This window comes from Mytilus californianus, unplaced genomic scaffold, assembly GCF_021869535.1.
Source record: "Mytilus californianus isolate M0D057914Y unplaced genomic scaffold, xbMytCali1.0.p SCAF_6, whole genome shotgun sequence".
Classification (NCBI taxonomy): domain Eukaryota; kingdom Metazoa; phylum Mollusca; class Bivalvia; order Mytilida; family Mytilidae; genus Mytilus; species Mytilus californianus.
The window spans coordinates 22,988,926-23,133,104 of NW_026262712.1; the positions used below are offsets into that span (position 1 = coordinate 22,988,926).

At 32.9% G+C, this 144,179-nt stretch overlaps 3 protein-coding genes, 1 long non-coding RNA gene and 1 pseudogene across 4 annotated transcripts; 2 read left to right on the forward strand and 3 right to left on the reverse strand.

Moving 5' to 3' along the window:
• Positions 1-6,425: 6,425 nt before the first annotated feature.
• LOC127705610 (uncharacterized) lies at positions 6,426-37,784 on the reverse strand. Its single transcript, XR_007983922.1, has 3 exons — positions 37,679-37,784; positions 12,693-12,859; positions 6,426-6,629 (listed from the first exon to the last, which is right to left on the reverse strand). It is a non-coding gene; the product is annotated as an uncharacterized LOC127705610 (long non-coding RNA).
• A 237-nt stretch (positions 37,785-38,021) lies between these two features.
• Positions 38,022-56,135, forward strand: LOC127705609 (general transcription factor IIH subunit 2-like; annotated as a pseudogene).
• A 39,083-nt stretch (positions 56,136-95,218) lies between these two features.
• On the reverse strand, positions 95,219-107,900 carry LOC127705605 (fibroin heavy chain-like). The gene is made up of 12 exons (XM_052209937.1): positions 107,837-107,900; positions 106,918-107,532; positions 105,540-105,572; positions 104,660-104,737; positions 102,997-103,136; positions 102,605-102,755; positions 101,660-101,788; positions 101,203-101,330; positions 99,992-100,262; positions 97,659-97,878; positions 96,066-96,177; positions 95,219-95,404 (listed from the first exon to the last, which is right to left on the reverse strand). The coding sequence occupies exons 2-12, from the start codon at positions 107,528-107,530 to the stop codon at positions 95,234-95,236; spliced, it is 2,046 nt and encodes a 681-aa protein (XP_052065897.1). The 5' UTR covers positions 107,531-107,532; positions 107,837-107,900; the 3' UTR covers positions 95,219-95,233.
• A 12,956-nt stretch (positions 107,901-120,856) lies between these two features.
• LOC127705542 (uncharacterized) lies at positions 120,857-122,137 on the forward strand. The gene has a single exon (XM_052209868.1). The coding sequence runs from the start codon at positions 120,857-120,859 to the stop codon at positions 122,135-122,137; it is 1,281 nt and encodes a 426-aa protein (XP_052065828.1).
• An 11,462-nt stretch (positions 122,138-133,599) lies between these two features.
• Positions 133,600-141,356, reverse strand: LOC127705606 (uncharacterized). The gene is made up of 7 exons (XM_052209939.1): positions 140,402-141,356; positions 139,111-139,223; positions 138,312-138,429; positions 137,153-137,280; positions 136,752-136,865; positions 136,154-136,304; positions 133,600-134,442 (listed from the first exon to the last, which is right to left on the reverse strand). Exons 1-7 carry the CDS (start codon positions 141,342-141,344, stop codon positions 134,105-134,107), a joined length of 1,905 nt encoding a protein of 634 aa, XP_052065899.1. The 5' UTR covers positions 141,345-141,356; the 3' UTR covers positions 133,600-134,104.
• Between the last annotated feature and the right edge of the window lie 2,823 nt (positions 141,357-144,179).

Below are 144,179 nucleotides of genomic sequence, written 5' to 3' on the forward strand. Positions count from 1 at the left end.
ATCATAAAATGACCTGCCTCAACTTATAAATTAGGATAAAAACAGTAAAATATCTCCAATTAAAATTTAGATAAAAACAATAAAATATCCGATTAAAATTTGGATAAATGCAGAAAAATATCCCCAATTAAAATTTGGATAAAAACAGTAAAATATCCCTCAATTAAAATTTGGATAAAAACAGTAAAATATCCCCAATTAAAATTTGGATAAAAACAAATAAAATACTTTTTCCCCATAAAAGCACGTTACAGAGATTCACATGCAGACTGAGCCACCTCACTCTCAGTTTGTTCCAGTAAAAACAATAAAAATATCCCCAATTAAAATTTGGATAAAAACAGTAAAATATCCCCAATTAAAATTTGGATAAAAACAAATAAAATACTTTTTTCCCCTTAAAAGCATGTTACAGAGCTTCACATGCAGACTGAGCCACCTCACTCTCAGTTTGTTCCAGTAAAAACAATAAAATATCCCCAATTAAAATTTAGATAAAAACAGTAAAATATCCCCAATTAAAATTTGGATAAAAACAGTAAAATATCCCCAATTAAAATTTGGATAAAAACAGTAAAATATCCCCAATTAAAATTTGCATAAAAACAAATAAAATACTTTTTTCCCCTTAAAAGCATGTTACAGAGCTTCACATGCAGGCTGAGCCACCTCACTCTCAGTTTGTTCCAGTAAAAACAATAAAATATCCCCAATTAAAATTTGGATAAAACAGTAAAATATTCCCAATTAAAATTTGGATAAAAACAGTAAAATATCCCCAATTAAAATTTGCATAAAAACAGTAAAATATCCCCAATTAAAATTTGGATAAAAACAAATAAAATACTTTTTACAATTAAAAGCATGTTACAGAGCTTCACATGCAGGCTGAGCCACCTCACTCTCAGTTTGTTCCAGTAAAAACAATAAAATATCCCCAATTAAAATTTGGATAAAAACAGTAAAATATCCCCAATTAAAATTTGCATAAAAACAGTAAAATATCCCCAATTAAAATTTGGATAAAAACAAATAAAATACTTTTTACAATTAAAAGCATGTTACAGAGCTTCACATGCAGGCTGAGCCACCTCACTCTCAGTTTGTTCCAGTAAAAACAATAAAATATCCCCAATTAAAATTTGGATAAAAACAGTAAAATATCCCCAATTAAAATTTGGATAAAAACAGTAAAATATCCCCAATTAAAATTTGGATAAAAACAGTAAAATATCCCCAATTAAAATTTGGATAAAAACAGTAAAATATCCCCAATTAAAATTTGGATAAAAACAGTAAAATATCCCCAATTAAAATTTGGATAAAAACAAATAAAATACTTTTTACAATTAAAAGCCACCTCACTCTCAGTTTGTTCCAGTCAAAACAATAAAATATCGCCAATTAAAATTTGGATAAAAACAATAAAATATCCCCAATTAAAATTTGGATAAAAACAGTAAAATATCCCCAATTAAAATTTGGATAAAAACAAATAAAATACTTTTTACAATTAAAAGCATGTTACAGAGCTTCACATGCAGGCTGAACCACCTCACTCTCAGTTTGTTCCAGTAAAAACAATAAAATATCCCCAATTAAAATTTGGATAAAAACAGTAAAATATCCCCAATTAAAATTTGGATAAAAACAGTAAAATATCCCCAATTAAAATTTGGATAAAAACAGTAAAATATCCCCAATTAAAATTTGGATAAAAACAGTAAAATATCCCCAATTAAAATTTGGATAAAAACAGTAAAATATCCCCAATTAAAATTTGGATAAAAACAAATAAAATACTTTTTACAATTAAAAGCCACCTCACTCTCAGTTTGTTCCAGTAAAAACAATAAAATATTGCCAATTAAAATTTGGATAAAAACAATAAAATATCCCCAATTAAAATTTGGATAAAAACAATAAAATATCCCCAATTAAAATTTGGATAAAAACAGTAAAATATCCCCAATTAAAATTTGGATAAAAACAGTAAAATATCCCCAATTAAAATTTGGATAAAAACAAATAAAATACTTTTTACAATTAAAAGCATGTTACAGAGCTTCACATGCAGGCTGAGCCACCTCACTCTCAGTTTGTTCCTGTAAAAACAATAAAATTTCCCAATTAAAATTTGGATAAAAACAGTAAAATATCCCCAATTAAAATTTGGATAAAAACAATAAAATATCCCCAATTAAAATTTGGATAAAAACAGTAAAATATCCCCAATTAAAATTTGGATAAAAACAGTAAAATATTCCCAATTAAAATTTGGATAAAAACAGTAAAATATTCCCAATTAAAATTTGGATAAAAACAGTAAAATATCCCCAATTAAAATTTGGATAAAAACAGTAAAATATCCCCAATTAAAATTTGGATAAAAACAGTAAAATATCCCCAATTAAAATTTGGATAAAGACAAATAAAATACTTTTTACAATTAAAAGCATGTTACAGAGCTTCACATGCAGGCTGAGCCACCTCACTCTCAGTTTGTTCCAGTAAAAACAATAAAATATCCCCAATTAAAATTTGGATAAAAACAGTAAAATATCCCCAATTAAAATTTGGATAAAAACAGTAAAATATCCCCAATTAAAATTTGGATAAAAACAGTAAAATATCCCCAATTAAAATTTGGATAAAAACAGTAAAATATTCCCAATTAAAATTTGGATAAAAACAGTAAAATATTCCCAATTAAAATTTGGATAAAAACAGTAAAATATCCCCAATTAAAATTTGGATAAAAACAGTAAAATATCCCCAATTAAAATTTGGATAAAAACAGTAAAATATCCCCAATTAAAATTTGGATAAAAACAGTAAAATATCCCCAATTAAAATTTGGATAAAAACAAATAAAATACTTTTTACAATTAAAAGCATGTTACAGAGCTTCACATGCAGGCTGAGCCACCTCACTCTCAGTTTGTTCCAGTAATAACAATAAAATATCCCCAATTAAAATTTGGATAAAAACAGTAAAATATCCCCAATTAAAATTTGGATAAAAACAGTAAAATATCCCCAATTAAAATTTGGATAAAAACAGTAAAATATCCCCAATTAAAATTTGGATAAAAACAGTAAATTATTCCCAATTAAAATTTGGATAAAAACAGTAAAATATCCCCAATTAAAATTTGGATAAAAACAGTAAAATATCCCCAATTAAAATTTGGATAAAAACAGTAAAATATCCCCAATTAAAATTTGGATAAAAACAGTAAAATATCCCCAATTAAAATTTGGAATTTGGATAAAAACAGTAAAATATTCCCAATTAAAATTTGGATAAAAACAGTAAAATATTCCCAATTAAAATTTGGATAAAAACAGTAAAATATCCCCAATTAAAATTTGGATAAAAACAGTAAAATATCCCCAATTAAAATTTGGATAAAAACAGTAAAATATCCCCAATTAAAATTTGGATAAAAACAGTAAAATATCCCCAATTAAAATTTGGATAAAAACAAATAAAATACTTTTTACAATTAAAAGCATGTTACAGAGCTTCACATGCAGGCTGAGCCACCTCACTCTCAGTTTGTTCCAGTAATAACAATAAAATATCCCCAATTAAAATTTGGATAAAAACAGTAAAATATCCCCAATTAAAATTTGGATAAAAACAGTAAAATATTCCCAATTAAAATTTGGATAAAAACAGTAAAATATCCCCAATTAAAATTTGGATAAAAACAGTAAAATATCCCCAATTAAAATTTGGATAAAAACAGTAAAATATCCCCAATTAAAATTTGGATAAAAACAGTAAAATATCCCCAATTAAAATTTGGATAAAAACAGTAAAATATCCCCAATTAAAATTTGGATAAAAACAGTAAAATATTCCCAATTAAAATTTGGATAAAAACAGTAAAATATCCCCAATTAAAATTTGGATAAAAACAGTAAAATATCCCCAATTAAAATTTGGATAAAAACAAATAAAATACTTTTTACAATTAAAAGCATGTTACAGAGCTTCACATGCAGGCTGAGCCACCTCACTCTCAGTTTGTTCCAGTAAAAACAATAAAATATCCCCAATTAAAATTTGGATAAAAACAGTAAAATATCCCCAATTAAAATTTGGATAAAAACAGTAAAATATCCCCAATTAAAATTTGGATAAAAACAAATAAAATACTTAAAAGCATGCTACAGAGCTTCACATGCAGACTGAGCCACCTCACTCTCAGTTGGTGCAAAAAATATTTTGACTGAGCCATCGCACATCAGTCAAACTGAGCCACCTCACTCTCAGTTTAACGTACTAGTAAGAATGGATACTTGATACGTATACGGGGGACGTTCCTATACCTAAAAGGGAGGTATAGTATCTGTGAACCCCAAACACAGAGCGCGGCTTAACTTCGTCATACGTATACACAAGTATCCAATGCTAACTGATACATAACGTTGTCATGTTTTTCATGTCAGTCACTGAAAATAATTTTTAAATGTTACAACTGAAATAAAAACAAAAACCTTGATTCCAAGTTGCCTGTGGTAGGAAGTGAAATAATATCAAAAACCTTGATCCCAAGTTGCCTGTGTTAAGAAGTGAAATAACTTCTCTGTAAAATATATCTAGTTTTGAAATTCTTGATAAGGATTGAAGAACATGTGGCATTCCGGTAAACACAGTGTGACAGCAACTCAACTATAAAGTAAAACCAGAAAGATATGAAAATGTAAAAAGTTGAGGTCTGGAGCTGGCATGTCCGTAACTGCTAGTAGTCTGTTGTTATTTTGTTTATTTTCTTTTGTTTCATATTCTGACATCGAACTCAGACAACTCTTAAACTGAGTTTCACTGTGCGTATTTTTGTGCGATTTTTTTTTCTACATTGGCTAGAGGTATAAGGGGAGAGTTGAGATCTCAAAAAAACATGTTTAACCCCGCCACAATTTTGTGCCTGTCCCAAGTCAGGAGCTCTGGCCTTTGTTACTCTTGTATGATTTTCAATTGTAGTTTCTTGTGTATAATTAGTTTAGTATGATGTCCATTATCACTGAACTAGTATATATGTTTAGGGGCCAGCTGAAGGACGCATTAGGGTGCGGGAGTTTCTAGCTGCATTCAAAACCTATAAGGGGCCTTCAGCTGTTGTCTGCTCTATGGTCGAGTTGTTGTCTCTTTGACACATTCCCCATTTCCTTTCTCAATTTTAGTCTTTAATCATTACTTTTTCAAATTATGACTTGGATTTAGAGTTGCCTCATTGGCACTCATACCACATATTCTTATATCTATTTAACAATGACTTGTTCTTAGGTGGAAAGTCTTTTTACTATTTATTCGAATTTCAAGATATCTCATATAATATATAAGATATGTTATATAATATATGATATCTAATATATGATATCTTATTTAATGTATAAGATATCTTATTTAATATACAAGATAGCTTATAATTCCGTTTTTATACAATATCTTATATATCAAATGAGATATCTTATATATTATATAAGCTAAAGATATCTTATATATAATATAAGATATCTCATAAAGTATAGAAGATATATTACATACTTTATAAGATATCTTCTAAATTTTATAAGATATCTCATATAGTTTAAAAGATATTTCATAAATTTTATGAGATATCTTAAAAACTATACGAGATATCTTATAAACTATATAAGATATCTTATATAATATGTGAGATATCTTATAAAATTATATGAGATATCTTATATAGTTAATGAGATATCTTATATAGTTTATAAGATATCTTATATAGTTTATTTGATATCTTATATAGTTTATAAGATATCATTGGCATTTAAGGATAGTTACTCTCATTGGCAACCCTTCAATATATCCTTATTATTTATTTGGTTGAGAGATAAATGTAGTTTCCTGTGTGTATAACTGTGCATTGAGTTGCACTTTCAGGCTAAAAATAGACTTGATAAATTTCTGGCAGCACATCTTATATATCAAATGAGATATCTTATATAGTTTATAAGATATCTTATATAGTTTATAAGATATCATTGGTATTTAAGGATAGTTACTCTCATTGGCAACCCTTCAATATATCCTTATTTTTTATATGGTTGAGAGATAAATGTAGTTTCCTGTGTGTATAACTGTGCATTGAGTTGCACTTTCAGGCTAAAAATAGACTTAATAAATTTCTGGCAGCACATCTATCAAGAATTAGCATATGACAATTTATTCTGTTATAAGTTTCAAGAAAGAAAATAAAAATTTGTCTATCTTTTATGTTGTTTTTGTTTATTCTAAACATATAAAACATTTTCATAATTCATTTAAATGCAAAAATTCTTCAATTCATACCAAGAATGTACCGTTTTAAACAAATTCTACTGAAATCTGAAGAATACCGTACAAGTTCTTCAAGTCTTTAATAGCATACAAATGTTTATCTGCCTTGTAAGCGTTCATATGAAAAATACCACATTTAGGTCATACAAATGCTAGTCCAGAATACATCCATGTAGTCTTTGAATTATTTGATTATTGTCTCATTTCTGTTAAGGATTCACTTCTAATACAATTGACCTTATTCAAAGATGACGTGTTGACAACTCCTCTTCAACCAAATTGCTTGTTTTGAACTTCTCTCAACATACTGAAAAGTAAAAATAACATTTATTATCCCTGAAGTATGCATGTTTAAGTTTAATCAGCCATTCATATGTAAAGTTTAGTTAAATCAATTTTGAATAATTGGTAAATGATTATAAAAAAGATGTGGAATGATTGCCAATGAGACAAATCTCAACAAGAGACCAAATGGCACAGAAATTAACTACTTTAAGTCACAGAACATGGTCATAGATAAAAGGCTCCAAAATTACCATAGTAAAATAATTCAAACAAGAAAACTAATGGCCTGATATAAGTACCAAACTAGAGGCTCTAAAGAGCCTGTGTGGTGCTCACCTTGGTCTATGTTCATACTAAACAAAGGACATATATAATAGATGAGAATAGAATTCATGACAAAATTATGTTTTGGTGATGATGATGTGTTTGTCAATCTTACTTTACTGAACATTCTTGCTATTTTGATTTTCTCTATCTATAATGAACTTGGCTCAGTAGTTTCAAAGGAAAATATTTTGTAAAAGTTTACAAAAATTTACATAATTTACGAAAATTGTTTAAAATTTACTATAAAAAGCAATAACTCCTTATTGACCGTTTTGGTCAAGTTGACTTATTTGTAGATCTTACTTTGCTATACATAATTGCTGTTTACAGTTTATCTTTATCTAAGATAATATTGAAGATAACCAAAAACTGAAAAATTTTCTTAAAATTACCAATTCAGGGGCAGGAACCCAACAACAGGTTGCCTGATTTGTCTGACAATTTCAGGGCAGTTAGATCTTGACTTAATGAACACATTTTTATGAATGAGATTTGCTCTAAATGCTTTGAATTCAGAGATATTAGCCAAAAATTGCATTTTACCCCTATATACTATTTTTAGCCATGTCGGCCATCTTGGTTTGTGGACGGGGTCATTGGACACATTTTTAAAACTACATACCCTTAAGATGATGATTGCCAAGTTTGGTTAAATTTGTCAAAGTAGTTTCAGAGGAGAAGATTTTTTTAAAAGATTACTAAAATTTTTGAAAAATGGTTAAAAATTGACTGTAAAGGGCAATAACTCCTTAAGGGGTCAACTGACAATTTAGGTCATGTTGACTTATTTGTAGATCTTACTTTGCTGAACATTATTGCTGTTTTCAGTTTATCTCTATCTATAATATTAATATTCAAGATTATAACCAAAAACTGCAAAATTTCCTTAAAATTACTAAATCGGGGGCAGCAACCCAACAACGGGGTGTCCGATCTGTCTGAAAATTTCAGGGCACATAGATCTTGACCTGATAAACAGTTTAACCCCCATGTCAGATTTGCTCTTAATGCTTTGGTTTCAGAGATATAAGCCAAAATCTACATTTTACCCCTATGTTCTATTTTTAGCCATGGCGGCCATCTTGGTTAGTTGGCCGGGCCATCGCACACATTTTTTAAACTAGATACCCTGATGATGATTGTGGCCAAGTTTGGTTAAATTTGGCCCAGTAGTTTCAGAGGAGAAGATTTTTGTAAAAGTTTACGGACGCCAAGTGATGAGAAAAGCTCACTTGGCCCTTCGGGCCAGGTGAGCTAAAAATAGGCACGTAAACACTGTATAATAATACTTTGCTTTGGGGTAGACATCAACCTGAACCATTGATCTTTTGATTCTTAAACCTTCACCCCAGCCACACAAACACACACACAGTCGATGCCTAATGCAGAAGTTCTGTTCTGTTCATACTATCGTAACAATATTCAAGAAATTCATATTTTCTTATATCCTCTACTGTAAAATCCCTACCTGCTTAGGAATTTGAATTAATGTGGTCATTACACGCAGATCTTAGATTACTGGAAGATAGTTGATTGATTTATTGCTAAACATCCAGTGCAAATAGTTTTGCATGATCAGGACAAAAACAAATTTACGATACTAGTAAATACAACAGTTAGCCACTAGGTCCTGTAATAGGGGTCGTCCAGGATGAAGGTCTGAACTTTTGAAAATGCCATTGGAAAATTAGGGTTTATTGATCTTTATTGGATAGAGACAGATATTTTGCCTTTCAGCAGACCCCTCAAAGAGTTGTTGCAAGTGTTATTAGTGTGCAGAGAGCAAGGCAAAAATTTATTTGGACTATTTTAAGCTTAAGGCCCACAGAGGGTCAAGGGAAACGATTTCTAACTTTTTCGAACGAATCTTTTAACTCATTGGGGAAAAATTGGTTAAACAAATCTAAAATTTCTGAACTTTTATCAATAACTTTCAGATCCAGTTTCATACACAAAGTCAATGATACACTTATTCAAAGTCAAGTCAACGTTTTTTTTCTGCCAATAAAATCAGTTATACTCTCATCAGGTGGGTATGAAGAAGGGATAGATTAGAAAGTCGCTCATCTCCCATCTCAGGTAGGACTTGATGCGTCGCATCGCACTGAAGAATCTTTCACTAGTTACCAATGAAACGGGCATTGTCAATAAAATCAAAATAATCCTATGCACCAAGGGTACAGATCGGTGTTTGAATACGGACAGGCACCGTATAAATAATAATACGCATTAGAATTACAATGTGTATTTTTTTTTTTATTCCAAAGGGGTATATAATTGGCAAATTTATGTATAGGCACGTGCCTAATCGAGCCTTAGGTAGCTACACCACTGAATGTGGCAGCCAAGCGATGCATTTACTAATAAACTGTTATCACAGAGATATGTCTCGCCTTTTTGTAATTTTGATAATGCAAATGTTGAAATTAAAATAGCAATACTTTAATATGTAAGTTATGCAAATATTCAAAGTCAATGAACCATGACTGAAGGTACATGGCTAAACAATCTCCATGGAATGAGATGTGCCAATGCTAATACAACTGCATACCAAATACCATTGACTTATTATAAGGTGTTCCCTTTAAACAAACTTAAAACAAACATTAACTTGTAAACTATGTAAAAGTTTCAAAGTCAATAAACCATGATCAGGGATGGGATTATATAATCTCCATGGAAACAATACTTGCAAATGCCAATACATTTGCATACCAAATATCATTGACTTAACATTAGCAGTTCATTTTAAACTGATCTAATCACAAACTAATACATGTAAACTATGCAAAGGTTTCAAAGTCAATAGACCATGACTGAGGGGGCGGGGCCAAATATTCTCCATGGAAATGAGATGTGCTAATGCTTATACAACTGAACACCAATTAACATTGGCCTACCACTAATGGTTACCCTTGAACTGACTTAATCACAAACTACAATGTAATACATGTTAACATAGCAAAATTCTCAAAGTCTATAGACCATGACTAAGGGGGCGGAGCCAAATAATCTCCATGGAAATGAGATATGCCAATGCTTATACAACTGCATACCAAATATCATTGACCTACCACTACTGGTACCCCATAAATTGACCTAATCACAAACTAATACATGTAAACTATGAAAAGTTTCAAAGTCAATAGACCTTGACTGAGGGGGCGGGGCCAAATAATCTCCATGGTAATGAGATGTGCCAATGCTAATACATCAGCATACCAAATATCATTGACCCTCCACTAGTGGTTCACCATGAACTAGACCTAATCACAAACTAATACATTGTTGACGCCGCCGACGCCGGAAACAGCATACCTATGTCTTGCTTTTTGACTCAGTCAAGGCGAGACAAAAATGAGTGCAAATGATTGGCATAAAAGACTAACATTGTTAGGCATAATGAATAATATACAGAATTCAATATTTCACAAGGAACAACCATGGAATTAAGGAAAACTGGGTAGCAATGTTCAAGTGCCCGGTATATGGTTTAGCAAAAATTAACACCCAGCGGCTATGGGTTTTGTAACCACGTGTGTTAAACAATCAAAATCCTATTGTATACTGAGCCAGGGATAACTTCTTACATAGATATAGGAAGATGTGGTATGAGTGCCAATGAGACAACTCTCCATCCAAGTTACAATTTATAAAAGTAAACCATTATAGGTCAAGGTACGGCCTTCAACACGGAGCATTGGCTCACACCGAACAGCAAGCTATAAAGGGCCCCAAAAAATTACTAGTGTAAAACCATTCAAACGGAAAAACCAACGGTCTAGTCTATATCAAAACGAGAAACACGTATGAACTACATAAACAGACGACAACTACTGTAATCAGATTCCTGACTTAGGACAGGTGCAAACATTTGCAGCGGGATTAAACGTTTTAATGGTACCAAACCTTCTCCCTTTTCTGAAACAATAGTATAACATCACAACATAGAAAAACACACTATAAAATATCAATTGGAAGGCTTAACTCAATCAAAAAACGTAAATTCACACATAATGAACGAATAAATTTGACCTGTGACACCTGAATGCAAATACACAGTTAATAAAAAATTACAAGGGATAAATAATTAAAGTCAAAAGTAAATAAACAGGGCCACACTTAAAAATATTTTGGTTTGCCCAAACCCTACCCAAAGGCAGAGACAGTGGGTAGGTAGGTAGGCATTTTCTTTTCTTTTTTCGGCAACGAGAAATTAAAGTGTCAGATGTTTTTTTATAATCTTTATGCCTATCTAATTAAAAAAAACTGTTTCACATCAGGACAATAAAAGATTTTGAGTAGGCAGCTATTTTCTGGGTAGGTAGGGTTAGGGCAAACACACATATTCTTTTTTATGGCCCAGGTTTAAACAAAGTTAAAGTATGATATCACTGTTATATCTATTTACAGGCTAGTGATACAGCAGTTTCACTACTTACACCATTCAGCCACCGAGGCCCCATTATGGCAGATCCAGGGGAGGGTTGCTGGGGTTGGAACCCCCCCTTTTTTTAACAATCAATGCATTTGAGGTCATATAGTTCTCTTACTTTAGATTGCCTTAACTAAATGGTATGAAAGTTATAATACACAATACTTATTACCACAAAACTCAGTTCAATTACAAATTTGGGTAGCATCACTTTTACCATTCTTCATGATCAGTTATGTCCCTTTATGCCAATATGTTTTTTCAGTAAAATACAAATCTATACAGTAGGGTCAAAATATTGACCCTAGAAACTGATGAGTATAATACCAGGTAAAATATGGAATTTATGAATATTAGTCCAATAGTCTATGTAGAATATGGAAAATGAATAATAAAAAATATATCTTGAAATTACTCCTGAATTTCAAATGGCAATTGTTCATAAAACATGTAAACCATAATGCCAAAGAAGTATAAGACCTATGTCTTCTTTTTGTTTGTGACAATGCAAACATTCTATAGCCAATGTCAATGAATTAAGACTGAGATGTAGGGTTAAATAATTTCCACGAAGACAAGAAATGCCAATGCTAATCATTCTTATACAATTTTATACCAAAACTACCATTCATTGACTAAAATTTATAAGCGGTTCCCTCTAAACTGGATAAAGCACAAACTTGAACCTATATTAATTTTTTAATTACATTTTTCTGATACTAGCGTTTCATAGATTATGAACTATGATGAGGGAACAGTACAATATAATTTCCATAGAAATGAGATGAGCAAATGCTTATAGCATGTATAGGATTGCATACCAATATATTTAACAGAAAAATTTCGATCTGATCTGGAAATTTGAGTGAAAATACAAGAACGCAAATGTTTCTATTTCTATTCAATAACTGGTCGTCTCCTGTGTAACAACTTTTTATATGAAGAATCTGCAGATGGTTTGTTGCAAAGCAAATTTTATTGCCACCACCACCTATCTTTTGTCCATAGTTCCTCCCCTCTCCAACAATTTTTACAAAATTTTTAGAAGCTAATTAAGTTATTTACATCGATTAACATTTTATATCATCTTGAATATGCATTAAACATTTGCCACATAACAGTAATTAAACAAGCAATATCTAAGCAGATGTATAGCTGAAGATATGGTATGGGTTTTGCTCATTGTTGAAAGCCATAGTAACATACCATTGCTTAAATCTGCAATATTTTGACTCTCAGGGATAGTTGTCTCATTGGCAATCATAGTGCCACATCTTTTTTATTTATGACTATTGATAAAAATCAACCGATCAAGTCTCCTACCTGTAAACTTGGATTAAATCTTCTGTGATGAATGACCTCTCCTTTATATCAATTTCAAAATTCATAACTGCTTCTCCTTATGTCAATCATTGGCTCTCTTCAAATATCCTTTCTATGCATTTAACCATGAAGATTCTTCATTTGATTCATTTACTAATACAAATTTCCTGCAAAACATAAAAACATGTCAATTAGGATAAACAAATAGGCATATTATTTTTAGAATATTTATACAAAACTGAGTAGTTTTGGTAGTATAATAAAAATAAACACATCAGATACTGACCCTGCAATTTTAATAATCAGTACAAAGAAAGATAACTCTGTTCATTTAAGATGATTGATTGATTGATTGTTGGTTGCTTAACGTCCAGTGGCAAATATTTCATGCATATTCAGGACGAGAACAAGTTCACAATAAATAAAATAGGTAGGTTCTGTAATAGATTAAGGGATTAAGGTCGGAGAAATTTAGACTGCCACGGGAAATGAGGGTATATTGGATAGGGACAGAAATTTAGCCTTGCAACAGGTCACCTACGGACCCCTCAAAGAGTTGTTGCAAGGGTTCTTAACGTGCAAAGAACGTGGCACTTTCTTTACACAAGGCATCGGATTTAACGTCCCCATTCTGACCGGACGTGGCTGCATATTTGTACATCCCGCACAGCCAAACTGACGCCCCACTTTAGCATGGGTTTTACTGCCGGTCGGAGGAAGACCAATGGTGACCATACTTCTATTCCCCAGTCACCCTTGGGGGGACATTTAAGATGACAATATCAACGAGATGGCTCTAGGGAGTGTGTTGGTTTGTGCAAACTTGTCATATAAGGGCAATCACGATTTTGGCAAAATTTGACATATTTGTAGATCTTGTCTTGCTGATCATTTTTGCTATTAAAGTGGCTTTCTATCTATAATAGTTAAATGTAAATTATTATTATTGTTTTTCAGAAAAGGAAAAAAATGATAAAAGTCATCATTAAACAGTCAATAACTCTAATAATGAGTAGCTTTAAATTTCGTTCAAGTTTGACTTGTTTGTAGATATTGTCTTGTTGATCATTTTTGCAATTTGAAGTTTCTTTAAGCTATAATGTTTAAAGGGGCGGATCCAGCAATTTCAAAAGGGGGGAGGGGGTGTCCAAACCCAGGATAAAAAGGGGGAGGGGGTTTCCAACCATATGTCCCCATTCATTTACATTAAATGTCCAAAAAAAAAAGGGGGGGTCCAATACATAATTACTTTTAATTTTTTTGGCAATAACCGAGATATTCAAATATTGTTTGGCATAAATTCTTATAAAATGATTCTTCAGACTTATCTGATTGAACCAATATTTTATAAATATGTGCTTTTGTGTTTCATAATAATCTTTCATTTGAACCTTTTATTCTGAAATCATTCATTTGAATCTTTTATTCTGAAATCATTCATTTTGACCATTCATACAAAATCATTAATGTAATACATTCATATCAGTATATTAGAAGGCATGTGAGGTATTAATTATGGAACACTGACCTTATTTGAAAAAAAATCAAAGATGTCCATCAAATTTGAATAAAATTATATAAGGAACAGCACAGCTCCAATCAGTTCAAAATATAAGTAAAGTCTGACTAAACAAAAGAATTTCCCTCCTAAATAGACACATGACTTAATGAACCAATTATCATAAAGGAGATAGAGTTTTCATAGCACAAACTAGTTAAACCTAGGGAGTAAACTAATACTCAGTGGATCAAAATTCACTGAGCCATGAAGAAAGAAGTCTTACAATAAATAAAACCACTGATGCATGACTAGAAACTACTCATTAATTACTTAGAATTAAATTTACTAAAATCTGATGTAAAATATAAAAATATCAAAGTATGATACACAAAACAGTATCCAAATTAACATACTACATGTAGTTACCATGGTTACTTGTTTGATTAACATTCAGTGGCAATAACATTTAAATGGAGTACTTCTGAGTTTTCCCCCCAAAAAAACCAAACATTTTCTTTTGAATATTAAAAAAAATATCTGAAGATTTTGTTTTGGTGATTATTTTGTGAATCTTGTCCTCATAATTATTTCTGCTCTGAATTTTTTTATTGGCCCTGCCGCAGTTGAGGGGGCATTAAGTTTTACCCTTGTCTGTCTGTACGTACGTACGTCCCAAAATTGGTTTCGGTTTTCTAACTTTAGTTTGCCTAAACCAAATGTTATGAAACTTGAACACAATGCTTATTACCACAAAACACAAGACAAGTTTGAATTTTGGTGGCATCACTTTTACCATTCAAGAGTTATGCCCCTTTAAAAATGAAAAAAAATGCTGAATTTTTTGTTCCGTTCTCCCACTGAATCAGTTTGACTCAAACAAATGATATGAAACTTATACACAATGCTCATTACCACAAAACACAGATTGAGTTTGAGTTTTGGTGGCGTCACTTTTACCGTTCAAAAGTTATGTTTTTTTTACAAATAGAAAAGTTGCTGAATTTTTTGTTTCCAACTTCAGTTTGTCTCAACTAAATGTTATGAAATGTATATATAATGCTTATTACCACAAAACTCAGTTTAAGTTCAAATTTTGGTAGCGTCACTTATACAGTTAGTGAGTTATGTCCCTTTAACGTTATATGCTAGCGGGGACATCATCTGGGTCCCTATGGACACATTCCCCATTTATTTTATCTTTTATGCATTTGATTTGTTTTATTGTCTCATACAAGAATATATATGGTATCGGGTTGGGGATCTTGACCATTTACAAGTTTTCAAAAAGAAGGGGGGTGGGGGTTACCCCAGGGGACTTTCCCTCAATTTCATTTGATTTGTTTTATTGTCCCATTCAAGAATATATATGGTTTAGGGGTGGGGATCTCGACTGTTTACAAGTTATCAAAAAGAAGGGGGGTGGGGGTTACCCCCATGGACTTTCCCTATATTTCATTTGATTTGTTTTATTGTCCCATACAAGAATATATATAGATTAGGGGTGGGGATCTCGACCATTTACAAGTTCTCAAACAGGAGGGGTGGGGTGACCCCAGGGGACTCGCCTTTTACTTCATTTGATTTGTTTTATTGTCCCATACAAGAATATATATGGTTTCGGGGTGGGGATCTTGACTGTTTACAAGTTTTCAAAAAAAGGGGATTGGGGGTGACCCCTCTAGACTTCCCCTATATTTCATTTGATTTGTTTTATTGTCCCATACAAGAAAATATATGGTTTTGAGGTGGGAATCTTGATTGTTAACAAGCTTTCAAAAAAAAAGGGGGTGGGGGTTTCCCCAGGGGACTTCCCCTCAATTTCATTTGATTTTTTTTATTGTCCCATTCAAGAATATATATGGTTTAGGGGTGGGGATCTCGACTGTTTACAAGTTATCAAAAAGAAGGGGGGTGGGGGTTACCCCCATGGACTTCTTCTATATTTCATTTGATTTGATTTATTGTCCCATACAAGAATATATATGGTTTCGGGGTGGGGATCTTGACTGTTTACAAGTTCTCAAAAAGAAGGGGGTGGGGGTTACACCCATGGACTTCCCCTATATTTTCATTTGATTTGTGTTATTGTCCCATACAAGAATATATATGGTTTAGGGGTGGGGATCTCGACTGTTTACAAGTACTCAAACAGGAGGGGGTTGGAGTGACCCCAGGGGAATCGCCTTTTCCTTCATTTGATTAGTTTTATTGTCCCATACAAAAATATATATGGTTTCAGGGTGGGGATCTTGACCATTTACAAGTTTTCAAAAAGAAGGGGGGTGGGGGTTACCCCATGGGACTTCCCCTCAATTTCATTTGATTTGTTTTAATGTCCCATTCAAGAATATGTATGGTTCAGGGGTGGGGATCACGACTGTTTACAAGTTATCAAAAAGAAGGGGGTGGGGGTTACCACCAGTAACAAAACACCAAAATAATTCTCTAAAATTAGATATGACTTAATCACTCATAAATCTCTAAAATTAGATATGATTTTATATCTATCAATTAAACACATCATTTTTCAAAACAAATAACTCAAACTTATTTACATAAACCAATAAAAAACCAGCAAAATACTTCTCTAAAATCAGATATCATGTTAAATCTATTTCCATATATATTATAATCAAATTTAATTAATAGTGGTTAATATTGTTTCTTTCATGTGTCAAAAAATAATACAGATCTGCAACTTATCAATGTCAAAAACTTTATCTCATAATAAAAATAGATTATTATCTAATTAAAAACAAGTTTAGATTCAGCACTTAAAGAACCCTATATATATTTAATTTATGTTCAAATATAACACACAAAAACTGATTAATTTTCCTATTTTCCTAGGGGACCTGCCCTTTATTTCATTTGATTTGTTTTTTTGTCCCATACAAGGATATATATGGTTTAGGGGCGGGGATCTCAACCATTTAAGAGTTCTTAAACAGGAAGAAGGTGGGAATGACCCCAAGGAACTCACCTTTTATTTCATTTCATTTGTTTTATTGTAACATACAAGAATATATATGGTTTCGCGGTTGGGATCTTGACCATTTACAAGTTCTCAAAAAAAGGAGAGTAGGGATTACCCCAGGGGACTTCCCCTAAATTTAATTTGCTTTATTTTATTGTCCCATACAAGTACATATATGGTTTAGGGGTGGGGATCTCAACCGTTTACAAGTTTTCAAAAAGAAGGGGGTAGGGTTTACCCCCGTGGACTTATCCCTATATTTCATTTGATTTGATATATTGTCCCATACAAGAATATATATGGTTTCTGGGTGGGAATCTTGACCGTTTACAAGTTATCAAAAAAAAGGGGGGTAGGGGTTACCCCAATGGACTTCCCCTATATTTCAATCAGAAAACAGTAAATTTTCAAATGAATCTGTCACTCCAATGATTATCATATGCTGAAATATTTCAAAGATCTAATTAATAATGAAAATAAATCATTATCATATGCTGAAATATTTATAATATCTAATTGAACAGAACTATGGTTGTTTAACATAGTACTCTAACGTAATTATTGCGAACCCAATGAAAGTTTTCCACAGTGCCATCTCTATCTTGACCAGGTATTTAAACTTTTGCAAGTTCACCTGTCCTATTGAATGAATACAATAGCTATTTTTCTCTGTGTAGTTTATTCACTGGGACCTTTAAATTTCTTCTAAGAGAAATCTATCATTCATTGATTAAATTACCAGTGTAAAAAAAAATTCTTATATATAGACAAAAATACTTTTTTTATACTCATTAATTGCGTGTGCTGATGTATTTATTCAATATTATAATAATATATTTTCATTCAGTTTAATATAAACATTGATTCAATCATAAAAAGTTGATTTCTAACAAAAGTTTTATCAATGTTCCTATTGAAATTTGATTTTTTTTTGTTTAGTTATAGAATACATTTAAGAAGATCTTAATTTGAAACATCATTATTTTCAAGTTCTTATTCATGTCAAACAAATTTTTTTTTAAAAGGAACAATGTTGAAAGTTTTGTCAGAAATCAAATTTTTATGATTGAATCAATGTTTATATTAAACTGAATGAAAATATATTGTTAATATTGAATAACTACATCATCACACGGAGTTAATGAGTATAAAAACAGTATTTTTGTCTATATATAAGAATTTGTTTTTACTCAGGTAATTTAATCAATGAATGATAGATTTCTCTTAGAAGAAATTTAAAGGTCCCAGTGAATAAACTACACAGAGAAAAATAGCAATTGTATTCATTCAATAGGACAGGTGAACTTGCAAAAGTTTAAATACCTGGTCAAGATAGAGATGGCACTGTGGAAAACTTTCATTGGGTTCGCAATAATAATGTAATAATCTTCAAAATGTCTAATGATATAGCTTATAATCATTACCACTTAGGAAATAGATAATTTTCAAATAAATCTGTCACTCCAATTTTTATTCTGAGATAAGACAAATCATAAAAAGATAACAACAGTAAAATATTTTAAAATTCTACTTTTGGATATTAAAAATGAAGATAACTCACAAAGGAGATATACTAAAATCTTGAAAATTAATAGAGACCTTCATTAAGTCCCAGGAAACAACATATTTAAATTTGAAAAAAATTTGTTAAAGCGTTTTCATGTTATTGTGCGGACGCTGTTTGGCAGCCGCCAGAGCCTCCCTGAGCCGCCCGCCGTATATAACCATTTTAATAACCGATATTTCCTTAAAAAATCCGGTAAAAAATGAACGAATAACAAATATGTAACACATAAACAAACGACAACCACTGAATTACAGGCTCCTGACTTGGGACAGGCACACACATACAGAATGTGGCGGGTTAAACATGTTAGCGGGATCCCAACCCTCCCCCTAACCTGGGACAGTACAATATAAGAACGAACTATAAAAATCAGTTGAAAGAGGCTTAACTCATCAGATGGATAAAATACAAATACTACAAATACAAGTGGACATGGCCGGGAAGTTGTACATCCAAACAACAAAAAGACACTAAGTACAGATCTGAGAGTACTCACAGTTGCTGACAGCTAGTTCAAAGCCACTAACAACTAATAAAAAAAAATCATGCATCTAAGACTAAATTATCAATCCCTACACATCCAACAACCAATGGATTTATTGTAAAGACGTCATAAACAGTCAGAGAAAAACATGACCTTGTGCAATGCCAAGATACAGGTATCGACAGATTGTAGATCCATGAATGTGTATATGTATATAACAATAATATTTAGTTTGCTTTTAATTTACTGATAACAAAATCAATATAAGTACCAATAAAAACAATATTTAATGATCTAATTACAGTGTTGAATTGGTAACCTTTAAGAATAAGTTTATTTAAAGGATCGATAAGTTTACCAGGATCGTTTCTAAATATCCGGGCACGGTAAACAATATTGCCGTAAAAATGAGGATGTGCAATCCCGTTTGAAAAAAGTTTTCTACAGGTACAACCAAACTTCAAAACCAAATCTTTATATCTGTGGAAGAATTTAGTAAAGGTTTTAAGTAATTTGTGGTAACGAAATCCCTGGCTTAATAATTTACCAGTAATACATAGATTACGTTCGTTAAAATCAAAAACGTCACAACAGACACAGGCATAGCAAACGAGTTGTGAAATATATACACCGTAAGATGGTGCCAAAGGAACATCACCATCCAAAAAGGGTCCAAAAATTAACAATAGGGAACGAAAAATCGTCCCTTTTGTCGTAAATTTTAGTGTGGAGTTTCCCGTGTAAAACCGAAATATCTAAATCTAGGAAAGGACAGTTGTTACCGCTTAAATTTGATTTATTTAAAGTAAGTTCCTTTGGATAAATTTTGGCAGTATATTGAGAAATTTCTTGATTATTTAACGAAAAAATATCATCAAGATAACGATAAGTGTTGTTGAATTTATCAATAAAATGCAATTTAGACGGGTCTTTACTGAGTTTGGTCATAAACTGTGATTCATAACAGTACAGAAACAAGTCTGCTATTAAAGGGGCGCAATTAGTGCCCATAGGAATACCTACAACCTGTCGATAAACTTTGTTGCCGAAACGACTGTAAAACATATCAATTTTTTCCCTTATAAACATGATAAATGAGTGGGCAAGTAATCAGTTGTTTTATCTGCTGTGGGAGTGATCAACAGTATAGACCAATGTGTGCATAATTTGCATTCTAGCATTAAGTCCAATAATTTCATTCCTCTGGTAATTCTGTTCATTTCCAATTAAAATAATGTTACATAAACAGACTAATTAAGCAACTAGCACTTCTTATCATACTATCTGAGGGGGCATATTGCAGGTTTTGTTTCAATGGGATTGCACTCTATTTTTTTAACAGTGAGACTAGTATTTGCATTTTTTATCATATATTATTAACGGGGAAAGTTTCAGGTAAGAATTCGACACAATAAAACTCCTTTTCATCAGTGAGGAAAGTTTGTTGGTTTGAGTGGTGCAGTACAAATGTATTAAACAAATTCTTATTCAGCTGATAGAAGGGGAAGGGCCCGGGAGAGTTAGGGGGGAGTCTTTCATGATGAATCAAGGTAAAAAAATCTTGCCAAATGGGGATAACAGTAATTTTTGATACATGACGATAAAATGTACAATTTCTATATGACTATAAAAAAAATAGACTATAAAGGGGGTTCGTATCCTCCAAGGCCAAACAAAAAAGTATGTGTGTTTACTGTACCCCTACCTACCCTTATTTTATCCCCTACCCTCATGTTTTTTTTGCCATTTTTGATTAAGCACTGTTAAAGTTGAAATGTTGCTCCCATAGACTCAATGTAAAAAATATTAAAAATTTTTAAAAATCCCTACCTACAAAGGCTACATGTACATTGTACCTACTATATTTTTTTTTCAGTATGTAACAGTAAACACACATACTTTTTTGTTTGGCCTTTATATATGAATATTACACATGTACTGCATAATGTATCATGTTTGTTGCTTTTGTTTTGTATGTATCATTCATAATTGTTATCTGTATCTGTAGCTTTATACAACGGGGTGCTTGTAAATGCTTCTGGTCATGTTTGCATGTGGGACCTTGAATGGATTAATACTTTTAAAAATTTGAATTTATACAGAGTAAATTTTGTGGTATGCATAAATCCATTATGGTCATATATTTATGATGAACCTAAAATAGTGATTGTCGATTGGACCAAAAGTTATCTTCATTTGGTCAGCCATCCAGCATCTTTTGCTCACTCTGTCATAGCCTATCTGTCTGACATGTTCATCTTTTAAGATTTTATTATGGTTTCGCTATATAACATAAATTTACCCAAAGCGTCCTCTAACTAATGCGTATTAATTACAGACATGCACATGTTTAAATAGGGATCATATTAGGTATATATGATTATAAAATGGCCTTAAATTTATTTGTTTCCGTTGTGCACATATTTTTGTACAATATTAACGATTTGATGACAGGTAATTTGCATTCTAACTGCAATCAGGAACATATATATGTTATACTGTTCCCAGCTGCAATGCTCCTTTCATGAAACGTGTCACCAGGTCGTTGTATTTCAACTGTTCGATAGTTCTTAACTTCTGTTACACTTGAGTCAGTGATGATTATTTCATTTTTTTTTCTTCTTCATCTTTTATAGACTTTTCTTCTATTAATAAAAGGATGCACTATTTATCTATTTACAACAAATTGAAAAGCTGCTTGCTTATGACAGCACCTTAGACAACAGAATATTTTATTCCAGTTTTCTATATTTTTAGGACCACTCTGTATTTGTCAATGTGAAATCATATAATATGTACATAAATAAACATTATTGTGACTTTTTCTTTTCTTTTCATCTTATCATTAAAATATATTAAAGAGTTTATAGAAAAAAAATCGTAAGGGTTCAGGGGAACCCAGTGTCTCCGCCTACTTTTGTTGTAAAAGTGTTATAGTAGTAGGCTCAACAAAAATGGGGAAAGTTATTGATTTTTTTCCCTTAAGATACTATCTTTTGATTCTGTCCAACTGAAGTCTGGTTAAAATCCAGGATGGTTTAAACCTAATAAATGTTTTTAAAACTTTAACTGCAGACTGTATGTAATGTTAACTGGAAGAAAACTAATTATATAAGTCCATTTATAAGTAATATACGGAAAAACAGGAAATAAATTTTTATAAAATTTCCTTCTATACTAGCTTTTGATCATAAACAAGCATCTATCCAAGTTTTAAAAACTTTTAACACACAGTGAATGTAATGCTAACTGGAAGAAAAATTAAGTCCATTTATAAGTAAATACGCATAAACAGGATTTTGTTTTTACAAAATTTACTTCTGGATACTATCTTATGATCATAAACAAGCTTCCTTCAAAGTTTGGTAGAAATCGATGATAGTTTCAGAAAGTTATTAAAATTTTAAAAACTGTAACCACAGAGTGAATATTTGTGGACGCCGCAATGTAGGATCGCTATGTCTCGCTTTTGCGACAAAAGTCGCAGTCTTGACAAAAAGAAGATGTGGAATGATTGCCAATGAGACAACTCTCCACAAGAGACCAAATGACACAGAAATTAACAACTGTAGGTCACCTTACGGCATTCAACAATGAGCAAAGCCGTAAATACATATATAGATATAGGAAGATGTGGTATGAGTGCCAATGAGACAACTCTCCATCCAAGTTACAATTTATAAATGTAAACCATTATAGGTCAATGTGCCTTTAACACGGGGCATTAGCTCACACCGAATATAGTCAGCTATAAAAGGCCCCGAAATGACAAATGCAAAACAATTAAAACGAGAAAACTAACGGTCTAATTTATGTACAAATTAATGAACGAAAAACAAATATGTACCACAGCAGTGGCAGATCCAGAACTTTTGATAAGGGGGGCCCTCTGACTGACTTAAGGGGGTTAAAAAAGGCCTCAACTCGACAGATGGAATCAAATAGAAATACATCTAACAAAAACAGACTGTACTATCTATTATCCTTTCATTTATTTAATAAACAGGATAGATCCACCCTTTGACCACAACCTGTGATATATTAATTCCAGGCGAGGATCCAGTCATTTTGAAAGCCAGGGATTCCGACTCCAGGAACACTCCCTGGATCTGCGTATGATTTCACGGGTTTCATTGTGTTTAGGTGTTTTTTTTTTTCAATTTGAGGAAATAGGCAGTAGTATTATTTGTAGGTTTTCTTAGTGTGGATTTCAATTGTGTAATCTCAGCAGGCAGATGCATGTAATGCCCCAGTCACACTAGACCACGATCGCATCACGCTCACTGCAATCTAAAATAAATTTAGATCGTGGTGAGGTCGCGATTAGAGCGGCATGAAATGTAGATTTTGTTGTTTTCGCGATGCTACTATGTCCTCATTACACTTCTACAACGATCTTGCTACGATTATACCACGTTCTCACCACGCTTTTTCTGCGACCTCACTACGCTTATCACGTTCTCATTACGACCATACCACGATTTATCCGATTGCAACACGATCTCACCACGCTTCTTCTGCGATTATAGCACGCTCTTTTCACGATCATTCTACTATATTACCACGTTTATACTGTGATCTAACTACGCCCTCAGCAATAACGTCAACATCATGATCCATATCTACCAGAACTTGTGGGCGTGGTGGTGGCGGAAAATGTAGTCAGAGGGGCCTCTGGTACAAATCCTGATCCAGTAGAGATGTCGGATCAACCAATCCAACCTGAATCACAACATATTGCTGATCTATCCAGATCAACTGACGATATTTTATTGAACAAAAGTGGGAATGGTACCCACGGGGAATGATACAGATGTGTAAAGCATGGTTGAGCTGTTGGATATTAGGGTCATGAGGTCCAAATTACATACAGACAAACAAAACATGGAGAGCTTTTATATATTTTATGTGACAATGACAAAGAGCATGGCTAGAACTCGAAATAGTCGTAGTATGAACGTAGTCAGGTCCTAAGACGGGCATGATGAGGACGGCATGAGCAGTGGCGGATCCAGAAATTTTCATAAGGGGGGCCCACTGACTGCCTAAGAGGGGGCCCACTCCAGTCATGCTTCAGTAATTCACTATATAAACAACCAAATTTTTCCCACAAAAGGGGGCCTGGTCCCCTGGAAAACCCTCTAAATCCGCCTCTGATAAGCATGCTAGAATCGTACTCAGGGGCGGATCCAGCCATTTTAAAAAGGGGGGGTGGGGTTCCAACAATATGTCCCTATTCAAATGCATTGATCGTCCAAAAAAAGGGGGGTTCCAACCCCCTGAACCCCCTCTGGATCCGCCACTGGTACTATGGTTTTGAACAGCGTAGTATAAACGTGGTATAGTCGTAGTAGAAGCGTTATTTGGTCGCGGGGAGAACATGATGGTCGTAATAACGTCGCTGTGAGATCGTAGTGCAATCTCTGACTAGATTCGCGCTTACGCTACGCTCTAGCTAAGATGGTACAGCGACCTTTGCGATCTTAGCACAACCTTACTGCGCTCTCGCTACGCTTCTACTAGGACCTGATTTCGGCACGACTGCACCACATTTGTTTTGAACATGTTCAAAGTTGGCCACGATCATCACGATCATGAAGACCTCACCACGACCTTACTGCGATCTTCACGATCGCACTACGATCGTCAAAATTTGCAGTTTTTTCAGAGATCGTAGTAAGATCGTGGCCTAGTGTGACTGCGGCATAAAGAGCACTATTAACACTTAAAACACTAAGTCAAAAACTCAAATACAAACTGTATGTACATAGTTTGAATAAAATGCTTTGCTGGGCGCAGCTTGATACGACCGCAGAGGTTGAACCCTGAACAGTTGGGGCAAGTATGGACACAACATTCAAGCTTGATACAGCTCTGAATTTGGATTGTGATTAAATATTTGACACAGCATAGGTTTCTGACACAGAAAGAATGTGGTCTAAGAACTTGATTTTTTTTAATTTACCTATTATGGTCCAATGTCCAAAATCAATATACATGGTTAGATTCAGCATATCAAAGAACCCCATATATTCAATTTTTGTTGAAATCAAACAAAGTTTAATTTTGGACCCCAACTTGGACCAACTTGAAAACTGGGCCCATAATCAAAAATCTAAACACATGTTTAGATTCAGCATATCAAAGAACCCCAAGAATTTAATTTTTGTTAAAATCAAACTAATTTTGGACCCTTTGGACCTTAATGTACACCAATTTAAAAAACGGGACCCAAAATTAAAAATCTAAATACATGGTTAGATTTGGAATATCAAAGAACCCCAATAATTCAATTTTTGATGAAATCAAACAAAGTTTAATTTTGGACCCTTTTGACCTCAATATGAACCAATTTGATAGCGGGGCCCACAAATAAAAAATCGAAATACATGGTTTGATTCAGCATATCAAAGAACCCCATATATTCAATTTTTGTTGAAATCAAAACAAGTTTAATTTTGGACCCCAACTTGGACCAACTTGAAAACTGGGCCCATAATCAAAAATCTAAACACATGTTTAGATTCAGCATATCAAAGAACCCCAAGAATTCAACTTTTGTTAAAATCAAACTAAGATTAATTTTGGACCCTTTGGAATTTAATGTACACCAATTTAAAAAACGGGACCCAAAATAAAAAATCTAAAAACACAGTTAGATTTGGCATATCAAAGAACCCCAATAATTCAATTTTTGATGAAATCAAAAAAAGTTTAATTTTGGACCCTTTTTACCTCTATATGAACCAATTTGATAGCGGGCCCACAAATAAATAAAATGCTTCGCTGGGGCGCAGCTTGATACGACCGCAGAGGTCGAACCCTGAACAGTTGGGGCAAGTATGGACACAAAATTCAAGCTTGATACAGCTATGACTTTGGATTGTCATTAAATATTTGACACAGCATAGGTTTCTGACACAGGATGAATGTGGTGTAAGAACTGGAAAAAATTTAATTTACCTATTATGGTGGAATATCCATAAACTAAATTGTTTGTTAATTTCAATATTTCAATATATCAAAGAATATGTAGAATTCAATGTTTGATGTAATGTAATAAAGTTGAAATTTGGACCGTTTTTGTTCAATTGGACCAATTTGGTAACATGTATAAATAATCAAAAATCTAAATACATGGGAGCCCATTTAAATACATCATAAAGGTATTAAAATAGAAAGTGACATCATAGTCATGGCTAAAAATAAACAAAAATCCTTAATCAGCAACATTTAAAGTAATATCTAAAAATAAAATTCCTTTGTAACCATAAAAGCCCATTTAAATACATCATAACAGATATTAAAATAGAAAATGACATCATAGTCATGGCTAAACATAGCAAAAAACCCTTAATCAGCATCATTTAACAGTAATATCTAAAAATGGAAATTACATCATAAAGGTATTAAAATAGAAAATGACATCATAGTCATGGCTAAAAATAAACAAAATCCTTAATCAGCATCAGCAACATTTTATAGTAATATCTAAAAATAAAATTCCTTTGTAACCATAAAAGCCCATTTAAATACATCATAACAGATATTAAAATAGAAAATGACATCATAGTCATGGCTAAACATAGCAAAAACCTTAATCAGCATCATTTAACAGTAATATCTAAAAATAAAAATTTCTTTGCAACCATAAAAGTAAAATAGAAAATGACATCATAATCATAGCTAAAAATAAACAAAAAATTTTTTATTGGCAAATTTTAAATGGAGTTTATTATACTAAAACAATAAATTTGCAACCATAAACATGATAAAACCCCATTTAAACACATCATAAAAGTATTAAATAATTCAACTACATCATAAGGCTATAAAAATAGAAAATGACTTCATAGTCAAGGCTAAAGGTAAACAAAAAACCTTCATCAGTAAAATTTTATATTGGCAAATTTCCAATGAAGTTTATTACACTAAAATTGTTGGCAAATTTCCAATGCATTTATTAACAATAAAGTTATTGGCAAATTTCCAATTTACATAATTTAAAAGCAGTGTAGATGAGATATTTAAATGAGTTTGAATTACCAACCTTACACTGCTTTTAAATAATGTTCTTTACTCAATTATTTGTCTATTAAAATGGAAACCCTTGTTTTTTAACCTTTTTTCCCCTTATTCCTTAAACATTAGAGCCATAACCCCCCCCCCCCCCCCCCAAAGCCAATTATTACTTTCCAATGTAACTTAAATTTCCAATATAAATAATTTTAAATTTCAATTCCTCATGATATATAATTACCGTATCATTATTATTTTCTTTCATATATAAATCTGAAACAACCATCTTTAAATGGAAAATTTTAAAGAAAAAAAAAGGAAAAAAAAAATCCTACCTCCCACACATTTTTTCAACCCCCTTTTGATTCATCATCCCCCACCTCAATCACAACCTTCAATTTGTGGTATGGTACATTGCAATACAATTTCACAGAGATCCATACACTTGAACACAAGTTTTTGTTGCAAACTAAAAAAATCCTTATTTTTGACCAATATTTGGCCCCTTATTCATAAATGTTTGAGCAATTAACCCCAAAACTCAATTCCTACTTTCTCTTCGTGATAAAAAATAACTAACTTAAAATGTAAATTTTAAACAAAAAAAAGGAAAAAAAAAATTACCCCTTTTTTGACCCCCGCCCCCCTTATGATTCATCACCCCCACCCCCCTTTCCCCCCAAACCAAGCTCAATAACAGCCTTGCCTTTGTGGTATGGTACCTTGTAATACAATTTTAGAGAGATCCATACACTTGAACACAAGTTATTGTCTAGAAACTAAAAAATGCTTATTTTAAACCCCTTTTTAGGCCCCTTATTACTAAACGTTTTGGGCAATTACCACAGCACTCAATTCCAGCTTTCCCTTTGTGAAATGGAACCTTGTAGTAAAATTTCAGAAAGATCCATACACTTACACACAAGTTATTGTCATGAAACTAGAAAAATGCTTGTTTTTTGCCCCCTTTTGGCCCCTTATTCCTAAAATTTTGAGGCAATTAACCCCAAAATCAATCCCAGCATTGACCCTTTGTGATATGGAATCTTGTGGTACAATGTCAAAGAGATCCATATGCTAACACACAAGTTATGTCTGGAAGTTACAAAAATGCTTATTTTCGGCCCCTTTTTTGCCCCTAATTCCTTAACTGTTGGTACCATAACCCCCAAAATCAATCCCCACTTTCCTATTGTGGTATTGAACCATATGGTAAAATTTCATAGAGATCCATTCACTTAAACTAAAGTTAGAGTGCGAAAACCATTGTGTATTCGGACGACGACGCCGGACGACGACGACGACGACGACGCCAACGTCATACCAATATACGACCTCAAAATTTTTTTGCGGTCGTATAAAAATCTAAATACATGGTTAGATTCAGCATATCAAAAAACCCCATATATTCAATTTTTGTTGAAATCAAACAAAGTTTAATTTTGGACCCCAATTTGGACCAACTTGAAAACTGGGCCAAAAATCTAAAATCTAAATACATGTTTAGATTCAGCATATCAAAGAACCCCCATATATTCAATTTTTGTTGAAATCAAACAAAGTTTAATTTTGGACCCCAACTTGGACCAACTTGAAAACTGGGCCCATAATCCAAAATCTTAACACATGTTTAGATTCAGCATATCAAAGAACCCCAAGAATTCAATTTTTGTTAAAATCAAACTAAGTTTAATTTTGGACCCTTTGGACCTTAATGTAGACCAATTTAAATAAAATGCTCCGCAGGGCGCAGCTTGATACGACCGCAGAGATCGAACCCTGAACAGTTGGGGCAAGTATGGACACAACATTCAAGCTTGATACAGCTCTGAATTTGGATTGTGATTAAATATTTGACACAGCATAGGTTTCTGACACAGAGTGAATGTGGTCTAAGAACTTAAAAATTTTAAATTGGACATTCACCTATTATGGTCCAATATCCAAAATCTAAATACATGGTTAAATTCAGCATATCAAAGAACCCCAATAATTCAATTTTTGATGAAATCAAACAAAGTTTAATTTTGGACCCTTTTGACCTCAATGAGGACAAAGTTGATAACGGGGCCCAAAAATAAAAAATCCAAAAATACATGGTTAGATTCAGCGTATCAAAGAACCCCATATATTCAATTTTTGTTGAAATCAAACAAAGTTTAATTTTGGACCCCGATTTGGACCAACTTGAAAACTGGGCCCATAATCAAAAATCTAAATACATGTTTAGATTCAGCATATCAAAGAACACTAAGAATTCAATTTTTGTTAAAATCAAACTTCGTTTAATTTTGGACCCTTTGGAATTTAATGTACACCAATTTAAAAAACGGGACCCAAAATAAAAAATCTAAAAACACAGTTAGATTTGGCATATCAAAGAACCCCAATAATTCAATTTTTTATGAAATCAAACAAAGTTTAATTTTTGACCCTTTGACCCTCAATGTGGACCAATTTAAAAATGGGGCCCAAAATCCAAAAACTTAATACACGGTTAGATTCAGCATATTAAAGAACCCCAAGAATTCAAGAATAAAACCCCATTGAAATTGGTCAAGAAATAAGCAATTTATATGAAGTATCTTCTTTTGCACAATACTGTGTAAATGAATATTTCTTGCTATTGCACAATTCTGCACAATTGACAATTTCTTGCTATTGCGCAATATTGTGCTATTGGATATTTCTTGCTATTGCGCAATACTGTGCAATTGAAGATTTCTTGCTATTGCGCAATACTGTGCAATTGAAAATTTCTTGCTATTGCACAATACTTATTATATAATAATTTACACATCCTGTTTGGTGTGTATCTCCTACCATATCATTATTATTTGCTTTTAAATATAAATCAGAAATAACCAACTTAAAATGGAAAATTTTAAAAGAAAAAAAAAGGAAAAAAAAAAAAATCCCCCCCCAAAATTTTTTGAACCCCCTTATGATTCATCACCCCCAAACTCAATCCCAGCCTTCCCTTTGTGGTATGGTACCTCGCAGTACAATTTCAGAGAGATCCATACACTTGAACACAAGTTATTGTCTGGAAACTAGAAAAATGTATTTTTTGGCCCCTTTTTGGCCCCCAATTCCTAATCGTTTAGGGCAATTACCCCCAAAACTCAATTCCAGCTTTCCCTTTGTGATATGGAACCTTGTAGTACAATTTCAGAAATATCCATACACTTACACACAAGTTATTGTCCGGAAACTAGAAAAATGCTTGTTTTTTGCCCCTTTTTTGCCCCTTATTCCTAAAATTTGGAGGCAATTACCCCCAAAATCAATCCCAGCATTCCCTTTGTGATATGGAACCTTGTGGTACAATGTCAGAGAGATCCATACACTAACACACAAGTTATGTCTGGAAGTTAGAAAAATGCTTATTTTTGGCCCCTTATTCCTTAACTGTTGGTACCACAAACCCCAAAATCAATCCCCACCTTCCTTTTGTAGTATTGAACCTTATGGTAAAATTTCATAGAGATCCATTCACTTAAACTAAAGTTAGAGTGCGAAAACCAATGTGTCTTCGGACGACGTCGTCGACAACGCCGGATGACGATGCCATAGTCATACCAATATACGACTGCAAAATTTTTTGCTGTCGTATAAAAAGTTATGGGGTCAAATAGCCCTCGTTCTCTTATAAACATAGTACATATTAATAACAATTACCATTTTGGTTTAAGAGGAGTTACTGAACATTACAATTTATGTTGGGGTGATTTATCACTAAAAGTTGACACAAATGGAGACGAATATCTACAGTATTGTCGTGAAAGGCAATCAAAAACAAGACAGGGTGAAAATATAACAAATCTAAGAAAATCAGGACCAATCGCAGTAGAAAAACAAAATTGACCGCACCAGATGTCCTGTGTTTCAATATAATTTAAACTTTTTCGACAAAAAAGACCAGAAACTATGAAAAAAGATGATTCCCCTTTTTATATTCAGGCTTCAACATTTCAAGATGATAAGGCCACTTTTTTTTTATTTGTTGGTTTACGGATCCGCCGACCCTGTTTTTCCCGATTTTGAAATAAAAAAAAAAACGATTTTGAAGGTTTTTTTTAATTCCACCGACCCTTTTCTATTTGAAGTAGTACAAATAAAAATAACATCATAATAAAAAAGATCAGCCTTTCTTTCTCCAGTCGGAAAACCCTCGGAGTGGATTGGACGTTTCTTCATGATCTAATGCGGTGAAAAGGAACCAGTTGAAAATGGAGGTTGACGGCAGGTCAATTAACAATTTTTTTTCAAGTGTTGATCAGAAACCCATCGAAAGGGGATCTTTTAGGGCAGTTTGTCCGCACAAAACCATTACAGACTGTAAAAGACATTATTCTTGAATGTCTTATTGAAAGCGTTTTTGTTGTTGACACCGTGAAAGCTTCCAAGAAAGACAAATTGACTGACGATGCCAGCGATGTCCCTTTGGACACACCATGTGAAGTACTAGCCAATTTCGGGTACAAATTTCTGCACGTCAGTGTTCACGAGGTGTCAAGGGAAGATGATATTACGATATTTACAAATGTCTATTATTAAATATAATTATTTTTTTTAATATATATATTATAGTTTGTAACTTTTTACACTATCTTTTCGTGCTAAGAAGATGTTCTTTTAGGATAAGGAGTACTGTCCTCCTTCTTAGTACATACTCTCTCTCTTTTGCCCAATCTTTATTGTTCTCATATAGCATTTATAAACATATAAAATGTTAATTTCTAGTGGCCATGCTGCCCAAATTTTTTTTAGATCTGGACTTCGAAAATTTTTCACATTTCTTTGGGGGGGGGGTCAATAACTTAGGAAGGCTCATTCACAATTTTGTCACTCCCTGATTTAAATTTGATAAATAAATACACAGAACAAAAAGAAATGCAATTGGAAAACACACTTCCCTTTCATCAGAGACATATATATGTATCTGCTTTCATCAATCTACATTGACATTGGACTCCTTGTAACACATTAATGAGGGGCCTGATGGGTTATTTTCGTTCTTCGTGATCGGCGCATTTTCGCTATCGTGATCCGTTTTTCTAGATTTATTTTATTTTTATATTTTCGTGATCCGTGATCATGGAAATTTATTTTCTGTGAATCGTGATTGACAAAAAAATCAACTCGTGAATCGTGATGAGACCCCCCCATCAGGCCCCTCATTAATTAAGGTTTTTGACTCCTTTTGTGGCCTGTGAATTATGAAAATTTTAAACTGCAATAGTATCAAAACAACAAAGATAATGAATAATAGAGATGGTTCATTTTGTACATATACCAAGGGGAAACTTCGTGCAAAGCATTATTATTTATAGTTTGATTGTATTTAGTAGAAAAAGAGAATTTGGTAAAAATAAAACCAAGATTTTTGTAGACAATCCACAGACTTTAATACAGAGATTTTTGTTATAAAATTTTAAACATAGATTACTCACTTATTTTTCTATGATGTGCTAGCGTTTATTTTTTACAAAAAGTCCTAAACAACCTTTAAATTCCATAACACCTCGTGCTGAGTCACTAAAGTCGAGCTCACCCTGGAAGGTGTACTTGAATTGGTCCATATTTATATTTGTTTTAACCAATATCTAAATTTATAAACTTGTTTTAAGGAAATCATTGCTAGCATTGCATGCAATAATCCACTATCTATCAAGCATCAAATTGCCAAATATGAGAGTACAAAGGGAAAGGCTATGGATTTTCTACAAAATTTCCATATGTTTACCATTGAATCAACACAAGGGTACATAATCCTTAAAACAGCAAGAATTAATACCAGTTCATGAAATGATCTGCATACATGGTTAGTATTATACTATAGAGTAATGTCATTGTTTGTTTCTCAATTTTTGGTAAAAAAAACGTACAGTATTAATTCCAATTTTTATTTTTATTTTTTTTTTCGACCTCCTACCATGCCTACCCTATCCTTTTTCATTATTTTTATATTTTTTTTCGACCTCCTACCCTACCTTTGTTTAGAAGAATCCCATAAACCAACTAATAAAAAAAAAGTGGCCTAACTATGAATCAAAAATTCTTTGATACAAAAATCTAAGACTTGGAACTAAATCAATTGCTAAAATAATAAAAGATATGGCCACGGAAGCACTACCCAATAACGATAAAAGACTCACTGGTCATAGTGCAAGGAAGGGTTCAATCCAAAAACAAAAAGACAATGGAGTGCAAGACACAGAATTTGTACAAAGAACAGGACGTAAACATGTTAACAGTTTGCTGTCGTACTCCAAAACAAGCTTGGAACAACAGAAAAAAACATCATTAATGCTATCTTAAACAAGAGAATTAGAGCATCCTACAGTTACCAAATCAGATAATAAAGAAAATACCTCACCAGTATTAGAGACAATAACATCAACACAGACTCAATCAACTGTTAGTAACAACAGTAAACAGTCAATTTACAAAGGAAATTTTAATTTTTCGAACTTACATCCCGCAATGAGTGGTCTTTTCACAAATGCAACATTCCATGGTGGAAATTTCAATTTTACCTTTACCAATAGGACATCGTCAGATCAACAACCCTCAGATGACAACAAAAAGAACAAAAGAAAGCGTCTCTGCGTAATTGACAGTGACAGTGATAGTGATTTCTAAAATATAATAATCATTCAATTCATTTATTAGTTGTGGGATTATCCAATATTTTCATTACTCAGTATGCTTTAACAACTTTTTAAAACTAAACGCAATAAATATCTGACCAACAAATGTATTTCATATATCAAATCAATTTGCTAAAATAATATGAATTTCTCCAGATGCTCTACAAATAATAAGACTCACACTGTATCAGTATCATACTACAAGTGTAAAGAAAATAAAAATAGTCTTATACTGAAAATGGGTAAAAATATTTTTGCTTTAAGCAATTATGATTAAAGAGAGCAAACTACCAAAAAAAATCATCTTGCATTTCAACCTATTATTACTAGTATTGTTTAAAGCTTCAATTTACTTCATGTAACCTGAAACCAATCTGCAAATAACAAAAAAATATGAAGATGCAATATAAAAACACCAATAATTTTCTATATCTATATATCCACAACCAGATAACATGTACATGTACATGTATAATCAATTATAAAATGAAAGGTAAGGATTTTTTTTTTTTTGGGGGGGGGGGTGCATTAACGGCTGTTTATGATTATCAATTAGCATGTATAATTTGTCAGGTTTTCTACATATTTTGATATAAAATATCAGTTGCAAGTTACAATGTTAAAACTGGTGTAAATCATAATTATATTGGCTATATGTACATTGATCATTCACATGAGATAGATTCAAGTAGGCAAAATATTAAATGATTTATACATGTTAAACATGTTAAGATTCCATTTATAAAATTGAGAATGAAAATGGGGAATGTGTCAAAGAGACAACAACCCGACCATAGAGCAGACAACAACCGAAGGCCACCAATGGATCTTCAATGCAGCGAGAAACTCCCGCATCCGGAAGGCGTCCTTCAGCTGGCCCCTAAACAAATATGTATACTAGTTCAGTGATAATGGACGTCATACTAAACTCCAAATTATACACAGGAAACTAAAATTAAAAATGATACAAGACTAACAAAGGCCAGAGGCTCCTGACTTGGTTTTTTGAAATAGTATTTACTGTTTCAGTGTAACTAAGTTAGGATTTGAACCTAAGACCTTCTCATAAAGAGATGCTCTGACCCCTGAGCTACCTAGTTGAATACACTGAAAGCATATACATTTCTCCAAGAATCATAAACATGATGTATCTTATCATTTAACTCAAAGTTACCAAAAGAATGATACATTTATATCAATGTACATGGACCAACAGTATGCAGCGAAGCAATATTGAAAAACATTTCAAAAATTCAGGTGATCTGGTTCTGTTATTGTTCCTTTAATAGGGAAGAAAATACCTGCGGAAAATATGTTTTCCTCAATGATAACATAAGGCAAAGCACTTATAGGAAATGGTACCCAAAAACTTGAACCAAATACCATCCCAATGCAATTTGGTGGGGAAGTCAGTACAAAAATAACACCTACCTTCCATGTCCTCTCTGACACGTACAAGGTGCGAGATGTCGAGGTATTACTTACAAAATGGACAATTTACCAATACCTGTCTTTCTCAAATTAACTTCTCCTTAACGAATTACGACTACTAAATATTTATGTACTCTCAGACTTGATACAAACAACATTTTGATGCAATATTTCTGGATTTTTTTTTAATTTGTGCAGCGTATACTTAGAAGTTGTTCAGCAGTCAGCGAGTAGAAATTTTCTTCTTCTGGTGATATGAAATACTACGATCTTTCAATCTATCATTAAGCCTTGTTTCTTCTTTTTTTGTATCATCTTCAAATATTATACATCCATATATGCATTATCATGTACAAAAAACATTTTTCTTCATGTAGTTAATGGGAATATTTTACCCTGCGTATTTTGGCCGCAAGGTGTTCCGTGGTTTAATATGTCGATGACGTGTGTTGCCTAGTAATAACAGAGACACTCCAGTAATAACAATTCCCACGAAATTATTAAAAAAGGTAATTTTGATCAAAAACATTGCTTTGAAAGATGATAAAAATGTTATCTGAATGTGGATTGTATAGATATTGATAAATATCAGCCCGCTCAACAGAATATGAAGCTAAATGGCTCACTCGACATTTAGCTTCATATTCTGGCTCGCGGGCTGATATTTTTCTATATCTATATATCCACAACCAGATAACATGTACATATCTCTTTCTTTCCATTCCACATACCTGTGCAATCAGATCAGCATCTGCAACAACCAAAATTTAAAGGTGTGAAAAAAAATATTGAAATTTTCAAAGTGAAATAATATCAAAACAGCAAAGATAATGAATATTAGAGATGAGCCATTTTGCACATATACATGTACCAAGGGGAAACTCCTTTCAAAGCTATATTTTATTTATTGTTTCATTGCATTAAATAGAAAATAGGGATAATGTGGCGCAAAAGGCATATAAGATTTTTGAAGAAAATTCACAGACTTTATACTGAGATTTTCTTTATAAAATTTATAACATAGATTACTCACTTGTTTGTCCATGAAGTGCTAGCGTTTGTTATTTACAAAAAGGCCTAAATAACCTTTACATTCTAAAAAACCTTGTGCTGAGTCACTAAAGTCAAGTGCACCCTAGAAGGTGTACTTGAATTGGTCCATATTTATATTTGTTCTAACCAATATTTTGATTTATAAACTTTTCCTAAGGAAATCATTGCTAGCACTGCATGCAATAATGCTCTATCTATCAAGCATAGAATGGTCAAATATTAGAGTACAAGGGAACGGCTGGATTTTCTTTAAAATTTCCATGTTTAGCATTGAAACAACAATAGGGTACATAATCCTTAAAGAGCTCTAATTAAGAGCTCATGTTCCTTGTTATTAATATTTATATATGCAACCAACTTTAAATAAAGATTACTTTGCTATACTTTACTTAAATGACTATGACATGCACATGTATGAGACAAACTTTTGATATAATCAGACATAATTGTCTCATTGGCACTCATACCACATCTTCTTATATCTATATACAAACTATATATTATTTCAAACAAAGCTGTCCAGTCTTTTGTGTTTTTTTTATGGTCATGATCATGGATTAAAAAAAATATGATTAAATATACTTAAAAGTTCATATGCGGATCCAGGGGGGGGGGCTTGGGTCAGTCAGTGGGCCCCCCTTATAAAAAGTTCTGGATCCGCCACTGAAGTTAATCACTTTAGTTGCCTTTATGAAAGGGGCAAAAATGCTTACCATGTGCAAAGATTTAATATTGACCTGACAATTAAACAATGACTGAGAGTAAATACAACAGTACAACATGGTACATTTTTGTAAAAAATATACATGACTATATCAAGCAATGTAAATTATATAATAAAATCTAGGGTGTTATTCACTTACATTCTGCCAACACTTAAAGTAGGAACTATTTCTATGTTTCGTCATGACTGTGAAGTAAACAATATGTGAGGTGGTGTTTGATTAGCATATCAATTGAACAACAACAAATTATTTATGTAAACATGCAACTGCAAACTCGTTATTTTGTTGATTGATTTAATTTTTGTCATTCAATATCGAGTAGTAGAACTTTATACACCATTTGTAATGGATAATATGTCAAAAAATAAAATAGTTTATCTTTTTATTTCATTTTCTTGAAAAAAGTTGAAATCGCAAGTATCTTGCGATTTCGTTTCAATAATTTCAATACTGACAATACTCAATAGCACAACTTTTTGGTCGTCTGGTTACAATAGTTTTTACAGTGCGATTATTATTGTCATATAGATAGATCGCAAGTTCATGTTATGAAATATTATGTGGCAGACTTACGTGTCATTCTGATATATACGATCCGCTAAATCAACCTTTTTGTTGAAAACACAAAACTCGGTCTTCCCCGCATAAACATGGCGGTTGCATTATAGTAAAGAGTTGTTTCCCCTTACTGGTTTCGAGTTCGAATGTCCTTGACCTCAATTACCTAGTATTTATTCTCGAAGTTAGTTTCGCATATCTAAAAGTTAATAATGATGAGCTTCACCATATTTGTATGAACTAAAACGATTTGTATTATTTTGTATTAATGATATTAAAATATTTATTAATAGGGTGATAAAAAAAGTAATCTTTCAAAATTTGCAAAATTTCCTAAACTATTTCTGCAAGGGAGATAATTTCGCGGACACAGTGTTCGGAAAAAAAATAGAATAGGTCATTACTGTGAAAATAAAGAAAAATGGGAGACGAAGACGGCGAAAAGGGTTATAGATGGGAAACAGAATATGAAAAGACTTGGTATATTGTCACTTCTTATTCCAAAAATGTGTCAGACAGGGAATGACATTCTTTTTATATTCTTTGCCTTTGGTGACACACTGTTCTTTGACTTAATTCCTGTACGAAATGGGACGCCCGTAAATGACACGGAAACCAGGCGTAGAAATCATACTTTAACAGGGCGTCATGGTAGTGTTACGGAATGGATGTCCAGGCGTCAACCAGGCGTAAACCAGGCGGAAACCAAGCGTAACTGAGGAGGAAACCAGGTGTAAAATGAAACCGGGTCCGTTCGCGCCCATTCACGTTCGCCCCCTTTCACGTTCGCACCCTACACGTTCGCACCCTTTTTATTGATTTTGTCTTAAATAATTTTTCAATCGTATTTTGGTTAGTGACAATAGTGTATTGCTATAAATATTTGTTTTGTTCATTGTTTTAAAATGAAGTGACTTTCAAAAAACGATTTTTGTGTTGAATAATTTTTTGGTTATTGTATTGCTATAAATAAGTTTTGTTTTTCATTGTTTCAAAACATGCAAAATAAAGTGACGTTTTTTGTGTTGAATATCTTTTTAATCGTGTTTTGGTTAGTGTATTGCTATATTTTTTTTTTTTCATTGTTTCAAAATAAAGTGACTTTCTAAAAAGGTTTTTTGTGCTGAATATTATTTTAATGTTAAGATACCAAACCGCTTTAAACTCAACAACAATAAAATTTTGAATCTTAATTGTTTTTACTCATACCAAGTTAAATACATGCTAATATAACTACATGCAGAATTTACATCAAGTTTAGCTGTGTAAACACCATATATAATTAACAGTAATCATACATAATAAACATGTAATAATTAATCATCAAATCAATTTAAAACAATATTTCATTTAAAAAATTTTTAAATTGCAGAATTTTTCTTTATTTTGAGATAAACATCTTAAAAAACATCTTATAATTCATCGGGTTTTTGAATTAAAAAAAAGGGTGCGAACGGACCCAGGGGGCAAACGTGTATTGGGCGCGAACGGACCCGATACCGTGTAAAATTAGGCTTAATATTTAAATGAGTACGCCTGGTCCACAAAAAACCAGGCGTTATATGCAAATGAGTATGCCTGGTCAATAAAAAAAACCAGGCGTAATATCCTTACATAATACTACACTTATTTCAAATCAGTGTATTACCCTAGCTGTGTTCTTTTGTGTATTTGATACAAACTTCTGTACTATTGCTTAAATTTCTCATTGTTTGACATGAAACTTGAAATATTAACCATTAATTGAAGAAGCTATATAAATAAATACATATTAGACAGACACAGTGGCTCAAATAAGTTTTAAGTTTAAATTAGAATTATGGCTATTAATTCTTCCTGAAATAAAAGCAGCATTTTAACTAAGTTTTTTTTTTAAATTAATGTTATTTGAACCAAAATATTAATGATAATACTGCAATTTAACTTAATGTGAAAGATTTTAATGTTATCATCCAAGGATGAAGGTTTTCAGAATTCAAAATTACTGTTAAAAAAAATAAAACTTAGTTACTCACATAATTATCTTTAACCATGTATATTACTTTCCTTTTATTTCACAATTTTCATTAATTAATTCGATTCCATAATTCCAATTTCAAATTCTTCCAAAAAGCACAAAACAAGCTTAAAAAAATTATCCCTGAATATATAATGCTTCCATAAGTCCAACTCTTGCAAAATAATACCAAAGAGCCAAATTTTGAAAAAAAAAATCCCATGATCCTTTATCAACAAAGCATTATGGGTATTATGATTTACGCCATACCAACAGTTTTACGCCCGTAGGAAAATTTACGCCTTGCTTATTACAATTTACGCCAGGTTTACCATATTTTCTACGCCCGTAAGGACTCCCTTACGCCTGGATCTGGACACGTAACTACCACTTACGCCTGGTTTACGCCAGATTTCCAGGCGTAATACGCCTTATAATTTCGTACGGGAATGGGTTGAATCCGGGTCCACTCGCCCTGACTTTAAAGGGTTTAGATTTCTGAGTTTTGTTTCTCATTTGACCGATTCCATGTCAGTTTGTTCCAAAATCACGTTCACTCCCATTCTCGTTAGCCCCCTTTCACTTCGCACCCACATGTTCGCTCCCATTCTTATTTGCCCCCTTTCATGTCTGCACCCACACGTTTGCACCCTTTTTAAAGGCAGTGTGTTGGATTAGTTTTTAATCCTGCTTTAGTTATTGTTTTGCTATAAAATAAAGAAAATAAGGATTATTTTTATTGATTGAAAATACATTCTTAGCGTAAACAATTTTTCTTTTGTGAATTATTTTGACGAAATGAATAATGAAGAGTGTCATTATGATCAATGACCAAGTCATTCATCCCTAAGACCTGTAAAAGAAAGGCAGAAGATTCCAAACCGCTATGGAACTGGTCACAAGCTTTTTAAAATAATTATGTCATTTTTATACGCCCGTTTACGGGACGTATTATGGTATACCGTTGTCTGTCTGTCCGTCCGTCTGTCCGTCGTCAACATGTCGGACAATAACTCAAAAACGCTTTAACCAATTCGCATGAAACTTTAATGAAATGTTTATATCTATTGACATGAGCTCCCTTTCGTTTTTTGAAAATTTTAGATTTTCAGTTTCCTAGTATTGGGCTTTTTTTCAATTAAGAAGGGGGATTTTCCAGTTTTCGGACATTAACTCAAAAACAATTTAACCAATATGCATGAAACTTTGGTGAATTGTTTATATCTATTGATGTGAGCTCCCTTTCGTTTTTTATAAATTTCGGATTTACCGTTTCAGAGTTTTGGGGTTTTATTCATTAAAAAAGGGGGGATTTTCCAGTTTTCGGACAATAACTCAAAAACAATTTCACCAATTTGCAAGAAACTTTGGTGAATTGTTTATTTCTATCGACATGAGCTCCCTTTTGATTTTTATAAATTTTAGACTATAAGTTTACGATTAATGGGGTTTTATTCATTACAAAAAGGGGATTTTCCAGTTTATTGACAATATCTTTAAAGTGCTTAGAGCAGTTTTCATTAAACTTTGATGACTGATTTATATCTATTAAGATAACCTCCCTTTAGTTTTTTATAAATTTCTGATATAACATTGAGAAATTATTAAACTTTATTTGTTTATAGTCTGACAACAGATTTACTAAGTATTGCATGTATTGAGCAACATCACAGTGTATTGCACAAGAAGAAGAAATCTTTATTTGAATATAAATTCAATTCATATAACCAATTTCAAGTTCTTTGACTACATTTATTCAGAAACCTATAATATGTTAAGTATTTAATTGCAATCCAAATTCAGACCTGTATCAAGCTTGAATATTGTGTCCATTTTTGCCCCAACTGTTCAGGGTTGGACCTCTGCGGGTGTATCCAGCTGCGCTCAGCGAAGCAGTTTATTTCATTTAAACTCTTCATTGTTTTTACTCCAATCTCTATTAAAATAATACCAATTAGCTTTGTAAATAGGCCAATTAACAGTAATCTTAAATAAATCACAATTAATCATTAATCATCTAATCACAAAAAAAATATTTCATATAAAAAATTCATGAATTTAATTTTTATTCATGAAAATATAATTAATTTGATATGTACATCTAAAAACATCTAACAATTCAACCAGTATTTGAATAAAAAAAATAGGGTGTGATCGGACGAAGTGAAAGAACATGTAGGGTGCCATTGTGTGTTGGGAGCAAATGGATCGGATCGGATCATCAGATCTATTAAAGCAGAAAAACAAGTAACTAAAACACAGACAGGACGTGGCAGGGTGTTCATTCATACCCACAACAAAAGAGACACTCAGTGTTCTCCCCAGGATTTTTGGATAGCACGAGGGTAACACGTGTGGACTTCTTGGTGAAATATTACATGCAATCAGTTGTGTCGCGTCGCATCGCTTAGCTCTAGTTACTGTAGTTTTTATGTCTCTTGTTTTGTTTTAACACTGTGGTACTGTGTTATGTAGACATTGATTCAGAAAATTATTGGTAAAAAAGAAGTAAATAAAAAAACAGTTTGTATACTTTAATATTTTTTTCAAATAAATAAATTATGATTCATAAAAAATATTCATCTGAATTTAAAGTAATTAAATCTTTTATAAAATCCAAAATCAATAAAAATAAAATATTCAAAAGTGAACAAAAATGTTCAATTTAAAAAACTTTCTAGTTTCTAGAAAAAAAGTTGTTGTATGTGAAAGGTTTCAGGGGCAAAAGGAAAAAGTATTTTGCTAAGTCAGAATAATGCATGTGAATGTGGTTAAAGGTATTTTAAGGGAATAGATATAGGAAGATGTGGTATGAGTGCCAATGAGACAACTCTCCACCTAAGTAACAATTTATAAAAGTAAACCAATATAGGTCAAGGTACGGCCTTCAACACGGAGCATTGGCTCACACCGAACAGCAAGCTATTAATAAGTGTCACTTATTAATAGCTTGCTGTTCGGTGTGAGCCAATGCTCCGTGTTGAAGGCCACTTATTAATAGCTTGCTGTTCGGTGTGAGCCAATGCTCCGTGTTGAAGGCCGTACCTTGACCCTTATTAATAGCTTGCTGTTCGGTGTGAGCCAATGCTCCGTGTTGAAGGCCGTACCTTGACCTATATTGGTTTACTTTTATAAATTGTAACATGGATGGAGAGTTGTCTCATTGGCACTCATACCACATCTTCCTATATCTACTTAAGTACAAATTTGAGAGTATTAGCAGTTTATACTGACAGCTAGTTCAAAGTCAATAACAACTAATTAAAAAAATCATGTACATTTAATGTATCTAAGGCTAAAATATCCATCTGTACACATCCAATATCCATATGATTTAGTTTTATTGTATATTTGTCATAAATATGTCCTACCAATTATGGGTTTATTATATAACAGATTACATTCATTATAGGGAAGCAATCCGTGAAGATGATGAGGGATCCCTACAAACAAGTATTGATGACATTTTACACAAGGCAAAGCGTAGAAATGGTTCCTCGAGAAAATTGGCAGTGTTACGTTAGGAATGGTTAGTATAGTGAAGGATAGAAGATACATTTTTGTAACTTAGAAAATTTAGTAGTGTTATGTTTGAAATGGGAAGTAAAATCAAAAGTAAATACTAATAGAGATTATTCTCTTGGAATTTAACACTAAATCAACTTAATTTTTTACTTAGTCAACTCCCTAGAATGTAAAAATCATGAAAGGAGAGAAATTGAGAATTTTTTTTCTGCAAACTTGGAGATTTGGCCTCCTTGTCAATAGAAAAGTTTTTAACAGAATATTTCCAAATTGAGAACCTCAAACCCATAATTTAAAAGTTGGCACCTATCACACTACGAAACCATGAAGCTATTTATTATACAATGTATTTACATTTTAATTTTGAATGAGTCATGGTTATCTTGTGTGGGGGATATACAATGTATAGTGTACCAAATAAAGTTAAATTCTGCATGCTATTGAGAAATTTAAAATGTATATGTTTGAGTACAGTATCAAAGGAAATTAATAAGAAATGCTTGAGTATCTTGTTATGTTTGACTATATGAGTAAAAGATATCAGAGAAAAATTTCAAAACCTGTTCCTACTTATAGTAAAATTCATTGAAATGAATTTATCCTATATATTAATTTCAGATGAGACATTTATTTTTGATATTGGACATGTCAGAAGCAATGCAAGATCAAGATCTGAAACCAACAAGATTGATTTCAACTCTGAAGGTATGTCTTTTAAGAACTCTTTAATTACAGTCCTGAACCATTGTTCTCTCACAGTAATTTGAATGCTGGGATTATCTGCACTACATTGTATTACAATTTACAAACTGAGCTAACCTAATGAATGTAGCAGTATGCTTTTGTCAATGAGTGAAAGGTATTGAAGAAAAACTTCAATATGAATAAAAGAACATATAGGGTATATGTCAATGTGACATCAACCCAATGACAAAATAACCAAAAGACATCTACAGGACAACATACAGCCATACAGTCTTCAATGATAGACAGTCTATGCAAAGGGTCAAGCTCTAAATTGTCATAAGACCAGGTTTAACCCACCTTTTTCTTCCGAAAAAAATGCTTGTACCAAGTCAGGAATATGACATGTTTTTCACACATCAGTTAGTTGAAAACGTTTGATTTTGTCAATTTTTACTGACTTCCCCTATTTCAATTAAATTTGGAGTTTGGTATATTTTTTTTATATTTTTTTGTCCTGATAGGTAAAATTCTACAGAATGACAAAACACTGGGAAGGAAGATGAACCCGTTACTTTTAAAATTATCCACTAACAATAAATGGTAACTTAAATAATGAAATTTTCAAATGTGTATATGTTAATCATTCAAAATACAGATTTTATTTCAAATAATTATTTTTAGCTTCTTGAACACTTTGTTGAGGAATACTTTGACCAGAATCCTATCAGTCAGCTTGGAATGATTGGGACAAGAAACAAACGAGCAGAGAAAATAGCTGAACTTGGAGGTAAGTTATTAACTCCTGTCATTATTCCTTAAGGATAAAAATGAAGATTATCATTTTAACATAGACACATTTTATGTCAAGGCTACAGTAAGTAAGGGAGCGTTATGTTTTTGAGTCTTTGCATATGTCCATCCATTCATCCGTCAGTTTATATAATGATCCATATAAAAAAGAAGATGTGGTATGATTGCCAATGAGACAACTCTCCACAAGAGACCAAACGACACAGAAATTAACAACTATAGGTCACTGTACGGCCTTCAACAATGAGCAAAGCCCACATCGCACAGTCAGCTATAAGAGGCCCCAAAATGACAATGTAAATCAATTCAAACGAGAAAACTAACGGCCTAATTTATATACAAAAAATTGAACGAATAACAAATATGTAACACATAAACAAACCAGTCTGTATTTGGTTAAATTTTATTATCAAGTTACATACCCAAAAATTGTGATCAAATCAACATGAAACAGTACATATGTTAATTTTAATGTGAAGTTTATTAAACATATGCTAGATAACGATTTTGACCCAGATTTGGTAGTTCACTGGACATGGAAATGTGATAGTGCAAGCAGGTTAGGGATGTCCTATGGACACATATTCTTGTTAGGTACTGATGTTAAATTACCTGGCTTATTAAAATGTTTTTCTTATAATCCAGGTAACCCCAGAAGACATGTATCCACCTTACAGTCTTTAGTAAAATCTACGTGTCAGGGAGAACCTTCTTTACAAACTCTTTAGAACTTGCCAGGAATACTTTGAGGTTTGTATGTTATACCTCCACAGTAAGCAACAGATATTCTGTATATTGTCATTTTCTAGAAAATATAAAATACAATAACGAGAAAGTTTTCAAAATTGTCCTGAATATGCATGAAATATTTGCCACTGTGTGTTTAGCTATTAACAATCAATAAATCAAAAATAATACTTCTGGATTTACTTACCTCAAAACTAAAATGGTTGGTATAAAAAAGGTTTTTTTGTAAATTGTGTTTTTTTCTATTTAAACATATTGTAGCTACCCTGGTCCTAGTTGTCTGTTGTTGAGAACAATGTCAATGTATATTACTATGTCAAACACTTCAAATTAGAAAACATCTTTTACAATACAGTCAAAATAATAATCTATTGTGTTTTGGAAACTTGAAAAAATAAGAATAGAGCACACAAAATAAGCACTGGAAATCATGATTCTCATAAAATTGAATTAGCAGTTGAACAATGCACATGTCTGAATGCCAATGTGAAGTTTTCCATAGTAAAATTAACTGTTTTTACATTTGCATTTATGATCTCAATTTCAGAATTATGCCAAGTCATGCTAGTCGTGAAGTTTTGATAATTTTTGGAAGTTTGACAACATGTGATCCTCGTAATGTTATGGAAACCATTCAGGTAAATGATTCTGTCTTTATATTTTTACCTTTTCTCAATATGTTTTTTAATTTTATTTATAAGACAATATTTTGATTTCATCTAGCTGTAGATTCTTCCCATCACAACATTGTACTCACAAAGTATTATAATACTGATGTCTGTATGACAGTCAGTATGTCAGTAACAATTTTTGGGGCCCAGTTAAGATAATAGCAAAGATCCTACCTGTACAAAATTTTCATAAGAGGAATGTAAATCTTATTTAGTTAAAGATCAGTGTGATTACAAAATTAAGGCATGTTCAGTCAACTCAAATATCAAAGAAAAAATGCAATTAGGAGTGTTTGATATTAAAAGGGTTTAAGTGATAGGCAGAAATATAACAACTTTTGGTGTTACTCGTGCATTTGGAGCTCTGGAACTATTACTTCAAGCTGTAGCTTCCAGTATAATCCTTAATTTAAAAATAGTAGATTTTCTAATCCTAGCCTGTTATATCCTAGATTTGTTTTGTTTTATTGTTGTTGTTTGTCCTCAGAAAGTTTAATTGTAGTTTCTAGAATATATTTCACAATATTCTACCTGTGTAGACATATCTGCTGGGTTTTCCTTTTAGGAATTTCCAATTAATATTACTTTAACTTATCTCTGTTCATTAAATTGATTTGTTACAGACAATGAAAGATACAAATATCAGATGTTCTGTGATTGGTCTTGCTGCAGAAATCAGGGTCTGTAAAAAGCTTTGTATGGATACTAATGGTAGGTGCATTTATTTAAACATTGTCACTGTTTAATATTGCCAAAAAAAAAAAAGAGAACTAATTTTACTCAGTTAATTAAAGCTAAAACATCAATTGGTCAAAACATGTATATGCAACATTTTTTTTTATAGTTTAAAATTCTGTCTTTATAAATGTATTCCTTTTAAAGAGTAAATATAAAATAGATAAAAGCCAATAAAATAAAAATAAACAGAAGTTACATCTTGACTAATAATTAATTCTTATTGAATTTAAGCATGTTTTATTAAATTACTTACTCGAATACTTTTATTATAAATTTTTGCAAAACAAATAATTACTACTGTGGATTCATTTATTTTTATAGGTACCAATTTTTGTTTATTGGGGAAAAATATTATTTTCATGGTGTTGCCAAATTATGTATGTATACATAAAATTTGTACATTGTAGGAAAAATTTTAATTTGTGGATTGCCAATACCCATGAAATCCCCCAAAATTGGTATCTGATGAATAAAAATAATGAATCCACAGTACTTATATTATAGTACAATTGATATGATTTTGCATTTTACAGGTCTTTATAATGTTATACTAGATGAAAATCATTTCAAGGACTTACTGCTACAACATATAGATCCTCCACCAGCTACAGTAAGCACTTTTAGAATAGATTATATATCTGCCAGGTTGATGTTGACATTTTATATAATTGATTAGGGCAAAAACAAAAAATATATACTTGTTTTCTCGTCTCCTGGCAGAACGATATAGGAAAGATAGGTAGGTAAAATTATTTTATTTTTAAAAATATTTTACATAGACTATATTAGGAGGTGTTCTTGACTTTAATGATACTAAGCCAAAAATGTCGGAACTTTAACAGTGCTTAAATAAATATACATGTACCTGGACGTTTACAATGCTTAACCAAAAAAAAATCTGAACTAACAGTCTTTAACCAAAAAAGTCTGAACTTTAACAGTGCTTAACCAAAAAAAAGTCTAAACTTTAACAGTGCTTAACCAGAAAAGTCTGAACTTTAACAGTGCTCAACCAAAAAAGTCTGAACTTTTACAGTGCTTAACCAGAAAAGTCTGAACTTTAACAGTGCTCAACCAAAAAAGTCTGAACTTTAATAGCGCTTAACCAGAAAAGTCTGAATTTTTAACAGTGCTCAACCAAATATTCCTGCACTTTAACAGTGCTTAACCAAAAATATCTTGACTTGAACAGTGCTTAACCAAAAATATCTGGACTTTAACAGTGCATAACCAAAAATGTCTGGACTTAACAGTGCTTAACCAAATATGCCTGGACTTTAACAATGCTTAACCAAAAAAAACTAGACTTTAATTGTGCTTCACCAATAATATCTGGAATTAACAGTGCTTAACCAAATTTTCCTGGACTTTAACAGTGCTTAACAAAAACATCTGAACTTTAACATTGCTCAACCAAAAATGTCCGTACAATGTGAAAGGGTATTATAGAGGCAGGATACACGACTATAAATAGTCGATATATGCTTGTTTGTTTCCTTTTTGTCAGTGAATTTTAATATAACTCTTTTTTAAACTATGTTAAATTCTGTATACCCTTCAAACAAATAGAAATTGGTACTTTAGTAAAAGATTGACAAGCTTATTTCAGTGCTTCTTAGAATGTTAAAATCTATAATGAAACCAATTTTGTATATACAGTCAACTCCACTTAATTGCATACCGCTTAATAGCCTAATTCGGTTAATTGCATAATTTTCTCCTGCACAAAACCATTTCCCATTCATCTAATGTTAAATTGTCCGGTTATAGGCATAGCTCTACAAGTGGCCTTTCGGTTAATTGCATAGAAAATAATCCCCAGCTAGATATGCTTAGTTAAAACTTACAATATTTTTTACCGGAAACGGCAATTTGGTGAGTATATTTTTCTTGAATGCATCATTATTTTCGTTATTATTTCATATTCACTTTTGTGTTATTTAAATAAAGTTTTAAAACAGTTTCTTTCGTGTTTATATGATGGAATTTGATTATAAAATAAGCCTCGATGTGTACACAGGTAAAGTTTCCCATGTTCTATTGTAAGCCTCGAGGTCATAAAAATGTCAAACATGTAATTGTTGTAAAAACACAACCATTCTATCTCAAAAGGTGTTAATTATTGATTGGATTTCAAACATTGACCATAGATAACATTTGGGGTGAATTTAAAAACAATAACGCATGCTAATTATCGATCATTATCCAATGTGTACTCTCGTAATTCGGCTTGGGGTGATCTGCATTTACTTTAAATATTACAGGGCATTTATATATGGTTGAAGAATTTAATACATCAATCATTTATTTTTAGTATTTTTTTAAAAGTGTTCAGCAAATAACCCATACAGGGCCCCATTACCTGTTCACTGCTTTGCATATACAAAACTAACGAGGTTAAAGAAACAGTGTTACATCACTGTGCAAGCGGTAAATACTGCATATCAAAGGCAGTTCAGTACACATTTATTTTTAAAAATGATTATAAACTGTGTAGTGTTGTTAAACAGTTTATTTTAATCAAAGCGTAACAATGTAAAATTGAGACATTGTACATAGGGGTCATAGAATTTTCGTATCCCAGGTAAAGGAAACGTCAGAACGCTTATAAACTAAAACAAAATGTGTTTATAAACTTTATTGAAAGAATACAAAATACAATATCATGTATGATACTAGATATATAACTTTTATTAGAATAAAACATCATTCAATATGTTGTAAGTTGATTATGGATGTTCATCTTTCTTCAGGGATTTCCTTTACTGTTGATGTTATTTGACTCCGTAATTTGGCATTTCGGATATAAGCATACTTCGCTTAATTGCATAATTTTGTCTGACAAATAGGCTATGCAAATAACCAGAATCGACTGTATGTATTTAACTATTAAATTCCAACATGAATGAATCAATAAAGATATATATTGTAAATTTTACAGGCATATACAGAGGCATCTTTAATAAGAATGGGTGAGTTTGATCAGACGTAAACTGAGTTCAAAAAAAGTTCAGCAACACATATTTTAAATCTATATTTCAAAATAGAGTATGCTTTAAACATAACAATTTATGGAATGTTGTTACAACAAAAATAAACCACAAGGTGCAATTTTCCCTTTGACAAAAAAAAATAATCAAAATTTATTTCTGCAACTTTGGAAATTTATTATTTAAAGTGTTATGAATAAAATATATGTTGCTAAACTTTTTTGACTGAGTATTTATACAGGATTTTTGTAAATACTTGACATACAGACAGTTTTATATTTTTACAATGAAGTTGAAAAATACAAATTAACACAGTAGAGCTTCCGAAAGATTACAATCTAACTGTGACAAAATTTTAATCTAAATGTATGTATAATAAAAGTAAATGCAATACTTCTGCTTGACATTGTTATTAGAAACATTTGTTTTAAGTAATTTATAGCTATTAATTTAATTTCCAAACTTTATATATACTTTTTATATGCCGTCAAAATTTTGACGGGACATATTATGGTATACAAATGTCGTCTGTCTGTCCGGCGTAAAAATGTCACACCGTAACTTGAGAACTATTTATCCAAATTTCATGAAACTTAATATAGTTGTTTCTTATGGTGGTCAAACGATCTGTATACTTTTTGATGAAAATAAGATTAAAACTTTTTGAGTTACGGGACTTAGTAACTAAAACAGGTGTGTGTTTTTTTTCACATGTCGCGCCGTTTCTCAAAAACAATCTATGATTATTGCTTAAAACTTTACACACTTCTTAGTTATATTAATCTTAAGATCTGTATTCTTTTTGGTGATGATTCAAAATTTTATTTTTTAGTTATTGAGTATTTTGTAAAAAAAGGGGGAGGGGTTTTTCACATGTCGCGCCGTATCTCAAAAACGATTTATGATTATTGCTTAAAATTTTACACACTTCTTAGTTATATTAATCTCAAGATCTGTATAATTTTTGGTTTTGATTCAAAATTTTATTTTAGAGATATTGATTTTTTTTTTTTTAAAAGGGGGGTTTTCACATGTCGCGCCGTATCTCAAAAACAAATTATGATTATTGCCTAAAATTTTACACACTTCATGGTTATATTAATCTCAAGATCTATATACTTTTTGGTTTTGATTCAAAATTTTGTTTTAGAGATATTGAGTTTTTTGTAAAAAAAGGGGGGTTTTCGCATGTCGAGCTGTATGTCAGAAACTATTTATGATTATTGCATAAAAATTCACACACAAGGCGATGGGTGTATCATGCACTCATGGCGCAGCTGTTTATTAAATGTACTGATTTATGCTTAGGTTTACTGCTGAGTCTGCAAAATGGGTTGTAAAAATACTTTCAATTTGTAAATTGTTGGCTGCAAAGTAAGGTTACAAAAATACTTTCAATTTGTAAATTGTTGGCTGCAAAGTAAGGTTGCAAAAATACTTTCTAAGTAGAGTCTTCAAAATTTGATGCAAAAATACTTTCACATTCAAAGTGATCCTTTTTATTTATTTATTATAGTAATTATACGACCAGAAAAACATTTTGCGGTCGTATATTGGTATGACGTTGGCGTCGTCATTGTACGAAGACACATTGGTTTTCGCACTCTAACTTTAGTTTAAGTGAATGGATCTCTATGAAATTTTACCATAAGGTTCAATACCACAAAAGGAAGGTTGGGATTGATTTTGAGTGTTATGGTACATGTACCAACAGTTAAGGAATTAGGGGCCAAAAAGGGGCCAAAAATAAGCATTTTTGTAACTTCAAGACATAACTTGTGTGTTAGTGTATGGATCTCTCTGACATTGTACCACAAGGTTCTATATCACAAAGGGAATGCTGGGATTGATTTTGGGGGTAATTGCCTCCAAATTTTAGGAATTAGGGGCAAAAAACAAGCATTTTTCTAGTTTCATGACAATAACTTGTGTGTAAGTGTATGGATCGTTCTGAAATTGTACTACAAGGTTCCATATCACAAAGGGAAAGCTGGAATTGAGTTTGGGGGTAATTGCCCAAAACGTTTAGGAATAAGGGGCCAAAAATAAGCATTTTTGTAGTTTCCAGACAATAACTTGTGTTTAAGTGTATGGATCTCTCTGAAATTGTACTGGATGGTACCATACCACAAAGGAAGGCTGGGATTGAGTTTGGGGGTAATTGCCTGATTGCCAAAAAAGTTTAGGAATAAGGGGCCAAAACGGGACAAAAAATAAGCATTTTTCTAGTTTCCAGACAATAACTTGTGTTCAAGTATATGGATCTCTCTGAAATTGTACTGCAAGGTATCATACCACAAAGGGAAGGCTGGGATGGATTTTGGGGGTAATTGTCTCAAAATTTTAGGAATTAGGGGGCAAAAAGGGGCAAAAAACAAGCATTTTTCTAGTTTCAGGACAATAAAATTATCATTTTTGTAGTTTCCAGACAATAACTTGTGTTTAAGTGTATGGATCTCTCTGAAATTGCACTGCAAGGTACCATACCACAAAGGGAAGGCTGGGATTGAGTTTGGGGGTGATGAATCATAAGGGGGTTCAAAAAATTGGGGGGGGGGATTTTTTTTCCTTTTTTTTTCTTTAAAATTTTCCATTTTAAATTGGTTATTTCTGATTTATATATAAAAGCAAATAATAATGATATGGTTTGAATAGGTAAATTAAAATTTTTTCAGTTTTTAGACCACATTCATTCTGTGTCAGAAACCTATGCTGTGTCATATATTTAACCACAATCCGAATTTCAGTGCTGTATCAAGCTTGAATGTTGTGTCCATACTTGCCCCAACTGTTCGGTGTTCGACCTCTGGGGTCGTATCAAGCTGCGCCCAGCAGAGCATTTTATTTTAATATCTATTGGTGTAGGATTTAAAATCACTGAGTCAGATCCTTTTCTTATAGGTTTTCCTCACCATCTGTTAGGAAGATCTAAAGACAAAGAAGAAATGCCTTCTATGTGTATGTGGTGAGTAAAAGATTATCGAGGAATGAGTTGTATACGTCAATGCCTAACTTCAATTCATTTATTTCTCATGATTAAGAGATGCATTTCTGAAAAAGGCCAAAGAAAAACCTATGAAAAAACAAAATTTTGGAAGAGAATATACAAAATAGGACACCCTGTAAATTTTGTCAACAGCAATAGATAGGTCAATTAAAAAAAAAAATGTTTTATATCCTGGATTTGTTAACTATTTAAAATAATCAGGCAAATCGAGTACTTTGATGTTTTTTATGCCCCCAATGTAGCGGAGGGGGCATTAAGGTTTACCCTTGTCCGTACGTACGTCCTGAAATCTATTCCGTTCTCTGACTTTAGTTTGCCTCAACCAAATGTTATGAAACTTATACATAATGCTTATTACCACAAAACTTAGATCGAGTTCGAAATTTGGGTGGCGTCACTTTTAACGCTCTTGAGTTATGCTCCTTTATAAAGTTATATGCAAGTAGGGGCATCATCTGTGTCCCATGGACACATTTTCCATCTATTTTTTGTCTAAATGATTTCTATAGATTGAGATGTATAAATGTATATTTTTATTATACTGTATTTTGATGGGGTTGATATGTGGTTTTATTGACTTTTGAAATAATGATATTCACTGAGGCCAATGGCTGAAATGAATATCAAATCTTCAAAAGTCAATAAAATAACATATAAATCAAAACAAATGACAATGACAATTGTTGTTTATTTCTATATTCCGAGAGAACAAAATGGTATTTTATAACAATTATTTAATAAGATTTTTAGACCAATTGTTTATTTATATATATTCTATTAACCATTAAAGCAGATACACTAACGAAGGATTTTGATGGATTTGTTATTTTTTCATACAATTTTTCTTTCTTTCTTTCAGCCATTTAGACAGTAAATCTAATGAAGGATTTGGAAGGAGTGGTTACTTTTGACCACAGTGTAAAAGTAAATATTGTGAACTGCCTGTGGAATGCAAAGCATGTGGTATGTTTTCTTCTTGCTTCTGACTTACACAGTTAATGTTGTCTATAACTATTTAAAAAAAAATTAATAACAAAAAATCACTCTTTAATTTGAAACAGTGTATCACTTACACCTCAAATAGTGAAAAGCAGCTTTGATTTTAGCTGAGTAAGTAAATTTTGATTTTTTATAACAGCATTTAGACCCCCAAAGAATATTTTGTAAGATAATTGTTTTATTAGATTATTCAAAGCTTATTTGGTTTGTCTAATTTTTGAGGAATCTAAACATGCTTAAAGGTGAAATTTAAAGTTCTACTATAAAAATCCCAAAACTGATAAAAAGAAAATATTTCAGCTATTGCGGACGAAATTTTGATAATTTGTTAACTCAGTTCATTAAAAAAGTTTACTCAAAAGTAGTGTATACTTGAAGAGGATATATTCTTTTTATCAATTTTGCTTATTTCTGGATTAACCTTGGTATCAGCTCCCCACCTAGCCAGATCATACCATCATTTGTTCCCATTAGAACCTTTTAAAGAAGTAACGTCAGACATGAACACAGAGTATGGAAATATGTAAGTATATTATGGATTGAAGTTCATTACAAATATCTTGTTTCATAAAGATAAGATAATTTAGTCTTGATCCATAAAGGAAAAAATAGTATTCCTGTATTGATCTCATTATAATAACTGTAAAATTAGCTTTTTTTTTGTTTGAAATGAACAAACAAGAAAGTCAATAAAATGAGTTTTACATAAGGGCTATTACATTAAAATGTATGTGGGAGGGTAGGAAGGGAAGTTTAATTATTGAATGAGGGTCATGGGTATCTTTTCAGTATGCGTCTATTACCATTATGCAAAATTATCTGAAAAATGGTTCTTGGTTGTAGGGATATTTTGAAAGTCCCTTCCTACCCTCCCACATACATTTTAATGGAATAGCCCTAAATAACAAGACTTACTCAGTTTTTTATTTTGTAGAATGCTTTTCTCGTTTAGAGTCGACTTCAAGAAGCAAACCGTAAGTAGATAATTTTTATTACCCAATTGATTCATTATGTTCATATTAATTAGTATTCTTAAATATGTGTTCTAACATTAATTACTTTGTTATACATAGGGAGCAACCATTTAACCTTGAGGGTGATGGGAGTATGGTTTTATTTTTTTCGTACCTCATGCATCAAATCATTTATTTGTTTTGCAAAGTGCGCTAAAAATTTTAGAACTTAACATTAAATTTAATGGCATATACTCTCAATCAGAATTATCTTTTTCATTCTCCCTGATCCAAATTTTTTCCTCAAAGTTTGGAATCAGAATTATTTTTAGGACCCCCCCCCCTTCTTAAAGTTAAATGGTTTTTCCTCTATGAACTTTAAATATTTTGTTATAAAGAGAATTTTCTGAATGTGCAATTAAAATGACAACACATTGTTGAACTGTAGAATTTTATATAGAATGTAAAAACATTTTGTGAGCACAACTGAATTTAGCAAAAAAAGATTGAAAACCTCTCACAAATACCAATAATTCATATTACATTTGACTTATGATTTAATATTTTGTTATAAATTCTTGTAGGTATACATGTGTGAAAAATGTCAACAAATTTATTGTGTGGACTATGACTTATTTATTCATGAGACACTTCATTCATGTCCAGGATGTGCTAGTTCAAGGGCCACTCAACAAATGTCAAAGATCGTATGATATTTGACAGAAAAAACACTAGGCAGTAAAATGCCAACTTCACTCGAACATTTGCAACTGGACGTTAAGAAAGCAACATTCAATCATGCTAACTCTATGGGCATTAAATGACTTGAAGAATCATAATCTATGTAATTTGGTCAAACTTGCGAAGATGACGTATAAAGCAGAAGAGTAAACACTCCATTTTCCACCTTCTTGAGGCTTATTATGCAGGACTGATAATTTTTACAATTTGACTTAAAAAGAGTGTTCTGTTATTATTAATTGTTAAAGAACTGGTTGGCCTTAACATCCCAGTATTCTGTTGGAGTTTAAAGATCAATGCATGTCATCAGTCTGTGTTACTGTAGACATTTTACTACTACAACAAACTTCTATATGATATTTATTTTTTTTTAAATTCAAAATGTATGAAAAAATTTACACAGAATACAAGTTCAGAATATTTGCACTGCAGACTATTATAATGCACATGTCTGCAAGATCCTGGATCTGTATTGCACAATCTTAATTTAATAAAGTTACTAAGTTGAATTTGCATGATCTGATAAAATACAAAAATGTTTTATATGAAGGAACTTATGCCTCAGTTACGAAAATGTTATTGTTGAATAATAAATTGTTATATTTGTACCAAGTTTTAGTCTCAATTCATGTATTCTCTGATACATACAATTGTAACAGCTATACTAGTGATATATGGGTGGTGTGAACAGGAGTGTCACATTTGAGTTTGAATGGGTACCACTATAATTTGCCATTAGAAGGAACATTTCCATGTCTTTTCAATAAGTTCTGAAGCAAAAGAGAAGAATACAAAAATAATTGAGTAGAATGTGAAATAAATTTTGGCAAAAAATTTCAAATTATTAATGTCAAGAGTGTGACATTGTTTTAAAGACACTTTTTAAAATTATATAATGTCAAAGTACATTGTTTATTAGTTATCTTATGTACATAACATTAATTCATATGCATTTTACTTTATTTACATACAAAATGGTATAACTGTAAATTGTTTTAATTAGAAATTTCAGACATTTTACTGATATAAATTTTAAAACTGCTCTAAAAAGTTACATCAGAGTATTTAGCTGGAAATTGTTACATTTAGTTAGACATAGTAGTCCTCCAGTTACTTTGTCTTTTTTTTCTTGTCAAATTCTGCATTATTTAAAGTTTTTCGTTAAAATAGCAATGCATGTGCAATTGTCACACTCTTGAAATTCATTGGTAAAGAATGCATAGGAATGGTGATAAATTGCTTATCTTGTAGGTCAAAATTCATATTGATGCTGAATAACCTTTCTGATAAAACCAGGCTAAAGAAAACCATCTTGATATGTATTTTCTTACTTCTTTATATGTTAACTGTACTTATGTTCAATCACATGACTTTGTATTCATTATTGACAATTGCAGGCTATTGTCATATCATATGATAGTTTGTGTGGAAATAATCTTCAAATATGAAGTTTTACTAGCTACCAGTGTAATAATCTATGAGGAATAATTGAAACCCAAGTTCAATTTGTTAACAAATAGAGAAAAGTTGGATTTTTTTGTTTCCTTTCACATCAGCATCAGGAGTGTGACAATCACATTATTTTAATACACCTACCCATACTATGACAAAAGCATGTTTAATATTAATATTAAAATGCTGTAAGAGCTGATAGTTCTGAGCCTAGTTATATTGTCTTATCATTTAAAGCATAGGCTATGGTTATATGTGTTTTTGTTTTGCTTAACACCAATATTAAATATTTGTGTGCAGTTAGATTTTAACTATACAAAAATATCAAATATGTAATTTTTCTAATACAAATTGTATTTTTCATATCTATAACCAAACACATTATAATTTTATGATGCAGTTACACATGAATAAGGAATTGTAGCATTTTGATATATACAACAAAGTGCTTAAAAAGTGTCACACTCCAGACATGAAAAATTGATCTGAGTAGCTATTTTGTGTTTAACATTGCAGGCTACTAAAATATTTTCCTTATCTTTGGTACAGATAATGGGTGAAAAAAATCAACATTTGATAGCATACTGCTGTCCAGAAAATACTTTCTTATTTTAACACAGTTGTCACACTCCTGACATTTTATGCCACTCTCACTTCCATAATTCTGGTAGACAGAGAAAGTAAACTTATTTTTTTACTGAATATACCCTGGGACTATTATACTAGTTAGTATAATAGTCCCAGATATATCAGTATTTCATCAGACCTAACATAAAATTTAAGAAAAAAGGAGTTTACTCTTTACTTAATGTAATTTAAAGTATTCATGTCAGGAGTGTGACATTTGACCAAAATTTAGCAGGTTCTAATAGCAATGGGTTTCTACTATATTTGGTCATCCACTTCTAAAATTCTTTTTGAATATCATTTCGTATGCATACATCTTTGGAAATAAATTGATATGGTGAAAAAAAACTTGTGTTTATTGTTTTAAAGAAAACTTCAATTACTAGTTGATAAAAAAAAACTTTGAAAATGAGCTATAAATTTATTATTTTTCAAATATTTTGACACAATTAAAGTAATTTTGGTATCAAAATGTTCCTCCCCGCCTTCTCGTTCATTTAGAATAATTATTTGTATCCAAAAAAAGGTACACAAAGTTCTCTTTAGCTTACAAGATTTCTACATTTTTACCTAAATTTCTTTCTTAGTTTCTTAAATATTTTTCTGATACTGTTGATATTGCTTTCTAGGCTTTTGTTTCATAAACTTATTAAATGGGTATCTGTTATTTTGTGGACCATAATTTATTTGATTTAAACCATGTTGAAATTTTACCCTCTTCGTCACACTTTTGCATCATTTTTATTGACTTCACCCATATACAATATATTTTATTGATGAGTCCATTTCATCAATTATAAAGCAGTAATTTTCTGTGTCTTATAAGATACTATTGATTCATTTATTTCTGTGAGTACCAATTTTTATTAGACCGCAAAATTTTTATTAGTATCAAGTCACAGGCGGCGGCGTCGTCGTTTGAACACATTTAGTTTCCGGACAATAACTTTAGTTGAAGTGTATGGATCTCTATGAAATATAATCAAAAGGTTCAATACCACAAAAGGAAGGTTGGGATTGTTTTTGGGGGTGATGGTCCCAACCGTTTAGGAATAAGGGGCCAAAACAAGCATTTTTCTAGTTTCAGGACAATAACTTGTGTATAAGTATTTTGATTGCTCTGAAATTGTACTACAAGGTTCAATACCACAAGTAGAAGGTTGGGATTCATTTTGGGGTAATTTGGAGGAATTAGGGGCCAAAAGGGTCTAAAACAAGCATTTTTCTAGTTTTCAGACAATAACTTGTGTTTCAGTGTATGGATGTCTCTTTAATTTGTACCACATTTTACAAAAAGAAAATATCGAAAAAAAGAAAATTTCGAAAAAAAAATTTTTGGAAAAGGGGGTGGGGGGTGGGGGGGTATATTTTTTTTGGGGGGGGGGGGGGCAATACACATTTTTTTTTGGAGGGGGGTAAAAAAAATTTTTGAGGGGTAAAAAACAAATTTTTTTGGGGGGGGGGGGGGGGGGGTCAGTTTCTTTTTCCTCAAGATTTAAGAAATTGTCAATTTCCAAAGAAAAAAATTGGGGGTCACAATTTTTTTTGTTAATACTTTGTATATAGTCTGAAAACAGATTTACTAAGTATTGCGCAACAGCACAGTGTATTGCACAACAGCAAGAAATCTTCAATTGAATATAAATTCAAATCATACAACCAATTTCAAGTTCTTTGACTACATTTATTCTGTGTCAGAAACCTATAATGTGTCAAATATTTAATTACAATCCAAAATCAGACCTGTATCAAGCTTGAACATTGTGTCTATATTGCCCCAACTGTTCAGGATTGGACCTCTGCGGTCATATCCACAGACGCTAGGAGAAGCAGTTTATTGTGAATTGAGTAAAATTAATGTTTTCATGGATATTTATTTGATATGGTAATTTTGTCGAAATCTGCATACAAGCCTAAAATTTATTTCTCATTAAATATTTAAATTTGTGGTTCATGGTATCCCACAAATAATAATGAATCCACAGTTACAGAAATTCTAAATTAATACATGTTTCATTCAGCAACTGACACACATGTAATCATTGTGGTACAAGATGAATAAAATTTTGCTGTTATGAAAAATTAATGCCCAAGTTAAAACTAGTTAGATGTTTCTGTGGACACATTTTCCTCACTTGTTTCTGAATTTAATGTATTTAATTTTATAGGGATCTGATCAGACTCCTTGAGTGCAGTGTATTTATACATGAGATTAAGAAGTCTCAAGGGAGCAGGGCTTCCAAAACGGTCATATATTCCGGACTTGACCGAAACTTTCATAAAAAGACCGGCTGCTCTCAGCCTCAAACGGTCAAATAGAATTGGTGTGGCACATTTTGTTATTCAAGGCATTTTCATGAAACGGTCATTTCAATTTTTACCAACTATCGATCGATAAAAATGTCCGTTTGGGGCTTTGGGCATGTCCGTTTGGGCATTTTAGTTTATAATTGTGGCAATCTATTTCACAAAGATATTTCGGTCATAATTGGGTTTAATAAAACAGAAGCAGCATATTTCAGATACTTTGAAGTGTCTCAGTTAGTCTAATCCTCTGGGTACATAAATGTACGGCTTGGTCTTTAGCTTGTGTACATCAATAAAAAGTAGAAAAAACACGTTTTCTTTTATTTAAATAACAACAAGCTGTCAAACAATTATCCCTTGAATAAGTTATATTGAAGCCATAAATCATTCACTGATTACAGGTTTGTTACCTTTGATGAGGTGTCCTTAGCTTATCTTTATCAATAGAATTAATGATGCATAACAATGTACATAAAGGTAATCCGGTAAACGAGGTCAAACATGTAAGCGTGTATGGAACAACATCCTATTTAATTACGCTTTATAGATATTATTTTAAATGAGCATTCAGTTTTAAAAGTATCCTGATATTTAAAAGTTATTCTTCAAATAAGGATATTTATAAATGAATAAGTATGATATATATTATTTTATTTAACACAGTACATCGTGTTAAATACTGGGGTACTCTCAAGGGGAAAATTTACTAAAATATATAGGAAAAACCAATGGACAAATTTCAGTCAATAAATGATTTAACTAAGTTAAATGGTGCCGTGATCACTTCTTAATTATATCAAGAGAACAATGCCTGCTCCGAATTTATTCAGACAATTTCCGATGTTATAGAGAAAGAGGTGATGTCCGACGTAAAGTTAAGTCCCGCCGTGGGAATATTATGATCGACTAAGGTGTAGTCTAGGTATTGACGCTTTAGATCAACTTATGAGGATAAGCTTAGTAGGTGTAGATGTTAAAGACTTTGACCCTGTTCCTGCTATCCGCAAATGGCAATCCGTTCGTAACCGCCATGTTTATCAGAACAATGCATTTAGCAAGCTCATGAATGTAAAATCTTTAATTAGACTAAATGAACTCTAATCTTGTGCTGTGATCTGTGCTTCTTTTCAATGTGCTCATTGTAATATTTATTGCGTGTGTTTGTCAGCATTGTGCTCTTCTGACATTTTATTGTTGTTATATGCTTACATAAAATATCATGTTGTTATTCATTAAATTATTTATCAACTGAGTATGTTTTTATTTATTCCTTATTTTCTAAATCAGGTTGGGAAATTGTACAAAGAAAAATGTTATCACTGTTCAGTAGATTTTACACGGTTTAAAACAATATCCTTCATCGGGCCTCCTCAATGTTATCTATAAATACCGCATCAGTTGTAAAAGTCACGTGGTCAGGTAATCAATACACAAAAAGAAAAGTATCACGTGTATTGATGATCAAGTTGTACTGCAATTAAAGCCAACATCAACAGTTTCAAATAAGATGGCCTTAATTTACAAAGTGTTAAGTACTCACAGAGAGAAGATAGATTATATAAACAGAAACAAAAACATGAGAACAGTCAGGTACTGAAGCTGATTGATGCAATGATGGTTACTGTATTACGATACACAGAAAAATGACACAATTATTTATTTTTAGAATGAAGAAAACAAAACAGTTATAAATAATTTTATTGCATATAACACTACTAATTATTTAGACACATATATCAATTTATGCATCCTCTCAGTTACATTTAAGTATACAGCTGATCATTGACCGTCAAAAATATTTCTTTGAAAAATGTCCGGCTGTCGTCAGGAAATTTTGGAAGCCCTGCAAGGGAGATGAATTTACATAATATAAAAGTTTCATTAAAAATACATGTACTTGCAATAGCTATATAGTGATTCAAAAGGCCAAACATTCACAAAATATCATAAAGCAACATTGCATTTGACCAAAAACAATTGATTGTCCATGAAATACTGTAAATTCAAAAATTATTGTGAGGTTTTTATTAATGTGAATATTGCAACTGGTTGAGTATTGCAAAAATAAGAACTCCCATTCTGATTACTGAAACATAGATCTGTATGCTGATTTTTTAGAAATCACAATAATTAAATGCGCAATTTTGTCCATTCTTGAAAATCGCAATAATAAATGCACGCAATAATTTTTGAATTTACAGTATTTGTCACTAGATAATGGATAAAAATATCCATGGGAGCTAATGGTTCTAATCCACAAGGCTTTCCAAATTTGCCAAACCTTCATAAACTTTTTTTAGCTCACCTGGCCCATAGGGCCAAGTGAGCTATTGCCATCACTTGGCAGTCATCATCATCCTTCGTAAACTTTACCAAAGAATTTCTCCTCTGAAACTACTGAACCAATTTCAACCAAACTTTGAGTGAATAATATACAATTATGGCAAGTTGAAAAGGTGAATATCCAAAATTGTCAACACAAGAAGGTTATTTCACTGAGGGCGCAGCCCGAAGTGAAATAACTTTTAATAGTTGACTGTTTTGGATATTCATCGCTTCTAAGGGGCCACAATTGTTTTATTATACCGAACTAACAGTGGAAGGGCATTTTGAATAATTGTAATAGCACTTACCCTTACTTGAGTCAGTAACAAACACAAGTTGACGTTCAAAAATACATGTAATTTGTGTCTTAGAATTTATTGTTTGACAACAAAGGTAGATTCTTTTTGTAAAATATTGATGGCCCTGAAAAGGACCGTTATTAGAGATATCATCGGCACAAGATGCACGTCAAAAAGCCTTATTTCCTCTTCTCTCCATCAATGGGCTTCCTGTAACTTGAACGTTAATGCCATTTTGTTTATTTACGTCTGTGACGTCATTTTCATGGGTACAAATCAACAAACTAAAAAGGTTAATCGACGGTGAATAATAGAGTTATTCAACGCTGGTGTAAATTTTTAGGGTTATTCGTTCTTCCTTGCAATTGAATAAAAATTAACTGAATTATTCCATGTCACGTGATAATGTTTTACCCAATAGAATTGTTTGAAATATATGCAAGGTATAATAATACTTATTGTCTAGCCTTGAGGGAGTCAAAAAGTGAGTCATAGGTATAATTTTTCAGGCAGCTGGGGCACCAACAATGTAATAGTTTTTGATTAGGTCAATGATATTTGGTATGCACTTGTAAATTGATTGGCATATCTCATTTCCATGGAGCTTATTTGACCTTGCCCGCTCAGTCATGGTCTATTGACTTTGAAGCTTTTGCGTAGTTTACATATATTAGTTTGTGATAAGGTCAGATTATGGGGAATCACTAGTGGTAAGTCAATTCCATTTTGTATGCCATTGTATTATCATTGGCACATTTCTTCCATGGAGATTATTGGGTCCCCACCCCCTTAGTTATGGTATTTTGACTTTGAAACTTTTGCTTAGTTTATATGTATTAGTTTGTGATTAGGTCAGGTTATGGGGAACCAGTAGTGGTAGGTCAATGATATTTGGTATTCAGTTGTATTATCATTGTCACATCTCATTTCCATGGAGATTATTTGACCTTGCCTCCTCAGTCATGGTATATTGACTTTGAAACTTTTGCTTTGTATACATGTATTAGTTTGTGATTAGGTCAGTTAATGGGGAACCACAAGTGGTAGCTCAATTAAATTTGGTATGCATACATATTAGCATTGGCACAACTCATTTTCATGGAGATAAAATTTGCCCTGTATCTTCAGTCATGGTTCTTTGACTTTGAGACTTTTGCATATCTTCTATGTTAAAGTATTGCTATTTTAATTTCATTTTTTGTTATCAAAATATGGGGGGAAAATGTTCAGCAAAGTAAGAACTTCCAATAAGTCGAGGCATTAATTTGTCAATTGATCCCTTATAGGAGGTATTGACCTTGAAAGACTAGTCGGGGCCCCGCCTAGTGGCGGGTCACCCTATAGTGATCAGTATGTCCTTCCATCCATAACAAATTGTGTGCGCTCTATATCTAGAGAACCATTATGATTTCATACTTTATACTTGACATGTATGTTAACTAACACCAGAGGGTGTGTCATAATGTTTGTACAACTTCCTAGGTCAAAAGTTCAAGGTCAAAAACTTTGTTTCAGTTTGTCTGTCCTTCCGTCTGTGGGATACAATTTGTGTCCGCTCTATATCTAGAGAACCATTATGATTTCATACTTTATACTTGACATGTATATTAACCAACACCAGAGGGTGTGTCATAATGTTTGTACAACATCCTAGGTCAAAGTTCAAGGTAAAAAACTTTGGTTTCAGTTTGTCCGTCTGTCCGTCCGTAACAATTTGTGTCTGCTCTATATCTAGAGAACCATTATGATTTCATACTTTATACTTGACATGTATATTAACCAACACCAGAGGGTGTGTCATAATGTTTGTACAACTTCCTAGGTCAAAGTTCAAGGTCAAAAACTTTGGTTTCAGTTGACAACCCCATGTCCTATGGTAAAGATAGTGTCTGCTGTATATCTTGAGAACTGTTATGATTTCAAAGTTTATACTTGACATGTATATTAACCAACACCAGAGGGTGTGTCATAATGTATGTACAACTTCCTAGGCCAAATATAACACTTTAACTAAAAAACATAGAATAAAATCACTCTCAGCACATAACGAGACTATGTAATAACTTAAAAAAGTGCTTCATATCAGCTTATCCATACAAATTTTTTACAACACGTTATTTAAAGTGAAAGATGAATTTGACCATATGTTTTAGTTGTTTGCAAAAACTCTAATAGATAGAGAGAAACTTTAAATGGAATATTTAAACATGCATTCATATACATTAAACAGCAAAATATTCATTAAAAAATTTAATGCTTTTGGGAGCCTCTTGTTAGGATCTTTGACAAGCTTTTGGTTTATTAAGATATAACATCTGCGTCAATATTATTAAAATACATTTTTCAATATTTTATTGATAGATGGACTTAGTTTTTTAAAGTTAATCCTTTTTGTCTTGGGTTAATCTTTTGGACATCAATAACTGTTTTCAACCTTCATGGAATGTTAAGAAACTTGCACAGAATCATCTTCATGGTAAGAAATAACATGTATTTTACTCATAATTGGACTTGGTTTTTGGTAGTCATCATGATACTTTTACACTGACTGCAGCAATCACAGTCAGGAGATGGGGTACCATTGAACCCTTTGGAAATATTTAAATTCGTGATATATATATTTGACAGGGTACAAATACATTTGTAAAATACTGTATACCCTTAGCATCTAAGACCATGATAGATAATTTTGAATAAGACAGTTTAATTTAGCAAGGTTCTGGGCTATTTTGGACTGTTCAAATATTTGCCACTGGAGGCATTATGGAAGCAACAATCAATTATCAAATATATTTATGCATACTGCATAATCCATTAATAATTACATACCTGCCAACTTTTTTATACGACCGCAAAAAAATTTTTGTGGTCGTATATTGGTATGACGTTGGCATCCTCATTGTCGTTGTCGTTGTCGTCGTCGTCCGAAGACACATTAGTTTTCGCACTCTAACTTTAGTTTAAGTGAATGGATCTCTATGAAATTTTACCACAAGGTTTAATACCACAAAAGGAAGGTTGGGATTGATTATGGGGGTTATGGTACCAACAGTAAAGGAATTAGGGGCCAAAAAGGGGCCAAAAATAAGCATTTTTGTAACTTCCAGACATAACTTGTGTGTTAGTGTATGGATCTCTCTGACATTGTACCACAAGGTTCCATATCACAAAAGGAATGCTGGGATTGATTTTGGGGGTAATTGCCTCAAAATTTTAGGAATTAGGGGCCAAAAAAGGGGCAAAAAACAAGCATTTTTCTAGTTTCATGACAATAACTTGTGTGTAAGTATATGGATCTTTCTGAAATTGTACTACAAGGTTCCATATCACAAAGGGAATGCTGGGATTGATTTTGGGGGTAATTGCCTCAAAATTTTAGGAATTAGGGGCCAAAAAAGGGGCAAAAAACAAGCATTTTTCTAGTTTCATGACAATAACTTGTGTGTAAGTGTATGGATCTTTCTGAAATTGTACTACAAGGTTCCATATCACAAAGGGAAAGCTGGAATTGAGGTTGGGGGGAAATGCCGAAACGTTTAGGAATTGGGGGCCAAAAAGGGGCCAAAAAACACATTTTTCTAGTTTCCAGACAATAACTTGTGTTCAAGTGTATGGATCTCTCTGAAATTGTACTGCAAGGTACCATACCACAAAGGAATGGCTGGGATTGAGTTTGGGGGTGATGAATCATAAGGGGGTTCAAAAAATTTGGGGGGGGGGGATTTATTTTTTTTTTCCTTTTTTTTCTTTTTTTCCTTTTTTGTTTCTTTTAAAATTTTCCATTTTAAGTTGGTTATTTCTGATTTATATTTAAAATCAAATAATAATGATATGGTAGGAGATACACACCAAACAGGATGTGTAAATTATTATATGATATATATAAGTATTGTGCAATAGCAAGAAATTTTCAAGTGCACAGTATTGCACAATAGCAAGAAATCTTCAATTGCACAGTATTGCGCAATAGCAAGAAATTTTCAATTGCACAGTATTGCGCAATAGCAAGAAATATCCAATAGCACAATATTGCGCAATAGCAAGAAATTGTCAATTGTACAGTATTGCGCAATAGCAAGAAATATTTAATAGCACAGGATTGTGCAAAAGTAGATACTTCCTATAAATTGCTTATTTCTTGACCAATTTCAATGGGGTTTTATTCTTGAATTCTTGGGGTTCTTTAATATGCTGAATCTAACCGTGTATTTAGTTTTTGGATTTTGGGCCCCGTTTTTAAATTGGTCCACATTGAGGTCCAAAGGGTCCAAAATTAAACTTTGTTTGATTTCATCAAAAATTGAATTATTGGGGTTCTTTGATATGCCGAATCTAACCGTGTATTTAGATTCTTAAATTTTGGTTCCGTTTTCAAATTGGTCTACATTAAGGTCCAAAGGGTCCAAAATTAAACTTAGTTTGATTTTAACAAAAATTGAATTCTTAGGGTTCTTTGATATGCTGAATCTAAACATGTATTTAGATTTTTGATTATGGGCCCAGTTATTAAGTTGGTCTAAATCGGGGTCCAAAATTAAACTTTGTTTGATTTCAACAAAAATTGAATATATGGGGTTCTTTGATATGCTGAATCTAACCATGTATTTAGATTTTTGATTTTTGGGCCCCGTTATCAACTTTGTCCACATTGAGGTCAAAAGGGTCCAAAATTAAACTTTGTTTGATTTCATCAAAAATTGAATTCTTGGGGTTCTTTGATATGCTGAATCTAACCATGTATTTAGATTTTGGATATTGGACCATAATAGGTGAATGTCCAATTTAAAATTTTTAAGTTCTTAGACCACATTCATTCTGTGTTAGAAACCTATGCTGTGTCAAATATTTAATCACAATCCAAATGCAAAGCTGTATCAAGCTTGAATGTTGTGTCCATACTTCCCCCAACTGTTCAGGGTTCGACCTCTGCGGTCGTATCAAGCTGCGCCCTGCGGAGCATTTTATTAAATCTCTGTGGGGGAACTTAAGTACATGAGGACCTAATGCATTGTTATTTTGTCATAAGTATCTTTAATCTGCTTCTATATTGTTTGGATGAGTATGTATGTACTTAAAAACCCTTTTGAATTTCCCTTGGTGTTCGGTATTGTTGTTATATACTTTTTTTTTTAACTCATTTGAATGCTTATTTTGAGGTGATCAGTTGATATAATATAGAATTTAAAAATTCAGGTCAACACTTTTCATAAATCGGGATAGTTGTTTGTTTTTTTGCCCTACTTAGGGGCATTATGTTTTTCAGTCTGCGTATCCGTTTGTCCGTCTGTACGTTTTTTCGTTGGTTTGTCCGTCTGTCCCGCTTCAGGTTAAAGTTTTTGGTCAAGGTAGTTTTTGATGAAGTTGAAGTCCATACATATGTTCCCTATGATATGATCTTCCTAATTTTAATGCCAAATTAGAGTTTTGACCCCAATTTCAGGGTCCACTGAACATAGAAAATGATACTGTCCCGCTTCAGGTTAAAGTTTTTGGTCAAGGTAGTTTTTGATGAAGTTGAAGTCTAATCAACTTGAAACTTAGTACACATGTTCCCTATGATATGATCATTCTAATTTTAATGCCAAATTAGAGTTTTGACCCCAATTTCACGGTCTACTGAACATAGAAAATGATAGTGCAAGTGGGGCATCCATGTACTATGGGCACAATCTTGTTTCCATCTAGTTATATGATTATCTGAAAAGTCAAAGCCCTGATTTTTATTGTCGAGCCTGCGACTTTTGTCGCAGAAAGCTCGACATATGGATAGTGATCTGGTGGGGGCGGCAGCGGCGTTAGCTAACTTCTTAAAAGCTTTATATTTAAGAAGGTGGAAGACCTGGATGCTTCATACTTTGTATATGGATGCCTCATGTTACGAAGTTTCCGTCAGTCACATGTCCAATGTCCTTGACCTCATTTTCATGGTTCAGTGACTACTCTGAAAAAAAGTTAACATTTTTTGTAATGTTAAATTCTCTCTTATTATAAGTAGTAGGCCAGGATAACTATAATTTGGTATGTGCCTACCTTGCAAGGTCCTCATGCCCGTCAGACAGTTTTCACTTGACCTCGACCTCATTTCATGGATCAGTGAACAAGGTTAAGTTCTGGTGGTCAAGTCCATATCTCAGATACTATAAGCAATAGGGCAAGTATATTCGGTGTATAGAAGGACTGTAAGGTGTACATATCCAACTGGCAGGTGTCATCTGACCTTGACCTCATTTTCGTGGTTCAGTGGTTATAGTTAAGTTTTTGTGTTTTGGTCTGTTTTTCTTATACTGTATGCAATAGGTCTACTATATTTGGTGTATGGAAAGATTGTAAGGTGTTCATGTCTAGCTGGCAGGTGTTATTTGATCTTGACCTCATTTTCATGGTTCAGTGGTCAAAAGTTAAGATTTTGAGTTTTGGTCTTCTTTTCTAATACTTTATGCAATAGGTCAACTATATTTGGTGTATGGAAATATTTATGATCTATATGTCAGACGCGCAGGTTTTATTTGACCTTGACCTCATTTTCACAGTTCATTGCTCAGTGTTAAGTTTTTGTGTTTTGGTCTGTTTTTCTTAAACTATAAGCAATAGGCCAACTATATTTGTTGTATGGAAGAATTGTTAGCTGTACATGCCTGCCTGGCATGGTTCATCTGACCTTGACCTCATTTTCATGGTTCATTGGTCAATGTTTAGTTTTCTTGGTTAATGTTAAGCTTATGTGACAGTTGTAATAAATTAAGCTTTATATTTAGGACTATCAACATAATATCAATGATTAGTAAAGAAGGCGAGACATTTCAGCGTGTGCACTCTTGTATTCCTGTAAGGAACATATAATGGTATATATATATAGTCCTGTTGTCCATCAATCCGTCTGTCCATTGGTCCATATGTCAACACCTCTTATAATATCTCGTGAAATTTTAGAAAAAAACTCAAAACATTAGGATTGATGGAAGAATCCTTTTGATTTTGATTTTTTTTGTCTGTTGTTCAAGGGACCTTATCTATTAGATTTTGAGTAATTTTTCACATATCACACATTAATTTGAGTCATCTATAACCAAATTTTTTGTGATTTTCTTCCATGTTGATCAACCAACATGAATGTCATGTCTTAAAATAGAACATAGGGGTAAAAGTACAGTTTTTGCTGATATTTCTAAAACTATAGCAATTACAGAAAAATTTACAAGGGTAAAAATGGTCACACAACAAGTTCTATCTGACTTGACAAGTGTTAACTGAAAAATGAATCAGCATGGCAAAATGTATCCACCCTAAAAATTGGAAGAGTTAGTTACTGGTTTTGAAGTAATTACCCCTGAAATATCGATTTTTCTTCCAATTTTCAGCAGTTATGAGCTGTCATCTTGAAATTATAGGAGCTAGGTTAAAATTTAAAAGTGTAAATTGCCAAAAGGATCAGCACAACATGATGTACATACCCTGAAATTGAAAAAAATCTGTCAATCTGTTTTTGAGTTATTGCCCCTAAACTCAAATTAATTTCAGTTTTTTTTGCTGTGATTGTGAAAAAAATAGGAGCTAGGTTAAAGTGTAAATTGCAAAAATGATCAGAACAAGAAGACCTATAAAGATTGAAAATTTCAGAAAAAATCTCTCAACCTGTTTTGGAGTTATTGCCCCCGAAATACACTTTTTTTTCCTTCATTTTGTCGCATTGTTATGCTGTTATTTAGAAAACTATAGGAGCTAGGTTAAAAGTTTTAACTGCAAAAATGATCAGCATGACAATTTCTATCTGCATTGAACATCACAACTATTTTAGAGTTATTGCCCTTGAAATGTTGATTTATGATGTTTTTTGCATATTTAGCTGTTATTTAAATAAAATAGGGAACTAAGTTAAACATGTAAATTGAAAAAAATTATCCGCAACATGAAGAGTAAATATAGTATGCATGTGTATATAAAAAGTCCTAATGAGCCAATTGGAGTTTTTTTTGCTCTGAGCAATACAGGCACAGGTGTGCCTCTTGTTTTATCTGATAACTTCGCTGATTGAGGCCAAGTTTGGTTTAATTTGGCCGAAAAGTTAAATTAAAAGCAGAAGATTTTTGAAAAAATTTACAAAGATTACCAATAAATCACAGAATATAACTTTAAAGGACAATAACTCCAATAAGTTGTCAATTGCCAATTGGTCATGGTTTTCGCACTCTAACTTTAGTTTAAGTGAATTGATCTCTATGAAATTTTACCATAAGGTTCAATACCACAAAAGGAAGGTTGATTCTGGGGTTATGGTACCAACAGTTAAGGAATTAGGGGCCAAAAATAAGCACTTTTGTAACTTCCAGACATAACTTGTGTGTTAGTGTATGGATCTCTCTGACGTTGTACCACAAGGTTCCATATCACAAAGGGAATGCTGTGTTTGATTTTGGGGGTAATTGCCTCCAAACTTTAGGAATTAGGGGCCAAAAAAGGGGCAAAAAACAAGCATTTTTCTAGTTTCATGACAATAACTTGTGTGTAAGTGTATGGATCTTATGAAATTGTACTACAAGGTTCCATATCACAAAGGGAAAGCTGGGTTTGAGTTTGGGGGTAATTGCCCAAAATATTTAGGAATTTGGGGGTGATGAATCATAAGGGGGTTCAAAACATTTGGGGGGGGGGGATTTTTTTTTTCCTTTTTTTTTCTTTAAAATTTTCCATTTTAAATTGGTTATTTCTGATTTATATATAAAAGCAAATAATAATGATATGGTTTGAATAGGTAAATTAAATTTTTTTAAGTTCTTAGACAACATTCATTGTGTGTCAGAAACCTATGCTGTGTCAAATATTTAATTACAATCCAAATTCAGTGCTGTATCAAGCTTGAATGTTGTGTCCATACTTGCCCCAACTGTTCAGGGTTCGACCTCTGCGGTCGTATCAAGCTGCCTATAATGGTTTACTTTTATAAATTGTAACTTGGATGGAGAGTTGTCTCATTGGCACTCATACCACATCTTCCTATATCTATATATTAAATCAAAACTGCAGATATACAGACATGCATGCATAAGACATGCATAAGAAAATTATTCTAAAAGAAACAGTTTCAGCAAAAAGGTAGTCAAGATAACCTTAGTGAGGTTTATGAAAAAATATCCACACAAACCTGGCTGAGAACAGTTATTTCATAGAGCATTTCTTATAGACAATAAAGTCAAATTAAAAAAATCCACCTGCTCTATCTCAAAAAGATTTTTACAGTGTAGTGTACTTCTATTGGGACAGATAATATCAAAATTATAGAAAAGTCTACCAGCTCTAACTCAAAATATTGACAATTCTATGTTAAGGAGGTCTAAAATTCACTTTGACAGCTTCAGACATACTAGTTTTTGACCTTTTTTGACTGGACTAAATCACTACTTAACATAAAGATTCAGCGCCCAAATGTTTTTAACATGTAATTTCATCCCCTTAAGCTTACTTAATATTTCATGCATAAAATATAAAGAAATAAATTTGGAAAGTGTATGAAAAACATTTGCAAAAGAGGGACGAAAGATACCAGAGGGACAGTCAAACTCATAGATCGAAAAGTTATACACTGTCCACACTAGGGACTATATTTGTAGACAACGAAAATCTTAAGGACAATAACTGTGTCCTCGGATCACCATCAACTGTTTACTATCTGTTTAATTCAGGGACTAGGACCGACTTGAGAAATGAATCAAGATTTAAAAATTGCTAGCCTTATAAGAAGCTGTTATTTCATTTAAAAAAAAACTTTATTTAAATTTAACATTTGAATGACTTTAATTTTGGATCAACTATCATTATGTCTACCAGCCAGATATTTCTAAGCTCAAGTGAATAGCTGAAATAGGATCCTAGTTACAGGATGAAAGTCCAGTACCCACGAATGAAGTCCCGTAATAAATCTAACATCTTTTAAATGGGATATTGTACCTAGAAAATTATGTATGGATGCTTAAATTTGTAGTATATTCAATGGATATTCATCAAGCTTTCAACTTCAGTTTAATTTTCAGTGATTCTGAAATGTACAGGGTGGATGGAGTAATTGGTTCAAATTTTATTTTCAATTTTAACCTTGAAGTTGATTAAATGACCCTATTAATACTCAAAACAGTATTGAGCTCTTAAATGCCAGTCATGGCCCTTCAAAAATTCTCCATGATACCATGAAGGGGGCTACTAGTATGAGTAAGTAATTAAAATTTGACAGTCTAATATATGGGCTAAAAATCTGCCTTTCAATTATGATAAAATTGCATTGAAGTCATAGGGAAAATAGTTGGGTCCAAATTCCATTTACCAAATTTTGGAATTTTTCGTAATCCTTCAACTTTTAAGGAGTTCTACTTGACCATTACATTTTTCACAACATTTTTTTTTTATCTTTTGCAGAAAGTATTTAAGGGAAATTGCTACTAACGTTAGGTGAACAATTATCAGAAATATGAATTTAAGACAGCCAATGAATAACTTGTATATATGGAAAAGTAGTTGAAAAAATCTGTACAGGTGGGTGAATATAAAATACAAATTCAAAAATATTCTCCTTATCACCCAGTAATATCATTTCCATAGTATTCTGTTTTATTTAAACTTTGAAAACTTGAAAATATAGCAGATAAATATCAGCATAAGAAACTAAAGGTCACATATAGGGCCTTCTAAAATGAGGTAAACAAAAACGGTAGAGTACGCTAGTTTCTACAATTGTGATGATAAACTTGAAACTCATTTAGACCTTATGATTAGGTAAGTGGATTTGAAAACCAACCTCAAATCTACAGGCATTAGTGTAATAGGATCTGATCTTCATCAATCTGATAACTTTAAATATGAAATTGCTGCCATTTAAAATTTCACAGGTTAACAGCCTTTCTTGTTACTGTTTATGTGCTGCTTATATATAAACATTGTAGCACTTCTCAGTAGCTAGATAGAGTTGTAGCTTTTCATCAAATTAAGCAGCAGCTTCTTTACAGTCTATCTTAGAATGATGCCAAGTGCTGATAGCCTGATTCTTCTGTGCTTTTCTTTCTCAAGTTGAAAAAAAAATCTTATCTTTCTATGAACTGAACTAGTAATTACGCATGATTAAGCTGTTAGTTTCTCATTGAGTCTTTTTCAATCGTGTTATATTCAGATCACTGTGACTCTCTCATTTAGTCTTTTCAATCTCGTTATATCATGTAATAGTATACTAATATATTGATTATATCAAGATTGATGTGAACTCTCTCTTTCAGTTCTTTCAAGTCACTGAAGATGCAACATGAATAATCTTTGGTGGACTGTTAACAATTTTGTCTAAACATTTATTTTCAGAAGATAAGATAAAGGTAATCCATTTTGTATTTGCAGATGCCTAATGATCTGAAGTAGTTCCATTGCACTTGACCTTATTTTCATGGTTCAATGCACAAATTGTATTACTAAGGTATTTCATGATCCAATAAACCAAATGTATTACTAAGATGTTGTGAGGTCTACCACTCTTCATTCGGGGAATAGGTCAGCTATGTTTGGTTGATATTTAAACCATGTCTATCAAATAGAAATTACCTGACCAGGCTGACCTTAACCCCATATTAACTGTTCCTTTATTAAACATAGCTTTTATGACACATGTAATAAGATTTTGATATCAAAGATTGTCTGTAGTAAATGACTATGCAGAGAAGATCTATTTGTTTATGTCTCATTGGTTTGCCTAAAGAAAAAAGATTGAAGTGTATGTGGTAGGATAAGATACAAGTGTAAACTATGTAAGTACAATTTGTATATTTTAAAGTTGTATGCAATATGACACATAATGCAAAGGATAAACTATTGACTTAAAAGTCAAGTACAAGAAGTAGTTGGATACTATTCATGATATGTATGGCGAAGTTAAGCCGGTCTCTGTGTTTAGGGTTCACAGATGCTATACCTCCCTTTTAGGTATAGTAACGTCCCCTTTCATACATATCAAGTATCTGCTACTACTTGTACGAACTGAGTGAGAGCTCAGTGAGCCTAAGCTTGGTAGCTCAGTCTTAGCCTAGCTTGGAAGCTCTGTTCAAGCGTGGTGGCTAGGTCAAAAAAAATATTTTCCTACATTTTAATTGGGGAAAAAAGGGATATTTTATCTATTTTTTATCCGGGAATGGGGGTCAGAGGGGATATTTTACCTTTTTAATGACAAAATTTTTAAATTGTACATATGACTGTTTTTATATATTTTTCAATTTTATCTCAGTTAATTTTAAGCCCCCAAGTCAAATCGGAGACTTAAAAACTGGTACTTCAAAAGGAAAAAGATAGGTGTCTTACTGTGGGCATTTGTCTTGGTGAACTAGCACCTTAAAGTCCAGCTAACCCACAGGCCGGCTGGCTAGTACAAGCAGACAGGTATTTTCAATACCATTTGGCATTTTTAAACTTTGGCATTTTTTCATTTGGCTTTTTGCTTTATATGTTTTTTTATCTATTTGGATTTTTATACCATTTGGCATTTTTTATTTATGTGTTTTTTTTCATTTTTTGCAACATATTTTTTCATCAACACACCCAAAACACTTCAAAATTAAGAGTTAAATATACACTTTTGGCATTCATAATGTTTATCAATCAAAATAGCATTCTATTTTCAAATTGACATTACACAATTTGGCTTTCTGTAACTTTGGCTGTTAATCTTTTGTACGAATGCTATGATGACCATTATGTGTAGAAAATAAGACTACATTTCTTAAAGTGGCTCAGTATCATATATTTATGTTTAATGTCAATTAGTTCTGAATTTTCTTCATATTTCTAAAATGTAAGTTCTTCCATATCTGGTACATCTTATAATATCGTATTCATTTACTAACCCAATTTTCTCATAGGGACTTAACACGAAGCAGAAGGGGTATAGGTGGTAGGTGGTTAAGGGTGGGTGTTATGATAGGGTGAAAGGGTGAGAAAGGGAGGGAGAAAAATAGAATGATGGAGAGGATGAGGGTATATGATTGTGAGTGGAATGTAGAGAGGGAGAGAAGGTGTGAGAGAATATCATTTCATAGTAAGGGCAGGATGTACTGGTCTAATGGAAGTGCAGTTTTCTGTTTTGTCTCATGTAGTTTCTGTTTTCTTCAACATCTGATAACTTTAAATATGAAATTGCTGACATCTAAAAGTTCACAGGTTAACAGCCTTTCTTGTTACTGTTTATGTGCTGCTTATATATAAACATTGTAGCACTTCTCAGTAGCTAGATAGAGTTGTAGCTTTTCATCAAATTAAGCAGCAGCTTCTTTACAGTCTATCTTAGAATGATGCCAAGTGCTGATAGCCTGATTCTTCTGTGCTTTTCTTTCAAGTTGAAAAAAAAATCTTATCTTTCTGTGAACTGAACTAGTAATTACGCATGATTAAGCTGTTAGTTTCTCATTGAGTCTTTTTCAATCGTGTTATATTCAGATCATTGTGACTCTCTCATTTAGTCTTCAATCTCGTGATATATTTGAATAGTATACTAATATATTGGTTATATTAAGATTGCTGTAAACCCTCGACTCTTTCATTTTTTTCAAGTCACTGAAGTCTCATATCTTAGAAACTGCAGTTATATAAATAGAAAATAAGGATAACTCAACATTTTTTCTTAAAATATCCTTTATCAAGTCAGGAATATGGGAGTTGTTATCAAATAGTCTGTTTCATTTATAAGCAGGACCAAAAATAACTTTGACGACGATGATGTTTAAATGTAATATACATACTCACATAGGATCAGCACACTGAGCCGACAAGACTTAAAATGTCGCATGCTTAGTGGAGAAGCAGCCAATTATAAAGTCTTTGGTTTGACACTATAGATGGACAAAAGAATTTACAATGATAAGATCACCTTCTGTCTAATAACAGCAAAACTGTAAGACAGATCCCGGATTCCTGTAGGAGTTATTGAATTTAAATAACAATTAATTTAAACATTTATGTAATTTTACCTAATATCTTGAAAATTATGATATATAGACATAAACTTTATGTAGCAAAAATCATTAGAAAGACAAGATCTACAAACAAGTCTCATGCCTGAAAACCTCAGTCGGTTCTTTATTGAAGTAACTGCATTTAATCATAATTTTGCTCCATTTTTGCGTTTTTTTGCCTATTATCTTGCCTTTTCATGACGAATTTAAACACTTTTTATATTTTAGAAACTGTTGAAAAATATATCAGCAATACAAGTTCAACAGAAAAGAAATTTTTGTCATGAATAATATTCTAGCCTAAAAATGTCGGAGAGTGTTCATTGATGAAGATGCACATTAACTTAGGCGAGTGATACAGGCCCTCTGGTTTACATTTTGGGAAACTATATAACAGAGACATATAAATTTAGTATATATGTCTCTGTATATAATAAAGACAAACTTTCTTTTTAAGCTGGCTAAATCTGACCGTTAGTTTTTCTCGTTTGAATTGTTTTACATTTGTCATTTATGGGCCTTTTTAAGGCAGACTATCATCTTTATGGGTTTAACTCATTGTTGAAGGCCGTACGGTGACCTATAGATGTTAGTTTCTGTGCCATTTGGTCTCTTATGGAGAGTTGTCACATTGGAAATCATACCGCGTCTTCTTATTTGTATGTTAACTGCACAAATGATCAGCAAAACCATATCTACTAAAATTAACAGTGTCAAAATTGTCAGTCGACTTCTCATAGTTGTTAATGTCCTAAACTATTTACCTGGTTTTAATGTCCTAAACTATTTACCTGGTTTTAATGTCCTAAACTATTTACCTGGTTTTAATGTCCTAAACTATTTACCTGGTTTTAATGTTGGGCAAACACTATAGATGACAAAGAGAAACTTTAACTGTTCAACTCCTAACATTAAGTTCTTGTGTAAAACGTTAAACACCCCTAACTAAATGACAAAATATAAAAAGCAAAAATTAACTGCAAAACTAAATTTACAGACGAAAATGTCAGTATATTTCTTATAGGAATTCGATTGTGTATCCGTTTCTGTGTTTTGGGCAAAACCTTTAGGTAGTAATTGTAAACTGGAAAAATTACCAGCGGTACAAGATCAGCCAAAAAGATTTAATTTTGATCTTAAAGAGTTTTAACATAAATTAAATCATTAACACATTTTCTGCAGTGTCTTCACATTTTATTCAATCATTGTGTACGGTCAAACGCAAAATCTTTCTAAGACTCACCATATAACTACTTATCTTACCTCCTATACATTTCTAGGAATATCATTGGTTAAAAGCAACTGGGTAGAGACCGGGTATATTGGGTCTCACTAATTAGTAGCCTGGGATCCTGGCCAACTGCTTGACAGTAGACAACGAAGTATTAGATTGGGTCAGGATGCCAGGCTAACGAAGAATAATTTAGCGACAAGAAGTATAATTTAGTGACAAGAAAACAAATTTAGCGTAAAAAATCTATATATCAATTATTCTAAATAAATAGATTAATTTTGAAACATACATTAAATTGTCTTTTTTTAATATGCGAGAAACAAGAGAATAAACTTTGTTTTTTTTTTCATTTATTTATCAAGGATATGTTTAAGATAATATACCTTAGTTTACAGCATAGTGTATAGATGAATGAATCATTATTGATGTAGAGTCGGCATGGTTGGTGTATCAAAGTTAAGATTCAAACCAACTTGATGATTATAAGGACTCAAAAGGGCAATACACATACACATGTATATATATATTTATAAATAAATGACACATTTTTTTCTGCCTAAACAGGATAAAAGGTTCATATATTTACATTATTAATGAACAAAACAAAAGGTATGCATGAATGTTCAAGGAAAAAAAAGGGGGGTCAGTTTTTATTTTTTTTTTAATTTTTAATTATTGCCATTTTTTTCTATCTTTTATAGATTTTAGTATAATCTGATGATTTATTTTCTATAAATCTATTGTTTTAAAAATAAACTTTCATGTAGCTATTTATTTCTTCTTGTCGCTAATGTTTTTCTTATTGTCGCTTCTTGACACTTCTTGTCGCTAAAATTGATCTTGTCGCTAATTAGTGAGACCGGGTACACGGTTAGCAGTGGTATTACGTCCATTCATAAAAAACAACACAACGTTGAGGAAAAATCTTTTTTAAAAAACGTTTCGCCCTGATAACGGACGAAGAAATTGATGTTGAATGATTAAAATAAATGCGGAAAAAAAACACATTAAAAGATGGTGATACAATGGTTTCGGTTCGCGATTTGCTTTTTGTCCGGTATTGCTTAAAGTCCGACACTTTTGCTTTTTGTTTGTTGCTTTTGGTCCGTTTGGCTTTTTGTCCGATTTGCTGTTCATCCGATGATTCTGCTTTATGTTCATTTTAAAACGTGCATGCATATTTTTTGTAGGTTCCATTTGAACTTCAAAACTCCTTGACATCGTTGAAATTAAATACAAACCTTATTTCTCTCTATAAATGAGTGGTACATGGGGCATCTGTTTTATCAGAGACATATAATACAATTGTATTATATGTCTCTGGTTTTATATACGTATCTGATCAATATGTTTTGAATTTACGGCTGGTAAAGCCAAGCATGCTTTAATTAACCGTACGCTTCGGTTACAAATATTTCATCATAAATATTTAGGAGATCGTTGTAATGAACATGGCAATTTCTCTATCTTTATATTTGAAAGAAGTTTCGCCTGAGAAAAAAGCCACAGTATGCGAAACAATGGGATTCAAATCCGGCGTCACTATATTTCGTTGTAGTTATTGTCTCGCCTGCGTCGAAAGTAGCGGAAAGCTGAACTAGGGGATTACCTTTCCGGCGACGACAATTTCTCAGTTTTCTGCTCAAGTTAGTTTGATAGGAACTACTTGTGATAAATAATTGTTATTTTCTATAAAGTTACATTACTATCAGTACATATCAGTTTGACGCTTATTTTGAGGCCCTATCTGCTATGTCATGGCAAGGATTTGTATAGTATTAATCTCAGTTTGTCGACCATTTTCAGTTGGTCGGGAACTACTTACAATAAACAAGGATATTTTCTATAAAGTTACATAAATGTCTATTAATCTCAGTTTGTCGACCATTTTCAGTTGGTCGTTTATTGGTCAATGCATGTTTTCATGATTCGTTTTTTTTTTTGTCTGATGCTTTTTCAGTAATTGGTGAACTGCAATTAGCGTATGCACGGTGTTATTTCTACTCGAATATTGAACGGGTTTCATTTAACCTTAACCTCATTTTTATGTTTCATTGGTCAATTCTTATTTTTCAAGTGGAATGATTATAAGGTGTACATGACAGTCGCGAATGGTTCGTCTGAAATTGACATCACTTATTACTTACTAAGCATAATAAATACAACTACAAGAGGACACCACAACAATACATTCCCGTGATTAAGTAAACACAGTCGCTGTTAGTAAAGATCAATGTACTAAAAGTATTCTTAAACATTGTCGCAAGCACGATTTTTTACAACTCCTTAGTTGATTCACAACAGTACATCCTGCAAGTCTGGAGACTTTTTATCTGCTGCTGTTGATTAGCTGTTCATTCTTGACGCAAAGCAAATTAATTGCAGATTATTTTTTCTCTGTAATACCATTTTCAACTAATAGATCAAAGTACTGAAGTACTGAAAATCGGATGACCGCAAGTTCTTGTGGATGGTCAAAAGCACTTTTCACAGAAAAAAAATCACATCTCTATACATGAAACTGAGGTTAATGTAGATATATTTTTTTCTGAGACAAGTTCGTGCGTGGATGATGAATAAATGAGTCGACAGGAAATTCAACCTCACCGTAATAACTATTATATTGTAGTGATACAAATCAGTATACACTGGTTTGTTGTTATATATTATATTAATATAACAGTTACATATATATGTATATAAATTTCATCCATTTGTATATCATTCTATTATACTATTCTAATAATAGTGCAGTGCAAGTGCATGGTGGACACTCTTCTGAAAAAATTCGATTTTTCTAAAAGATTGGATATGAGTAGGTATTCATATTTTCCCGCAAAAACAATTACAGAGTTACCGGTCCTTGCCGGGATTGTTCTTGAGATATTCTTCCGCATGCTTTAACACAATTTTTCGGTACGTGTGCATAGATATTATCAATGATTTTCTACTTATATATATATATCTATATCTACCGACAAAACATTTTCATATTATTAATTTATGTTCTAAACAAAAATATTTTTATCAGTATTTACAACAAACGATAAGGAATGTTAGTTTGCACTCGTTAATATCCGCGTATTTATCATGTTTATAGATCGGTTACAAACCCAAAACGAAAGTTACGTAATGGAAATCTAGGCGATAGCAATACATCAGAATGCCCTCACGGTCATCGCGATGTAAAAATGAAAGGATATGGAGTAAATGTACATGGGACAAAATCGCACACAATACATAGAAAACATAGAAAATTATCAATGAACAGGACTTTTATTCCTGTTCTTCATCTTGACCGAGTTGATGTAGGGTCTTCAACAATGAACGAATCATTCATACCCTACAACAAGGTCAAGACGGCCCCTAGCGTCGACTTAAGCGGTACTATTGATAAAAATAAACCACAGTTCACCTTCTTGCTTCCCACACGCCTCGGAGTGCCAACTTGTGCGATGCTTGTGTACGACGGTTCTCCAGTCGAAAGCACCCGTGAGGGATACAAGAAAAGTGCAGTAATTTTGAAAGACATCGCGGATCGCCGCTAAAATATAGTTAAACATGTCGGGAGCGGTCAATGAATTACATAATTTACAATACTGCTTTGTCTAATCTAGCTTAGACTATCTTAACCTATCAAGTTCTGACTTCCAATTTGTCAAATGTTTACTGCAATAACATATCATTCAGTTTAATCAAAGTTCTGTGGACGGATTTTCGAGTAAACCCTCTTTAAAGTGAAAATAAATGTAGTTTAGTGAAAAACGTGACAATTTATCATTGTAATCGATTTTCTGCATATACATTTTTTTATGTATGCATAATCCTAAAATAAATCTGTACACCTCATGTATTTACTTCTACTACTTAATGCTTCAGTTATAAACTAAATGTTGTTTAACATAAAAGTTTTAAGATGAAATCTGAATCAAACTGTCCAACGGTGCCATCGGTTGCACAATGTTTCCCAATTACGACAAGCACCTACGTGTACCTTATCAAAAAGCTAAATAGCGGTACTTTTTGCATTGCATTTATTTTAGGAGGTTAGCAAAGCTATATCTAATATCAGAAAATCATTGTGTTCTTTGATGTGAATGTAGATCTTCACTAAAGTCTTTTTGCCCTCTGCATTAAGCCTTTTCTGTTATTATACTGTAGTAAAATTTCACCTCCAGATTTTCTTATAGAGGACAATTGTATTGTGGAGACAATTTATTTATAGTTTCCTCAAGTTTGACGTCTTAAAATTATCTGTTGGTTTTTGACACCATCTAAAAGAGTGAAAAAGAATGTTGACTGTTAATGCCAATTTGAAATTTTACGCTTCAAAAACCTTTCTTTTTTTTTTGTGAAATCTGGTTTTCAGTATATCAGATCTCTAGAAAAATATTTTCAAGGACAACGTCAATATTTGTTAGAAATTACTGAAAAAGTTATATTTTTAGGATAAAATTAAAACTAATAAGAAAAAGATAGGAACATACAGAAGACTGAAAACATACAATTCTCTGGAATTTTTTGTACTTATTAACCCTGAGAAACGTATTGTTTCATATATTATTTGAATATTATCATGATCTGCAATAGTAAATTGTTTATTGAACATGAATGTCATCAGAATGGCCCTTTATGGAAAATAATTTGTTAGATATTAAAGACGTATTCAATTTTATCATGAAATGCAACAATCTAATTAAAATTAAATCTCTTCACTTGCTCCTCGTTGTTTATATGTCGCGCGTGGGACATATAAACAACGAGGAGCAAGTGAGGAGATTTAATTTTAATTAGATTGGAAATGCAAAGAATTACAACAAATAAGAAATATATTGGTATCTAATATTGTTAATAGTTATTATAGATGGATTTGAAGACATGTCTGAATTTGAAAAAAAAAATCATATATTGAGGAGTAACGATTTTTATAGATGTTATTAAAATTTGAATTGATTGGAACAAATCAAATAAATGATAAAAGGAAAGAGAGGCAATAATTACCGAAAAATGATTTATATCATTAATGAATAATAATACTATTTTAGTAAAAACACAGAATTTTGTACTCACATCTCAGCCTTGTAGGTCAGACTGAATAAAGTGGTGTTTTATCATATAAAATTTTTATTTTCGGATTATTCTCCAAGATTTGTCTTTTTTAATGTTTTTTTTTGCACTGTTATTTGCTACAATCGTAAGTTGGATTTTATATCAATAAAATATAATTCTTAATTCTTTCATTGAATGTCAGTGTCGTAATAAGTCTTTTTTATAGATCATAATTATAGAATGACCATCGCATGTGGTTACACGACTATGGTTGGAGCGTCCTTCCAGCTCTGGCAAAGTGGTTTAAGAGGAAATAAGCTCTGGAAATTGAAGTCACTTGACGACGGACATAGAGACGTTAGTTGAATGTGCGAAGTGATATGGCAATAATCAGATAGCTATTTGTTCCAAAATGAGCTACATGTAAAATGTCAGATAATTTCCTACAATTAAATGTGTTAAAGGCTGATTCATTTCCAATTCGACTGAAAGGAAATCAGATAATAACAAAAAATTAAATTTTATATGCTCAAAGGGAATAAAATTAATAGTAGCGTGTAAAAGGAACTTATGTTTATAATGATTTCTCCGTAAGTTTTAACCTAATCCGATTCAAGTTCATAAAATGTATGTCAGTCTATAATTGATCTAGCGTAAAAGTTAGTTGTAAAGTAGTGTCATGTGGTATTTTTAGAAACAGGTATTCTTCAGACGTTGTCGAGTATAAACAGTGTTTTGTATAAATTGATTTGATATTTACCAACAACGTTACAATTTCTTTATTGAAAGATACTTCATGGTTATAAAGGTAAGAACAATTTATTGTCGTTATTTTTGTTGTTATTTTTGTGTATAAAATTTGCAGTGAGCATGCAGATATTGTCCCCCAATAAAGAATGAACAAGTTTATGCGAGGCGCGGAAAATTATTGTAAATGTATTCCCCTCACATCAAGTCTATTTATAGCCAGTACCTCTTGATATTCTTTTTTATTGTGGCTATCAGACAACCATCCTTTGATAAAAGATTCAGAAGCGGATTTAGGGACTGGGGGCATTGACCTAAATCCCCTTAATGAGCTACTGTCTGTATATAAGATTAGATCATATTTTTATTCCAATTAAAAGGCACATGAAGAGCAGTGTGATTTAATACAATGATTTTTTAATAATTGACACAAATAATTTTGACAATCATATATAAACATGAACTAAATTTTAAGATCTTAAAGCTACATTCAAATCGGAGCCATAAGCATATGTGTAAAAAATCATTAATAAACTTTTGAAATAGATTATATATATAAGATAAGATAAGATAAGATATTTTTATTTCCAATTATGGGCCCCAAAGGGCATAAACATTACAACATCAATAATTTTTCATAATACAATACAAACAATGAGATAAAAAAAAAAAAGTTAAACGAGAACTATTTAAGTTCTTAAAGAATACGTAGATAAAGAATCTATAGTATGTTTTTTTTTAATACTAATGTATATAATATTAACAGGCAAATATTCTTAATGGGTTACATATAAACAACTGTAATATATACGGTAAAATGCATAGACATTGTATAAGTTCAATGTGTACTCCTCTCGTTGTATTGCCAGCCCCCCCCCCCCCCCACCCTTTTTCGAAATCCTGGATCCGCACCTTAGATTAATTATGGGTTTCCGTTGGTCAAAGTCAGTGGCAAATATTTCTTGGATATTCAGGGATAAAATCAATCAACCGATCTCATTTAGATAGGCTCTGATCAGATGTTGGACCAAGAGAAAAGCCGTAAAATTTAAACTGCAGCTGGAAAATTAGGGAATGTCGAATGGAATCATGTACTTCACCGCCTAACAAAAAGACTTATCCATATTTTTCTTAAAATGTTCTTTAACACGACAAGACCGTGCCATGCGCCTAGCATAGGGTCAGCCTTAATCTTTCTAATTTCAGGCTGGTCGCTTTTGATGCTCCAATTTCTCACCAAAAAAAAACCAACAAAATAATAAAAAGAAATATATAAAACTTTCATTGCTGAATATTCATGATGTGTTCAATAAGACAGGAAAACGACTCTTACATTTTTGATTATATATGTATATGAGACACCAACCAAACAAAACAACCAAAAGAAATATATAGGTAAACAGTCTTCAACAATAGACAGATTTTTATACAATGTGTCATGATCTTTAAAAATCGTTCTGGGTCTTGAAGTAAGGACAACTGCTGTCCCTTTTATTTTCCGTATGGATTTTACATAAAAAGCCATCAACGAGTCAGAATTGAACTTGCTATAACTGAGTCTTTATACGAAGTCCAAATCGAGAATTTTTTATTACCGTTCCATTAGATATACGCATATAACAGAAAATGTCAAAAACAACATAGAATTTGTGCGTCTAAAGCTTTTTGTATGGGTTTATCGTCACACCAAAAAAGAAAAATGTACACATGCTTGAATACTTGAGGAGAAGGGGACCTAAAGAGAATAGCCAACATTCACCTAGAGTCAACATTGCATAGGAAGTTGAGGAAAGTCATTTTATGAAGACTGATGCTTGACACTTGAATTATAACGAGAGCTTTTCGGTGCTTGACAGTAATTATCTTTGTTTTATGAATTACAAAGAGGTATCGTTGTAAGGCAAGTTCTTCTACCATACCCAATCACCCCTGTTGTTCGATTGCAGTTATAAAAGTTCTATATTTTAAAGTACTCCAAGCATTATCTACTATTTAATATTTTATGGAATTCAAATATTTGCCTTTTGGACGCAGAGCATTCAACCACTAAACAATCAATAATACTCAAGAAACCAAGCTTGACCAATTAATTGTTTCTTGCTTAATGTAAGCATTGAAATATGATACTAACCTAATGTAAGGTAGATCATTTTCATGCATAATCAGAATCATTACCAAGCATGTAGGTTCTGCAAAACATCTCGACCTTGATTATCGACCGTCACTCATATATATATATAAAGTGCCTAGAAAATCAACTTAACAATGTTAGAGTAGATTTAATTCTTTAATTACTCCCCGACAATGCCTGGAACCTGTACTTCTCACTTCTCACTTCTACGACATCTTACTTTTTTCAGTTTAATCTATATAGAACTAATAAAAAAGGAACATAAAAGTAAGTTTGAACCTTTTTCATGAATGTGTGTTAAATTTTTACATATATTATACTAGCCAATTGCGCCTATTGCGCTTTAAAATACCCCGTAAACTAGAGAAATACTTCGAAGAGTCTAAAAAGGTATAAGGATACGTTTAAAGGTATAAATATATTTGAACTCGTTTCAAATAACTATGTTAACTGAAAAATAGTTAAAGCTCAGCAAGATATTGTTATATGAGTTTGAGTGTATGAATGACATGAATAGAAAAGGAGTGTCAAGGTCTAGGGGCTTGACTGGTTTTTATTTAAAAGAATTTCTCTTGAAATAAATGATAAATCATTCATACCTTTGTTTTGAGCGGGTTTTCTTTGTTTGAGAGAGTGTGTGTGTGTGCGTTTATTGGGGTGTTTTGTATTTGTTTTTTGTTTTTGTTCTTATTATATTTTTTATTTAGATAAAACTGTAAGGTATTTCATGTTTTGTCCGACAATTATATTCAAATGCCGATTACCGGACCTCTGTCTGTTCTTCAAGAATCAAGATTGTATTATACATTCAGACAATATTACGAGCGTATAATTGATTCTGGATGCTGCTGCGATGATAAATACAGAATCGAAACAATAAAAAAAAACATTACTTATTTTCACATTTTAAAATTACATTTTGACCTCGAATTCATTGAAGTAATAATTTAAAGTACTTATATCAAATTAAGTTTGAACCATATTCATATCAGTATGCCACATACCAATCCGTGTTTATAGGTAACTGATCTACAGACATAAGAATGATTATGTTATTGAATACAACGCTGCAATTTATATTTTATTTAAAATGTATGACACATAAACAGCAGATAAGTGTTAGAGTAGATTAATTACGGATTAAGAATACATTGATGGGAAACCCTCCGTTTTTTGGTCAAAATTGATTAAAAGTAGAATTAAAAACTCGAAGTACTTTTCCCTTATAATTGTAAAAGCCAGATCGTTGTAACGGTGGCCGTTGTAACAAATTGCATGTAAACAAAATGATATATCAACACTGTTAATCGTAGAGGCTTTGTTAGCTAATTAATCAAAACAAATGTAACATTGATCTTTCAACGTATATTTGTTCCGCCTAACATGCAGATGTACGTTCCACTAGAAACTTTGTTATAAACAATGCCATAATATCTGTTCCTATTGGAAAAAATATTCTATACCATTTATTTCGTTAGGAACATATACTGTAATATTTATTCCGCTGGAAATAATATTCCGGAATACTTTTTCCATTTGGAACTTATATTATGAAGGAACTATTATCAAGTGGCATTATAGTACATGCCTGAATTTTTACGTCGTATGTTGGTGTTAGAAATATCCATTTGTTAAAAAAAGAAAACGTCTTTTGGACATTATTGTGTGTCCGTTTGTGTTATATAAGTTTTTGATACTTCCCCACCGATATGAACGTTTGAATCATTCTGAAGGAAGTGAAAGATTTGACACTAGTTTAAACTTATTATTTCCTTATTTGTGAACACTTTAATAAACCAGAACTTACATCTTCCTCTTAATTCTCCCAGTTGATCAGTGATTATTTGCATTCTTCACTCCGCTGATACTGTTACTTATTTGGATGGGTTTACTACGTCCGATGTTACCGTAACTTATTTGGATGCGTTCACTCCGATGTTACCGTAACTTATTTGGATGCGTTCACTCCGATGTTACCGTAACTTATTTGGATACGTTCACTCCGATGTTACCGTTACTTATTATGATGCGTTCATTCCGATGTTACCGTTACTTATTTGGATGCGTTCACTCCGATGATCCGTTATTTATTTGGATGCGTTAACTCCGAAGATCCGTTATTTATTTGGATACGTTAACTCCGATGTGACCGTTACTTATTTGGATGCGTTCACTCCGATGTTACCGTTACTTATTTAGATGCGTTCACTCCGATGTTACCGTAACTTATTTGGATGCGTTCACTCCGATGTTACCGGTACTTATTATGATGCGTTCATTCCGATGTTATCGTTATTTATTTGGATGCGTTAACTCCGATGATCCATTATTTATTTGGATGCGTTCTCTCCGATGATCCGTTACTTATCAAAGTTTGGATGCGTTCACTCCGGTGTTACCGTTACTTTTGTGGATGCGTTATCTACGACGTTACCGTTCCAAAACAGATCGACCAACCCGTGATTTTTACTTATTTGTACAAATTTCGTGTATTTAAATTAAAATAGTTTGAAGACATAATAAATCTTTATAATAACCTATACAAGGTCAAAAGGTCACAAAAACCACCAAATTGTATACGTAAGAATAAAAGGAAAATGTTAAGCTTTAACAGTTTAGCTCTATGTCTTTTTTTACATTTAAAAGTGAACAACAAAAAAAAGGTAATGTCCTGTGTTTGTATTGACTATCAGTAAACAACACAACGACCAAGAGGTAGTGTCCGATGTCGGTATTGACTATCAGTAACATGTCGGTATTGCCTACCAGTAAACAACACAACGACAAAGGGGTAGTGTCCTATGTCGGTATTGCCTATCAGTAAACAACTCATTAGACAACGACAAAGGGGTAGTGTCCTATGTCGGTATTGACTATCAGTAACATGTCGGTATTGACTAATAGTAAACAACGCAACGACCAAGGGGTAGTGTCCTTTGTCGGTATTGACTATCAGTAAATAACACAACGACAAAAGGGTAGTGTCCTATGTCGGTATTGACTATCAGTAACATGTCGGTATTGACTATCAGTAAACAACACAACGACAAAGGGGTAGTGTCCTATGTCGGAAATGACTATCAGTAACATGTCGGTATTGACTATCAGTAAACAACACAACGACCAAGGGGTAGTGTCCTTTGTCGGTATTGACTATCAGTAAACAACACAACGACGAAGGGGTAGTGTCCTATGTCGGTATTGACTATCAGTAAACAATACAACGACAAAGGGGTAGTGTCCTATGTCGGTATTGACTATCAGAAAACAACACAACGACAAAGGGGTAGTGTCCGATGTCGGTATTGACTATCAGTAAACAATACAACGACAAAGGGGTAGTGTCCTATGTCAGTATTGACTATCAGTAAACAATACAGCGACAAAGGGGTAGTGTCCTATGTCGGTATTGACTATCAGTAACATGATACGGTAGGTGAACAACTTATAAAAATAAGGAGTTGTGGTATGATTGCCCATGAGACAACTATCCACCAAAGTTCAAATAATGTGGATGTAAGCAATTATAGGCAACCGTACGGCCTTTAAGAATGGAAAAACCTATACCGTATAGTTGGCCGTAAAAGGCCCCGACATGAAAAATATGAAACAATTTAATTGAGAAAACTCACAGCCTAATTCATAACAAAACAATTTACGAAAAACAAATATGACAGACGTGAACCAACGACAACCACTGCACCGAGGCCCCTCCGTGATGAAGGTCTCTCTGTAAGTTTGAGAATAAGAACAGCAATACAGCAATACAAGCCCTGTTCCTTTCATTTTGTCTAGTGCGTATTTGTGCCATAAATAATTATTAATACACCGTATCCCCCCATTATGCCTGTAAAATATTGGAATGAGAACATTGGTAAAGGATTCTAAAAAAATATAGACCGGTAGTAACGACATCAAGTAGAAAACCTATCAATCAAGACTAAATGAATAAAGGGCGAGTATACACCAATGACACAGCATTTAGAGGTCAACATTCGCCCAACGAAAACTATACAATATGCCAAGCTCTAATCTGCCCTAGTCAAGAAAAACTATACATTATGTCAAGGCTCTTATCTGCCCTAGTCAAAAAAAAACTATACATTATGTCAAGGCTCTAATCTGCCCTAGTCAAGAAAAACTATACATTATGTCAAGGCTCTAATCTGCCCTAGTCAAGAAAAACTATACATTATGTCAAGGCTCTAATCTGCCCTAGTCAAGAAAAACTATACAATATGTCAAGGCTCTAATCTGCCCTAGACAAGAAAAACTATACAATATGTCAAGCTCTAATCTGCCCTAGTCAAGAAAAACTATACATTATGTCAAGGCTCTAATCTGCCCTAGTCGAGAAAAACTATACAATATGTCAAGGCTCTAATCTGCCCTAGTCAAGAAAAACTATACAATTATGTGAAGCTCTAATCTGCCCTAGTCAAGAAAAACTATACAATATGTCAAGGCCCTAATCTGCCCTAGTCAAGAAAAACTATACAATATGTCAAGGCTCTAATCTGCCCTAGTGGAAAAAACTGTGAATAAATGAAACAATAATGTGAATGATCTGCCAAATTTCTTAATCGAAAAACAGCATTCAGATACACTTAATTAAGTTAATCATTTTTAAAACGCAATAGGCAAATAAAAATGAAGAGATTTGATGTGAATAAAACAACTATCAATCAGAGACCAAAAGACAACGATAGGTCAACGTCACAATTAGCTTGGTGTGTTTAAATTTGCATATGTATTTTATTTTTAACTATATATACCCTTGAACTAACATTAAAAGTGTGTCTTGGCACACCTGGCATATTTTCCTATTTTAAACCTAATGGTCTGACTAAAATGTCTGCAACTGGCAAATATAAAATTCGAAAAACTAGAACATTAGAGATACTTTACAATTACAGTAAAGAAACTAAATATATATTGAGAGTAATCATTAATGTGAAGTAATTAAGAATTACCTGTTACATTGATTTCAAGCAAATTTTTGTTTAAATTGAGTTTGAAGATATATTTTATGAATGAATACGCCAAGGCTAATTCTAGAATTCAAAAGAAACATCTTCATGTATTATTTTAAAAATTGGGATCAGGAAATAAGAAATGGGAAAATACTTTTACCGTGAGGTAATTCAAACCATGCATAATTCCACCTTGACTTTTATTGAACAGCACAATAATAGATGAACCTTGTAACATTGTATGAGTGCTGTGGTTTTTATGGTAATAGAAGCTGCTGTGGTTTTTATAGTGATAGTAGCTGCTGTTATTTTTATGGTAATATTAGCTGCTGTGGTTTTTATGGTAATAGTAGCAGCTCCCTGTCCTTAAGCACAATGAGAAATTTCACATTATTTGGCGCTCACCATTAACCCTTTTATCTTCGCACAGCCGTTGAGCTAAATTCATCAAAACATGACAACATTTTCTCGGATGATCCTCAACTAAGACTTTCGTTCATAGATAGCATGTTCAACAGTTGGGTTCTGACACTTATGAAACCTATTTGTCAGTCCTTTATGTTCCTAACGGGAAAACCTGCAGACATCTTCACTAAAAAACAGAAAGCTTTCAATATGGTCATTACCTCAGAATATTATTTAACCTATATACGACCTTATTGGGAACGTGTAAACGACGTGTGCTCTTATACTATTGAAATATTGTTTATGGATGATATGGTGATCATTCCTAAAACCCGATAAAGGTTTCTATCTGAAAACAAACAAGGATTTCATCGATAAGAATGATGTAAGCAGCTTCTTTTTGTTGATCTCTTAAGAGACTTAGTGATAGTATGCACGGTAATGATTTGATATTCTAGTTGGCTGCCGCAGCAAAGCATAGTTATGATTAATAGATGTCAGTGACCTCTTGCGTATAATGATCGTGTCGAATTCGTGCAGTCCATCCTCCAGCCAGATTTTACACTATATGCTATTTGGTCTTTTTGGTGAAGTTGTATCACTCTTTCAACACCTAATGTAGATTTTTTTCAGAAATTAACTTTCCTCAAGATGTTCAAATATTCATTTTCAAGAATTTTGGACAATCAAAATAATCCAATTAGTTATACTTTTACTTCCAAGTCATGTATTTCTCTTGTAAGATGCCGACTCAATAGAGCTGCATCTAATTTAACCGGTCTGATTTTGTATGCGAATTTATAAAATTTGTTTCCAGTCAATGACAAGCAATAAAGCTTTGAATTGCAATACTGGTAAATATGCCAATTTATGATACCATATAAAAAAGATGTAAACATGTTCACACCAGTAATGTATGAAACACATTTACTATTTTTAAAATAATGAGTTCATTCAAAAACTGTAATTATATCTTTGAATATTGTTTTTATCGGTATGAATATTGATTTTAATCATTAAATTAAATTAAACCAGTAAATCAAAACCCAACTAATATTATTGTTATACACACATGTACATTCACAGTACTACAATCTGTCGATACCTATAGTTTGGCATTTCACTATGTCATGTTTTTCTCTGATTGTTACATGTAATGACGTCTTTACATGAAAACAGTTATTGTTGTTTTACACAAGCAGATAAGAGGAAATCTTGATACGTTCGTGTCAAAGCTAAATTGACCAGGTCAACCATTTTGACGTAACACACCTGTATACAGTTGAATTTTGGAGGAACTGAGCAGAATAATACTGTCGTAGAGATAGACTATTTTGCAGCAGTAACAAGTGAAAGGATCACCTCAGTCACCTAAAGTGACAGTGGAAAACATGCCTTCATTTAGTAGATTAGTGATATACTTTTGAAATATTGTAATCGACTTTGTCGCCATTGTTTTTTCTTTATACACCATGCCAGTTGTAACTAAAATTTCCGGATAAAAACCAGAGCTTTGCATCACGGGTTGCAAAGTTACTAGGGTGACATATGGGAAAGAACAAGACTAGCTTTTGAAAAAAAACACATGTAATTTGAAGCCGTATATTAAAGAGGTACAATATGTCAATTTGCTTCAAGACTCATAAACAATCGAAAATTTGTTGGGTTTTTTTTAATAGTCTTCCACCTAACAAGCTCGAATGAGAAAGTGTAATTGTCTTTAGGACAACGTATATACAATAAATACAAGATCGACCAGTAACAGATACACTTCAAACACACTAAATAGATAAACAATTTAAAAGCTCTAACTTCTGTTGTTGAGATTTTTTTTTACAAGTTTGCTTCGACTTTAAAAGGACTATTTTACATATTAACAAGCATTTATTGATTTTTCAATATTTTGTGTATGTCATACCAATATTGATATTTCTTTGGTGTTAATCATATCAAACCTATTTCACTGAGTGAATATTTATTTTTTGTTGCAGAAAATACAATGGAACACTCTATTCGTGGAAAGAACAACTTCTACCTGGAATATTGTCTGTCGGAAGTTTGTGAGGACAGATGTCAGGGGTGTTGTGACGTACCACTCCTTATATCTGTCTTCAAAATTAACCGGCTTTATACATCGATTACCATCTCCGGAAACAAAGCAGGGACCAGGCAGTTCTATTTTCTTTGACTTTAAAATATTTATTTTTTCCTAGTTTTAATTTTATTTACATTATCATAAATATCTGTTTCTCAAGTATTTATCATTCATTTGTACCAAATCATATTTCTATGAATAATATACCCTGAGGCACGGCAGCACGTGCATCCACGTCGTTTTCACACACAAAAAAAAAAGGAAAAAAAACAGAGAGAAAGAGGGGGAAAAAGTTAACATACATAGGAATTGGTTTTTCTATGTATGCATTTTAAAAACAACACAAAGAATAAAAGCAAGAGGATAAACATGCAGCGAAATTTTTAATCATGTAAGACATGTATGTGTACCATAAATACATACAACTGGTGTAAACTTTTTATATTACGGGCATTGTTTAGAAAATACCAGCTACATAGTTGTCGGTACCACCACCATAACGTATACTCGCTTTGAGTGCAAAAAAAAACATAATCCCTTTAGGGTTAACAAAAAAACTTGCAAATTATTATTTTCCGCTTCGCCCCATAGCACACATCTTACTAGAACGAAGACTCTTCAACTAGTATCGATCCGGGAATAATGACTGTTACCTTGTGAACTAGTTCAAAATTGACTTAGTATGTAGGTTTTGACAACACGAATAGTTCATTTTCACATCACGTCAACGTATTCTTGTCCTGGTGTGCATTTAATATTTGCTACCGGACATTAAAAACCATTCAATCAATCAATAGTTCATGTATTACGTTTTCATCTATTTTACAAAAAAACATCTTTTATATAGATTCGATAATTGGAAGTCGTTTCTATATGGGCCGGCTATACGAATGGTAGATTGTTAAAGCATTTAAATAAATTGTTAATTCTAACTCGTTTTACTGGACTATTTGGTAATTCAATTTTATAATGAATTTTCTGTCCGAGTCGGACACTAAACTGCTGATTCTTGTTCGAAAGATACACCAAACTTTTAATACACGTATCTTCACTGTTATCATCTAGATATTGCCATACAACTGGTCGAATGCATATGTATTTGTTAATTAGCTGGATAATAAACAAACGCAGATCATGAAAAAGATCGTGATCAAAGTACCATTCCCTATGAAAAAGTTCATTAATTTCAACTTCGACAATTCCTAACTGCGTAAAATTAGAAATGCATATCCCTCTCTCTTGTAGAGTTTACCCACAAAATTTTTAAACATCTAAATACATATGTTAAGTAAAATATTGGAGAATGTGTACACCAAGTATTTTGTATCCAATGATGTTTATTCTAACAGAAACTCCACATATAGTATTGTGTTTATGTTTATTGTTTGTTTTTTATACTTCTTTGCTCAATACAAATACTAGCATATGGAACAATTAATCTCCGTGATTTTAAAAGCTTTCACAGCGCACAAAAAACGCAAACGACAATGTTAAGTCTTCATTCGACTCGAAGTTAAACAAATATTTGACAACAAAAACACAACAAAAATGTCCAAGTTTTAATACGGTTGTGATTGTTTTGAAACGCTATATATGCGGAGCTTACGGGGGGCTTTGCCCCCCCCCCCCTGGACCCCCTACCAGGGCTTTGCCCTGGACATACTGGGGGCCTTAGGCGGCCCCAGACCCCTCGCCCTTTAGTTTGTGATTCCACTTCATTTAGAAGGTTGCTACGCCCCTGAGTCATGTTTTACTGACAATGTGCCACTCGACTATATTTGTTTCACAATTGATCGATGGATTGTTGGTGTTTAACGCCACTTTCATCCCTATTAATCACTATATTGTTGCGGTCAGTTTTTATTGGTGGAGGAACCCGGATTGCTCGTCGAAGAAAACAAACGACCTTCGGCAAGAAAACTGACAATCCTAGCTAATTAAGATGAGAGTCGAACGTGTCCATGTTGAAAGGCTAGTGATACAGTAGATGAACTACTTAGACCATTCGGCTACCGAGATTGAAAAACCGAGATATGGTGATTGATAGAGTTAACACATTTGATTAACGGTATGTAAAGGCATCATTTTATTTATGTTAATTTTTTATCGTGCAGTGAATATGAGAGTGTTCATCTAATGGTGTTCCTCCAAATCTCCTACAAGTGTCCATATAGTCCTGGTTCCTGGAGCTGGTCTGTAAATCTACAGCCTTACCTTCATAGTGCCAAGAACCACAATGATGGCAGGCACCAGCAAACTCATTAACCTTCAAAACAAATGTTTAACTGCATCATTTTAAGTTGGGCTTTGTTTTCAGTTAATAGGTATGTAAGTTTCTAGATTTATGGTAGTTTGGGTTAATTAAAACTTTTCACACAGGAAAGTTGATACACCTTATAAAGTTTATGATTTTCAAATTTCTTTGGTGAATTCTTTCTCAAGGCTATTTTGTGTCAGAACAACTCACTCTTTTTAGAAAGAGGATGGACCTTTATTTGCATACGGTTTATATCTTGCTATTTTCGAGCACTATCCCGACCTTGTTGCAAAAAATTCTTCTTAAATAAAATCAGGAGTGACACCAGATGCTCTGGAAGGGCATATTCTGTTTGCATCACTCGTTGTATTGCGCAGTAAGAGAAAATGATAGAATTGAATACCATTATAAGAGTGTTCAACTGAACATATCCCCAAACGTTTGTGTAACAATGTTATGTCCTCGTTTTCCAGACGGTCTCGTTATTAGGCACATATTTTATTGGATGTGACACCAAATGTAGCAACATCAAAGATGAACTTTGATAAAATAATAGATGTTCTTAGAAATCAACTCGGACATTTTGTTGTATGTTACATTTGACTGTGCTGTTGACTTGATGTGTAATTGACGTTTACCTTGCCTCTTATTTCCTTTTATTCATACTTACTAAGACCTTTTCTGTTCCTCTACTTCCTAAGTCATAAACATATTTCAAAAGATTTGGATTAAGACAGACAGACCCACCTGGCGCTCCACTAGGGCATTCCGAACATGTATATCTACAAAAAATACGAGGATTATTTCACATTTATTTTGATTTTATTCTGCAAATATTTACACACTTAATTTTGAAACAGATACAATTAAAGAACAGAATATTAGCATTTTGATACTAATGTTAGAAAGCATATATGATTCAAATGTAGGACTATTATACTAACGTTAATATATAATATTCCAATTTAAATGAACATGGTCTGTGCCATCATCAAAAGCGACGGATCGGACGATTGCCAATAATGGGCAAGAAACTGTTTACATTTCCAGAGCACCTACGTTTATTCCAGATTTTTGTTGTGATTCGTCTTCGGCTCGGTCTTCGGTTCTGTAGTGTTCTATGAACTGTTGTTTGACTTTTACCATTTGCTCATGGTGTAGTCTTTCTTCGACTTATGGTTTATTATTGCCTCTTTGATATCTACTTATTTTTCTCAGTAAGATACAATTTGCAAGTATTTCCTAAACGGTCTTAGGTATCATCTATCTCACAGTTGTAGTCATCATAAATTTTAGATTGTCACCAAGCTCACCTATTTCATGACTGGCCATTATGAATACAATGAATTCAACTATCGATAGCGGAAGCTGAAGTGTATCTGAATTTCTCAGAGTCCAAGGTAAATCTTTGTTCCGTCCTGGTCGCCATAATAAACTCGAACGATTACCATGCATATTTTAAATGGATGGCCACAAAACTATAATGATTTGCTAGGCGGAATGTTATTTCTGACATTCTTCTTGTGGGTATAACATTCCGTAAAGGTTTACAATTATTTCACTGTAAACATAAAATAGTTATTTGGCATGACACTTTGCTTGTTTATCCTACCACTTTCTGTTTGACACTTTGCTTGTTTATCCTACCACTTTCTGCGCCTATTTTTCGATCTATCGTGGACTATAACTCCTCAACGGTACAAGTGAAAATCATTAATATCGAACTAGACCTCCATTTACTCTTAAGTTACAACATATTAAAATTTGAAAAGTATTGGTTGAACGGTTAATGAGTTATGGCATGGAAACGACAAAAAGTACCCTATCCCAATCCATCAAGAACCATTATCTCCTGAACGGCGAAAGTGAAAATCGCCAATATCGAACTTGACCTCCATTATGTAACTAGTAACAACATATTAAAGGAAAAGCATTGGTTGAACGATTCATAAGTAGTATCACAGAAACCAAATAAAGTGCTATTTTCCAACCTATCAAGGACCATAATTACCAGTTGAAAATTGAAAATCGTCAATGTCGACCTTGACCTCCATTTAGTCATCAGAAACAACATATCAAAATTTAAAATGCATTGGTTGAATGGTTCATAATATATTGCACGAATATTGTTTGCAGCCGCCCACCCGCCGTACTTCACCATTCTTATACTAGTAACAGAATTTTTCCTTCGGAAAACCCAGTTAAACAATAAGGGAAATATGTTTAAGGCAAAACATTACCATCCCAATTGATTAAAACTTACGATGATCTTTGAGCTTTTCCTCCATTGCAGGTGTCTCGGATATTATTTATACAGAAGGCACTGTCATGCTCTTTAGATGCATGAGCATCCCAAAGACTTAGTTTTCCTGTATTATATAGCTGTAATAGCTTGCAAGCATATTCTTTGGCAACTGGATCGCATGAACCGGAACCAGAATTTTGTATTGGTGAAGAACTAGAACTAGATGTTTTGCCAGAGCCTGAATGAAAATCAAAGGATTTGATGATATTTGAACTTTTTATATTTTTGGCTATCCAAAATGATGGTATTGGTTGTTTAATTGCTAAGATAATGAATAACTAAGTGTGGCACACTAACAGGATTTGTAATTTGATATCATTGCCAACGGGTGTGTCTCAGTTTGTAGACTTTCAACTCGAAGGATTTTCCCCGGCATTCCGCAAGTAGTTAGTGTTATTCTTCTGTCAGGATGTGAATGGTAATTTTGTTATTGCAAAGTGAATCGTGATTAAACTAAAGTTGCAATTCCATAAGTTAAATTGACTACTAAGTATAATCGGTTTCGTCTGTTCTCTTTGTATCCTTTTGTTTCGTTGTTCTAGATTTTAATAGTTTCAAAAAGTTCTGTCTCGAGGCTACTTGATAAAGATCATTCAAGAGACAAGTTTCATGCACAGGTCTTAATATGGTAGATTATCTGACGTATATCCATGCACATGTCGCGCTTTGTTACATCTTACAGAGTTCTTGAAATCATTGCTCAATACTATATTTACTCCATCCTAGTTTCTATGTTATATATTAGGTTGTTTTCAATTAAATTTTGAACTCTGCATTGTTCACTAATTTTTATACTTTGTTAGTTTGATTACATGTTTATTTGCATTCAGGTGTCACAGGTCAAATTTATTCGTTCATTGTGTGTTAATTTACGTTTTTTGATTGAGTTAAGCCTTCCAATTGATATTTTATAGTGTGTTTTTCTATGTTGTGATGTTATACTATTGTTTCAGAAAAGGGAGAAGGTTTGGTACCATTAAAACGTTTAATCCCGCTGCAAATGTTTGCACCTGTCCTAAGTCAGGAATCTGATTACAGTAGTTGTCGTCTGTTTATGTAGTTCATACGTGTTTCTCGTTTCTCGTTTTTATATAGATTAGACCGTTGGTTTTTCCGTTTGAATGGTTTTACACAAGTAATTTTTTGGGGCCCTTTATAGCTTGCTGTTCGGTGTGAGCCAATGCTCCGTGTTAAAGGCCGTACCTTGACCTATAATGGTTTACTTTTATAAATTGTAACTTGGATGGAGATTTGTCTCATTGGCACTCATACCACATCTTCCTATATCTATTGTTTTATGTCTCATGCATTATACTACAATCATCTTATTGTTTTTTTATTGTTTGAGGAATTTTGTGTTAATGGAGGACCTTTTAAAGTGTCAAGGGGCAATATGCCGTGCAATATAGACATCTGTCTATTGTTGAAGACATCACATAAAAGTGTTGATGGGTTGATCTTTTTTAATGTTAACCCTACATCTGCTATTAGGTGTCATAACACCAACTTATCCACTCCAAATTAGATCATATGTCAAAGTATGCTTTTGATGTTGTTAATAAATGAAACTAAATGAATGTTAATTTTTCTGATTGAGAAATACATTTTGATACTTTTGAGCTCAAATTTACTTGTGCACTCAACACAATTTAAGGGTAGATGTGCTCAAAAATATTCTAATGAAAATTTTCATTTTTAGAAGTATAAGACTTCCCAAACATCATGTGTCACTACAAGACTTTAAGCATTTGCTGAAAAGTGGCATCTAGAAAGTTGGTACATGTGCAATTTAGGAAAACATGGTTTGCATAAAGTTAAACTTAAGATAAAATATTTATAGATCTGCGAAAATTGAAAAACAGTTGTTGAATATATCAAGGATTTAGCATTGGTGGTAGAATTGGTGGCCTTCGGCTGTTGTCTGCTCTTTGGTCGGGTTGTTGTCTCTTTGACATATTCCCAATTTCCATTCTCAATTTTATTTGACACCTTTATTCATGACACACTTTTTAACTTATAAAAAGTACATACTTTAACAAAGACAGGGAATATGTTTCCCAGATTCCATCCGTTGCTTTTATATTCATGGATAACAGGAGATGTTTACCTTGTCGATGCATGTCAGCTTTTTTCTTTCTCCGAAGTATTTCGGTTTGTTACTTGACTTGCGGTATTTTGACTGACATCTGGATACTATCTTCATATTTAAACAGACAGTTAAGAAGAATAAATGCAATCTATACCAAATATATTATGATTATTTTCACCAAATGATATCAAACAAAACTTACACATTGACTGAAACTGGTCAGCATTCCAGTCCATTCTAGTACAAACACCAGGGATACCTTTAGACACACAGTTAATATAGTCCCCGTGATTCAGATACTCTGCCTTCACGTGACACCAATCTCCATTGGCTATCAAACTCTGTGTTTTTGGTCCCATATCTCCTCGATAATAAGCGTTAACTATAGCTATTTTAACATTGAGGGGTAACTGGCAGAATGATGCTCCAAATCGGCCTTTCGGTTGTGAGACATAGTTTGCATCCAAGTCATACTGTAATAATGTACATGTATTTCAAAACAATGTTCTCATTTAATATGTAAATGTGTGCGTTGTTGTCAGAATATTTGATTTAAACAAATCAATCCTTAACCTAAAATATCCTTATTTTTTTCTAAAAACGACAGAGTGGTCGGACGGCTTAAGATTACAATTTAAAAGAAAAACGGTGGCGGGTAGCCTCTCTTCACAATTTCTGTCAACATCAAACGGAATATCGCGGCGAGTTGTCATTTAGTTTACTCTTATGTATAATGGCAGTCCTTTAGCAACATGATTGTCTGTCAATCGTAGGCCGACAACAACTGAGTAAATAGTTACTTAACACTATATCAGAATACTGACAATATACCGGAATAGGGATCTAATTATAAATAGGGACGGATCAGTTAGGGAATATAGAATTGGTTTTTTGATGCATCTACCACTTATTCACAGACCAATCTTTAACACAAAACTTTATCTGGCGTTACATTTGAAAATGCCAAAATATCTCAAGGTTGCTTCGGTGTAATAATATTGAAACTCCGGTAATACCCATATGATGCCGTAGTACTCTGTGTTCATATATAAATATATATATTAAACTTAACTGGATTAAGATATTCCAGCTAATCATGCAATTTGATTAGTTGGTATAACAAAGTCGAAGATAAGGAATGGTAATTAATGTTGAAATATAGACATTCTAGTATAATATAATTGTTATTTCGGCCTACAAACGGGACATGGGCTCATATTCCCTGTGAATATCCTGAACATATACTGTTCAAGTTCCTCTTTATTGTACGCGGGTTTTTATCTAGCACTTATAAGGTTTTTTGTGAGTTTACCCTTTTAGAGCAGCTGAGATCAACCGGATTCATGTTGCTCCGTTTAAAGGTTTAAGATTTCCTTTTTTTTATTTTTTCTTATTGAAATAAAAAAGACTTACAGCGAAAAGTTTCATACATTGCTCCCTTGTCAGTGGTTGACCGTTGTATACTGCATCAAAACTGACACCAGGTAAGGCCTTGGCAAACACGTTTCTTGCATTACCGCGTTTCAAATTAAAACCAACACCTTCGGAAATAAATAGCTTCTCGTTAGTCTTATGTTTACCTTATAGTGTTTAAAATATTTATTATTCAGTAGCCATTATCTATATAAACTCCAAAGAAATGCTTTCAGAATTTAACTTTCTAATCTTTAGTTAGATTATCTCCATTATTTTGTTAGAGAAATTCAATTATCAAGCATGTCACGCATTTAAAATATCCCCCCCCCCCGCACACAAATTAAGTAACAAATTAGAGGGTACATTAACAGTTGTAGCATTGACTCAATAGTTTATTAGTTTTCGTATAAATATAATAAATGGCATTGATAAAATTTGATAAAACAGTACTCACACACTGTCCAGTCCTTATAAGATGATTTTGGCTGAGCATCATATGCTGTTGTTCTTAGACTCTCATACTGTAGCAACTTCTGTTCAAGTGCATTCATTTCAGCTCCAGGGAAACAGTTAGACAGAGTTCCTTTAAAACAGTTTTATTATTTTTTTTGTTTGATTGTTGCCCTTTTTAGACCATGTTTAACAATAGATTGATTTGTGTAAACACTTCTTTCAGCCTTTTGAATTTCGCATGAAGACCAGTATTTGTTGTAGGGAGAAGACGGAGTTCCGTAAGAGCCTAAGAGAACCGCCGACCTTCGACAGAGTTAAAAAATAGACCGTTTATATTTGCTCGTATTATAAGTCTTTACAATGTTTCATTAAACAATAAAAGAATTAGTACTACTGTGTATCTCTCGTCAATGGAAATATAAAATACGCAAAAATAAGGCGTCTGTAATTTTGTGAAGATATAAAAGATAACGTCAACCTTACGATATTATCAAACCGATTTACTCTTTTGGAACATGACTTAATCACAGTATTTTATGGAATTGTGTCATGTTGCTTTTAAAAGCTTTAGTTTCAGCTTCAATGTATTAAAAATGCATTAAGAAATGCAAATTGATAAAATGTATGCCTGTTGTCAAACCGATACAATAGATGTTCTGATTTTAATTTGATTTGGTTGCTTCAATACTCTTTCAGTCTGCATGTATTACTAGTGAGATCAACATTTATTCAAATATTGTTTTCTTAACGTTTTGTGTATTACTTCATAGTGTCCAAAGATAACCAACCATCCCTCTCTAATATAAAAGGGAATAACAATCACTAAAATTGAGAATGGAAACGGGAAATGCGTCAAAGAGACAACAACCCGACCAACGAGCAGAAAACAGTCCAAGGCCACCAATGGGTCTTCAACACAGAGAGAAAATCTTTAAAGGCTGCAAACCTGAGGAAGCTTGCTGCTGATTACCGCTGCCACCAGGAGTAGATGTACCACTAACACTGCTAGATGAACTTCCACCAGTACTACTTGAACTACCAGAGGAGCACCTTGACCTATCAGCTACTGCTAGGTAATCTCCGGCAATCCAACCAACCTATATTTTTCAAAACAATGTAATTAATATCCGAAGTATTAATTCTTATCTTAATACTAGCGTTATATATATGTGAAGATAAATGGCCCAGAAATATACCGCTTCGTCAATTAATCTCTGAAAGACCATCAAAATAATTAAGTCATATCCATAACTTTAATATTATAAATAATAACTTTTATAAATAAATAAAAAAAACAACAAACAAAAAAAACAAACAAAAAAACTAGAAAAACCATACCTGCCCGTTTAGGGATATTTTGAACCACGCTCTTTTGTCATTAGTCGTTGCATCGTGCAAACATGGTGTGATCTTGCTTCCGGTATACGTCACACACTTCGGTTGCGATATTGAACCCAGTTTCTGTGCATTAATCCCACCTACAAGACAAAGGTACTTAGTGTACTAAAATTCACAGTTTTAATGTAGTTCTTCAAGCGTTAACACTTTCAACATTTTCTCGCGATCAGCTGAAGCACCAAAAATTAATAAATATTTGCTTAACTATAAGTTTGGATACTATCTGATACATGAAAGTAAAAAACGGATTTTAGACAGCAACGGTCATGACAGAACATGAAACGTATACGTCTATTAAGATGATAAGTTATTATCGTGAAATTTTGCTACTACCCGGATATTCGATTGCCGTTATCAAGTGGTGTGATACTTTTTAACTTGCTGTTTCTTGAGTTATGAACCAATTCAAATTCACTTTTGTTTAGCAAAGGTAAATAGCAGGTACATCATATTAAAAACAAAGTCATATTGACTGCAACCAAAGTAACAAGATAACAATACCACAGAATTGATTCTGAAATACAAACATAACTTAATTTGTTTAGTGTTTTTAGACTTTTTGAGGTTAAGATGTACGATCCATTCAAGGATATAAAGATGTACGATCCATTCAAGGATATAAAGATGTACGATCCATTCAAGGATATAAAGATGTAACATGTTCACTTTTTTTCGTTTTCATTTTCGTTAATGATGTCTTTGTACATTTTTTGGTGATAAATATTTTAAATTTGTCAAAACTGCGGTTTGGGATGTCTTCAGGCATTTATAACTTTGTTTCCTGTCTAGAAATAAGCTATAATAATATTAGAACCTAACGGGACACACATTGGTCTATAATACTATGTAGTTAAGAAAAGATGGAAATCACGTTTTAAAAATAGTCCTCTTGTGAAACTATTCAGGTGAATTGGCTCTACCTCTTTTAATCTGGACACAAAAAGGATAGATATGACAGTCCGGATTTGTTGATTGATGGTAAAATATAGCGGCAAATACTACATGCATATTCAGGAAGCCGGATAATATGTAAATGTCCAATGATCACACTCTTTGCGTATTACATAATAATGTAGACCGACATTGAAACTGTCTTCTTTATGTTATCATTATTCATAAATAGGATTTAAAAAATTGTATAAATGAAAGTATCTATTTAATAATAGACTATTTCTGTATGTCGCAAACAGAATACCAAAACAATCACTAGTATTTTATGAAAAGACATAATGTCATATACAATTTTATAAAAAAAAACTTTGGATATTTTAATCGTCTACGAATATGAACTTGATGATATCTATTGTTATGAAGGTCAACATTGGATCATTCGTCTGAGATTCTGCACATCAGTATGAAATGTAAATTATTGAATATTGAAATTGTAAACTTTCAGAATCATTTATAAAAGATTGAACATCAGTATAACTTGTTTCGCCTAAGTAAGTATTAATGTACAGCAAAATCTTGATCAGTATGTAGAGTCGAAATCACCATTAGTCAGTTTTGACCAGACAGTCAACAGGGGGATGTTAAAGGAATTAGTAAGGACAACAAAACGTCTTTTGGCAATCTTTACTTTTTGGTTTTACATTATACTTACCATTAGCATGAACGACAACGTTAGTTCCAGCCAGACATAAGCAGCTTCCAGAAGGAGGATTTTGTCCTGAGATACCAGCTTTGAAATATCAAAGAAAATGTATAATTCCTCGGTTTCGTTGCATTTAAAGTAACAGGAGACTCCTTTAGCATAACTGTCTTTAATAATAAACTGAGTACGATATGATTTAATATCATTAACTGAAATCTCATATATACTCCCTAGTCAAAAAAATTCTTTGTATAGTGAATTTGTGACTAAGAAAGGGATTTCCTTAGCATTAAACACTTTTGAAAATTTCCAACGATATTCCATATTTTGTTAGGATCTATTTATTGGTTATATTTCGTGTCATATGAACAAAATAATCAAACTTTTATCCTATATTATATCTATTTCATTTTGTTTTGCGTTTTTTTTTTACTGTAAAAAAAGAGTTCTGATGAAACAATTCAACAAAGGCACCAAATGTTATAGTTGTCTGAACGCAAGGTCACACTTGCTTGTTGTATCTTTTATTTATTTCACATATAATTAAGATATATCATTTATATATTTGTTTTCTGTCGAATATAAAAATAAGGAGATGAGCAATTAAATAAAAGGCAACCGTACGGCCTTCAACAATGAGAAAACCCCATACCGTATTGTCGGCTATAAAAGCCCCGACATAAAAAATATGAAGCAAATTCAATTGAGATCTTATAAAATCTACTTTCCTTAATTTTTTTAATATATTTTTTTTAAGTTAATTGTGTTTTCCTGGACAGCAGAACTTGTAACAAACAAATATTTAACATAATTTTGAAGTATTTCAATTTTCAATTTCCCTTGAGTATTTTTATAGTTTATATATTAATTGTTCGTATAACATACAAACCTGAAGGGGAACAACTGCTGGTTAACGTTGGAGCTGAAATGAGTTTACTGATAGTCAATGTCATAGATTCAAGGAATTATATATTTAAAATGTTTACAGCTTAAAATGTATAAAGACAAAAATATGAATATGAAACTCCGTTTTGTCAGCATAACATATATGTTACTGCCATATGAACATCTTCCGGTTTACTAACGGTAAACAGTTATGAAAAGCCGATATTATTAAATGAGCGAGAGAATGGCCTAACTGAACAACAAAAACCGTCACACACAACCTTTACTATGACGCAGTTAAATCTTTAAATTTTGTACCGTGAGTTAGCGAGAAAAGTTGAAATCCTCAATAAAAATGTCATTCCCCCTACCCCCCATATGTTCATCATTAAGATGTAAGCATTTATACTTCTACGTTTTGCAATGGTAAATTTAATAGTTTTAGGGGATTATTTTTTTCGTCGTCGAGTAGAACTGAATTTTTATTTTAAATAGCCAATTGGGAATATATTATTTTATAAAAGTTTGAAAAATTAGAAACTGCAAATGTTTACATGTATCTAAAATGAATGCTCTTCACGTTTTAAATGTGCCGCATCAGTCCTGGTAGATTAGATAGCGAGTAATGTGAAGCAGTGGTAGTGTAGATAGCGAGTAATGTGAAGCAGTGGTAGTGTAGATAGCGAGTAATGCGAAGCAGTGGTAGTGTAGATAGCGAGTAATGTGAAGCAGTGGTAGTATAGATATCGAGAAATGTGAAGCACCGTTACACATATTAATGCGAAGCAATGATGGTATAAATATCCAATAATTTGAAGCAGTTAAGTATAGAATATAAAGTAAGGAGATGTGGTATGATTGCCAATGAGACAACTATCCACCAAAGTTCAAATGAAGTGGATGTAAGCAATTATGAAACGATTCAATTGAGAAAAACTAACGGCCTAATTTATAACAAAACAATTAACGAAAAACAAATATGACAGACATGAACCAACGACAACCACTGAACTACAGGCTCCTGACTTGGGACAGGCACATAACGAATGTGGCAGGGTTAAACATGTTTGTGAACGCTCAACCCTACCCCTAAACTGGGACAGTGGTGTAACAGTACAAAATAAGTACACCTATAAAAATCAGTCGAAAAAGGCTTAATTCATCTGATGGATACAAAAAGAACTACATCTAACATAAACACAGAGTGGACGTGGACGGGTATTTATAAATCGAGTAATGTGAAGATTCAAACGAACAAATAATTCTTTATGACGGAACACGCAGATACATGGGAAGATTTCCCGAAGTGTATTTAATTTATTTGTAAGACATGTAAGAAAGTCATTTAATGGTTTTATCAATTATAATATTTATCTTCTTACCTTGAGTAGCACCGGATTTAACGGCAGTGGTACCAACAGCTGCCCCTCCTGAGTTGGTCACAGATCCCATACCAGTATTCCCAGATCCACTTCCGGAGGCAGACCCAAGCGAACCGCTTCCTGATCCCATATTTAAACCTCCCGTTCCAGACCCGCTACTAGAACCAGAAGAAACGCCCGAACCCATATTAAAACCACCTGATCCTGATCCCATATTAAATCCTCCAGAACCAGATCCTGATCCACTGCCTGATCCCATATTGAATCCACAAGAACCAGATCCTGATCCACTGCCTGATCCCATATTGAATCCACCAGAACCAGATCCTGATCCACTACCTGATCCCATATTGAATCCACCAGAACCTGACCCGCTGCCAGATCCCATATTGAATCCTCCAGAACCTGACCCTGATCCGCTGCCTGATCCCGTATTGAATCCTGATCCTATATTGAAACCATTAGATCCACCACCTGATCCCATGTTGAAACCAGTTCCAGACCCAGATCCTGAATTTCCAGACATTCCACTACTCCCTGTCATCTGGCCTGGTTTGAAATTGAAACTCCCTCCCATATTTCCAGGCTGAAAACTCGATCCTCCACCTCCCATAGCTTGTAAAAAAATGTACAGCAATTAAATCTATAGAATTCAGCCACAGGCACTTGTCTCAGAAAAAAAAATTAAGGTATATAGGGGGAAAAAATTCTCAGACAAGTGCCTGTGGATTCAGCCAATTCATTCACTCAATTTCTTTTTCAAATTGATATTAAAAACGCTGTCATAGTGTTTATTAGGGATTTATTGCATAGTTTTTTGTGTATAAATCAATCAACTAATACGTTATGTTTTACAGTTTATAGTGTCATATTTGTTCAATTCAATAATTAACCAAATTGAATAATTATTATTACTCACAATTTGCAAATTGCTTGAATTGGTCTAATCCTGCCTGGGAGACGAAAGTAAGGGGATTGTAACCAGTGCCTAAACATATGTTCAAACAGAAAATAATATTAAGATCAACAATTACCAAATACTGAAAAAAATACGATGAAACTGAATCAATTTGAATAAAAGAGTTAATAAACGACAAAAACAAAAACAAATGTTAACTTCAAAGTCAGGCGTTGTACATTCGCGTAAGCTTTATTGAATTCTCTGTTTGTTATTCCAAACTCATTGAATTTGATCTTCGTTGTAACTAAGACATTTGGTTTGTTTTATGTCTAACCATTTAGAACAACACATTTTTTTGTAAAATCAATGAATCTCTTTTCGTCTTGAAAGACGCTATTTATTTTATACATATCTAATGTCAACGCCAAGGGAGCAGTTCTCGTAAACTGCAAATCTTGCCATCTCAACTGATTATATACCCAACTGAATTATATGACTTATATTTAGTCATCTAATAGCTGTTTCTATGTATAAGTTATCAACTAATATGACGATGTCGGTATATTCATATTCAATCAGGCAAATGACGGTTAGAACTACTATTGTCACTTTGATGACACAGAACTGATATTTCACAGACAGATACATTCCAGGAGTTTAAAAAGGACGATAATCCAGAAGAAACGCGCGTCTGGCGTACCAAATTATTAACTTGATATCTATATGTATAAATTCTTATATATAATAGAATTTTCCACCGTTCTACGATTCTGAAAGATACCATATACTCACCACTACCACCACTACTTCCTCCCGGTTGTTTCAACCCTGCTGACAATTGTCCGTTCTGTACGTTGACACTGGCTTGACCACCATTACCCAGGTTTATATTACCACCTCCAGATATTTGACCATTCTGAAGATTTGCATTTACACTAGATCCACCAGGTAACTGTAGTGTCCCACTTCCAGAAACCTGTCCGTTTTTAAGATTTGCATTAACACTAGATCCTCCAGGTAACTGTAAATTCGCGCTTCCCGATACCTGGCCATTTTGATTTACTCCGACATTCACATTTGAACCTCCTGGTAATGCAACGTTTGCACTTCCAGACAATGTCCCATTCTGGAGGTTAGCATTTACGTTAGAACCTCCTGGAAGATTTATATTTCCGGTTGCCGATACTTGCCCGTTTTGGACACTTAATCCAGCGTTGCCTACACTACCAAGATTTAAACTGCCACTTCCAACTAAACGTTTACCTAAGAAAATACAAAAATAACACATATAAAATCTGTAAATGTTAACCTTTTGAAGGAATTAAATAAAATTGAGAATGGAAATGGGGAATGTGTCAAAGAGACAACAACCCGACCAAAGAGCAGAAAACAGCCGAAGGCCACCAATGGGTCTTCAACACAGCGAGAAAATCCCGCACCCGGAGGCGGGCTTCAGCTGACCCCTTAACAAAAATGTGTACTAGTTCAATGAAAATTGACGTCACACTAAACTCCAAAACATATAAATGAACTAATATTAAAAAACATACAAGACTAACAAAGGCCAGAGGCTCCTGACTTGGGACAGGCGCAAAAATGCGGCGGGGTTAAACATGTTTTGTGAGATCTCAACCCTCCCCCTATACCTCTAGCCAATGTAGAATAAAGAAACGCAGAGCAATACGCACAGTAAAACTCAGAAGTATATAATGCATCTTTTCGAAGTAAAACTTATGTGTCATTCTACTTGCTCAATTTTACAATATTTTGATTCTCATATTTGGATCAGAATATTGCCTTTTCGTTTGAAAACACCTCAATTCACTTTGCAGGGCATTTCATCGTTCATAACATTAAAACATTTTCACAGTTTTAGTTCTATACAAACACGTATGAAAAGGCAATAAACATATGTAAAAAGTAGGATTCTTATTAAAGCCTTACAAAGAAATATGTAACAAATTAAAACAGTTTTTGAGACTATGAGTTTAAATGTATCGTAGTGAAAATCTGCGGACTACGAAACCATATTTTGTATGTTCGTTTGTTGATGCTTAATACCACGTTCAACTACACACCTTTGCTATATAGTGTCAAACAGTTTTCATTGGTGGAGGAAGCCTGAGTGTCGGAAGAAAACCAACGACTTTCGACTCGGAAAAAAACTGACAATCCTGGTCAATAAAGAGCGGTTTCACCCATGTATCATACATATATATATTCTATATTGTTTATCAATGAAGTGATACTAATCATTTTTGAACACAATATGTAAGTCATCCTGATATCAACAACTCAAAATTGTGTCAGTAATGATAACAATCTGTTATTTAAAGTATATTATTATGCATGATATGTACTTATGGTTTATTCTGTGGTATTAAAAAAATCTACTAGTAATAGAATTAGAAACTTAGATACGATTACCTTTACCATAACCATGTACTATGCCTTTAATAAAGAGTAACGTCACAAGAAATTTAAATATAATTCCTTGGACAGCCATACTTTCTAAAGATAAGGTCAATCTCCTTTATTCTGATAAGGTATACTTTGACATGTCCGTGTGTGTGTGTGTGTTTATCATCCTCCTATAAATACACAGTAATTTACTTTGATTCGATATACCATATAAGCCTGGAAGACGATTCGGTGAAATGTCATATTTTCGTGCACTCTCACTTTGAAAATCCAATATATTTGTTTTTATTGCGACTAAGTTGTATTGTCCAGGTCTTTATAATTTAATATGATAAACTTTCATGACCTTACTTATCATAAACTTAAGTTTATACTAGAAGAGGCAACTTAATGAGGTATAGGTTTTGCTTACTGTTGAGACCGTTTGTTGACCTATAGTTGCTAACCTTATCCGTCATTTGGTGTCTATTGGAAAGTTGTCTTATTAATTGGCAATCAAACCAACATTTGGGCTGCAGAATACTCATTTTCATCCTGTCTTGTGCACAGTTATTTATTTTTAGTTCTTTCCCGGCCAAGATATTTATCATACATACTGTAATCCTCCCGACGCCTTCCAGAAAATGAAATTGCAATCTCGTAAGTTTCAAAACAGAGAATGTGTGTTTGAAAACATAATAACCACGTGCTGCTGTAACTGTTAATGTAATTGCAAGTCTTACTTGTATTGAATTATATCATTTCATTTGACACAATATCAAAGTCTTATTCGTAAAAAAGTACTACAAAGAGATGTCGTGCGAATAAACCCCGCTCCGCCACTAACCCTCTACCCGCTCCTTTTATTTTAGACCAAACAACAAGTCTTGAAAATAAATAGTTGTATTTTTTTCTTTTATCTGTGACTATTTGTATTTGGTTACCACACATTTATAGTCTGCCATAATAGTAGTTTGGATTTGTAACGTCCTAAAAAAGAACTAAATGTTCTAAGTTGGCGATCCCTTTGCGGATTTTTTTTTTCATTGAATTATTATGATTTAGGCACTGACTGTTCCTTTTTTCCGGTACATGGTTTTTCTCTCGTGACAAAAATCGCGTTGATATATATGTTGTGTACAAGATGTAAGTTTGTACAGGGTTTTTGTACAAGTTATACGTTTTTTGACACATACCTTTTTGCACCAGGTTATAAAAGTTTATCTTCTAAAATATATCAGTTTAATGTCTTAAATTCAAATTTATATACTTCAGCCCAACATTTAGTGCTATTCTCCTTGTCCTCAAACTGGAAATAAGGACACCTGAATGGCTTAAGTTCTAATTTTATTTTTCTCCTTATACCAAAATCATATCCATTAAAAGTCTTTTTGTGATCTTATAGTGTTTTTTGTATCAATGCTCAGTATGAGACTGTATCATGTAGTCATGGAAATATGACAGAAATATGCGAAACAAAAGACTATGTGCTTGCATCATCCATTTGTGATAAGCGATTCATAAAACAGTGATAACTTGTACAAAAAATCTGAACAAATAATAATTTGTACAAAATTACAATTTGTACACAACATATATATTAGAACCATCGGTTTACTTTAGAAAGTATCAGAGGATTTATAAAAAGCTTCGGTGCACTTTTTAAAACGTATCAGTATACTTATAAAAAGCATATGTATACTCTTATCAAGTATCAGTTTACTTCCTTAAAAGCATCGATATACTTTTAACAAGTGTTAAAATTGAGAATGGAAATGGGGAATGTGTCAAAGAGACAACAACCCGACCATAGAGCAGACAACAGCCGAAGGCCACCAATGGGTCTTCAATGTAGCGAGAAACTCCCGCACCCGGAGGCGTCCTTCAGCTGGCCCCTAAATAAATATGTATACTAGTTCAGTGATAATGGACGTCATACTAAACTCCAAATTATACACAAGAAACTAAAATTATAAATGATACAAGACTAACAAAGGCCAGAGGCTCCTGACTTGGGACAGGCGCAAAAATGCGGCGGGGTTAAACATGTTTTTTGAGATCTCAACCCTCCCCCTATACCTCTAGCCAATGTAGAAAAAACAAACGTACAACAGTACGCACAGTAAAACTCAGTTCAAGAGAAGTCCGAGTCCGATGTCAGAATAGGAAACAAAAGAAAATAAACAAAATGACAATAATACATAAATAACAACAGACTACTAGCAGTTACTGACATGCCAGCTCCAGACCTCAATTAAACTGATTGAAAGATTATGTCTTCATCATATGAATATCAGGCACAATCCCTCCTGTTAGGGGTTTAGTATTATACCATTATAAAATATATGAGAAGAACATAACCCGTGTCATGCCAACAACTGGTTTTAGAATAAATATGTTTAATTCCGATGCAAAGACCCTATAAGTGAATCAATATTAAAGCCAAAATATGCAATCTTTAATGACCTGACAACAGTATCGTAACTATATCCCTTCTTAATAAGTCTGTTTAAAGGTTTTGTTAGCTTTTGAGGTGAATACTGACATTTTTGTGCTTTGTAAAGAATATTACCATAAAAAATTGGATGTGAAATACCCGAACGTATAAGATGTCTGCATGTTGAGTTATATTTACGAATGATGTCCTTATACCGATGATAAAATTTAGTAAATGTTTTGACTAGTTTATGATATCGAAAACCCTGGTGTAATAATTTTTCAGTAATACATAAATTTCTCTCGCTAAAATCTAATACGTTGTTACATACACGAGCGAATCGTACAAGTTGAGATATATAAACACCATATGAATTGAAAAATCATCTCTTTTATCATAAATTTTTGTATTAAGCTTCCCGTTAATGATATAGATATCAAGATCGAGGAAAGGACAGTGGTCATTGTTAGTATTAGCTTTATTTAAAGTAAGTTCAACAGGATAAATTTCTTTAGTATACATACTGAAATCGTCATTATTGAGAGCCAATATATCATCCAAATATCTAAAAGTATTGTTAAATTTTTGTATCAGATGTTGTTTCGATGGGTCTTTGCTGATTTTAGTCATAAATTGTAACTCATAACAATACAAAAACAGGTCCGCAATAAGTGGTGCACAGTTAGTCCCCATCTGAATTCCGATAACTTGACGATATACGGAATCTCCAAAGCGAACAAAAATGTTATCAAGTAAAAATTCAAGGGCAGATATAGAATCAAAGCATGTCCAATTGACATAGCTCTTTTGTTTGTTGCTACTGAAAAATGACCTAAAAGAGTTTGAACATATGTATTCGCATTCCGACTTTTTAAATGCCCATTTAATTAGGTGCGTGAATTTTTTCTTAATAAGAATATGAGGCAAAGTGGTATATAGGGTAGAAAAATCAAAACTTTGAACAGATTCAAAATCACCAATATATGCATGCAATTTATCAAGTACTTCCAACGAGTTTTTGACACTCCAAAAGAAGTTAATTCCACTATTTTCAAAGGCCTTATTTGAACAATTTATTATCAGGTTTTTGATTGTACCAAGTGTACTAGTAAGTAGAATAGACAATTTAGTAGTGGAACAATGACTTGAAGACGAAATAAATCTATATTTGTAAGGTGATTTGTGTAGCTTTGGAAGCCAGTACATAGTTGGGACTTTCATTGTATTTGGTTCTGCTTGTAAAGAAGTAGCTAATAGTTTATGGTTGTTACAGATATCGTTTTCTGAAAATGAAGTCAGTTGGAATGTTGGTGAATTCGTGATTTCCTTTTGCAGAACCTCAATGTAAAATTTACGTCAAACTATAATGACATTATTAGCAGCTTTATAAGCCGGGACAAAAACAAATTCCTTGGCTAGTTCTTTTAGTTTATGTTTGATACGAGAAATAGGATTTTTATGGTTGTTGTTAAGAGTAAAATGTTCTTTAAAATGTTGTATACGTATATCAACTATCTTCATTACAGAATTAAAAAAAGAGTCCAAAGACTTTTTGTCAGCTTTTTCCCGTTTTATCCATAATTTCAAACAGTAAGCACGAAGTGAGTCGTGGATGATATTACGACACTCATTCCAATTAATAATTGACGGGGGACGATATTTAGGTCCTTTACTGAGGAATGATTTTAACTCTCGGTCGCGAACGATGTAAGAACACTTATCAAAAGCATAATCTGTAAAGCTGTTGCAACTTTTCACTTCTGATTTTAGACAATTAATTATGACAGATGTGAGATTCAGTTATTCACTCTTACGTTACAAGGAAGATTGCCGGAACTGTCCAATTAAATTGTAGAAAAATCACTCCCAAATTCTGTGTCAACAAAACGACCTCTAGATCATGATATATATATGTTCAGTTTCGATAAGATCCTGTTCGTTCTTTTGACAAGCTGCGACAAAGCTAACATGAAGTTCAGTGTCGCTCTATTTGTGTTTGTAGCCATCATTTCAACGACTAGGGCTTTTTTAGAAAAAGTCTGTGTTTGTATAAATGATAACGGTAGGTGTTTTTTATACGTTATATTCCAAACTAGATGTTCCAGGATGTGATTTGCTATGACCACTTGTCATAATACTTCTAGTAATTAAAGCTGCGCAGTAACAGTTTAAATTTTATCCGTATAAAGTGCTCAGACCGAAATAGTTGACACAACGTGAATGAGACTAAAATAAGAACTACTACTATGAACTGGTTAACGTCCTGAAATACCAATGGAAGTCTCGCACGGACGGCTGGTAGATTAGTTTTTGGAAAACATTCTTGTATGTTTGATGGTTAATAAGCATAATCATCAGTTGAAGTTGGTTGTGATGCCTAATACATGTAGCTGTTAGGCAGGGGCTTGGTTTTGTTTTGATTAAGTTTAATATTTGGTATATTGGTACCAATGAACACCAATTATGCACTGTCAGTAACTGCGAGTACTCTCAGATCTACAGGATGTATAGATACGCTGCCACGTCCGGTCTGTGTTTTCGTTATATGTTTTCTGCTTTGTGTCGATCTAATGAGATAAGCCCGTTTCAACTGATTTTTATAGTTTGTTGTTATGTTGTACTGTCACACCGCTGTCCCAGGTTAGGGTGAGGGTTTGGCGCCACCAATCTAGTTAAACCCCGCCACATTCTGTATGTGCCTGTCCCAAGTAATGGGCCTGTAGTTCAGTGGTTGTCGTTAGTTCATGTCTGTCAAATCTGTTTTTTTGCAAATTGTTTTGTTATAAATTAGGTTAGTTTTTTCATTTGCATAGCTTCATTTTTTTCATGTCGGGGCCTTTTATAGCCGACTATACGGTGTGGGTTTTTCTCATTGTTGAAGGTCATACGGTTGCCTATAATTGCTTACATTCACTTCATTTGAACTTTGGCGGATAGTTGGCAATGGCAATCATCTCCTCATTTTTATATTCATCATATTCTAGAAATTGTTCTTACAGCTGTCGAATCAAGGTTTTTTTCCCTCAACTTTAAGAGGAAGAAAAAATAATATTCTTTGCATTAAACATGTAAATGATAATGATATTTAAAAAAAAACCAACCACGACAAACTACCGAATAATAAATCAACACAGCTCACAGTTTGTTTAAAAAATAATTTCTTTTCCATTTACTTAAGTTTGCAACCTTCAGACCTAATTCCTATTTATCTTTCACCTGGTTTATCCCAAACTTTACCTTCAACTGTTAAACTGTTATCTAGATCAAGCATTGGCAAAATTACATGATCTTAAAAATGACCTATATAAAATACTTTTATTTCGAGACTAAAAGGTTTAAACATTTAATTGAACAGTTCTCTAAGGAGGCAAATCTTGAAGTGAGAGTAATATCAAGTTTTATTTATAAAATTTTTTTCCAGTCAAAATTGTTCGCGATCTGTGAGATTGAAAGCTTACGCAAATATCCTCTTTTCATCAACAACATTTATTCTGTCACATGTGGAGATGATCTGCCTACCCTTTTTAGCATAGAATTGCCAGTTTCTTTTCAGTTCATCTATCCACCATGCCTGTTCCAAGTCGGCAAACTCTTCTCTTTTTCCACAATTTATGTCTCAGGTTTTTTTGTCCCTTAATTTTTTTTCTTTGTTTCTGTAGAAAGAATGAGGAACCCCGTGCAATTACCAAAAACACATTGGAAAAATATTTTCATAGGGACATTTTATATTAACAAATGGATAGGATGTTCAGAACTGTATATTGCTGTTAAAGACAATTTAGAAACCACTTTGCTTATTGCATATGTTTAATCGAAGGATATCCTGAACTTATCCAGTTTTGCCCTCGGCTCCCTCGCTTTTAAAAGTCCTGGATATGCCACTCCACTTTTTTGAAGGAGGGGCGTTGGACCTACGGAATATATAGAAATTTACTCGGAGTAAGTTTATACCGTATATATTCATATAAAAATCGAAACTTGTAAAACGGATCTGTTTCTTGTCATAATTTGTATTACATTTGCCGAAATTTACGAATCTTGTGTTAATAAATTTAACACTTGTGCCTTGCAGAAAATACAAAAAAAAAATGCGAATTAATGCTCTTTTTAATGGAGGCCTTTTGTATGAAAAAGCTCTTTACATATACTGACTCATCTTTTGGCTCCTGTCACTTTTGAAAGGTTTTGATTTAAACATAGCATAGTGCAATCAAGATTTGCTTTCGTTTAAAAATGAAAGTATACTGCGAGAACTCTTTGACCGGTACTCTGTTTTGTTTTTGTTTTGTTTTTAGTGTTTTGTTGTGTACTTAGTGCCGATCTGATGAGTCAAGCCTTTTCGAACTGATTGTTTGTTCTTGTGATCTCATGTCCCGTGTTATGATAGGGTTGAGCCCTTACAAACATGTGAAACCCCGCAACATTGTTTGTGTGTCTGTCCTTAGTCAGTAGCCTGTAATTCAGTGGTCTTATACTTTGTGTGTCTGTCCTTAGTCAGTAGCCTGTAATTCAGTGGTCTTATACTTTGTGTGTCTGTCCTTAGTCAGTAGCCTGTAATTCAGTGGTCATATACTTTGTGTGTCTGTCCTTAGTCAGTAGCCTGTAATTCAGTGGTCTTATACTTTGTGTGTCTGTCCTTAGTCAGTAGCCTGTAATTCCGTGGTCTTATTCTTTGTGTGTCTGTCCTTAGTCAGTAGCCTGTAATTCAGTGGTCTTATTCTTTGTGTGTCTGTCCTTAGTCAGTAGCCTGTAATTCAGTGGTCTTATACTTTGTGTTTCTGTCCTTAGTCAGTAGCCTGTAATTCAGTGGTCCTTTATATATAGTTGGTCGCTGTCTACCTTCATTGTCTTTCGTTTGTTTTTAGCATAAATCAGTTCGTTAGTTTTCCATCTTTAAGTGTTTGTCATTGATTCATGCCGGAGACTTATATAGCTGACTATACGATATGAGTTTGGTTCATTGTTGAAGGTCGCACAGTGCTTTATATTTTTTTACATCCTCGTCATTTGGTCTGAGATAGATCATCTCTTTATTCTTATAGATATAGACGTACATTGTATATTTCTGTATTATTGCGTTGAGCAATTATAACACACTGTTTTATTTCTTTTGGTTAGACTATAGAGCCACCTGTTACTCCTATGGAGGGTTTGTACTAAGGAATAATGTATTAATTGCTGTTTTAAAGGATGACTCGGTAAGGATTTCTCTCTTTTTTTAATACTTGATTTGCCATGGCATTTCCAGCTTTATTTGAAGTGTTATATCATTGTTAGAAAGAGGACAAGTTGAAAATGCTTCAAATTATGTATGGGCCAAATGGTACATTTCTATTATATATTAAAAGCATTGATGTTTTTCAACATTATATTTGAAAAGAAATATAACATATGCATAAGAAACATCTAAATTAAAAAGAAAACGAATGTATTTAACAGCAAAATTTGAAAAACTAAAACTTTGTTTTTACCATATTCTTTTCACGACGCCATCACGTTATCTGAATACCTCTAGTAATGGACTTCTGATAATACATATTATATCACCACCAACGAGTAAGCTTTATAAATACTGATTCATGACGACAATTGTATCTAGAATTAATAACTACAATTAAGCACCATTATATCATTTTTGAAATATTTGTTCTGGACATTATGCAGACAATAATTGGAAATTTCAACCTTTTTATGTCGTGTTTGTTGTTCAACCGTTTGTTTGTGAAAAGGCGCACATTGTATATTTGAACAAAAAGAATAGCTTACTGCCTAACATACTTTATACCGGTATTTGAAATTTTATCTCAAGGATAAGATGTCATCTGTAAATTCGAGTTTAGAAAGTTCACGAAAATTGTTGCTGTGCTGGATGCGTCAACATTTGTCAGACATACAATTAAGAGTTAATCATACAAGTCATTGTCCACAAACGACGTTTGTGACAATATAAAGCCTGAAAAGAAAATATATGTATACACAGACACATATCCTTTTAGTGCAATATATATCTGATTAAAATTCATATCTATCTTAATTCACGTGCTCGTAAATATAAGCTCATATGAGGATAACGAAATCAGATGTTTTAATTAGATTGTCTTTCCGTGTTGTGTGTTGCTTTTGCTCTGTGCTGTATTTGTGCTATTCTATTTTTAATGTTTGTGTTGTCTCTATGGGTTACGGTCTTTTCTACCCTTTGTTCATAACAAAACTTTATTTCAATTTCAAACATATACTGGAGTTAGAGTGTTTACATATGCCAAAGGTTTATAAGACCTAGTGTCGAATTTAGCGGAAATGTCATAATGTTTTATTGGCATAGAAAAAAGATGGAATATACCAAAATAAAACCATATTTCGAAGAACGACATACAAAACAATGACCTAAAAAAAAAGATGAAAGACAAACATAAATCCCCAAACACTCAACAGAATGCTAGATTGAGCTTGAGCAGCACGAACCCCGATAAAAACCGGGAAATGGTATTCTCCACTACCGGCTTCTTGGATAACAAGATAATCATGACAATATTTCGCTTCCGTATCATGACAACAATATCATCAGGCATGGATTGATTTATTTTTTACTTCAAACAAGTAAAACGAGATGAGAGTACATACGTCAATACGACAGCAACCGAAAGACACAAAACCACCTAAAATCATCTAGGTGTCAACATAATTTCCAACAATAGAAAAATGACTATACATAACATGTACAATACATAAAGCTCTAAATCGTTCCGAGTCTATAGGAAAGTTGTAAATAAATTAAAGAGACTATGAACGAGATAACATTAGGACAAACATATTTGTTCGCTGTGTTGAAGACCCATTGGTGGCATTGGGCTGTGTTCTGCTCTTTGGTCTGGTTGTTGTCTCTTTGACACTTTCCCCATTTCCATTCTCAATTTTATATTGTCATTCGTCATAGATCTTATTGTGTGATTCGGGAATGTTATGACAATATCATAAACAGATGTTGCTGCAAAAGGGTATTATCTTTAAAGATTGATTTCAAAGTAAGCAGAACTTTCCAAATATTTCAAAATTACTTTCTTACTTTCATAGATCATTGCAATTCCATTGTCAAGTTCAAAGGTCATGGCAGGTGGTAACTGTGTTGGTGCTACACGAACGATTCGTCCATCAAAAGGTATGACTTTTATGGTTAAAATTTCTTTTAGTCCTGAAATTGTACAGCCGTAGAGTAGTCGATACTACGTATGAACAACTATTGGCTATTTCACATTCAAAACTGCAAAACAAACTAATGAACTTTGTGCGACCTCATCATTTCTTACTTCCAGATCAAATCAAACAAATTGTTAAAAATGTTGTAAGTGGCAAAAAGATTGATGAAAAACTCATAACTTTCTTGACTCAATTCTTTTCTTGATTTAACACTGCCATTTTAATTTGGAACTTTGTAATAAAAAAGAAAATTATAATCGTTAGATAAATAAAACTTCATCTTTTTGACCATTTACGGCAGTTTTTATAGCTTTTATAATTCTAAGTAGTATCTACTTATATAAAAAGCTATGACAATGATGTTTACTGCAAAAGGAAAAACATTGAAAAATATGCCTTGTAAAGCAGTAGAAAATTATGAATAAAAGAGACATTGGGTATACATATACACCAATGATACAGCAACCCAACGGAAAAAATAAGCAAGAGACATCTAGACTGAGTCAACATAAGTCAAGATCAAGATCTATATTCCTTCGATTCGAAAAAAAGTTGTAATTTCAACAGAGACGATCGAAGAAATACCACCAATTTTGAATAAGTGATAGAGTTTTTCATTATTTCTGTATTTTTAAAAACATTTTTGTATTCTTTTTATTATTTGCACATTATTTTTATTTATATTTAAGCGCCCAATTATTCTCTAAATTCTTTATATTTTGGGGTCTATTTTATTCTTTTCATTATTTTTTTGTCCTTTTCTCTGTAGAATTGGTTCATTATTCTCTTTTCTATAAACCACACTCATAAATGCAAACATTGAAAACATGACCATAGGATGGACGTTATAGAACAAAATAAGACTTATAAAGTTATGTCAGATAATTCATGTTTTTTCTGACATTTTAACAAATCTCTAAAATGCAAAGTTTCTGTTTTGGTAAAAAAAAGCGTCCTTAAAAACTATGAAATATATGAGGACAATTTATAATTATTCAAAATACAAAATGTACAATTGTTTGTTTGTTGACGTTTTAGATAAAAGATTTATAATACCACATTTGATAGACATTGACATTGGAAAAGATGGATTGAAAGTAGACACTGCAGTCGGTGGGGTTGGTGTAGGAAAGGATGGCCTTAATGTGGACACAGTAGTCGGTGGTGTGGGTGTAGGAAAGGATGGCCTTAATGTTGACACAGCAGTCGGAGGTGTAGGGATTGGTAAGGACGGTGTCAAGGCCAAATTGGACACTCCACTTGGTGGATTTAATGTTTCGGCTGGGAAAGGTGGCTTCAGTGCTGGTGGAAAAGTTGACGTTCCTGCCGTTGGTAGTCTAGGTGGTGCCTTGAATGTTGACAATAGTGGTAAAGTTAGTGGCGGTGGAGAGGCTTCTGTCAATGTCTTAGGTGCTGGCGAAATTGGAGGTCACATGAACGTAGATAAGAACGGCAAAGTAAGTGGCGGTGGTGAAGTTGGGATAGAACTTGGTCCTCTTGCTCACGCTGGAGTTCATGTTGATGTGGATAAAAATGGTAAGGTTAGCACTGGAGTTGATGCAAATGCAAATTTAGGTCCACTTGGCAGCGTGGGAGCTCATGTCGATATTGACCAAAATGGCAAAGTATCTACTGGTGTGAATGGACAGGCCAATTTAGGCAAGCTTGGAAGTGTAAGTGGGCATGTGAATGTTGATCAAAACGGGAAAGTAAGCGGTGGTGGGAGTGGACAGGCTCAATTGGGCTCTCTTGGAAGTGTTGGTGGCAATATAAATGTAGACAAAAATGGACAAGTGTCAGGCGGTGTTCACGGAAATGCAAATCTTGGAAATGCAAGTTTGAGCGGCAATGTCAACATTGCAAATGGACAAGTTGGTGGAGGGGCCCAAGGTCATGCAAATCTCGGTAATTTAGGAAGCGTCGGTGGCAATATAAACATGGCAAATGGTCAGGTTTCTGGTGGGGTACAAGGGCAGGCTAATATTGGATCTCTTGGTAGTGTTACCGGAAGTTTGACAGGTGGTTCAGGTGGCCAAACTGGTGGTGTAAACCTTAATCTCGGAAGTCAAAGCTCAGGGTCTCAAACTGGGTCTAGTTCTGGGTCCGGTTCAGGATCAGCAAGTTCAGGTAGAGGTGGCTCTTCTGCTGATAAACTCACACAGACAATGAACGGAATGTTTGGAAATTTCATAAGTGGATCTAATTTTGGTCTCAATGCAATGATGGCGAACGGAGGATTCGGTAATATGTTTGGCGGAAGTGGTGGCGGCAGTGGAAGTAGTAAGTAGCTATAGGGATATAGATGTGATGCCTCAATAAATTAATAGTAAATCTAATGTTTAAAATTGCAATAATGGAATACGGGATGGTAAACCAAGAAGATTGAAAGGGGCCTACCACTTTCAAATTACAGCACATTATAGTGAAACAAGACTGTAATAGGTACAATTGAATTATATAAGAAATGCGTATGAATGTATTGTACTACATTAAACAATGAATAGTATATCTTAATTACAGTTCACTATATTCTTTATTTATTTGATTCACATGGGAATGAACAATGTGCGGACAGTTTGGTTAACGGAGAATCTGCAGGTTCCGAGACTTGTAATGGTAAAATTTCTATATATCATGGTTCCATTCTGTCCCTTTAATGAAATAGATCATTCAAGTTTTTAAAGGTAACTTATAAACAGGTTCGAATTTCTCGCTGCATTGAAGACCTGTTGGTGACCTTCTGCTGTTGTCTGTTCTATGGTCGGGTTGTTGTCTCTTTGATTCATTCCCCATTTCCATTCTCAATTTTATCGGCTAAGAGATGACACTTACTAGTACATGCCTATTGTTATGTTTTGTAAAAATGGCTTTGGACATATCGTTTTTAATTCCATTACGTAAGCCTTACGTAATGGAATTAAAAACGATATGTCCATTTTCATCTTAAATATGCTAACGTTCGTTAACCAACTAGATAGTTACATTAAAAGAGGATTCAGTTGGACAATATGTTTCTGTGGTTACTGTATGTGTTTTAAGAATATTAAATAAACTGCTTCGCTGAGCGCAGCTGGATACAACCGCAGAGGTCCAACCCTGAACAGTTTGGGCAAAAATGGACACAATATTTAAGCTTGATACAGGTCTGAATTTGGATTGTAATTAAATATTTGACACATTATAGGTTTTTGACACAGAATAAATGTAGTCAAAGAACTTGAAATTGGTTGTATGATTTGAATTTATATTCAATTGAAGATTTCTTGCTGTTGTGCAATACACTGTGCTGTTGCGCAATACTTAGTAAATCTGTTTTCAGACTATATACAAAGAATTAGCAAAATAAATTGTGACCCCCAATTTTTTTCTTTGGAAAATTGACAATTTCTTAAATCTTGAGGAAATAATTGAACCCCCCATAAGAATTTTTTTACCCCCCTCCCTCCAATTTTGAAGAAATTTTCTTTTTGTAAAATGTGGTACAAATTAAGAGACATCCATACACTTAAACACAAGTTATTGTCTGAAAACTAGAAAAATGCTTGTTTTAGACCCTTTTTGGCCCCTAATTCCTGAACGGTTTGGACAGTTACCCCCAAAGTGAATCCCAACCTTCTACTTGTGGTATTAAACCTTGTGGTACAATTTCAGAGCAATCAAAATACTTATACACAAGTTATTGTCTTGAAACTAGAAAAATGCTTGTTTTGACACCTTTTGGGGCCCTATTTCCTAAACGGTTGGGACCATCACCCCAAAAAACAATCCCAACCTTCCTTTTGTGGTATTGAACATTTTGCTTAAATTTCATAGAGATCCATACACTTAAACTAAAGTTATTGTCCGGAATCCAAATGTATGATTTGAATTTATATTCAATTGAAGATTTCTTGCTGTTGTGCAATACACTGTGCTGTTGTGCAATACTTAGTAAATAGAAATAGGAAGATGTGGTATGAGTGCCAATGAGACAACTCTCCATCCAAGTTACAATTTATAAAAGTAAACCATTATAGGTCAAGGTACGGCCTCCAATCTGTTTTCAGACTATATACAAAGAATTAGCAAAATAAATTGTGACCCCCAATTTTTTCTTTGGAAAATTGAGTTTCTTTCTTTATACATAATTTAAAAGCAGTGTAAGGGAGGTAATCAAAACGTTGTGTTTGGATTACCTCCCTTACACTGCTTTTAAATTGTCTTAATTGTCCATTTACCAGGAAACCCTTGTTTTTTCCCCCTTTTTTTGCCCCTAATTCCTAAACGGTTTGAGCCATAACCCCCCAAAGCAAATCCTAACCATCCCTTTGTGGTATGGAAACTCGTGGTATAATTTCAGAGAGATCCATACACCGTTCCACAAGTTATTGTCTGGAAACTAGAAAAATGCTTATTTGGGCCCCTTTTTGGCCCCTAATTCCTAAACTGTTAAGACCATAACCCCCAAAATCAATCCCAACCTTCCTTTTGTGGTCATAAACCTTAAGTTTAAATTTCATAGATTTCTATATAATTATACTAAAGTTATTGTCCGGAAACCAACTGTCTTCGGACGACGACGACCTGATACCAATAACGACCTCAAAATTTTTTGCGGTCGTATTAAAACCCAACATACAAATGCTGCACTTCCTGGAAGTGTAATTATGATATACTTGGGATACACAGCCAGAGAAAGGGATATATCTTTGAATCCGTGATTTAACATTAGAAAGTTTTTAGCTTTTAATTTTGTGGGAGTTGTTTATGCTTGATTTCAGGACAGCTAAACGATCATTGTAGAACCTTGTTTTTTTACATGCATTCGCCTCGGTAGCCAGTGGTTTGGTGTTATCTATATAATACTTGTAGATTAGAAATTTCAGTTCATTATAATATCAATGTGTAAATGCTATTTTTTCACCTGAATGTAGCTAGTTTTTTGGTATCCTTTTGTATATTGTCTTTAGTGCACCTATTCTGCAGGAGTCCTTTTGGATAATGGCGGTAGTGTGCTTCTTTTTTAATTTTCTACATTTGGTTTCGAACACTACTGATAAGAAAAATTGTTTTGAAATTAATATAAGTATCTTGCAATTTTGTATTTGCATCTGTGCCACACTGTTATCTTTAATTGTATATGTTCTTCTTTCCAGATCCAAATGGATTCAGTCCACAAACACTAAATCAGCAAGGTTTGTACTCTAGTTCAAAATTTTTTTATGAAGAATTTATTCATTTGTTATAATGGGCATGCAACAACTAACGGAGCAAGAACCGCTAAACGTTCGCAGCATCCGATTTCACCTTCGAATTTTAGTGATGTTCGTGTTGATCTACTTTTGCATTCTGTGTTATATTTCGTTACAATGTTGTATTTTTGTCTGTTTTCTACAGATCATGGAAACTGTTCTTTTTGTACTTATATACTTATAAGACCCCCCTTTTTTGGTATCTGAATATTTTTCAAAAATATAGCCGATGCTGTATAGTCTTATTTTGTTTTTTTATCTACAGAAATTTCTGTACCAAGTTTCTTGGCGGGGAAACCTATATTGATATAAATTTTCTAGAAGTAGTCTACACCTTTCTCGTCCTCTATATGCATGAAATACTTGCCATTGTATGTTAAATAAACCACAGTCAGTCATTATTTAGCATAATAGTTAATAAAAGACATAAAAAGATGTTCTGTATTTAAAATTCCGAACAGATTTCTGGCAAATTCACATTTTGATTAATACATTTTGATTTGATATTTAGACGAATGTAAAAACCATATTTTTTTTAATATCAACAAGTTTTTCCAAATAAATACATTGTACCATGGATAATCTTCTAATTGTATTGATTGTAATTTGTTCTCCCCCTAAAATATACACTGAACGTTAAGCAACTAACGTTCCATTTAGCCATCAATTATTCATTATGAGTATCAATTTTTCATAGTACACACTAAGCTCGTTGGTGAATGGCTGCCAATGTTCAATACTTAACTAAATGGGAACAGTATTCTAGGAATATGTCAAAAGATATTCGTTCGGTCATTTTACTGTCAACATTGTCTGTAACATGTTAACTGTTATTTTCTTTTTTTTAAAATTCAAGTTGGTGTACAACAGTTCCTACAGAAAATGCAGCAAGGGAGAAGGCGACGATTCAATCTGTAACTACGTGTACAGTGGTAAATACATATATTAATCTATAATAAATTATTTTTTTTAAGTGAAAAATACCATTAAAAAGCCTTGTAAATACTTTCACGCTTCATAATACAAAATATGCATGTTTCTGTCAAAATTTTTACACGCATACATGAATATTACCGAGTGTGTAATTTGCAAACTGGAATGCAAAAAATGAAGATATTTTTTTTAAAATATTATTCTTTTAATACGGAAGCCGATAAGGACCATTCAAAAAAAAAAATTATGTCGTAATTACGACATAAAATGTCGTAATTGCGACATAACATGTCGTAATAACGACATCACTATGTCGTAATTTCGACATAATATGTCGTTATAACGACATCGCTATGTCGTAATTTCGACATAACATGTCGTTATAACGACATTGCTATGTCGTAATTTCGACATACCAAGTCGTAATTACGACATCACTATGTCGTAATTACGACATAGCTATGTCGTAATAACGACATCGCTGTATATATAAAAGAATATGTATTAGGATTACCAACAGACTAAATGACACAGAAATAAACAACTATAGGTCATCATAATGCCCTCAATAATGAGAAAAGCCCCCGCATAGTCATCTATAAAAGAGGGACGAAAGGTACCAGAGGGAGAGTCCCCGAAATGACAGCTGTTTAACAATTTAATTCAAACGAGTGAAAATAACGGTTTTAATAATGTACAAACAAAGACCGAAACACGAATATGTAACACAGCATCAAATGACAACCACTGAATTACAGACTCCTGACCGCTATCTGATAATAACGACAACCTTATAGTTTAACTTTTCACTTTTTGAAGCGATAGGAATTTCGTAATGGTCGCCAGTAAAGGCAAAGTTTGTATCGTAAACAAATTCATCTTTTTTTTCTGAGAATATTGAACACTTCATGCAATCAAGCTTAATTAAAGTTATTCACTAGCACCTCAGACTTGCACATACTAGAAATTTATTTATAATCAAGTCAAATGAGACCCAGTTGAATAGGGGAGCAATTCAAGCTCCCTGGAGCCTCTAATTATGTTTGGCATTGCAGGTTCTGAATAAGATGAATTTTAAGCTTTTCCCAATAAAGACTATGTTAAACTTTGGACTCATAGTGCTCAGACCCACGGATCTCTGTACCTTCATTTTTACACACTTGTATCTTAATGTACTACTGAGTCTTGATGCAAATTATAACTGCAATGCTATTGTTGGTTCTTAATGAGATTCTTCAAGCGTCCTCCCCATTGAAGCCCTATTATAACTTTGTACCCCAAGTTCTTTTAACCACTGTTCCCCGGGACAACTATCTTGTTGAGAGTTGCGTTTTTGAACAAACCAGCGTATCCCAAGGCCTTGATAACCTCTGTAGGCCCCAATTAAAACAAAAAAAACTTCAAAATTGGAGAGAAAACTGAAAAAAATGGTTTCTAACCTCAGAAATATTAACCCTTGGCTATCTTAGATTTAATGCAATCAGTATGCATCAGCATCAGGGTACAGCTCATTTGCATATCATTTGCATATTTTTACAAATACTTGAAATTTAGACAATTTCTGATAACAATTCAGCATGCCAAGGGTTAATATCCCTGAGGTTAGAAACCATTTATTTTCAGTTTTCTCTCCAATTTTGATGTTTTTTCGTCTTATTTGGGACCTACAGAGGTTATCAAGGCTTTGGGATACGCTGGTTTGTTCAAAAACGCAACTCTCCACAAGAAACCAAATGACACAGAAATTAACAATTATAGGTCACCGTACGGCCTTCAACAATGATCACAGCCCATACCGCATAGTCAGCTATAAAAGGGCCCGAAATGACAAATGTAATACAATTCAAACGAGAAAAACTAGCGGCCTATTTTATGTACAAAAATTAACGAAAAACAAATATGTAAATTAAAGATTGGGACAGACACATACATTAAGAATGTGGCGGGGTTAAACATGTTAGCGGGATCCCAACCCTCCCTCTAAGTTTGTAGGAATAGTTGTCCTGGGGAACAGTGGTTAAAAGAACTTGGGGTACAAAGTTTTAATAGGGCTTCAATGGGGAGGACGCTTGAAGAATCTCATTAAGAACCAACAATAGCAATGCAGTTATAATTTGCATCAAGCCTCAGTAGTACATTAAGATTCAAGTGTGTACAAATGAAGGTACAGAGATCCGTGGGTCTGAGCACTATGAGTCCAAAGTTTAACATAGTCTTTATTGGGAAAAGCTTAAAATTCATCTTATTCAGAACCTGCAATGCCAAACATAATTAGAGGCTCCAGGGAGCTTGAATTGCTCCCCTATTCAACTGGGTCTCATTTGACTTGATTATAAATAAAGTTCTAGTATGTGCAAGTCTGAGGTGCTAGTGAATAACTTTAATTAAGCTTGATTGCATAAAGTGTTCAATTTTCTCAAAAAAAAAAGATGAATTTGTTTACGATACAAACTTTGCCTTTACTGGCGACCATTTTGAAATTCCTATCGCTTCAAAAAGTGAAAAGTTAAACTATAAGGTTGTCGTCATTATCAGATAGCGGTCAGGAGTCTGTAATTTAGTGGTTGTCATTTGATGCTGTGTTACATATTCGTGTTTCGGTCTTTGATTGTACATTATAAAAACCGTTATTTTCACTCGTTTGAATTAAATTGTTAAACAGCTGTCATTTCGGGGACTCCCCCTCTGGTATCTTTCGTCCCTCTTTTATAGCTGACTATGCGGGGGCTTTTCTCATTATTGAGGGCATAATGATGACCTATAGTTGTTTATTTCTGTGTCATTTAGTCTCTTGGCAATCATAATACATATTCTTTTATATATATAGCGATGTCGTTATTACGACATAGCTATGTCGTAATTACGACATAGTGATGTCGTAATTACTACTTGTTATGTCGAAATTACGACATAGCGATGTCGTTATAACGACATGTTATGTCGAAATTACGACAAAGCGATGTCGTAATAACGACAGGTTATGTCGAAATTACGACATAGCGATGTCGTTATAACGACATGTTATGTCGAAATTACGACATAGTGATGTCGTTATTACGACATGTTATGTCGTAATTACGACATAAAATTTTTTTTTTGAATGGCCCTTATCGGCTTCCGTATTTTAACTTGTTTAGCTTATAAATATTTTAATGTAATAGTTTAATAACTGAAATCTACAATCAAAATATATCATTAAATTACGGAAGCCGATAAGGGTCATTCGAAAAAAATAATTTATGTCGTAATTACGACATAGCATGTCGTAATAACGACATAACTATGTCGTAATTTCGACATAGCATGGTGTAATAACGACATCACTGTCTCGTAATAACGACATCCTTATGTCGTTATAACGACATCGCTATATATATAAACAAAGAGTATGTATTATGATTGCCAAGAGACTAAATTACACAGAAATTAACAACTATAGGTCATCATAATGCCTTCAATAATGAACAAAGCCCCCTCATAGTCAGCTATAAAAGGCCCCGAAATGACAAATGTTAAACAATTTAATTCAAACGAGAAATCTAACGGCTTTATTAATGTTTGACCGGCAACCAACAGCATGGACACTGTTACTAAATAAAAGCAACAGTAGTATACCGGTGTTCAAAGGTCATAAATCGATTAAGAGAAAAAAATCCGGGTTACAAACTAAAACCGAGGGAAACATATCAACTGTAAGAGGAAAATAAACGAACAGGAACACTAAAGTGAACAAACATAAACCCTTAACATACATAGAACGAACTATTTGATAACAACTGTCATATTCCTGAATTGGTACAGGACATTTTAAGAACAAATGGTGGGTTGAACTTGGTTTAATGGCTAGCCAAACCTCCCGCTTTATGACAATGTTAAAAATGTCGCTGAAATGATAACACTACGTGACAGAAATACAGATCAAACACACGCAATAAGATTCATCACAGAGAAACGCACAAACAAATAATATACTACAGAGTAGTAATAGTCGCAAAACATGTAAACTGCAGAACAACAACGAACATATTTCATCAACGACAAACACCACAGGATATAAGAAACAGTTACGCGCTTACGTAAACCACATGCAATCTCGAACTTTATGCAATTATTTCCACAATACTATACAAATAGACCACATAGCGAAATAACAGATTTTTGCCTCGCCTGCGATGAACGTCAAAAATAACAAAACAAAGGAATTGATTTTTCGGCGACGGCGGCTAAACTTTAATCAAAATTTTGTGATTTTTGTAATCTTTAATAAAAGTTTAACGGTAATTACAGACGACAAGCGATTGCAATAGCACACATAGTCCTTCGGGTACTAAACACATCTTCTTGATGTGATCTACATACATGCCAAATATAAATAGAGGCTCCAAGGAGCCTGAATCGTTCACCATTTCAATGGGTCCCATTAGACTTGATCATGAAATAAAGTTCTATTATTTGCAGACATATGGAGTAACTTACTTTAATATTAATTAAGCTTGATTAAATTCAGTGGTTATCATTCTCAAAAATGAATATGTTTACGATAGGGTTTTGATACAAACTTTGCCCTCACTGGTGGCCATTTTTAACTTCGGATCAGCTCAAAACGTAAAAACTCTTTTTAAGGACCTGGATACTAGGTATACATTGTATATTTATACTAAGTTTAAAATCAGTCATTTCAGCGATCTTGAGAAGAAGATTTTGAACATTGATTTTTTTTAAAGTCCCTTGTCGGTCATGTGTTTTAACCAATGGGTAACTAAGAAGCAACACTTGAATAGGACCTTATAGTGCACACGTATATCAAGTTTGATTCAATTCTGATAAGTGGTTCTTAAAATAAAGATGCAAATGTTGTTTCCCATAGTGTGTCGATGCTCACAAAGTAGCAATTCTAAGGTTGTCGTTATAGATGGTATAGCGATGTCGTAATTACGATATAGATGTCGTTATTTCCACATAATATGTCGTTATTACGACCTAGCGATGTCGTTATTTCCACATAATATGTCGTTATTACGACATAGCGATGTCGTTATTTCCACATAATATGTCGTTATTGCGACATAGCGATGTCGTTATTACGACATACCGTAATTACGACATAAATTATTTTTTTTGAATGACCCTTATCGGCTTCCGTATTAAATGGATGCTAACTGGTTAAACATTTTATCAATAAAGAACTAAATACCTTTTTTTTCTTTTTTAAAGTCTTTTAACAAACTTCTTTTCTTTTTGTTTCAGAACTCCAGATGAATTATGTACACCATAACGGTCGTGGAGTTATTTTTGAATATTTCTTATATTAATATTTAATGCATTAAAGGGATTCCTTAAACAACCTGCGAATTTATATTGGTCTCCAGCCTACATCGTAATTTGAAATTTGAAACATAAGGTTGTCAATATGAAATTAGTTGATTAGATTTCACTAAAAACTTAATTGTTGAAAAGGAATCACAATGTGTATCTCTAGATCTTTCTGCACTGCCGCACTTATGAATTTTCCAGGACCTCATCCTCTCTTGTATGGCTGCATGAGATATTTTCTTGATTGGTTGTTAATTTCTGCGGGGTTGGGGACTCCTTCAAACTTTAAATAATGGTATGCAGATCATAAAATAGTATCAATATCATATAGCTATATTACCAATCTAATTAAAATATAGATCTCGGATTTCGTTATACAACGTTATACCTCGTATGTAGTATAACGTAGTATAACGTAGTATAACGTAGTATAACGAAATCAGAGATCTATATTTTAATTAGATTGCTATATTACATTATTCATATGCTTCATAAGAGACGATATCGGATGTGAATGTAAAACTAAAATTTCAATGTTTGAGTTCTGTAAGGAAAATTCTGCTATAGAAACACTAACAGTCAATCATGTGCATGTACCCTTCAGGGCAAAAAATAGGTTACAAAAGAGAGGCGAAAGATACCAAAGGGACATTCAAACTCATAAGTCGAAAGTAAACTGACAACGCCATGGCTAAAAAGAAAATGACCAACAGACAAACAATAGTACACAAAACACAACATAGAAAACTAAAGACTGGGCAACACGAACCCCACCAAAAACTTGTGGAATCTCAGGTGCTCCGGAAGGGTAAGCAGATTCTGTTCCACATGTGGCACCGTCCTGTTACTCATGTTAGTACAAACCCGGTAATAAGTCTAATTCGGTAGGTCACATTCGGAGAAAAATGAGACGGGATTGTAGTTACGACATTTGGAACATATCCGTTATCATTTGTGAAACGGATATCCAAAACTGTCTACCAACTCGTGATGGCGTCCGTAAAATTTACGGAGGGATGATTTCAACTTCACCACTTGAACTCTTGGTTTAATAGCTTCCTTGTGACAGCAACCCTCTATCAAGGAAATCATGATAGAAAATATCGTATCAACTGGGAGATATATACTCCGTATTCAGGCGCTGCTGGAATGTTGCTACATAGAAATGGAAAATTCAAAATTGGAAAGCTAAAATCATCTCTTTTGTCGTAAATTTTTGTTTTCAACCGACCCTCATTGCCAATTTCTAGATGTAAGTCAAGATATGAGGCAGACTAAACTGTATCTGTTGTATCCTTATATCAAGTTCGATGGGATAGATGCGTTCAACATAGTCACCAAATTTTGAATTATTTAGTGAGAGAACATCATCTATATAGCGGAAAATAAAGTTAAAGGATACTGCTAACTTCTTTTCTTTCTTCCTAAGAAGCTTCTGTATGAAGTTAGCCTCATGTGAATAAAGGAACAAGTCGGCAAGAAGAGGGTCACAGTTGGTTCCCATGGGAATGCCGATGGTTTGTGGAAAAACACGTCTTCCAAATGTAACAAGCATCTTGATAATGTCAGTTTTTACAATTGCCTTTCTTAGAAAACGCTCCAAAGACTTAAATCATGGGCAGTAACTGAGTGTTCTCTAACAAATGTTCCAACGACTAAAAATATAAATCTTTAAACATGGTACCAAGCTTTAAAGATCAAAGGATTTTCCCAGGCTTTTTATCATTTTCGTGAATTTCAAGGCCATTTCAAGACATAGAATGATTGAAATAAAATTACCGGCTTTTCTAGTTCTCAAAGAAGGGTAGGAACCCTTTAAAAAAGAACTGCAAGACTTGTAAGTATAAAGATCCATTAACTTGTGAATTTTGCTGAAATTAGTTTTTAAATAATTTGACACACTGTGGCATAGTTAAGACAATTGAATTTGGCATATTTGATATAATTGATTTTCCTGATAAAAGAACAACGTTTTAATTCCGGAAGTTCCTTACCTTTAGAATAAGTCAAAAGTATTAAACGTGTGTTTGATCTTTTGTTTTAAAGAGCATATGTCTGCAACTCCAGTGAATGTCTTGAACCATTTTAAGATTTATTCCACGTTATCATATTAAGCGAAACATGGAATACAGTGACATAGCATATATACAAAAACAAGCTGTGTTATTCTCTAAGCCAATGTGAAACTCTCCTCAATATTGATTTTCTTTAAATCTGACAATGCTAATTTTCATTTATGTAATGCCTTTTTTGTTCAAGTCTATGAGTAAATATCCTCGCATTATAATTTTATTATGAATTATAAATGATAAATTTACAATAATTTAAAAACCGTTTCCAGTAACAAAACAAGTATCACAGAGTATTCAAAATCACAGATAACAGTTAACAAACTCTCATGGATATATCTAAGGGTTCAGTAAAGAATAAAGTTTTGTAATTATCATTTACTGATACAATAAGATGTTCGGCATCTGTATACACTTACAAAGTATACCGTCAGTACAGTCAAGCTTTATATGGAAATAAACATTAACATACTCAAGTAATAACAGCATGTCACGCAGTATTAATATGTGTAAATGTGAAGCGAACAATGTAAGTATCGAAAAAAATATTTTCTCGAACTTCGTTATGATATATCTGGTATAAATGGCAAAACGAACAACGTTTATATAGTTAGTCAGCCAAATACCACAATATGGAGGGAGTGTAATAAATGTAGTAAAGTCTAAATGGCAATACAGATGCTTTACTTTATCTGGTATCATGCATCAATTATGCAGACACAAATGTCGGGCTTGGTATTGCGTTTTCTAGATCTGCAACCTGTCCGACGTTTGCTGTACTACAATCATAGAACACGTTGTGGTTCACTATGTTTTTGTCGTTTTGTAGTTCACTTTCCCCAGTGAGATTTGTTACATTCTCCTTCTTATCATTTTCTTCGTCGTCACATTGATCGTTGCTTTTGTCTCCAGCTTCATATCCTCCTGAATTCACGTTTTTCTGCGTCGATAGAGCATCAAGACAAATGTAGGACAATTTATGAGGATCAAATACTGGGTATACGTTGGGTGGCACACGTTTCTGTCCATAACAAGCTTTTGTACTACCTAAAATGAAACAAATAAAGGTTCATTTGTGTCATTTTTGTTTTCAAACAAATAAATATGGCAAATTTCTAAGGGAGCTCCCATTTGATTTTTATGGGGGGGGGGGGGGGGGGGGGGGGGGGGGGCTAGGATGAAATTTGAAAAAAATAGGCAGGACAGGAGTTTTGAGTAAAAAAAAAGGCAGGATGAGATTATTTGCAAAAAAAAAAGGCAGGATGACAATTTAGTTAAATAAAAAAAGTCAGGATAAACTTAAAAAAAAGGCAGGACCGAATAGAGTGAAAAATAAAAAGGCAGGACCGAATAGAGGGAAAAATAAAAAGACAGGACAAAATTTTTCATCCTAGCCCCCCAATAAAAATCAAATGGTAGCTCCCTAAAGTCTTTCATTCATTTCTAAAATTCAGTGTGACAGTTTAATAAATATACGTACTTCAAGGTTATGGTTTTGTAACCCAATTTATAAAATCATTAAAAAAACTCAAACATACAACTTTGATAGATTTTGGCAAATTTCTAGTATTTGTCTTTTAAAATAACTAATACAAATAAGATAGAATATAAAAACAAAGGATATCGGGTATCCATCCATGACACAAAATCAGTACATGCACAACAAAAACACATTAAAAGCAAAGGAACAACGGGTTTGTTGCTGTTCTTCATCTCAAAGTCACAGTGAGGACTTCAACACGGAGCAAAACAACTCTAACCTCACTGCAAATTTAAGACCATTTTAGGCATTTTTACCCAAAGCAAAATTCAGATGAGACAGAAATAAATTCATGTTGGTTAAGGATACCCATCCATGCATTTTTTTTATGACAAAAAACATGAAAATTTGCCATATTGTATCAAAACTGTTTTTAACAACAATGAATATAGGCTTAGGTATATCACTAAATAACATTTTGTTCCGTTGATAAGACACTGATATTCGTATTTTTTTCCTTAAATCTTTAATATGTTGTAGAGTATGATTTAACCACTTCGGGAATTCAACCGTCAGTGAAATGCATTCAGGGGAAATTGACCTTACCTTGTATCTAGTGTTTTCCCTTTTGTTTTTAATAATTCGTTTCGATATAAAGCATCCCCCTGATTGCACGCGTGTTCAATTTTCTCACAACTTGTTTAACCTTTGAGACATTTATGCTGCATATTGAAATGTGTGTCCACCGACCGTACGAGAGCCTCATGGGTAGTCAGGGTCGTTAAACACCCCCTGGTAGTAGTGTCCAAAAACGTTTGTCCTGAACAATTGGTGAGCAATTGGAAGTGATTTAAATGTATAGTTTCCACCAGTTCTGAACAAGTAACAGGACAATTTATCAACATCCCAACTAGCAACAAGAATTTTATTCATTTTACACGCTTGTTTGGTTTGGTAAGAAGTGTGGCCTCTGAAAAGTACAAGATGCTACTAAACGAAGTTTTTCGGTTAACGGTTCTATGTGCTGTTAAACCGTTAATGATCAACATAAGGTAAGGGCTATTCCATTAAAATGTATGTGGGAGGGTAGGAAGGGACTTTCAAAATATCCCTACAACCAAGAACCATGTTTTAGATAATTTTACATAATGGTAATAGATACATACTGAAAAAGACCCATGACCCACATTAAATAATTAAACGTCCCTTCCTACCCTCCCACATGCATTTTAATGGAATAGCCCTAATATGTTATATAGTCATTTTGTCAAAACATACCAATATTGAAGACCTGTCTACTGACAATGTCGGAGTCTACAGATTTATTTGGCAGATAACTAGCCATGTCACATGATAAAACATCAGCTACATTTTGGAGACGTTCAACTTCTTCAGCTTTGCCATTATCTGTTTCAGATGCTTCTTCGGGCTATAAATCAAAACATAATCGTACAAATTAATATTGTTACCTTTAAGTCTTAAGTAATACAAATTATACCATCTCAATCTCCACAGCTAAGTTATTTCTATGTCGTTTAAGGAGTATAGTTATATGATAGCAAACATGATTATAACTACTCTGTTTCCATTGCTAACAAAGATGATTATAACTACACTGTTCCCATTACTAACTCAGTTAGAGTTGTACACAAAAATAAAATAAACCATAAATATGAAATGTGAAAGAATCGTTTGCAAGAATCTTGAACAAAATTGTACTAGTTTCAAACCACGAGTACTGTATTTTCAGGAATATTTTATTTTAATCGTAACAATAGGTTAGTTTTCAAAAGGGCTACAATAAAATGTTGAGATTGATGAATAAAAAACGACAGAAATATCAAATTTCTGAAAAACTATATACATATTATCTTACATAAGGTTTAGCATACAAGACGTCTCTGATAATGCTGTTCAGTTCAGCGTTCTTTAGTTGTAATCTCTGGATGTATCCCTGCTGTTGTATGATCAGTAACTTTAACTCTGAAATCTATCAATAGAGAACAATTAGTTATAAAATTGAATGTAATTTTAAACATGGATTCAATGGATTCACGCTGTTTTATGAAAAATAAAAAGATTAAACCGTTACATTTTAATAACTGTTAATGTGGAAACCAAGATAGAATTTATATTAGTATCATATCGAGAGAAAAAAACTAGTGACACGGCTTGTTATTCAGACTTCTTGATACCTGATTAAAGCTTGCGTTGTCTTTCAAATTAAGTCCGGTAATATAATATCTTCCTCTTATAGCTGCCACGCGTGTACCTTACCTTGGCCTGCCTAGCAAAGTCTAGTGACATCGCTTGTTCTTCTTGACACCGTCTCTTCATCAGGACACTATTAACGACGTCTGCTGTTTTGTGTTTGTCATTGTGTCTTCTAGGAGTATCTGGTATGTCTATAAAGGGAAATGTAGGGTGAATGAGCAAATCAATGTGACTTTTACATACCAGATGATCTTAACCAGAACAAATATGTTGAGGTCAGCATACAATAAAAACATTAACCAAACAGTCAGCGTGGTAAAAATAACGTTGACGTTCTGGATAAAACTTGAAGACAGTAGGTCACAATATCATTTTTTTCTCTTTTTGCTGACAATGTATGTGGGAGCCACCACGGGAATGTGGTAAAAATATTGACTCATATAAATAAAGAAATGTTGGTCTTTTATTTTTTAAACATTTGAAATCTGTTTTATTTGAACTTCTGTTTTTCGAATTCTTTTTCTACTTGTGAGAATGCACCGTGCGAGATTATTATATCAAAGCAAGCTTCCATACACACAAATTGTATATTAAGAACAATTTGTGTAAAGTGCAAAACTGAAAAATCGTGAGAAACTTTTTTTTCTTTTCTACCTGGTAGATATAATTGACAAAATATATTATCCTCTACTTCCGCTTTCCATCTTACTTACCATTATATATGTGCAATCTTTGTTACTTACCATTATATATGTTCAATCTTTGTTACTTACCATTATATATGTTCAATCTTTGTTACTTACCGTTTTATATGTGCAATCTTTGTTACTTACCATTATATATGTTCAATCTTTGTTACTTACCATTATATATATGCAATCTTTGTTACTTACCATTATATATGTGCAATCTTTGTTACTTATCATTATATATGTTCAATCTTTGTTACTTACCATTATATATGTGCAATCTTTGTTACTTACCATTATATATGTGCAATCTTTGTTACTTACCATTATATATGTGCAGTCTTTGTTACTTACCATTATATATGTGCAATCTTTGTTACTTACCATTATATACTTCAATCTTTGTTACTTACCATTATATATGTGAAATCTTTGTTACTTACCGTTTTATATGTGCAATCTTTGTTACTTACCACTATATATGTGCAATCTTTGTTACCTACCATTATATATGTGCAATCTTTGTTACTTACCATTATATATGTGCAATCTTTGTAATATGTTGGTAATTTGTTGTCCTTGTCGTACTATTTCTGATTGATACTGTTCACGTGTTTCAACCCAGTCGGTCTCCCTTTCCTCCAAGTACGCCTATCATAAATAAATATTATGCTTACAAGAAAACAAATTATAACCTCAAATTTATGGTAATTCCATGTTCATTGACGTTTGATGAATGAAACCCATTTTCAATATATATTTAAAGACTTTTGAAATTCATTAAAGTAACATTCTTAATTTCTTTACTATTTTAAATCATTTTCACCCTTTTGTACGTATTGTTCCTCTTATCTTTACGATTAAACAAAGTATAAAACACTATTGATATGTCATACTTAGTCTAGTAAAACCATTTTTTTTAAATCATTATTGACTTGTGTGGTCATTTCTGGTCGTATTTAATGAAGTTACGGTAACTTACCAATAGAAGCAAAATTGTCACAGGTTTATTTGGTTATAATTTTGTTACTGCAACGTTAGTATTTTAATTTTCTCGTGAAATAAATACAAGTAGTATTTTTGTCCGGAAATTTGCTACATATTCCATTCAAATGAAATTGTCACATCATGTGAAACAAAAACAACAGAAGATAAAATTGTGACCAAATTAAAGAAAAACTGCAGACAATGCTGCATAGATCTTTCAACACCAGGTTTGATAAAATCAAACCATAAAAAACTTCAATTTTTTTTTAAACATGTGTTTTGTATGAAATATATAGCAACTAATTGCAGTTGATGAATATATGTCCATGCACTTTTTGGGTGTACCTTCATTTTTTGATGATCTGCATAAATTTTCTGGTAAGTCTTTTGCACCTCTGCTCCCCATTGATCCACCCTTTGTGCATGTCTGACAGATAGAGCACCAAGATGTACAATTTCTGTAAAAAAAAATAAGAGCAATAAAGTAAAATAAATAAATAAAAATAAAACCTTTATGAATTGGACAAGAATTCAAACTTGTTGATCAGCTGAAATAAGCAGGAACAGTATACAGTCTCTCGAGCTCACTACTATCAGACTGCTATTCACGATTGACTCGTTAAAAAGTTTATTTTTATTGTTTCTTAGTTTTATCATTGATGCAACGTTAGAAATTGAACGCATGCATTAAGGAAATTTAAATAATGTTGAATATAATGATACTGAGTCCCCCGATATTATTTCATGCTTCGTGATGTGGCAATATCGGGGATAACATTTATTTTATTAGAGAGTTCAGCTTGCAAAAAAAATTAACAACTACGACCATTCCTAGCAGCTTCATAGCCTCAAGGACGTATATTAGTTATACGTCCTTGATAGCCTTTAGAAGTCTCCCAATAAAAGAGAAAATAATTTGGTTAATGTCCTCTGAAGACACATTAGTCATTAACAGATTGATTATTTCAATATTTGAAACTGGCTTTCCTGCTTGAAATAATATTTTAATATTATAGAAAATATTTTTGTATTTATGCCCTAAATGGACACAGGATTCTTTTAAGGGAGAATAATTGTATACCGCCATCATGGATTGTAAAATACTAAGCAGCACAAAATTGGTCTAGTTCTTTGCTTATATCTGCAAAGTTTGAGACAGAACGGCAATTTATGTGTAAGACTATTTATTCAAATAAAGAAAAATTAGTAATTTATAGTTACATAGAGACTGTTTTTACACATACCAATTATTTGTTTTTGTTCGATTCAAATTTTCAACTTAGCCATATAAGAGGAGATCACTGTTCCCGTAAAACAAATATTTAGGAATGAAGAGAATTTTTTGACTAAAGTTTTTTTACTTGAAGCATGAAAACAAGTTCGGTGACACCAATTTTTCTATCTATTTCCTAAAAGCATATTACAAAACCTATCTTGTCATATTTTATATATGCAGATGTATTCATCGGACAGCTGTTCTTATTACTGTCATTGATAACATGTTTTTGCTTTTGAAATATTTTCATTGTATGCAAGTCTAATTTGAAAATTTGTGAAGTGTACACTGCACTTAACAAACGTTTCTGTGATATCATTAGCTGCACAATATAATGAACAAAGTCAAGTTAACACTTACCACTAACTTCACCTATAAATTTTTCAAATCTGTCATGTAAAACTTGTAATATTTCAGTAACCATTAAAGCTTTTTCTTGCATTTTCTGGGGTTCTTTTTCAGCAGTGAGGTTGGTGAATTTTATATCTTTGTCGCAAACTTCTGCAATTCGATTATTTTCGATTTCTGGTGTTGGATCTTTTTCATATGATTTGCAAGGCTGTGCATCCTGTACATTTTCCGGATTTTCTACTTTTGTTTCATCAGATTTGAGATGTTTTGCGTTTCCGTTAGTAACTTGTTCTTCGTCGATTTCTTTTTCTGTTGGCATGTCAACCAAATCTAAGACATGGAGTTTGAGCATTTCAAATGATTCCTCCACAGCCATATCACAATATTCAAGAACATCAACTTTCAATTCAAATTCGCGGAAAAAGTCAAATTTGTCCTCCTCTGGTTCAATTTCTTCTTCAGATGATGACGAGGATTCAAACTCCGCGCTTTCATCAAGTGCTCGGCGTCGATCAAGGTCGCGCTTAATTTCTGGACTGCTTTTCTCGCTTTGAAAATTTGGGAAAAGTTCTTCAGGCATTTCTTTTTTCATAATTTCGTGTCTTTTTAAAATAATGCTTTCGTCACTCACTGCTTTTCTCAAGGAACTTTTATCTACATTTGAGGAATCTTCATTATCAGATATTTTTTGGCTACTACTGCAACTCACATTTGAGACATTATGTCTGTTCAGATTCAGGTTTCCGTAAGTTACCTCCGTTGCACAAACTGATATGTCCCCTACTTCTTTGTAGCATATCCCAGACACGGGTTTCCAAAATTCATCTCCCGTTTCTGGTACATCTTCATCTGAATCCATGAGAGCATGCTGTATAACATATCCTACCAATGAATCGGTCTGTTTAGATGGAATGACGTCTTCTGACGAATCTGTGTCAAGAACATCCGCCATTGTTCAAAACGCAACGTAGATGACGTCATTTTTAAATATTGATTTATATGACGTCACAGACGTTCTTTTAATAACGGGCACCTGTAGATCATAGAAGCAATTCAAAAAAGATTATTTATTTATTTTTTTTTTTAAATTCTATTGCCATATGAATCATTTTAAAAAGATTTGTGACATTAACATACAAAAAGATAACAATATAAACATTATATCAATGCAAACATACACAAAAAGACAAAAACAAACCCATAGGAAAACATATCCCATAAAACATGTATATAAAGTAAGAACTACGAAAATGTTAAATACTTCCGCAATTTGTTGTAATATACAAATACAGGTAATTCTAAATCCTAAATCGAACTCTTCCAGCTCAATTTATAAAGCAGTCGTACGACATATAAATGTCATTCAACATCGGTTTATTTTTATTTTTCGAAGTTTGCTTGATTGTTTTTGTTTTTGTTTTTTTTTTTGTATTTTTGTATGTAAATTTTTTTTTATCGTGACCCATATTAAAGTCACTGCAGAAATAAAGAAACAAATAAGAAAACATATATCTTCTTTGTGCTGAAATGTTATTAAAAAAGTGACTTTTTTGAATTGATGATAAAGGCAGCTTAAAATGGTTAGACTGAGCACTGAGATATTGCAGGTTCGTTTGATGATATTAAAAAAAAAAAAAAAAAAACAGTGCCTCAAGTCTTTGATAATTTAATAAATTCCCTTTTCTAGAATTCTCTTAAAGTGTGGACAAAAGAAGATGTGGATAAGTAAATTTACGTCAACATCGAGACACCACCTAACGACAAAAAAAGATATCTAGAATACGAAGCCAAATGTTCGTAGATGAAGACGTTTCAACAAAGTCTGAACGAAGAGCGGCTATACAGAACAAAACAATGTTCCCACTATGTATTGAATCCCTTAAACTTTACAAATATCTTGTTATATCTGCCTCCAGTAAATGCTCAATTACACTTTCCTTCCTCGTATACCGTTTTAACATTTACCAACGTTGAAGAACATGTTTTCAAATATAGGGACAATGCTTAAAATGTTAATTTATTTCCGGAGAATAAAGTCTTGGATACACAGTTTTCACTTCCTCTACTGTTTATTACGGTATTTACCCTGAATAATATAACAATTTGAAATACATGTAAGCACACAGACATCTGGAATTAAACTTTTAATTCACATGGATCTTGGAAAGATCATATAATGATGTCATTTCCAAAGCCTGTTGCGGATGTTAAAGCACAAACCTATAAAAAATCAGTGTAAAAACATTATTTGGGTTCACATTTTTTGGATTAAGGAAATGTGATATGGGATAATTGTAAATTGAATAGGTACAATATGAAGCGGGTACATCTAGATTAAAATTATATAAACTGCTTTGATTAGACTCCTAAATATTGCAAGACTTAAATAAAAAATACACTGATGTATAAAGCTTTGCAAGGTTAGTCTACTATACTTTCAAACTCTATATTTCTGTATAGGTGATGTCACATATAGTTAATAGGAATGGGAACTATATGCTCGGAAACCCATGGTTTTTCAACCGATCTTTAGTGCATACAAAGTCTAAGCGACTTATGTTTTTTTCCCATACATACATGTGCCCTGAATTGTTTAGTGACTTGGATAACTATACTAATCTTACTTATCTTTTTTCAGTTCGTAATTAAGTTTGTTATTTAAATCTCACTTTGTCAGTCTTATTTTCAGAGCTGATGGTATGCATGTATGACGATGCCGTAGCGTAGGGATGACATTGGTGAAGACTTTTACTTTTTTATGATTGTCCTTTTTCAATAAGCATGGGAGCGCAGTCTGCTACTCCGTGAGCTGAATATCATGATCATTGTGAGTCTTCAGAGTTAAAACACCCCTTTTGGCTCTTTTGAAATATGAAGATGGTAACCAGTGCCTAAACATATGTTCAATCAGCAAATGATATCAAGAAAACAATTGCGAAATAAAAAAGGTGAAGCAAAATCAATTTGAATTAAAGAAGAAACGACAAAAAAATCATTAACATTGATTGATTGATTGATTGATTGATTGTTGGTGTCCCATTTTAGCCACTTTAAACATTCTTGGATATATTGTGACGTCCAGTTTTTTTAGGGGGTGGGGTGGAGGAGAGAACCTGCGACCTATCTACATCTACATGGGTAATCCGTAAAGAGTCGGTTGACTCATCGCACGAATATGTAGACATAAAGTTGTGGTGTCATCCAAAATGTGCTCTTTTAAAATCATATGTACAGGTATTCAATATATATATATATAATAGGTGCCAGTGCCCAATAAACATTTGTGTGTTGATTTACACTGGGATATCTGTGTGCTATGAAGTGCATTGGTCTTGAATGCCTCATAGTCATCAATGTCCAATATTATTCAATAAAATAATGCATCAGTATTGTAAATAAAAAGGTTGGGAAGTTATTTGTGACAACAGGGATCTTTAGATATACCAGTTATGGTCTCATTGACACTCACCACACCTTCATCAGCACATTGTTCCTAGGCTTTATTTAAGAAGTTACATTGTAGTTAATTTATTTCAGATTAAAATACTTTCCTGGAAGAACATATTGAAACTTAGGATTTTTTCTGAACAATTGAGCCGAGCGGAGCGAGTCAAATTTTTTAAAATGTCTTGCCTGCCAAAAAAACTCACAAATTTTTTTTATTAAGGGGAAGCATTGGATTTGGGTCGCCTGACTCATTCCTTATTAAGGGGAAGCATTGGGTGTGGGTCGCCTGACTCATTCCTTATTAAGGGGAAGCATTGGGTGTGGGTCGCCTGACTCATTC

Bases quoted from the DNA above. Each gene is read 5' to 3' on its own strand.
- LOC127705605 (XM_052209937.1), bottom strand. From the start codon at position 107,530: ATGGGAGGTGGAGGATCGAGTTTTCAGCCTGGAAATATGGGAGGGAGT. The intron at 101,331-101,659 runs GTGAGTACTGTT...TTATTTCCGAAG, and splicing joins TTATAAGGACTGGACAGTGT to GTGTTGGTTTTAATTTGAAA. The intron at 97,879-99,991 runs GTAAGTTTTGTT...ATTTTCATTCAG, and splicing joins TGACCAGTTTCAGTCAATGT to GCTCTGGCAAAACATCTAGT.
- LOC127705542 (XM_052209868.1), top strand. From the start codon at position 120,857: ATGTACAATTGTTTGTTTGTTGACGTTTTAGATAAAAGATTTATAATA.
- LOC127705606 (XM_052209939.1), bottom strand. From the start codon at position 141,344: ATGGCGGATGTTCTTGACACAGATTCGTCAGAAGACGTCATTCCATCT. The intron at 137,281-138,311 runs GTAAGTAACAAA...TTCCCTTTATAG, and splicing joins AAGATTGCACATATATAATG to ACATACCAGATACTCCTAGA. The intron at 136,305-136,751 runs GTAAGATAATAT...TTTGATTTATAG, and splicing joins TCTTGTATGCTAAACCTTAT to CCCGAAGAAGCATCTGAAAC.